General features: G+C 39.8%; 2 protein-coding genes across 2 annotated transcripts; both read left to right on the forward strand.

Annotated features, from left to right (window-relative positions):
* The first annotated feature begins 3322 nt into the window (after positions 1–3322).
* LOC127617685 (GDNF family receptor alpha-1-like) lies at positions 3323–116402 on the forward strand. The gene is made up of 9 exons (XM_052089731.1): positions 3323–3594; positions 4296–4598; positions 5196–5279; positions 87510–87861; positions 89873–89982; positions 90675–90809; positions 106032–106237; positions 113172–113216; positions 114297–116402. Exons 1-9 carry the CDS (start codon positions 3555–3557, stop codon positions 114435–114437), a joined length of 1416 nt encoding a protein of 471 aa, XP_051945691.1. The 5' UTR covers positions 3323–3554; the 3' UTR covers positions 114438–116402.
* Positions 116403–120997: 4595 nt separating this feature from the next.
* Positions 120998–122136, forward strand: LOC127618198 (jeltraxin-like). The gene is given in 3 exon segments (XM_052090508.1): positions 120998–121122; positions 121405–121621; positions 121623–122136. Coding segments are annotated over 3 exon segments (666 nt in total). The 5' UTR covers positions 120998–121115; the 3' UTR covers positions 122065–122136.
* The last annotated feature ends 22043 nt before the right edge of the window (positions 122137–144179 follow it).

Here is a 144179-nt window from a genome sequence, read left to right on the forward strand (position 1 = left end):
TATGCCTCTGAATTAACAGGTGCTCCCCTACAGGTTGAAAACCCCTGACCAAGTGGATTCTGAACACTTGAATAATCATATTAAAACTTAAATATGAGTGATGTTTATCTTCCTCAAAATAAGTAATAGGCCTTTATTGGTACAAGAGCAATGGTTGACCATACATTCATACGAACTCTTCCTGTTCATGATTAGCTTTTTCCAGCTTTTCACCTGAGGACTTTATTTTGTCATGCACTCTCTTGACTGCAGTTTTAACTAAATTACATAAGCACAAAAACTAACTTTTTGACGATTGACATCGACTGTTAACAAAAGAAGCGTTATTACAAGTTACATTTTTACAAGCAATACAAAATATTTCAGAATTTACTGAAAACTAATTTAATTTGCATGGCTTATTGTGCTCTGTAGCATCTAAAGCTAGCGCCTCGGCAAATGTAATATCTCAATGTAACCGTCAATTAATCTGGCTAGCATAGCGTTACCTTCATGAAGCTGCCTGATATTCACTGACACCTTCTGCTCTGTCAGTAAAATAGTCCGGTAAATTTGGATTTTTTATTAGTAAAATATTAAATAACTTCACAGTTACACACATTGTAGTGACACCAAATTCAGTTCACACATCAGTGGTCTCTTGCTGGTTATACTACAACACTTAGTTTGGAAAAAAAAGGCTTTTGCATAATTTTGAGGATTTTTTTATTAGGACAAATATTAAATAAATTCACTGTTACACACTGTAGTTTCACCAAATTCAGACGAGCAAAACAGTGTGATTAAGGTTTTCTATTCGCTCCGCATTATAACTGTTAGCTGGTTTATTAAATACTCTTTATAGCCTTTTGCCTGTTGCTGCATTTTAAAGAGGGACATCATTTGCCTGAATTTGTCTGTGTTCTCCAGACCTGACCTAAACAGGAAGACTAATTGGTAGTTTAAGCAAGCATGATGGTCTGAAGATTGTTTTTTTAATTATTATTCTTATTATTTCTTTCTCATTATGATCTTCCTTACAAAATGGATAACACATCTTAATAAATACCATTTTAGAAATTAGATAAAAAAATATGAGACAGGGCACATAGGGCATCCTTGAACCAAAATTCCACCCTAAAATTATAACACACTGGCATTGCATAAAATATAATAACTGCAATGAGAATATTATATATTGAATATTTTCATCATGCTTCATTGTTTTGCGAACATTTAATGTCATCAGGGATTATGGACTAGGCCAATGAGGCCAGTTCCCCAGTGCCTCTTTATCGCCAGTGGTCTCTTACTGCAAAGCCTGCTATTGTCCAGAAACAAGCTACAGCAGGTTTAAGATTAATATAGATGAACAGTGCTTAAGTGTCTGTCAGCAACTGTTTACACAATGTAAAATAAGCTAAGAAATGAGAAAGGTTATCTGTACTGGCCTGAACAGTGCAGCTTTGATGATACATTCTACATTGTTACATTGGTTGTCTCTTTTACAATGTTTTACACAAATGGTGTGCTCAATTTTATAATTGCAACTGCTCAAAAGGTGTTTTCAAGAATGCATTGCGCCCAATGCACATAGCTACTGTACAGCAGGAATACTTGAGGGAATTTAATACATTTTGTACCTAAAAAAAAAAAGTGTCATTTCCAATATTTTAATTTCAGATTTTGGTAAACCCTTAAAATGTGTGTCAAATTTGTACTTCTTTGAGTCAGGTTACTTTATTCCAATTGCTCCTTCAAATAATGCTATATACTTTAGAGCTGTTGTATTGCCATTACTCCTTGAGAGCCAAACTAGAGTTGATGCAGAAAGTGACACAAGCTTCAAGGCAGTGGCTGCGTGATGAATAGCCTTGCAGAAGCCTACTCACTTATGTTCTGATTATATACAGGCTGAGGTGTACCTAGATGTACATAATGAGAAATGTGTGAGCACATGGAATTGATCACATGCTCTCATTTTGCCTCTAAAAAAACGCATGCTCTCATTCATCCCTGGCTTCCTTCAAATCGCTATTTGAACTGCCAGTATCCCTATTGTTTGACGTTTGTAAGCACAGTCAGCAATCAATTACTTTATTTTGGTAGTATCTGTACAATTTGGTTATTCACTATTGTCACATCATTCTATACCTTCTCCAGTGTTTGAATTTGGAGACCAGCTTCAGAGGACATCAGAGAACATACTTGACTAAACTTGGAGTAACTCAGTTAGATATTGAGGGGCAAGATTATTAAGAGTTTAGGAGAGCATTTGGATCATATAGTGTATACGATAGAGATAGGCAGCCAGTGTGCTGTAGATGCTGCAGTAGGAGGAGTTCAGATTTTTTTTAAGAGTGTACTAAGACGAGCTGCAAATATTTGTAAAAGTGTAAGTGTTTTTTGTAGATAGACCAATCTACAGTGGATTTCAGTTATCCAATCTTGATGTAACAAAGTCATAAATTGCAGTTTCAGCATCCTTGAGGCTTAAAGAGGAGCAGATACGAGAGATGTTACAGAGGTGAATGAAAGCCGATTTAAGTTTAGATTTTGTTTTCAATAAATGTTCACCTCATGACAAAATAAATAAATGTAAGCCAATGTTTACCAAGTTAACTATTATAACGTCATTAAATGGTATGACCGCCGATCAGAATAGTCATTAGGCCTATTAAGCCGCACATATGACTACGCACCAACAGATGGCGACCTACACATGTAAGCAAGCAGCGAAGTACAATGAGATCGCACCAAAACTTTATTTTAAAAGTGTCTTTATTTACTAGTGCAATAATAACACAGTAGCCTGTACTTTCGATAACGTTTTCGTTGGTCACATAGATCATTTATTGTCGTTCTGTTAAGAAGCCTTCAGATTGCTCGACAATCATTTTCCTGGATGTATTGGCTAGAAGTTCCTTTTATTTAAGTAATACCAGGCTAATCTAGCCCATTCAGGAAACTGAAAAATGTTTTTCAACAAATATCTACAGGTCGTGCAAACAAAAGCAACCCAATTTCTCACACAGCGCAACACTCACAAGCTGAAGAGGAAAGAAAGCAGAAAGCGCGCATATGCCTTATACCGTTTTATAATATGCTAACAGAGAACAGTGCACTCTGAATATTGAGAGTACAGAAAACAAGAACTTATCTTTCTGGTTATTAAACTGCATTTATTTGTCATGTTGCCGTGATGTTCCCAGAAACGATGAGAGTACGCTGAGTCGCATGTGGTTTAGCTATGGTTTGCGCAACTGAATGCCACAGTGCTGTCGCGCGCTCAGTCGCACTTTCATCTTGAGAGCTGGAGTTTTATTCTACTGCCTCGCGACTCATCCTCTGCTTGTTTGTTCCATTGTCTACAAGTCTTAACCTACAAACTGTTATATCGGTTAGAGGAAGTTTTGGACCAGGTTACTGGATTGTTCACCACCTTATATCCTCTGGATGTGCGTTCTGACCAACGATGTTTCAATGGACCTGAATGAGGAAGGATTATTTTGGTCCAAACAATAAATTGCTTGTTCGAACAAAAACGCGCGTGTTGCTCACTGGTAATAAACGCAATGATCATCGCCGTGATTTACATCGTTTTACCACTGTTTGGTGAGTTCGAATAAGCTTTTGCTTGTGCAGTGATTGATTTGTAAATGATATAGTAGACTACAGCCATGGACTTGTAGATAGACCGCAGTATTCGTGATTAACACCCAAATGTGACCACATAACACGTTTATTTTTTATTATTTTGTCCAAATGTTTGATATCCACACTTTTTTTTCGTGGATAACTTGGAATGTTTGGCTGCATGTGTCTTTTTTTAATTGATAGCTATGGAGAACCAGCTCTGTTTCAACTTAAAATATCAATGTGTAAATATTTTAGTCTTAAAAGCTGCTTAATGTTTTTAAATCCCTTTATATTTCATGGACAATATTATAAAAAATATAAAAAATCCGTACACTTTAAACTTATGATTTAAAACCTTATAATAGTATATCACCTATTTTATTGTTATTGTTGTTATTATTATTATTATTAGTAGTAGTAGTAGTAGTAGTAGTAGTAGTAGTAGCAGCAGCATCAGCCTAGTAGTAGTAGTAATGGGTATCAGTAGCCTATTATTAGTAGCCTATTAGTATTAGATTAGCCTAACTGTAAGAATTGATATTGCGTTTAATTAAAACATTGATTACATGTAATTAAATGTAGTCTACTGGTTGAGTTTTTGGTGGCGGAAGGCTGATCTCTGTGATCGTTGCGATCCTTTTTTGTAATGCCATTTATCCTATTATCGTCCTATACAGATGTGCTGTTATCTGTCGAAGACTCTTTCTTTACTAGTGCGAACCGCCTGGACTGTGTTAAGGCGAACGAGTTGTGTCTGAAGGAACCGGGATGCAGCACAAAGTACCGAACTATGAGGCAGTGCGTAGCGGGGAGGGAGAGCAACTTCAGTATGATGACTGGGATGGAGGCGAAGGATGAATGTCGGATTGCTTTGGACGCTCTAAAACAGAGCCCCTTGTACAACTGCCGGTGTAAAAGAGGCATGAAGAAAGAGAAGAACTGCCTACGCATCTACTGGGGAATCTATCAGCATTTACAGGGTGCGCTGACCTGGTCTTTACAGTACACAGTATACATCTAATACTGTGACTACATAGCTTTGTTTCAGACAGCATTTTGGCATTGTTTATATTAAAGACTAAGCAGCCTTTGCACTCCCATGCCAATGTAATACTAAGCTCTGTGCAGTCTTTTTCCACCTCACCGTTGGAGCTAAGGAATTGCTTTGCAAAGTTATCAGATAGGGTGACTGAAAAGTTGTCATATTCCTCTCTGAATTGTGTCCGTTAAAGTTTATGGAGTGTGCAGTCATCCAGTCTTCTATCTCTGATGCTTTTTGATGGTGTGTGCACTTGTGTGAAGGGGTAGGAACTCAGCTCAACTTACCAGTATACCTAATAAACCAGATAATGGCTGTGGAAATGAAACCAGCACCATGAGACAATGACCCAAATACATTTTCCTACAAACAAATTGGGAGGATATTACCAGGATTATAGTTTAAAACACATTAAATAACAACATAATAGAGTAATGAATCATTTATATTGCATATATCATATATTTGTATTTATTGATTCTGATGTATTTCTTCCTAAGTGACATTTTTTTTTTCTTTTTCTTTTAATATATTACAGGTAATGATTTACTTGAGGATTCTCCATATGAGCCTGTGAAATCCCAGCTCTCAGATATATTTCGACTGGCCCCCATCTATTCAGGTAGAATGTAACATTTTTAATCAGCTTTAACCACAAATGGAAAATTTCCTGTTGATACGAGCTTGTGAAAATGATAAACGTTGATATGTTATAGTTCAACCAGTAGGGTTTGTCCATAAAGACAGTATTTTATTTCATGTCCTACTTGTTTTCCTTCCTCCTTTTTCCTATTTATGCCCTTGTGAATGCATGCTATCTTCCAGTCTCTGGTCTTCTGGATCTTGCATGGGGAGACATAGTTCTGAATGCACATGCTTAGTGTTCAGTACACTGTAGCCATCTCAGGGGCAATGTTTGTTTTGCTTGGTTTGATGATGTAGCTGATTGAAAGTGCTGCTTATGTGTCAGTAGCGTTTTGAATACATTTATATTGGGTAAGGCTGAAATGAAATAACTTTATAAATGCTCCTTGGGTTATTGAGTCAACATAATCATGAGGGTAGGTGGTTGTGTGAATCTGGCCTGAGATGCATGGATGCTGACTTGGATCCCCCTCTAGGTGGCAATGTTGTTTCCTTCTTCTCCCAAAAAAGAGCAAAGATGCACTGTCAAAGGTTTTTGCAACAGATGGTGACAGCAAAGGTTTAAAGCCCCAGATGAAGTCAGAATGAATGTTTTCTTTTTTGAAGCAATTTATTTCCTCAACATAGACCTGTGAGTGTGTGACAGTGGGAGAACTTAATTAACAAGTTACTTTGCTGTCGTATCTGCAAGTATAAACTTTGTAAGGTTAACTTATTTTTAAATTCTTCAAACTGTAATTCAATATAATACAACATTTGTTACCTAGCTCACATTCACATTACTTGGCACTGTGTAGCTTAAAAACATGCTTTAAGTAATGTTGAAATTGTTTGAAAATAAATGCAATATATAAAATTAATTAAACTAACTAATAAAACTTAAAAATACAAGTTTTTTAATTATTAATAGTTAATTAGGTATATTTATTTTCTAGAGAGTAATCACACATAATTAACTTATTATTAAATAACTAATTTTTTTTTTCAGCATTCAAAATTAGATTACTCTTAAGTCTGTTTAAAACGGTTGAATATACTGAGACTACAATTTGCATGGATTGAATTGTCCATCCATTCAATATTGGTCTAAAGATTTTTATCAGATGCCAGAAAATTGTGAAATGCCTTCCAATCCATAGTGTAGTCTCCAGATGCTGTGTGAATATATGTCAGACTTATAAGATCTGACTCCTGGCTTTTACAGATGTGGAGGAAAAAGCAGTTGCTCGAGTTGCTTAAACTTTCAAAATTCAGTGTCACTGGTAAGCCATGTCAATCAAAATAATGAAAGCAAAGAACCATAAAGTCTGGTTAGAGCTTTCCTTAGGGAATCAGAGTAAGCCACAGTAATTAAAATAGCATGTACCTTGCTGTTTTTCCCTGACTCTCTTTTTGCGGTTGTGAGAACAGAGAGAGTTATGGTAGAGTGCTCTATAAATGAGGGTGCTCCTTATTCCCCTTTGGAAAGCTCTTTACATTGATTGACGGCTTAGATCCATGGCTAAGAAACAGGCCAAGCGGGGAATCAGTTCCCTTCCTACATTAGGATTTATGACACAGACACTGTGTTTGGTCAGAATACACACTGTAAGTGGTAGGTCACAGTTTTATGAGCACATCCTCCTTATGGCCATCAGATAAAGGTTTGCAAATGTTTTGTTTTCTTTTGTTTTCGAACTTAGACGATCATTTTACAAACATGTATTTTAATACATTATATCTTCAGTGGCTAAGAAACAGGCCAAGCGGGGAATCTGTCCCAAACTTAAAAGGAGATTTTTGACACACACTGAGGCATGGCAGACTGCAGTCTGGATGTCTGTCTGTAAGTAGTTGGTCACAGTTCCATCAGCACATCCTTCTCAACCCATCACATGGCCATCAGATAAAATAATGTTTTGTTTTGGAACTTGGAAGGTTATTCCACAAACATATAATATAATGCCTAATACCTTAAATAATAATATATTAAATTCATCTAGTTTAGGAGCAGTTTTTTTTTTCACAACTCACACAATTTGTCAGATATCACAACATTCTGAGTGATGATTTGTGTACATTCATTGTAGTCACCATTACATTTCCTGCCATTAATCGGTTCAGATTTTTTTTTATAAAACCATTGTTATATTAGTACAAAGTGTTTTTTAAATCACACACTATAAAGATTAAAAAAAAAAAAAAAAAAACTTATATGACATCACTAAGAGCTTGTTTAAGAATACAAAATAAAAGGCCAAGGGTCACAAAAAGTTTTTTTTTATTCTCTTTTTATAAAAAAAACAGCTGCACTTCATGGAGCCTCATTGGGGGTTCCCTGTGTGGAACATTCTAAGTCCTCACGAAAACTACCTCTTCCCCTTTCCGCTTTCCTGCTGAGTACCCTGCTGGGTTCTACCTGTATTGATGTCTGCTTTTTACTCGATTAGATGGCTTCTTGAATGCTCCAAGGCTTTCTATCTCTCAGATCTATTGTCCCTTATTTGCCTGATGTGTCCTCATGTGCTTTAGTGCCAATAAAACAAATGCAAAGACAGGGTGATGTCTGGGTCAATGTTTTTGTTCTATGTCACTTACTACAGTTCCCCTTCTGTCACTCACTCGACGTTATGTCAATGTAGTGACACTAGGGTCTCTGTTGAAAGCCTCAGTTACCTCTATCTTTGAGAAAAGGCCAATGAGAATTGTCTAACAGAATTTGCATACTCCTCCCCCGGACATATGGGTATAAAAGGAGGGAAGCGTGCATCTGTTCAGACAGATTTTTTCTTCGGAGCCGAGCGGTTGTGTTTCAGCGAGCTGAATAAATCCACTGCTGTTCCACTCACCTCTACAAGAGTGTAGGATGGTGGAGATATTGCGCAAATCAGCAGCTTTTCTCTTCTCTGCACCCCAGTGCAGACTACACCCCTGGGCGCTTCAACAGCCACCTAAATGAGTATATTCAGTAAATGAGTATATTTCTCTAAAAGAGCAACACTTGGACGTTGAATGTCTTTTTAAAGATGCATCTTTTTCAAGATGCCACCCGTCCTTGTGTTATTCCTGGATGCGGTCATTACCTCTCCGCTTCAGACAGCCACGGGCGCTGCCTCACGTGTCTGGACAGAGAACACACTGAGACAGCGTTTGTGGATGGTTCATGTTCTCACTGTGAGAACATGACCATGGCAACGTTGTGGTCGAAGCTTTCCTTCTTCCGGGGGGAGCCACTCTAGCCGCACCCCACGTCGTGCCTTGAACCCAAGGGTATAGTGGGCACCAAGGCTGGCACTGGAGGCAATTTTGGGAGTTCAACAGGCGTGGTTTCGCTGACCACCCATTATCCAGCATGCTCGTCTGCCTCCGTCCGGGTCTGAGATGAGACCAGCTCGCCTTACGGCCAGTCTGATGTCTCTTTCGGACCCCCCAAGCAGGATGAGGGTTTCGCCGCTGCATCGGAGAATGTCTTGGCGGACTCTGACGCTGAGGACTCAATGGGGCTGTCTGAGCTGAGCTGTTCGCTTTGCTTGCCAGGGCCGCCGCGAGTGTTGGGCTGGACTGGAACCCTCCGTCCTCCCCTCAGCCCTCGCGGCTAGACGATTGGCTCACAGAAGTTTGTTTCTTTCCGGAGGTGCACGATGAGCTGACAAAAACGTGGCTGGCACCTTTTACTGCCCAAAACAGAGTTCCTCGCTCGACCTGCTCTCACGGCGGGGCAGTGCATGGGTACACAAAACTCCTTCAGGTGGATAAGGCAGTTGCAATGTACTTTGCACAGCAGTTCTCGGCGGTGAATAAGCAGATGGATGCCATCCAACATATCTTGCCCCGCTGCAGCTCAAGATCCTGCACCCCATTTCCTCACCGAGGGCGTCTCCTTGCGGCGGTGAAATCTCAGGAAGCTCCGCCCCAGCCCGAGCCCAGCTCTCATCCCCAGCTTAGAGCACCCCGCAAGAGGTGGACCCCCCTCTGTCTCACGGACTTCCTTCTGGACCCGGAAGGCTCCCAAGCGTTCCTGAGATGGGCAACCCAGGGAGAGAGATGTCTGCCACGGACCTGGTGTCCAGACCACTCGATCTCCCGGTGGAGGGCCGGGTGTTAAATAGTTTGTTCCTTTTCTTTGTTTGCTGCACCACCAATGGGCTGCGGTTCCTACATTTTCAAAAAAAAAGAGAAGTTTCCTCACTCCCTGGGTCAATTAGCTGGTGCTGGTTCTCACGGAGATCAGACACAGAGCACTTGCATTCGGGCCCCCATGAACCAGGACCATCCGACTCGGCTAATCGATTGAGTTCGCCAGGCACCTGCCCTGCTTCAGTGGCGTCCTCTTTACCTCGGTGCAGGGCAAATGTGGAGCAAAACGCCATGCATGCGGAGATCGCAACCCTTCTGCGCAAGGACATGATAGAACCTGTCACTCCAGCCAAGATGGAGAAGGGATTATACAGCCCTTACTTCATCGTACCCAAGAACTGGGCCTTACACAGACTCCCATTCAAGATGCTGACACATAAACGTATTCTAACATGCGTCCGGCATCAAGATTGGTTTGAGGCGGTAGACCTGAAGGATGCGTACTTTCATGTCTCAAGATTATCCTGTCACACTACCACACACCTCAGCCGTTTAGGGCTTCGGGTCAACTGGGAAAAGAGCAAGCTCTCCCCGGTTCAGAGCATCTCTTTTCTCGGGATGGAGTTAGACTCAGTCTCAATGACAGTGCACCTCACAAGTGAGCGCGCACAATTGGTGCTGAACTACCTGAGTTCATTCAGACTGGGCACAGCGGTTCCACTGAAACAATTTCAGAGCCTCCTGGTTGCGCTGCTTGGGTTGATGCATATGAGACCACTTCAGCACTGGTTTCAGACTCGAGTCCCGAGATGGGCATGGCACCACGGCACATATTGTGTGACCCTCAACCCTTCCTGCCATCACTTATTCAGCCCTTGGTCAGACCTCTGTTTTCTGTGGGCAGGAGTCCCCCTACAGCAGGTGTTCAGATGCGTCATAGTTACTATGCCTCCCAGTTGGGCTGGGGCACCATGTGCAACGGTCACGCAGCCGCTGGCTCCTTGATGGGGTACCAGCTGGGTTGGCACATCAACTGCCTAGAGTTGCTGACTGTATTTCTTACCCTACACTTTAATCTGCCGTTGATCCGCGGCAAGCACGTGTTGATTTGCTCCGACAACACAGCGACAGTAGCGTATATAAATCACCAGGGCGGTCTTCGCTCTCGTCGCATGACGTAACTCGCCCGCCATCTCCTCCTTTGGAGTTAGCAGTGCCTCAGGTCGATGCACGCCACTCATATCCCAGGCAACCTAAACACCACATGGACGTGCTGTCCAACGGAGAGTGGAGATTCCACCCTCATGTGGTCTAGCTGATTTGGGCTCGGTCTTACAATCTCCAGGTTGAGCCGGTCTTGTTCTGTGTTTTGACAGGTCAGAATACGTAGAATTCAGTAATACGATGGTAGGTCCTGCCCGTTGAGGCAGGACCTACCACCGCGCCACTTCCATGTGTGGCTGGTAAGCCCATTTGACGTATTAACCTCCCCTGCTGGGGAGGATGTGGTCTCTGCAGGGTCTTTCCCCCGAAAGAATAGAATTGGAAAAGAACGGCTTCCCTGATGCATGTTATAGCGTAACTGCTTTCCTCCCTCAGGGATGTGGGGAACTATATGACATCTCTTGGGGTATTGGGGAAGGTTACGCGCAGTCTGATGCACCTGCTATTTTCTCACACATCAGCTTGCTTGCACCTGCATCAGCAGTCCACATAACACGGTTTAGCGTTAAGGCGTTTTTAGATAGGGACCCATAGTGTCACTAAATTGACACAATGTTGAGTGAGTGACAGAAGGGGGAACGTCTCAGTTACTGTCGTAACCTCCATTTCCTGATGGAGGGAATGAGATGTTGTGTGCCTCTTGCCACAACACTGTGCTAAGCCGCTGAAATGGCCGGGACCTTGCTCCTCTGCTCAAAACCTGTCTGAACAGATGCACGCTTCCCTCCTTTTATACCCATATGTCTGGGGGAGGGGCATGCAAATTCTGTTCACCAATTCTCATTGGCCTTTTCTCAAAGATAGAGGTAAACGAGGCTCTCAAGAGAGACCCCTAGTGTTTCTACATCTATACAACTTCTCGTTCCCTACATCAGGTAATGGAGGTTACGACAGTAACTGAGACATTTTTGCAGATGGAATGGATTGACATGTGCTGTCTTCCTCAGCTTATAAATATAGATGTATGTATTGCTTTTAAATGTCCTGAAATGTAAAAAACAAACAAATACACTTGGTGAGGACAGTAAATATAAACTAGGAAATAAAGAGTTGATCCAGTTCATCTGGCCTGAATGATGGGTCAGATGAATATGGTGTATTGATGGAAATGGAAACTCCTCTGCCTTTGTTTTGCATTTACCCATAAGAAAGTGAGTGTTAGAAATATATATGACAGAAGGAGAGAGAAGGAAAGGTGTGGGAGCAAAAGAGAGCCATATTAGAGGTGAGAGGTTATAAGTGTGATGACAAAAGTTAAATAAAATAAATTAAGTGGAATTTTATAACTGTAAAAAGAAACTGCATGAAAGCATAAAAACAGAGGGAATTGGCAAATTAAATGTAAGTAGGTTGCAGTAAGTTTAAAGATTTGAGGAAACTGCCACTTTTCACAGCTAGTTTATTCACACTTATTTGGCATTTTCTTTTTCTCTGATCCGAGTTGACTTTACATTACCTCCACATCATTAGGTGTTATGCAAGAGGAGAACAGAGACAAATCAAGTGACTAAACACCCAGAACACAGTTTACTCCAGCACACTGTCATTCCATGTACTGTTCCAGAACATATGAACTGGAACAACTTTAGAACCACAGAAAATCAATAAAAATGCACCAGTTTGTATAAACATGAGCTGTTATAGTTATGTAGCTGCATGGTGTAAAATTGGGGTGTTTGTTGATGAAGTACTCTGTAATATCAGCCAATTGTCCTTTTAGTTCTCAGTGACTCTGTGAGACAAATGGGGCCTGAGAGAGAATGTGATGCAAATTGTAATAGCCAGTCTGCTATAAAGCCTGAGTTGGCTGGACTGAAATTACCTAAATGATGGTGTAGCCATAAGAAAAGAAAAGGACATCAAACAACCTCGGAAAGCACAGCTTTGAATAAGGATGACATTTTTCATTTCTTGGGTTTTCCAGAGTGCTTTTTTGTCATTACAACCATTTGTCTGTCATTTTGGAGATGTGAAAGTACCCCAACACTCTGCTGTGAACTAATGTTATTTCTCCCTTGAAATATATATTTCTCTACCTTTAGGCAGGTATCCTATCCCACCTCTCCTTTAATTGATAGGAAAAAGCAAAGTCTTGCATTCTTCCTGGTTATGATGTATAAACAACGATAAACTTTATTTTTGTGGTTTAGCAGAAGGTTATAGCATCCTCTTCCCATTTATATCAACCTTGGAAAGTGTGAGTTGTATGTCATTTCAGGCTTGCTCTGAAAACCTTTTCAAAATCACCACTGACATAATGCCGTGAAGCTGTCAACACCTGTAGCTAGCTAGTGCTGCAGCACCGCTTGGTTAATCAACTCTAGACAGAGAAAACATAACTACACTGTGTGCTGGCCACTATAAACTCTCCAACAAAACATGGAGATAGTTCATGTAAGGGGCCGTGCATTCACATGTTTTTGTCTGTGCTGTTTTTCAACCATTTTCCTATGTAACCATGCACTAGATAGGTGTCTTTGACCATTGTTCAGCGTCTCGCAGGAGTGCATGTCAAGTTAAAAAGAACTTCATCTGTTAAAAATACTTTTTATTGTGTCAGAAAAACAAAATGCTTTAGCCCCTTTCTAAAAATATTTTTTTTTAAAAGGTGGTGAGTGAGCCTTTTTCCCCACACTTGGGGTAAAAGGCTCCCTCACTTGAGCTAAAAGGCCCCTAGGGGATTTAAAGTGATATTGAATAGATACTGACAGTTTGTCAACTAATGCAAATCATTTTGAGACAGCAAGTCTAAGTCATCCATGTCCTGTGAATTTCAAAACACATTTTGAATTTTATTACATCTCAAGTATTCTATAAACAAAAAGAATCTCTATTATGATTGGATGAGTCAATGTGAACCAACATTGAAAATTTTTCATAACAAATTTTAAACAATTTGTTTAATATGGGCTTTTTACCCCAAATGCTATCGTTTCACTTATTGGACAGTTATTGTAAATTTTTGATTCAATGACCTTACACCAAACTGAAAATGATAAGTATTTTGTCTCAAAAGAAATGTTAATTTCAGGGATGTTCATTAGCTACATAAATTTGCAACATTTTACAAAATTATAAAAATTACATAAAATTGCCTCAGAATCTAACATTTGACACCACATGCAAATATCCCATGGAACAGGATTATTTGCCAGTGTATTATCACTAACAGGTGTTTAGGAAAGTACTGTGGTAGTTTTGTTGCTATTTAGTGTTTTGGGAGAAAGAAAATCGAAGGAGACTTTTACCCTGCAGAGCCTATAGCCCTGTTGTTTTATTATCTATACATTTCCATATTGATTGTGTGTGATATGCACATTTAGTAAATTGTCCAGTAAAGGTAAGGATTTTTCTGTAATTTAAGTGGCTGCATATGTGAACGAGGCTATTGTCCTTCCTTAATGGAAATGGGCGGCTGAGGATTAGAGGTTACATGAGTCCAAACTGTTTGAAATCCCTAGTTCAGTTTATCGTGCACCCACATATCCCAACAATAACCAGGAAATAATTGTTACATTTATTCTATAATTGAATTTTTTAAATCAAATAATCAATTAGTTAAATTCTGATGCATGACGCACAACTAACTAATAACTAACAAGCCCAAAAAGGGACTTCTTTTTCATAAATGATAAATCGGTCAACATCTAATCATGTAAAGCATGTTTTTCAGGTTTTTAATTAGTGAATGTTTAGTGTCTACATTCACATGCCACAGTTCTGCTGTTTCCACACATTGCCCACCCACCTTTGCTCTGTGCTGTGTATTTATTTGATACCTCTCTTGACACAAAACACCGGAACTCTTTTCATCTCGTCAAGAGTAGGATCACAATGCTTGACAAGCTATCCTCTAACTGCTCACCCTACGAAGTCAACACTCCATCCCCACAATAAATGATTGGTGCACCATTACTGCTGTTCTGGGAAAGTCCATCATGCAATGCAAAAGCCTGTTCTAGAATTATGATTAATTATCTTATTGGAGTAATATTATTCTCATGGCTTATTGACAATAATATTACACATATAGGTATAGCTTTGAAGCAAAATCTTTTAGAAACAGGGATGAGATTATTTATCAAAATATACCACAGTCAAAATATCTTTAAAAGGGAAACATGAATAATTAATAATAACTCGTTATAATTAATATTTATGAACGTTTGGATCAGTTAATCCTCTGGGGTCTGAGGGTGTTTTGTGCCCTGGAGAAGTTTTGACATGCCTTGACATTTGTGCTTTTTTCAGTTGCTTAAAAACATATTAATGGCTAAAGTCTGATAACACTGTATTCTGCACAAACTGGGCTACAATAATATGTGAGAAACATGTGTATACATGTTTGTATTTTTTGAGAAAATAATTTTCTCAAATGTGTATGCATGGTTTTTGAAAAAACTAAAATTTCAAGTAATTAAAATAAGGCCATATAACATTTGTCCACAATACTTTGGAGAACTGGATCTTGTAGCCTAGAGCTTTTGCTACAAAATGATGTGAAAACCATCCTGATTCATACAAAACAATATAGTAATTTAATTTTGTAAGACACCTTTTAGTGTCATATGCGAGGAGGCGTGAACTATCATGAATATTGATTGTAATTCACACCTTAGAAGACAAAGACCCCTCCCCTGGCCCTATCACTGAGGAATGTGACAGAAAGAGAATGAATGTGAGGATTACTTAATGTTAGACCTACACTATCATTAAAAGAATCTCTTCTGCTCTTCAAGACTGCAAAACAGTGATATTTTGAACTCTTTTTACAATTTAAAAGAACAGTTTTCTATTTGAATATATTGTAAAATGCAATTTGTGATCAAAGCTGAATATACTTTTCAGCATCATTGCTGCAGTCTTCAGTGACACATGATCCTTCAGAAATCATTATAATATGATGATTTTCTAATATGGGCATATTTAAAGTGCGTTTTACTAATTTAACCTGAACACATATTTGCAAGCACAAGCTTTGTTGAGGATAATGAGGCAGTATAAACACTAGTTAGAACAAAATCTAAACATTCATATAATTTTTATATCATATTACATATCATATTTATATCATACAGCATACAATTTAAATGCCTACTTTAGCCAAAACAACATTTAAATGTAACTAAAACTTGCTTATTAGGAGTCATATTTTAATACTCTGAATCCTGGCTGGCAAGTCTGGAAACAGTCCCACTAGTAAGATATGTATATGTTTAAATAAATAGCATGTCAACTAATATATAAGTAAAACTAAATGGCTTACTCATCCGAAATTGTATCCTCGGCTGGATCAAGTCTCTCTTCAAAATACAAATGTTCATCGGAATCCTGCTCTTCTTCTGAGGAAAATTGTAACTCTTCGTCACTATCCAGGAGCTTTCTCACCTGTGTATCGTGCGTCTTCCAAATGCGCAGAAAAGTTAATGAACTTGTTGTTTTTAAGGCACATTCGGGGCGTTTACCATTTGCATTGATTGCCTCAGCACATTACCGTATGAATAGCGCCCTCTGCCCGTGGGTGTGATCACATTAGGTATAATTAGCTGAGCCAGGAGAAACTGTACATCGCTTTGTTTCATACAGATTACATTTTATTTAAAAGTAGACCTTTTATGCTTTCTTTAGACATGTTTCACGTTTGTGTGATAAGTTTGTGTCGTGGAGTTTCAGTACATTTTTTTGACTTGTTTCAGATATATGCTCGTGAACACAGAGACTGCTTACAGCTCACCCTTTTTATTTTCTTTATTTTACAAAAGCACAATGTTTTATTGTTATTGTGAGTGCACACAAATAAAAGTAGACCCTTTATAGTTTCTAATGATGTCTTACAATTATCTGTATGCCCCAAAATGAGTACTTTATGTTGTTTCCGCTGTACTGACGAAACCAGAGGGTTAATAGAATTAAATTGATGTAGCTGAATTAATATTACCATCAATTTATCTGTTCCTCTAGCGAACAATTCTCAGAAAGGATATCTTTTGTGACCTCACAAAAATAACTTTTCCTTAGCATGTAGCTGTGATCGAATCGTTACATTGACGTTGATTTACAAGCAGAACAGAATCAACTCGCAGGAATGTACACAAAAGTTTATTTAACTAGAATACGAACACATAACTAATCTAAACAAAAACATACACATCGAAATCACTCATAAATTGATGGTTCCTTGAGTCGATGGTGCTGAAGTTACAACCAATTACTTCTGCTTTGAATGAAGAAATTATGATGATCTGTGGTGTTCATTGACTCCATGGTAGAAGAAATTACACATGGCTCAAGGTGTTGAGACCTGCCGCCCTGCAACAGGGGGAAGAGAGATTCAGGAGAAAAGAGGAAGAGAGAGTCAGGAGAAAAGAGGAAGAGTAAGAGGCAGTATGTGTCTTTTAACTTCTGCTGGAGGTCCCTCCTCTCGAATCTGGCTTGACCAATGAGAAGGGTGCAATTTCCAAGTGGAAAAGGTTCCTTTGTTTGAAAGCTGACTCATTTGCATGATTGGGGGTTAGTTTAAGCCCCTTTATGCTCTGATTAATATAGCAAGCATACAATGCATGCTGTCAGAATTATACATATACCATTGTGCAGGATGTCACACAAGAATTAATTTGGTTGGAAACATGATACTAAATAATTTTACATTAGCTGTTAGTCCTGTCATTAGTCATACATAAAACAGTATACAGTACAAAAACAAGACAGCAATAATCCTATACACAATGTCCTGGGGATATACATGTGAATTTATAGACAGTTTGTCTATAATTTAATGAAGAAAAATCTGTTGTTCTGGGCTTTGAGTAAATTTCTTATGGCGGAAAGATTGTTCTGGCATGCAGCTATCCTCCCCCGCTTGGAATGTCACTGATGTCCACTAGTTGCTGGACCTTGTAAAGACAGTGTAAAGGCTTGATAATGATCAGTGGGGGAACAGATATAACAGAGTCAGCTTGGGCCTACTTGGACCTTTGCTTGTTACAATCTTGAGACATCTGTTGTCTTATTCATTAAATAATGTATAATTGTGTGTCTGATTGGTCCAGATGCTACACTCACATACAATTAAATTCAAGTAGCCTAATAGCACGGAGGAAAAAAAAATCTTTGAGTTTATAAGCTGTAAACAGATCTTTCGTCACGTTTCGCTTGTAACTTTATGAAACATAAACAGAAAAAAGTGGACCAATCACAGCTGGTGTTGTCTGCATCGACGCAATGCACATTAACATTTAACATTTACATTGTAGGCTATGCTTTAACTGCCTTAGCTACTTATAGCCTATGCGGTTCAATGCAGAAGTATAAATCAGACTTTACATTACAGTTCAGAAGATTATAAAGCAAAAATAATAAAAAGAGTAGTTCCATAGTCTGACTTGTGCTTCTGAGTGAATCAGTTATATACTATGTAGTTTCACAATTTTATTTTGCAGGCCATCTTGTCAATGCTCCCATGCAGTTACTGTATTTTCTATCTAGGCAATAGGCATGCAAGTACAGCTCCAATCTACTTTAATATTATTGTTTTCTAATTGAATTTGTAGTAATATATAATACATACATTTTGCTTCACACATTTTTAGGAAGGTCCAGCTTATGCGTATGCATGTTCTTGAGGAAAATAAAAGTGCTTTTTCTACAGGTGGTCCATCATCTCCTCCTATACTGCTTCTAGAATAGTGACTCTGCTCTTTTAGTTTATTTATTTGACATCTGAACAATTTGCACATTAAAAATAAATTTGTAAAAACAGGTTGACAACTGTAGACTGTTGGAAGTTATTTTACTTTGGCCATGTCCACACTAATATGTTTTTGGTTTTCATTTTCACAAAATCATAGTTTCACAAAGTATGCATACTAGAGTGCGTTTTTGAAAGTCTTGTTCCAGTGTGGATGAGAGGCTTGAACGTAGCTAAATCAATGCATTTTCAAAACATATATTAGTGTTTCCGTGGCCTCTGTTTGACATAATTTTTCAGCTTTTTTTCCTTTTTTGTCAAAAGCGACTTATGTGAGGGTTATTTTTTATTTATTCAAATATAATCACATAAAGGGTTCCCCTTTAAAAACTCATCTCACCTCTGTCTTCTGAGCATGTTATTGGCTATATGCCACTGATAATGTGTAGAAAATCTAGAGACATACAGTAAACATTTAGCATTATTTCAAATAATTATTATTTTGGCATTTAATATTAATTATACATACAGTGTGTATATGTATATGTATATAGAGAGAGATATTATATTCATCTTAGGTCTTCTATAGCCCATCACATTCATTCTACCTTATGTCTCTCTGCTTTCTGAAGGTTAAATGTTCTCCTAAATGTGATGGGAGATGTTGAGAGAAAAGCGGAAAGCTAAGAAAAGTGATTGATTGTCATTGACCTAGACTCCTGGCCTGCAGGGGACACACTGATAAAAGATAGACTGAAGAGGTGATAAGAGATTAACTTATCAACTGTTAGCGCAGAATGGTATTGTAACCAGAGGTGTATAGCAATGAAATACAAATACTTAGTTACTGTAAAAAAAAAAAAAATTGTACTTTATTGAGTATACATATTTCTTTGGACTTTTTCTTTCACTTTAGAACATTTTGAAGAGAAAATTGATACTTTTACCCCGATAAATTTCTCCAGACCCTTTTGTTACTTTTGTGACTGAACACCTAAAAAAATTAAATAAATAACAGCAGTATGTGCAAAAATACATGCAGAATGGCGATAGTGGTGTGTGATTTGTTGAAAGAGTCATTTGAGTCGAACCTTTTAAATTTGATTTCTTTGAACTGATCAAAAAGATTCAAAAAGTGGTCTGAATGATTCATTTTGAGAATCACGAATATTAATCAAAATCACAAGTGAAGCACATGTTCTGTCATCTGTCTCCACTGGGGAAGACAAAAAACTGCTCAAGTTAATTTTGTTTTTTCGACTAATTAAATATATAAGTTTAGGCTTAAACATTATGAAAGCTGTGAAATAATGAAGTTATGTGTGATCCCGCCTTTCTAGGAGACCTGTTCATATAAAAGTCAATCACATGTGTTTACATTTTAAATTTAACAAGATATGATGTGTATGAATAATTACCAGCACTCATGAAAATGTCCAAAAATATTTATTTTTATATTTTATGAAGATGTGAATGGTCTTTGCCAAAGAAAAATTTGTTTTCTGGTGGCTGCTAAAGTGTTATATTTGCTTTGTAGCACATTTATGCTTCAGTATGTGGTAACTAAGGTTTTCTGGATGGTTGCTAGGGCATGCTATGCAGTTACCAATGTGATCTCTGCTGTGTGTTTTGGCGCATTGCTACAGTATGTGGTTGCCAGGTTGTTACTATGCTGTTGCTAAGTTGTTTTCTCTGTTTTTTGCACATTGCTTTGCAGTTGACAGGGTGTTCTAGTTGGTTGTCGGGTTGTTGCTATGCTGTTAAGTTGTTTTAACTGTGTTTCAGCAAATTTCTATGCAGTTGCCAGGGTGTTCTGGGTGGTTGCTTATTGGCCCCATAATCCCATAAATATGATCATTCTGATTTGACTTGAATGGACCAAAAACTCATTTATAAATAAAAACGTATTTATTTTTTCAGGTGGCCAGACCTTTAAAGCTAAAAAAAAGCACATAAATGCAGCATGAGAGTAATACATAAGACTCCAGTGGTTTCATCAATTGTCTTCTGAATGGATCAAATAGTTTTTTGGGTGAGAATAGACCAAAATATAACTCTTTTTCGACTATAAATTTTGACATCAGCAATCTTCTTGGCGATCAGGATTTCAAGTTTGATTAGACTTCCTATAGCGCCACCTAGGGCACTGCGTCAAGCATACATCATTACGCATGCGTCAAGCACTAGAAAGTGAAATCAAGCTTGAAATCATGATCGTGCCTAGAGATTGCAATGGCAAGATATACAGTCAAAATTAGTTACAGTTTGGTTTGTTTACACCCAAAACCAACTGAATCGCTTCAGAAGACACACATTTAATCACTGTAGTAGTATGGATAACTTTATATTCCCTTAATGTGCTTTTTGTAGCTTGAAATGTCTGGCCACCATTCACTTGCATTGAATTGATCTAGAGCTGAAATATTCTTCTAAAATCTTTTTTTTTTGCGTTCTGCTGATGAAAGAAAGTCATACATATCTGGGATGGCATGAGAATGATGAGCACCAACAATCAAATAAGTTGCCATGGGTTTAATTAACTGTTACATAATTTATGCAATTTAAATGTACTTTTGATACTTAAATTCATTTAATATCAGTTACTTTAATACTTTTATTAGAGTCATTTTCTCATGAGCTACTTTAGCTTTTACTTGAGTCAGTTTCCATGAAGGTAACTTATGACAAATGGATACTTTATACAACACTAATTGTAAAAAAAAATTCTCACACTGTTTAATTATTATTTTTTTAATTATTATTTTTCATTTGCAATTGATTGCTTTTGGTGGTGGTTTTCTGAGTTGTTCCAAACAAAATTCTGATGCCTTTCTTTTTTCTTTTTTTTATCTTTTTTAGCTCCAACTATTATTGCTGTGGTGGCATATTCAAGTGCAACCAAAGTCTGTGGAAGTTGAAATGTTTTTGCATATTTGCTGTTCATTGAAGTTTTAAGTGTCATTGCTGTCCCTGTTCACTTTCATAATTTATTCATGCTGCTGTTTTGCACTCCTCTGTAGAACAATGCTCACTCAACACTCTCTGATTGCAATGTAAAAACAAATAGCACTTATTTGTAATAATATTTTTTTTTGGTAATGTTACTGTTACTTAATTTTGTTTGAGTGTGTGGGTTTTGTTTGTTATTTGAATAACATTTACTACTGTTACAAGGGCAGACTGAACAACAAAGAACTCAGAAGTTGATTTTCCTGCCTGCAGGCTAATAGCGTAATATAACACAAAGCATCAACAGGGTCTTCTCTTCAAACACTGGCATGCTGCCCCACTCTGACCAGAAATCATTTAGCCAGAGGTGACCAGATCTAAGTCCTGCTGTTGTCTCTATGATTGGATTGAGAAGTAGGGGAATGATTCATCATTGTTAATGGACACTGCTGACAGCTGGAATCAGTAGGGGCGATGACCATGCCAGCTCTATCCTCAGCCAATCACCACAGATGCATGCAAATTTACACAATTACAATGCCAACAAGTGCCAGTCAGGAGGTAGGTAGTTTAGGCTACCAAACAATTGTAAATAATAATTTTTTTAAACAGGTGGGGGTTATAAATGGAATATGTCTTATGTTTACATCTCTAGTGAATCTACCTGGCAATAGCATGTATTGTACTCATGCAGACTTTTTCTTCTTATCCTGTCAAGCACAACAACATTATATACACTCACCTAAAGGATTATTAGGAACACCATACTAATACTGTGTTTGACCCCCTTTCGCCTTCAGAACTGCCTTAATTCTATGTGGCATTGATTCAACAAGGGGCTGAAAGCATTCTTTAGAAATGTTGGCCCATATTGATAGGATAGCATCTTGCAGTTGATGGAGATTTGTGGGATGCACATCCAGGGCACGAAGCTCCCGTTCCACCACATCCCAAAGATGCTCTATTGGGTTGAGATCTGGTGACTGTGGGGGCCATTTTAGTACAGTGAATTCATTGTCATGTTCAAGAAACCAATTTGAAATGATTTGAGCTTTGTGACATAGTGCATTATCCTGCTGGAAGTAGCCATCAGAGGATGGGTACATGGTGGCCATAAAGGGATGGGCATGGTCAGAAACAATGCTCATGTAGGCTGTGGCATTTAAACGATGCCCAATTGGCACTAAGGGGCCTAAAGTGTGCCAAGAAAACATCCCCCACACCATTACACCACCACCACCAGCCTTCACAGTGGTAACAAGGCATGATGGATCCATGTTCTCATTCTGTTTACGCCAAATTCTGACTCTACCATCTGAATGTCTCAACAGAAATCGAGACTCGAGAGTTCAGGAGATTGTCTTGACCAGGACCACACCCCTAAATGCATTGAAGCAACTGCCATGTGATTGGTTGATTAGATCATTGCATTAATGAGAAATTGAACAGGTGTTCCTAATAATCCTTTAGTGACACATGGATACAAATAAACAGATTTGGCTTGGGGCTCCAGACTCCCCACCCCTACTTTTAAATATATTACAGAAGTGTAGGAGTGAGGTATGCAGCTATCATATATGTATATATATACACTCACCTAAAGGATTATTAGGAACACCTGTTCAATTTCTCATTAATGCAATTATCTAATCAACCAATCACATGGCAGTTGCTTCAATGCATTTAGGGCTGTGGTCCTGGTCAAGACAATCTCCTGAATTCCAAACTGAATGTCAGAATGGGAAAGAAAGGTGATTTTAGCCATTTTGAGCGCGGCATGGTTGTTGGTGCCAGACGGGCCGGTCTGAGTATTTCACAATCTGCTCAGTTACTGGGATTTTCACGCACAACCATTTCTAGGGTTTACAAAGAATGGTGTGAAAAGGGAAAAACATCCAGTATGCGGCAGTCCTGTGGGCGAAAATGCCTTGTTGATGCTAGAGGTCAGAGGAGAATGGGCCGACTGATTCAAGCTGATAGAAGAGCAACTTTGCCTGAAATAACCACTCGTTACAACCGAGGTATGCAGCAAAGCATATGTGAAGCCACAACATGCACAACCTTGAGGCGGATGGGCTACAACAGCAGAAGACCCCACCGGGTACCACTCATCTCCACTACAAATAGGAAAAAGAGGCTACAATTTGCAAGAGCTCACCAAAATTGGACAGTTGAAGACTGGAAAAATGTTGCCTGGTCTGATGAGTCTCGATTTCTGTTGAGACATTCAGATGGTAGAGTCAGAATTTGGCGTAAACAGAATGAGAACATGGATCCATCATGCCTTGTTACCACTGTGCAGGCTGGTGGTGGTGGTGTAATGGTGTGGGGGATGTTTTCTTGGCACACTTTAGGCCTCTTAATGCCAAATGGGCATCGTTTAAATGCCACGGCTTACCTGAGCATTGTTTCTGGCCATGTCCATCCCTTTATGGCCACCATGTACCCATCCTCTGATGGCTACTTCCAGCAGGATAATGCACCATTTCACAAATTTCAAATTGGTTTCTTGAACATGACAAGGAGTTCACTGAACTAAAATGGCCCCCACAGTCACCAGATCTCAACCCAATAGAGCATCTTTGGGATGTGGTGGAACGGGAGCTTGGTGCCCTGGATGTGCATCCCTCAAATCTCCATCAACTGCAGGATGCTATCCTATTAATATGGGCCAACATTTCTAAAGAATGCTTTCAGCACCTTGTTGAATCAATACCACGTAGAATTAAGGCAGTTCTGAAGGCGAAAGGGGGTCAAACACAGTATTAGTATGGTGTTCCTAATAATCCTTTAGGTGAGTGTATATATATATATATATATATATATATATATATATATATATATATATATATATATATATATATATATATTATTTTTATTTATTTTTTTGTGACTAAAAACAAAACAAAAAAATTGTCTGTGTTGAGTAAATAAAATGCCAAAATAAAGTTGCCAGTTACTTAAGACATAATACATGAATTAATTGAACATTAAACACAAGCAGGACTTGAAGAATGATACTCTGTCATATTGATTATTTATGTAAAATCAAAGGCATACAAACATCTACTAAAGAAAACATTCGTCGTGACTCACACATCTCAGTAGAACATTTAACATGATTATTTTATCTAGGATGTGTAGATTACTTTTTCCATAAGAAGTCCATGCTTTCCACACATATATGGATAATTAAATCACTAAAACTAAAAATATGAGAAAAAAAGCAAGATGTATCTTTTCACTGACAGACGCAGACAGGCTTATCTTGTATAACACTCTTAAGCCTTGAATAAAAATGTTATCCCGTGAATTTATATTGTGGTACACAAAATGTCCCAGAAACATTTGCGACCTGTTTTCTTTTCAAGAGTTAAAAGCCAGAATTTCACAGCTTTCTGGGCTAAATAATGTTTCTTTACTCTAAGACTGTGGTAATTATGAGACTCCGACAAGTGAAAAATACCGTTTGTGTTGTCCAGACAGTGCAGAAATAATGACCTCATTTAGTTTAAAGCCTCTCAATAAAATGAGGAATTGTCTCACACAATCACACCAAGTCCAAGGCTTCACCAAGTATTTGGCAAGTGCTTGGTAAGAGAGGAAAAGAGGCTGACAGGGCATGACAGAGTGAGTGTTAGAAAGAAGAGAAAAGTTGGAAATGAGGGGTGAAATGCAGGGAAAAGAAAGACATAAATACATAATTTTCATCTCAGCATGCCTCTGACTCTTCTAATCATGCCTCTGTTTCATGACCTACAATTGGACTAAACTGCAGTCACGCATGGAGCTTCCTCGTTACTGCCTGTATTGTACAGTATGGTATATTGGACTTCCTGTGCTTGCCCTTGTTTTGTTTTTAACTATACTCCCAAAAATACTCTTTTGTCTCAACTTTCACTCCCCTTTATACTGATTCCCTCTGTTTTAACCTTTTTGTGCCATCTTCATTTCTTTGCTAGTGAATCCACCTTCCAAGTTTTTATACATAGATTTTGGCCCTGTGGTCCTAAAGTTATGACTGGGTGCCTTTTGTAAGTGTGAGTGTTTTCTTTTTGTGCTCTTCACATTTCCAGCTTGGTATTATATGGTTTCACTGGCAAGGTGAAGGCAAACTAAATTGTATTAGATATAATAATATATAAAAGTATACAGAACTCTAAACCTTTGCGGAAAAATTGTATTCTGTGTTTTCAGTAGTAACACTAGACCTCTATTCTTGGGAAGGAAAAGCTGTTTATCACCCTTTCTGAGTAAACAAAGCAATAAAATATAAAATTGAATATAAAGTACAAATTAAGAGCCTGGATTTTTGGCTCTGCGAGAGTCTAGCATTCGTACAGGATGAATAATTTAAGCATCTGCTATATTGTGTGTGCTGCAGTGAGAGGGGGACAGTTTTTCCTGTTAGACTGCTGAACTGAGGCTCATTCTCTAGGCCTCATATACTGTAGGCTGAGTACCATAGCTGACTAATATGTTTCCCACAGTTGACATTTTAACAAATATGACAAATAAGTGTTACCTACAGAGGTTATGACTGCCTTCCACCTATTGACACTAAGCAAAGGGGAATATTAAAATCAGATTTAAATTATATGATCTTTTTGTAAAAGCAAGTAAGGTGGGTGTGTTATTGGTTGGCTGTTAACACTAAAGATTGTGACAATGAAAATGTAAAAATTCTGCTTTGAAAGGCTTACGTATGATATTAAACCAAACTGAAAAGTGATGAGAGGACTTGAATATGGAAGCGTTGTTCAGATAATGTCTGGAACAACAATTTCAATCAAACATTACAATGATTATGAATAGAAATCTTGAATCTTTATGCTGTATGTCACAGGCAACACTTCAGGGAAACATGGACGTGATGCAGCAACACATACAGACACACACACACACATTGATCACTGTTTTACCTTTAGATTTTTGCTGCATTGTAATCGACAGCGATAACACGCTAAAATAGTTGGGATAATCCATGTTTACAATGTGTTGGCTTCAGTGGTGTCCCAACACAATACCATGATTATTTATTGTTAAAAAATTATTGAAAATGTCCTTAAAATGAAAGATTATGAATATTAATAATATTAATATAATATAATAACTTTACTATAATTATATTTATATAAAAAGTAATACATGCCTTAATGTGAAAAATTATAATGAAATAATTTAAATAACATTAATCTCAGAAGCCAAAAAATCACCACACTAATAACAATAAATACAAGGAAAAATCATGTTTGTTCTTTAGTGAATTTACAGCCTGGTCTCATAGTGAAAACGTGACTATATAAACTTGTCTCCATGTACAATTCCCTGCAGTATCTAGGTGAAATTAACACTAGAGGCACTACAACAACTGTGTGTTTAATTCACTTTCACTCAGATCATGACTTTAATGGCTGATTATGATTTTATAAATACTTATTTTTCTCTCTTTTACTCAGACCCTGCTATTATATGATCTCGACACACTTTAATGCATCTTTTGAAAAATTATACATTTTAATGGTTGTATTACAGACCCACCTCTATACACTTATTCCAGCATGAATAGCTTGTAGGGTAGCTGACCTGATAGAGCATTGGACTTAGAGTCAGAGGACCACGGTTTATGTCCAGCCATGAACCCAGGCTGACACATGATACATCAGAGTCATAGAAGTGGCACTAAATGAGGTGTTTGCTTCAGAAAATGTGATTTTTAATTTCGCTTCTCCATTTAAAAAAACCTAATGGTTAAGTTTAGGCGATGATTTTGGTAAGGATGTCTTTTTTAACATCTCATTTATATTTTAAAGCACTACTGGTTTAGGAAAAGGTTTTAAGTTAGGGAGGTATGTTTTAAAAACATCCGTCTAAAATTCACCTTAAAACCATGTCTGGGTAGGACACGATGTTACTTGCTTTAGGTGCCGCCAGCTAGATATTTCACTGGAAAACTGCAGCAGAATGTGCTATGCAGCACGTATATTTTGAATTGCAAATTGTTGTAAATTTCATGAGATCAGGCAGGTAGATAGGCTATTTAATGTAGTCTGCATGGGTGTTTTTTTTTTTTTTTTGGGTGTAGTTGGCTAGCTTCTACCAAGTGACAAGATTAATTTGCACAAAAGTACTGTAGAGTTTGATTGGTCACATGGCTTTGACAACAAAAATATAGGAAGTGTTTCATCATCCCTTTTAAAAGTTGATAAGCCTTTTTATTTTGGAATCCTACAGTGTGCACAATTATAAGTGGTTAGTTGCATTTTATTATTAGCGTAAAGCATTGTTTTCCCTGCTGTCCACGACCCTATAAAGCTTGAACGTTGAAAGTCACTGCTGCAATACAATACAAACTTTCTCATCCTCTGTTCATCGGTTATACCAGTGCTTCCCTTTTGATATTAGAGTTTACCTACTGAGATAGCTGTATGTATGATATCTGAGGCTGTTTCTTACTGGATCACTGATTTTCACAGAGCTTGGTATATCAATATTTAAATCTTATCCAAATATAGTAACATTTACAGCCTCCAGATAGGGGCCAAGTAAACACACAGACCGGGCTGGGTAATATTAATATTTTTATTGAGAACAGTGGAATAGAAATTAAATCCAGCTCATCTGCATAACATAGAGTGCTGTTCAGGCGGTGAATGTGCTCAGCTTTGCGTGAACATTCTTATCTGTTTACGGCGGGGTGGGGAGGGGGATTGTTTAGCCATGTGGCCCCTCTCCTCCTCGCTTTCCCCCTTTCATGTGCTGTTGATTTAGTTCCTGGCCATTTGCGATCGGTATTAGAGGCAGGATTAAAGCAGGAAGCAGGTCAGCGAGCCCTCTATGAAAGCCTGGAGGATTTGCATGGGCCAGGCCCAGTCATGCATGTATAATCACAGCCACTCGACAGGTGACTCTGGATAAAATAAATAAATATATAAAGGCCAGAAAGAGCAAGCTATTACTGGAGACCTTGAAATTATGTTCCAGTTATAGAGCATTAATGGGATCCAAGCTAGTGTGGCAGATAGCCTACAGGGGAATAAACTGGGAGTAATGAAAATATGGTGTGAGCATTGGCGAGAGTTCTTTCTGCCATCCATGAGGAAGTGTCAGTTTTTCAGCCAAAAAATTACCAGCCTACTATAATAAAGCAATAAGCCACTAGAGGTGGTGTGTTAGAGTGATCTTGCTAAATACCCCCTTACCAATTTTAAAATCACTGTAATGCACAGACAGCGGCAAAAGCAGTATGTTGCAATAAGTCACCAATGTTCAATGAACAGTTAGATTTTGTATGAATGAAAATTGGAATAAACAATTATTCCACCAAATAAATAATACATGAACCTGTAGGCAGTTTACTGCTTATAAGCATCATAACATCTTGGCATATTAATACAGAATGTGTGGTCACAGGTGTGCATTTATTGTCATTTTACAACGGCTTCGAAAGTGACTCTTCCAATCAGCATCTCTCTGGATGCTAGTTTCAGTTGTGACAACAAAGATAAATCGATCTTGAAATTAACCATGTTTGCCCAGCAGGACTGTGAATCTGAATAAAAGCCATTAATCTACAAATTAAGGGATGTTTGCTTAGAATGTGTACGCAGGTAAGTCACAGAGAAAAATTACTTTAAAACTTTCGTCCTGTCTGATGACTTGGTCCAGACAAAGATGAAATGTATTTGAACAAACATTGGTGTGGGACAGCAGATACTTTATAATGCTAACTGTGGCATATGTGTTGCTTTTTAAAGCAAGGTTTCAAAAAGCAAAGGTGGTTTAATGGCAGAAGTTTAACGTGGCTTTTAGCTGTTTGATGCTCTTACCAAACCCTGAATTGTATAAAAATGAAGCAAATCATAATTGTTTTAGTCATTTTCTTTCTCCCGGCATGCTTATTATTCATTTGGCAATTTCCTAGGCTTTCAGCAGAAGGAAATCTCTACCGATTTGTAAAACACTCCTTTCCTTTAAAATAATTCTGTTGCTGGTTAAAGCATCATTATTCAACAGGATTAGAGCAATGTATTTCACTATTTGAAATTTCATTATTGACAGGCCCACTTTAAAAAGAGCAGAGTTGAAGATTTTTCCAGAGATGTAATGAAGATAGTGCTGTCTGTGGGTGGTTACAACACTGGTGAATACAGTCTGTCTGAATGTTCAAAACTTTCATTTAGAATTTGTGCCTACTGCCTACAGTGCTGTCCAGGTTTTCACAGCTTGTACCTTATACATTATTCACCAGGTCTGATTCACCGAAACCTGAGTAGTCAAGCGCATGAGAGAGAGGTAGCGAAAGAACAAGGAAGAGTGAGATATTGTGTATAGAGGACCTGTCTGGAGCACATTTATACACGTGTTTGTGTGTGTTTCTTCACGTAAACATAGTGCAGCATTTAGAAAATCTGTGGTGTGTGAATTTATGTGAGTGAAGTCTTTCTGAGATATGACAGTCAAAAGCTAACCGATGACATCTGTGCAAGTGTATGAATGTGTGTGACTCCTTTCCATTATCACCAGGTCTGGCACTCAATGAATACAAGGCTTAAAGGAGTAGTTCACCCAAAAATGAAAATTCTGTCATTAATGACTCATGTTGTTACAAACCTATGACTTTCTTACTTTCGTGGAACACAAAAGGAGACATTTTTCAAGAATTTATATGGTCACCCTTTCCCATTAAAATGACAAGGAACTGAAGCTTTCAAGCTTCAAAAAAATTTAAAAATACGGCATAAAATTGTATTATAAATTTCCTTTTGTGTGCTGTATTACATGTTTTCTGACGCCAAACAATGTCTGTGCTTACCAAGATTTAAATCACTTCCCCAGTGGCTGAAGAGGAAAGTTTATGTTTTTAATGTATGAGCTCCACTTACCAGGTAAAATGCCCACATGGGAGCGCCAATAGTGAGTTGTAAAGAAAGTTGTTATAAAAATGTAATACAGTGAAGAGGAATTCATTTTTTAATAAATTCTACCTATAGCCCAACCTAAACCTATCCATCAGTGGAGTAAAAATGTTATCTTAGAGGGAAAATGGAACCTCTTCATCATGCTCATCACTGATTTTGCCAATGCAATTACTTCCTGGCTTCAGCTCAGATGAGAAACCGGGTCTCCTACACAGCTAGTTGCATCAGAGGAAAAGGTAATCACACCTGAACTGAAGCAAATATGTCTGATTGGGGATCGTGATTGTTAGTAATTTGGCAAAATGGGGGACGATGTCAGGGTACTGGAAAATTCGGTAGCAACATGCCCGCTTCCCATGTGTATTTGTTGCATTGTTCCTTGAAAATCTTGACATCCAACCTAGCTCTCCTTGTGCAATCAGGAAAAAGTTGCCATGGCCTGTTTTAATCATTGTTTTGAGTCTGACAATTTCAATTGATTAGTTAGTCCATTCCATTTAATTGCTCTTAACACTAGAAGGGACGAGCATGCGGTCATTTGACAGTTGTGCTTTAAGAAAAAATAAATCTTTGCACTCGATCAAATTCCAGGGCCCTACTTTCTTGACTTTTCCTAGATATTTGAGTTTTATCGCCCAGTGTACTTACATTTTCAAAATAACACCAGGAAAAGCTATTTTAAAGGTATTTTGCTTCTAATTCTGTGAATTGACGACCACCTTACACACGTCCATGCCATGTCTATTTGTGCCGTTCAATAATTGCAATAATTTTGTATGTATGTGGGTCAAAGACAAGACGTCACCATTTTGGTGTCCGCATCAAATAAACTGTACAAAAGTGATTTTACATTAAAAAAAAAAACATATTAAATGCAAGTAAAGTGTCTACTCTCATGTTTCAAATAACTTTTGTGGAAATGCAATGACAAAATATGAGTTAAATAATGCTCCAAAGTGTAAAATTGTCATTCAGCGTAATGGTCCGGACTATGATTTTACTAATACATTTTTAAATAAAAGTATAAAATACCATGTAAAAAAAAATATTTGCTTCCTTGGCATGTTCACATAAGTGTTGACTGTATTATAGTAAAAGGACTGTGTGTTATTTTTTTCGTTAAGTATTGAAATAACTAGGGGACTTTTGTCCCGAATATGCAGTTTGTCAGAGGTCATTCAGTGTAACGGGATCAGGAAGCCATTTTGAAATTAAACAAACAACCAATAGTCATCAAGCAGTCTGTGACATCATCAAAGCCCCTCCTGAAGACTGTGTGCTGCTGCAGCAAGGTAAGTTTATTGCTCTTAAATATTTGATAATTTCACCTTTTCATAGTGTGGTAATTTGAGTTACAAAAACGCATGTCATTCAGTGAAATGCCAAAAAACACTTTTATTGTTAGTTTTTTTGAAAAATAAGTAATGTTGTGAATAATTATGATTAACCGTTCTGGTCAAGTTCACTGTTTGATATAACTGGCTAGTTGTTAGCCTGCAATATTGGCTTAAGTAGAAGTTTCGTCATTCAGGGTAATGTTTTGTCATTCGGTGTAATGTTAATTGTCTGTTACACCACAGTGTCATCCATTACACTGAATGACAGTGTCACTGTTTAGATAACATGTTTAGCATTTTATTTATATTTCAGATAAATGAGGGATATTTAGCACTAAAAAAAAATATATTAAACTTTATAAATTTTAATGTTTTAATGCATATTTGTCTTTTTGTTACTGATTTCTTTTAGATGCCCACAAACAAAGAGAGAGTTACTAGGCACCGGCAGAAAGTTAATGCAGACCCAGTAGCTAGGGCAGCGCTTTTAACAAAGAGACATGAAAGGTATTGAGGAGTGCAATGTCAAAATAATAGGGCTGGGTTAAAAAGATAGATTTCTTGATTTTAATTTATTCTCATTTTGAAAAAACAATACTGATTTGTAAATCCCATCAATCGATCTACCAGCCTATGCTGTTTTCAGTTGATGTTAATCAATATCAAATTGATTTGAAATCGAATCAAATCATGAAATTTGTGTCAAAGCCCAGCCCTACAGAATAATAGATTGCTACTGTTTTTAGATAGTCTACCCTACCTATACCACAAGTTCAAGAGAGGCCACTGAGCGGATTCTCCGCCCATAATACCAATTTAATTTACAATTTAATAGTAATTTATGTTTCCAACAGAAAGTATTTTTTAATGAATAACACGGTTTACATCTGTCAGTAATTGTGTCAATAATTGCATGGAATCTGTATTTCAGCTACCAGAGAAGAAAGCAAGCTGCCTTGGCTGCAAATCCTGATCACCCGTCAATCAGGAATTTATCAGATGCTGCAGCTGAGAAGAGGCGAAAGCAATGGCAGAAAAATCAAAGAAAACGCAGGGCAGAAGCAAAACGTATAAGGGCAGTTCTGGATCTTACACCAGATTCCTTTGAAGAGCCTCCTGAGGAAAATATTGAAAGACCCTTTCCTGCAGAACCCACTCAACAGCCTCAGTCTCTGCCAGAACCACCACTGGCGTTTTCCACCCCAAAAGAGAATAAAGAAAAGCTGTCTAACAGGTGCAAAATACTGAAAAAGCAAAATTTGAAATTGAGGAAACAGCTCTTCCAATTGAAGAAACAACTAGCCCAAGCTCAAAAAAATAAAGAAAAGTTAAGGAAGGAGTTACAAAGGTCTAAGACACAAAGCAGGGCGAAAATGGCCAGTAAGAGGAAAGGGTATTTGAAGAAAAAGTCAGCACGACGAGAAAAGGTCCATTCTTTTCTCAGCAGAGATGAGAACAGCCGACAGCTGTCTGGTAAGAAAGATACTGTAACGAAAAACAAAACTAAACTTCAGAGACGCATCCTCACCAAGACACTGAAAGAACTCCATGGAGAGTATAACTCAGAGGTGGCCAGAGAGGACTCCTTATCCTATAGACAGTTCTTACGGTTAAGGCCATTTCATATCACTGAGCCAAAAGCAAATGATCGGAACACATGTGCTTGTATAGATCATGAGAATGTTAAACTTCTCGTTGAAAAACTCAAGCAAAAGGGGTTGCTTAAAACGTCAAGGACTTCTGAACTAATAGCAGCCATCGTCTGTGACCCCCGCCAAAGAAACTGCATGTACCGTGTATGTGCCAAGTGCTGCTATAATGAGATTGAGGCTGATGTGCCTGAAGAACCTGTAAATATTATGTGGCAACAGTGGGAAAGACAGAAGACTGTAGATGTGGATAAGCCATTCACCAACATTGTGAAGAAGACAAACAATGGGACCTGGGATGATCTTCTGAAAGTCTTTAATAGTAAGCTTGACTCTCTAGCAAGACACCAGTATAATTGGCTCCACCAGGCAGAACAGTGTAGAAGTCTAAAAGAGACCCTGTCTGAGGAAGAGGCTGTACTCCACATGGACTTTTCAGAAAACTATGCCTGCAAATTGGCCACTGAAGTGCAGGCATTTCATTTTGGTGGCAACCGAAGACAGGCTACCATTCACACAAGTGTAGCATACACCTCTAAGGGTCACCAGTCCTACGTTACAATTTCAAATTCTTTGCGTCATGATGAGCGTGCTATCTGGGCTCACCTCAAACCAGTACTGGAGAATTTGAGGGAAGAAAATCCTTCAATCACCACACTACACTGCATGAGTGATGGCCCAGTAACCCAGTACAGAAATTGCAAGAATTTTTACCTGATGAGCACAGTTCCTTTTCTCTTTGGTTTCAAAAAAGTGACATGGAACTTCTCAGAGAAAAGTCATGGCAAAGGGGCACCAGATGGAGTGGGTGGTGCTGCCAAGAGATGTGCTGATGACTTTGTACGAAAGGGACGAGACATACAGGACCCAAAAGATCTCTTCAGTGTCCTTCAAGACACAGCATCAAGCATCAAATACTTTTGGATTGATGAGACTGAGGTAAACCGATATGACGAAGCTGTTCCAAATGAGTTGCCACTTGTGAAGGGAACTTTAAAAATCCACCAAATTGTGGCAGACAAGCCTGGGAAGATCCAGCATCGGGAGTTATCCTGTTTCTGCTACAGAATCAATGCTACTTGTGAATGTGGACCATCAGTACAGATCCACTTCCAAACCCTCCAAGAGGTCAGTGGAACAAATACAGAAGCCTCTGTGACATTGGAACCTGATGAAGACTTATCTGGCAAATTTGTGGTGGTCCTCTATGATGGCAAGCCCTTTGTTGGGCAGGTTTTGAGGGCTGAAGGTGATGAATTAGAGGTTAACTGCATGCATCAAAGTGGAGCTGGAAAGAATGCATTTGTGTGGCCTGAGACACCAGACAAACTATTTTACTTCACATCTGATGTGAAGGCAATAGTGTCTGAACCTGAGCCATTAACCCTGAGGAAGTCCAAACTCACTACAGCAGACTGGGTGAAATTTATTGAGTAGACAGGTGTCTCTCTCTCTCTCTCTCTCTCTCATTAATTAAATCATTAAGGGGTGTGTGTGTGTTTGTTTGTTCGTTCTTCAAGTTCCAAGTTCTCAATGAAATGAGGGATATTGATTATATTACCACCAGTTTGTTTCAAAATTGTTAAGGTGTGTGTGTGTGTGTGTGTGTTTGTCCTTCATGTTCCAAGTTCTCAATGAAATAAGAGATATTGATTATACAGTATTACCACCAATATAATTGTTAATTTTTAGAGTTGTAATAACTTGTAATTTCATACAACTTGTAAGTTAATTTTTACGAATATGATATGCATTGTGGAATAAAAAGTTTATTCGTTTCAGCATCTGCTTCTGTGATTTGCTCAGTAATTTAATGATACAGAATAATATTTTAAAACATTGCAATAATAGAAACAATGACATTTTTTCAAAATGTCATTCAGCGTAACAAACCATGGTCATTCGGTGTAACAGATATATTTATGTAAAAATGAAACAATATACATATTCTGAGCTGTAATTATTAAAATATGTAAAATAATATGTACCCCTACTAAATTTTATTAGATTTTAATTGATTTTCACTTCCTTACAAAAACTTATTGCTGACAAATGGGTAAAACGTAATGGTTTAAAGGATATTGGCGAAGTATCAAGGTTTGAAATGACAAATAATTAGTATTTGGGAGCTGCACTGTGATCTTTAAATAGAGTCCTGTAATATGTCATCAAATGATAGTTTTTCTAAAAATGTCTGATAAGATATTTTTGCATAAAAATATTGTTACACTGAATGACATTTTACTGGGTGTCTTCAGTAAAATCACAGTAAAATGTATGGTAGTAATTATTTTTTGCTCAGAAAAATATAAAGTTAAACAAGACATATTCTAATGTATGTGAAAAAGACTAAATTTAAAGCTCTTTTACACTTTTATTTTTTGATGCTTGAAACCCCTTTTCGTCTTTGACCCATGTGTGTAGCATATATATATATATATATATATATATATATATATATATATATATATATATATATATATATATATATATATAGATATATATAGATATATATAATATATACATGTAAAGTGTATTATTTTATAACTAAATGCAATATATATACATTGAAAATATAGACAGTAGGCCTATAGTCTATATATTTAATACATTTTTGTTATCAATAAATTTGATATCAATTGATAATAAAATACCATTCATGTATTTTCAGTCTTTAAAAAACTATTTTCATCGAATAAATGTAATTCTTTACATCCAGATTTATTCTGTTTATATTACCATTTCAGAATATTTAAGAAGTCATTATTATCTTATTATTATAATTATTATTATGATATAAGAACAATGATAGTAATTTTTTTTGTGTGGCAATTAAGTCCAGTTTGTTGATGAACAGATTTCATGTTTATTAAATTATTTCAGTCTCTAAGCATTTATTTATTTATTTAAAAAGCAAATTTTTTTTTTAATAAACACAAAATCTTTTCAAGAATAAACTGGACTTAATTGCGCACACACAAAAAAATTATCATCATTGTTCTTATATCATAATAATAATTATAATAATACGATAATAATAATTACTTCTTAAATATTCTGAAATGGTAATGCAAACAGAATATATCTGGACATAAAGAATTACATTTATTCTATAAAGATAACTTTTTAAAGACTGAAAATACATGAATGGTATTTTATTGTTAATTGATTATTAATCACAGTCAAGGTAATGAAAGATTACATGCACATGTACGTGTAAACACATGCACAGAAAAGAAAGCTTTTATTTCAGCTTATTTCCATGTAAATACATGTTAAGATGTCGAGAATTCAAAGATTTCATTATGAATAACAGCAATAAAATTATTATTATTATTTATACTATATACATGAATTATTATTGATTATATTATAATAATTTGTATTGCAAGACAAAGCACTCCTTTGCTAAAAAACGAATATAGATGATAATTCATTAATAATTCAAACATATAACAGATTAAATTCTATTGTGTAATAAATGAGCAGAAATCGTGAAAGAACTTGCAGTGACATACCAATTTTAAGACCAGTCCATTGGCTATGCACAAGAGACACCATCTAACGATCATTATGTGTCAGTAGCAGTGTCCATGTCTGAAGACTAGGCGGTCTTCTGACCCCTTAAGTCAGGCTAAGTGTAGGTTACAGTGGCTCCGCGCTTCTGGTGTTAAACCAACTGATCTAGTTCTCAGGTTCTTGCAGTGACTCTAGATTAATGACTTAAAATTTGGTCTGTTCCTCATTCAAAGCTATTGTAAGACTTCAGGGTATTTGGAATATAGCACATGAGTCAAACTCTTATGGTGCTTTCTTTTTTTTTAGAGCCTGACAGCCCCAATTCTCATTCACTTTATATGAAAAAGTGTGGCAAAGATATGCAGAAACAGTAATGAATAAAAAAATCACGTTTTGTGTTCAATGGAATAAAGTCATACAGTTTTAAGATGACAAAAGTATCTCCAAGTACTGTATCTTCAAGCAGTGGTGCCTGAAGCTGTACAGCCATACACACTGTGTGTACCACTGACCTGAGAATATTACACCAATCATGCAATGTGTCCCGTATTTCTGTTGGCTGTTAAAAAGACCTAACAATGCCCAATTTGTGAATTAAGAATAATTTTTTGTCGGTCCTTTTAAGTGAATTGGCCAAACAGGCTTTCAAACCGATCTGAATCGATTTGTGATTCAGTAAAATTTGTTCAGAGCGCTCTCTCACTGAATAATTTGGAGCAGTCTCTCACACAGTAAAACAGTATCAGGATATTTACAAATAAAGTGCTGGATACAGTGTAAATTTACCTACAGTCAACTGAAAGAAAAGGCTGTCTTTTTGAGAGGTAACTTTGAGAAACTTCAGCTAGTGCTGTGTCATGTGAACCGGGGCTGTTCAAACTGAACGTGTGTTTGTGTCCACTCGTGCTATTTTTCAATTGTTTTCCATGTAAACATAATGCTTTGGAGTTATTTTTGCAAAAAAAGAAAAAATAAATCTGCATGCCCCGGGGCTGGAGGGAATGAGACATCTGATGGAGGGAACAAGACATTGTATCGATGTAGTGACACTAGGGGTCACTCTTGAGAGCCAGAGACACCTCTGATCTTTGATAAATGGCCAATGGGAATTGGAGAGTGGTATTTGCATGCCCCTCCCCCGGATATACGGGTATAAAAGGAGGGGATGTGCATACTGCTCATTAGGTTTTATGCTGAGGAGCCGAGAATAAGGTCCATTTCAGCGGATAATTCAACATTGTGGCAGGAGGGGCACAACGTCTCATTCCCTCCATCAGGGAACGGAGGTTACGGAAGTAACCAGGACATTCCCTATCTGTCATTTACTCAAAGTTGTGTCGATGTAGTGACACTAGGGGTCCCCTACAAAAACGGCACAACTAGCTGAACTGGGTTATGTGTATCGATAACATGGCTAGCTCACCGGGCCGGTCCGTAACCTCCGCTGATGCTAGGGCGAGTGTCGAACAGCCCTTTTGGGGACGATTTGACTACCCAAAAGGATAGGGTCTCTTTTCCTTTTTTTCTCCCCAGAAAAAGAGAGAAATCACTAACTGACCTGAATTCCAGTGTCCACGTCGGGACGACACCGCGGAAACCACATGTCACATGGTCTTTCCGAGTCTAGTCTGAAGTATGTCATGTGGAGAAGTGCCATGGTAGGTCCTGCCCAATGGGGGAGGAAGCACTACAAGCATGGAGACTGGGGCAGAGAGGTCTCTGCCCAAGGAAGATGCAGTTTGCCAACAGTGAAACATTTTTCAGTGGAATATCTGTCGCAAGGGGTTGCCTATGGGGAACCAGTGCATGCAGAACACCTGTCCCAGTACTGGGCATAGTTAGCACAAGAACTGAGTTGGCAGTGAGTTTCTCCACAAACTCATCTGCAGCAGGGCTAGGAGGAAATCAACCAGGGAACACATCTGTGAGCACTGCTGGGAATCAACAATGCACATCTTCAGCTCAAGGGAGGTGAAAGGTGCTAGGTGCAAGCGGTATACCCGGCCGGTCAACCCGGACTTACCTGTTCATTCCTGCTAAGACATGGGACGAGACCGGCTCAACCCGGAGATTGTAGAATCTCGCAGAGGTGTTGGGTGTAGCCCAGCCCGCTGCTCTGCAAATGTCAGCTAGAGAGGTTCCACTGGTTAGAGCCCAGGAGGCCACCACACTCCTCGTGGAATGGGCTCGTAGCTTTGCAGGGGACAGCTCGTGCTGAGCCTGGTAGGCAACAGCTATGGTGTTTATGATCCAGTGGGCGATCCTCTGTTTGGAGACTGCACTTTTTTCCGCTGTCTACTAAAGCAGACAAAGAGCTGCTCAGAGATCCTAAAGCTCTGCGTGTGATCCAAATTACATTTACATTTACATTTATTCATTTGGCAGACGCTTTTATCCAAAGCGACTTACAAAAGAGGAAGAACATCAGCGAATCATCTTAGGGAGACAGTGGTACAAAAAGTGCCATATTACAAAGTTTCACTATCATCATAATAGTATACAAAACAAATTTAAGTGCAACAAGAAATGTAAATATATATATTTATTTATTTATTTATTTATTTATTTTTTTATTGACCGGTTAAGTGCTTTTGGAAAAGATGTGTTTTTAGCCGTTTTTTGAAGATAGAGAGTGAGTTAGCTTCCCGGATTGAGTTGGGAAGGTCATTCCACCACCGTGGTATGATGAAACTGAAAGTCCGGGAAAGTGTTTTGGTGCCTCTTTGTTTTGGTACGACAAGGCGACGTTCCTTAGCCGACCGCGAGGCTTCTGGTGGGAACGTAGCTCTGCATAAATGTTTTAGGTATGCTGGAGCAGACCCAGTGACTGTTTTATATGCCAGCATCAGGGCCTTGAATTTAAAACGGGCATGAACCGGCAGCCAGTGGAGAGAGACAAAGAGTGGTGTAACATGTGCTCTCTTAGGTTCATTAAAGACCAGACGTGCTGCTGCATTCTGGATCATTTGGAGAGGTCTAATAGCACATGCAGGAAGGCCTGCAATGAGAGTGTTACAGTAGTCCAGTCTAGTTATGACAAGGGACTGAACGAGCAGTTGTGTGGCATGTACAGAGAGGAAGGGTCTTATCTTCCTGATATTGTAGAGTGTAAATCTACAAGATCTTGCAGTTTTTGAAATGTGGTCTGTGAAATTTAGCTTATCATCAATGGTTACCCCTAGATTTCTGACCGTTTTGGAAGGCGAAACTTTAGTTGGACCCAGCTGCATGGTGATGTTGTGTTCAACAGCCGGGTTGGCTGGAAAGACAAGGAGTTCGGTCTTGGCAGGGTTGAGTTGAAGGTGGTGTTCCTTCATCCAGGCCGAGATGTCTGCCAGACAAATTGATGCGTAAATCGCGCACCGGACACAGAAACGCTATGGCCGGGTCTGCCTCCTCCTGAGGCAGCGCTTGCTGGTTCACCACTTGGTCCCTGAAAGGGGTCGTGGGAACCTTGGGCACATAGCCCGGTTGGGGTCTCAGGATCACGTGAGAGAAGCCTGGACCGAACACCAGGCACGTTTCGCTGACAGAGAACTCTTGCAGATCCCCTACCCTCTTGATGGAGGTGAGTGCCGTCAGGAGGGCAGTCTTCAAGGAGAGTGCCCTATGCTCTACTGACTCTAAAGGCTCGAAGGGAGCCCCACGCAGGCCTTGCAGGACTGCAGAGAGGTCCCATAAGGGAACAAGGCATGGTCTGGTGGGATTCAACCTCCTAGCTCCTCTCAGGAACCTGATAATCTGGTTGTGCTTCCCTAAATACTTGCCGTCCACTGTGTCATGGTGTGCCGCTATGGAAGCTACGTACACCTTCAAGGTGGAGGGGGACAGCCGTCCCTCCAACCTCTCCTGAAGAAAGGAAATCACTGAGCCGACTGCACATCTCTGGGGGTCTTCGTGTCGGGAAGAACACCACTTAGTGAACAGACGCCACTTCAAGGCATACAGGTGCCTCGTAGGGGCCAGACATGGAGGTTCCAGAGGTCTGGTCACGGGTGCCAGATGGTGTTCCGTCCCTGAGAAATAAGGTCCTTCTTCAGGGGAATTTACCAGGGAGGGGCTGACGCAAGGAGCTTGAGGTCCGAGATCCTAGTCTGGGTGGGCCAGTAAGGAGCTAGGGTGACCTGCTCCTCATCCTCCCTGACCTTGCACCGGGTATATGCAAGTAGGCTCACTGGGGAAAGCATACTTTCGTAGTCCAGGCAGCCAGCTTTGTGCCAACGCGTCTATGCCGAGGGTGGCCTCGGTCAGGGCATACCAGAGCGGGCAATGGGAGGATTCCGGGGAGGCGAACAGGTCTAACTGTGCCTGCCTGTATCGACTCCAAATTAGCTGAACCACCTGAGGGTGAAGTCTCCACTCTCCTTTTGTGGGTGTCCTGTCGTGACAGCGCGTCCGCCGGGATGTTAGTGGCTTGCAGAGATTTGAGATGCTGCTGACTCCAGAGGAGGAGACGCCGGGCAAGTTGTGACATGCGAATGGAGCATAACCTGCCTTGGTGGTCGATATATGCCACCGCTGCCATGTTGTCTGTTCGAATCAACATATGCTTGCTCTGGATCCATGGCCAGAACCTCCTCAGGGCAAGCAGTATTGCCAACAAATCGAGGCAGTTGATGTGCCAATGTAGCCTCAGTCCCGTCCAGGGGCTGGCAGCCACATGCCCAATGCATGTAGCGCCCCAGCCTGTCTTGGAGGCATTGTTTGTGACCACGACGCGCCTGGAGACATATTCTAGGGAAACCCCTGCCAGTAGAAATGCGAGGTAGTTCCAAGGGCTGAAGATGCGGTGACAGATTGGCGTGATGGCCATGCGATGTGTGCTGTGGTGCCATGCCCATCTTGGGACTCGAGTCCAGAGCCAGTGCTGAAGTGGTCTCATATGCATCAACCCAAGCGGTGTGGCCACTGCCGAAGATGCCATATGCCCCAGGAGTCTCTGAAATAGTTTCAGTGGGACCGCGGCCTTCTGTCTGAACGCCTTCAGACAGGTCAGCACCGACTGGGCGTGCTCGTTTATGAGGCGTGCCATCATCGAGACTGAGTCCAACTCCAGACAGAGAAAAGAGATGCTCTGAACCGGGGGGGAGCTTGCTCTTTTACCAGTTAACCTGAAGCCCTAGCCGGCTGAGGTGTGTGAACACCAGGTCCCTGTGTGAGCTAGGATTTGCCAGTCATTGAGGTAGATTGTGGTAGATCGTAGAGATTGTGGACACCCACATCCCTTAACGGGGCAAGGGCAGCCTCTGCGACCTTCATGAAGACGCGAGGGGACAAGGACAGGCCAAAAGGGAGGACTTTGTACTGGTACGCCTGACTCTCAAATGCAAACTGCAGGAAGGGTCTGTGTCGAGGTAGAATCGAGACATGGAAGTACAGATCCTTCAAGGTCTACTGCCGAAAAGCAATCTTGATTTCGGACGCTCGCTAGAATACGCCTTAACGTCAACATAATGAATGGGATTCTGCGTACGGCCCGGCTCAGAACTTATAAGTCCAAAATTGGCTGCAACCCACCACCTTTTTCCGGTACATTGAAGTAGGGGCTGTAGAACCCACTCTTCATTTCAGCTGGAGGGACAGGCTCTATTGTGTGCTTCCATAGAAGGGTGGCAATTTCTGCGCACAAGGTGGCAAACCTGGGCGGGTGCCTGATGAACTGAATCGCTGTGAGATGGGTGGCGTAACCTTGGTGGACCTGCAGGAGAATCATGGTGGTCAGGGCCGAGGCGGCTTTCAGGCAACGCCGTAGGCTTTAGCCGTTAGGGAAGACATGATCCTACAGGCCTTGGACGGGAGCTTTGGGTGCACAAGTGCATCGCAAGTGCCTTATCCACTGGGGGCATCTCTGAGTATCCCCTGGCCGCTAGGGTAGTGAGGACGGCGGAGCCGATAGATCAGGACCGGGTAGAGAAAGGTGCCTCCCATGAACTCGTCAGATCCTCTTGCACTTCTGGGAAGAAAGTCACTGGGGTGGGGCTTGGCTGTGAGAGTCACTGTAAGCCCAGATACCAATCATCGAGCTGGGGGTTCAGGGGAGAGCGGAGGGTTCAAATCAGCCCTTTACTCGCGGCGGAAAGCATGTCCGTCATTTCAGCATCCACCTGTGACTGGGCAACCACACCCGAGCGGGGAAGACCAGTGGAGGTTTCCGCATCAGACAGGACAAGCCTGTTCTCCGATGCTGCGCTCGAGAGCTCATCACCTTCACAGGCACCGAATAAGAGGCCGAACTCACACTGAGACGAGCTGACATACTCATCCGAATGCCTAATCGGAGCAAACGAGCATGCCGGGGAATGGGAGGTCCGCGGGGATTTAACCGCCGGAGTTGGTCCCATTGTGGTCCCCAAATAACACCCAGTGCTTGCTGTAGTGGCCTCATACCTGTAGGTAGAAGAACCAAGGCAGGGAGCCGCTGGGATTGAGATTGCAATGTTGCCATGGTCATGGCCTCGCAATGAGGACATGACACATCCACGAAAGATGTCTTGCCGTGGGTGATCGTGGCCATCAGAAGGTGAGAGGTATCGACCACAACCAGGAACAACAAACAATCGGAAAGGCATCTTTTAAAAGAAAAAGTCTTTCCTATGTGTGCTGCTCTTTTAGAATATACTCTTTTGTGGGGGGAAATGCTCTTCTTGAATATACACTTAAGATCTGCTGAAGCGCCTAGGGACAATCTCTGCAGTGCACCCATGCAGAGAGGGGAGTAAGCCGCTGTATTGTGCCATAAGGATCCAGCAGAGGTGAGGGATGGAAATTGCTTAACACCGCTTGAACCATCGACCGTTCGGCTCCGAAGAGAAAATCTAATGAGCGGTATGCACGTGCCCTCCTTTTATACCCGTATGTCCGGGGGTGGGGCATGAAAATACCATTCGCCAATTCCCATTGGCCTTTTATAAAAGATTAGAGGTGTCTCAGGCTCTCGAGTGACCCCTAGTGTCACTACATCGACACAACATTGAGTGAGTGACAGATAGACAACAAAAGATGTTAAGCTGAATGTTAGCCTCATTCTCCATTCACTGTATGGAAAGTACATTGAAAAGTGCATTGAAAGTGAATTGTGCCTGGTGTGATTACACAACAGAAAATAATTAAATATTTTCAAAGACATGCTCACACTAAAACTCCTCACATGAGTGTCATGCTGAATTGAATTGATAAAAATGATAATAATACAAATTATAATAATGTTAAACCTGCAAAACCTCCACTATGAGGGTTCATTATTCTTTATAATGTATGTGAACGCATGTGAGTGTGTGTGTGCACTCAAATGGGCAAATTCCGACCTCTTACATCATACAGAGGTATGCATCATTCTTCTTACAAATACATCTACATTTGATATGCATTTCAGAGAAGTGGGTAATAACTGGATTTACTTTCTGAATTGTTCTCTAATTGATTGATGCATTTCAAATAGCTCTGCATGCATAACCTTTCCATAAACACAGGGCTTAAATGATTTTGCCCCAAGTGGGGTTGATAAATGCAGTTTCTCATGTCAGATTGAGTTTTACAATAGCCCATATGTTATCTCATGTGACACCAGTGTGGGTTACATGGATGAGACTTATTGTAAAACTTCGCAAAAAAGCATAGCAGCAGACAGCCCATGTGAATGTGAGAGAGGGAATAAAATATAGGTTTGAGTTTCTGGGGAGACTGCATCAGACTACACTCCTGTTCTCCTCTCTGAACCAGCCTGGTTTAATGAGGAGGGTGGGTCAAATGCCCGTTCACCATCTGCTGTGGGCTTAGCTTGGTGCATAAATACACTGTACAGTCTCAAACGTTGTGCCATGTTGTGCATGCTCAACCTCAGTGAGCACTCACATGAACCACACATTTTTAGTTTTCCTGGTTGGTTGCATCAAATTAAAAACCAATAAAAACCACTTTGACTTTGACTTTGAAATTGCTAAAAGATATTAAGAGTTTTGTATGACCACTTAGTACCTTAGTATTAACTAGATATCCACAATAGATAACTAGAAATCCATATATTTGTTTTTGAAATAATCTGTTTTTAGTACTTTTGGATGGGTAGGAATTCTGATTACAAAACGAAATAAATAACTATAAAAAAAAAGTGTTTTCAAACAACGCTGTGCAAGTTTTTCGACAAAGGTCTATTATTGTGGTATCGAATAAACCTGACCCTAAACAGCACATAAAAACACAATTTTATTTGTTGCTTTTTATATCAGTCAGACAGATCTTTCCTATCTAATTTGGCAGTTCTTGGCCAGAATAAATTCCAAAGTAAACCAGATTATAAGGCAAGGCTCTCTCAGGCCTTGCTACACTAGACAGCTCAAATTAAGCCCAGAACTTTCCATGAACACCTGAAATGATACAACTCTAAAATCCTAACAAATATGAAAGAACTGACAGTCCCTGTGAATTACAATAACTTTTAATAACTGTCTGTTTTGTATGTGACCGAAACGTCATGGTTTCTGTTGTAACCTCCATTCCCCGAGGGAAGGAACGAGACGTTGTGTCAAATGAAGTGATACAAGGGGTCTTCCTGGGACACCAAACATACCTCTGAACCTGAGAAAAGGCCAATGTTAAGTTGGCAGACAGAATTTGCATGCCCCGCCCCGGACACACGGGTATAAAGGGAAGCCAGTCAGGATTTTGCACTGAGGAGCCAAAAATAAGGGAGAATGACGGCTAGCCGCGAGGCCCGAGCTCGGACGGAAGCAAGCAAGAGTGCCGGGAGGCGGGTGGTTTGTAGGGATTTACCCGGCGAAACCGAGCCAGTCGTCAAGAGAAAAGAAAGCCACAACCACAATGGTGCCATGGCTTTGTTCTCGCACTGAGAAAATGAACCATTCATAAAACGCTGCCTGCGTATGATCGCAGCCCAGGCACATGTGGCAGCTTTTATGACCATCAGAAGTGGAGAGAAATCAACCGCATCCAGGAACTACACAGAGGCGAAAAGACATCTTTAAAAAGACGAATCCTGAAAAGGATGTTTAACGCCTGCTGTGTATTGCTCTTTTATGAGTGGGAACTCAAATTCTTTTAGAGGAAATAAACTCTTTTTAGGAGGAGAAACACTCTTTCAGGCAATGAAAGCACTGTCGAAGCGCCCTGGGACGTAGACTGCACAGCGTGCAGAGAGAGAGAGAGAACGCCAGCTGGAAACGCTCCGTAGATTCAACAGCAGTTCTTATCGCCAGTAGAGGTGAGTGAAACAGTGTTGAACTCGGCTTGCTGTTTAATCAGGCCGACATTTAGAAACTTTGCCAAAGAAAAGTTCTGACAGGCACTCGTTGCCCTGCTTCCCTTTATACCTGTATGTCTGGGGCGGGGCATGCAAATTATTTCTGCCAACTTGACATTGGCCTTTTCTCAGGTTCAGAGGTTCATTTGGCGTCCCAGAAAGACCCCTTGTGTCACTTAATTCAACACAACGTCGAGTGAGTGACAGAAGGGGTACAGAACACAACACTTCAATATTCCACTCAACTCGACGAGACAACAACATCATCAGAAACCACCTACTGATTTTGAGGATCAATTCATGGCTATTGCGAGAACACTGTGACTAACTGGCAGATAAATTGTCATCTTTTCCTCTTTCCCTTGCATGTGTTAGGTGGTGAGATTGACATTGAGAGTCCATTAGTGGCTGGGAGCTTGTGAGCAAGAGAGAAATCAGTTTTGAGCTGGAGTTAATGCGGTACTGAGCTACAGGGACTGATAACCGTCAGTCTCCTGAGAGTTTTGTTGTAACATTGAAATTAGAATGAGATGAGCTTTTAAGAGAAAGACTTTAACTGTGGGTGTTTGCCAGGCAAATCAGTCTAAATTACTGATGTGTAATCTGTTCAGGAGAATGTGTCATCCAGTCACACTCATTGAGACATGCATCACACCAAGAAGACAGGTGGCATTCTGCCCTGAAGTGTTTTGTCTTTTAAATCAGTGTTTCTTAACTGGTGGGTGGAAGGTATTTTCAGATATGGCCGTGGACACCAGAGAAAAACAATGCTAATGTGAATAATTTAATGTAACTAACCAGGACTGCGTTTCCCAAAAGCATCGTAAGCCTAAGAAGATCGTTTTTAAGTTCAACTTAAGCTTGCGATGACTTTGGGAAAGGCAGCCCAGATAAATATGTCTATTTATGACAGCAAATGTAGACCTGCTGTCAGCTTTTAAAAAAAAAATATATATAGAGATATTTTTATGTCCAGTCAAATTCTATGGTGTTTTGGTGCAAATTCATCTGTCACTTGGTAGAAGATTTTAAAATTATGCAGATGCCAAAAGGATGAAAACTATTAACAAGGATAGTATAACTCGGACTACATTATGCCACAGTTATTTATATATATATATGAGCTGTCGATTTAACGACATTGCGATTAATTGTGTTAACGTGTTTTTTAACGCGTTATTTTTATAAAATGAATCGCTCTGAAATAACGCGTTAAAAAAAATATAGATATATATATTATATAAGTTATTTAGACATTTAGAAACCTACTTTTGTACTGTAAACAATTTTAGTACTGTGTTGGGTCAACAACTTAAATCTGGGTTCTAAAGCAAAACCGTTTCAGAACCATGTGTATTACGTCTCTGTTTCTGCTCTCTCTTTACTATAAATATGAACTTGCACTTCACACACTCCTATACGATTCGTAAATTACAGAAGTCCCTTGCTGCCTTTTTACTCTCTTGTGTCTAGTTGTCGATCAATAGAGCGATAAAGATTGATCACCCAGCACACATTGCTTTAATGACAGCTTTACACAAACATCAGATGCAGAATAACGGACATCGGATTGGCATAATCTGATCCAAAACCAAGTTAGTTGTCTAGGAAGACAGCAAGGTATCACAGGCATGCTTACAACAAAAATGGTGTTTCAAAATGTTCCAAAGGAATCCAAAAATTGCTTAAATATGCTACCTCCTAAAATATCTTGTTGTGGACAAATTCTAGGACAGAATTGCATCCTTCAAAGAGAAGGGAATCCCACAGTGTGGCTCATGAACAGAATATAGTTCCTCCACAAAAACAATAAAAATAGAGCACTACTATACAGTATGTGAATATTGTGTTACATTTCCAGACAAAAACTGTAGATATTTTAACGCTTATTCTGTTTTTTGTTACAAATCCACATTTACAGTGTTTGTGGCGTTATGCATTTGTATAATTTTTGCATATTATTTGCATTTATTAAGGAATACAATATAAGATTTATCCAGAAGTGATAAAATGCCTTCAGTACAGTGACTGGATCTTTTCAGGTAATATTATATGTAACATGTTCCAAACTAACATATACCTTGTCATAGCTGCTCAACTTCAGTGCATCTGCAACAACTGTTTGGGTGTCACCAATGAAAGTGTACACTGTTTATAACCTTGTCGTATCTGCTAGGCCAGGGGAAATATTGATAGTTGTCTTTAACCAGAAACAGAAATCTTCATAGCCACATCATTCTATGAAAGAGGATTCAGTCATCAATCATTTGAAAATGTTATAGGATAGAATTTGTTAGTCACATTAAACTGTTGTTACTTTCTGCAGATGTTCATATGGTTGTAAGGCATGCTGACACAGCGATAAAGTTTGACCTGATCATTTTTAATTCCAGACACGGTGACAGTGAATTCAAAAAAATGTTTAGTTTACAGACTAAAAATTTGTGTAAGTAGTGTGTTAAGAAAAAAGTCTTAAGTCTTTCAAGTCAACCTGAAGTGCCATTTCCAACGCATTTTACTTTTGTAATCTGATGTATTTCCGAGTGAAACAGGATTTCCCATTGAGAAAATTACTGGATTGTGAAAAGAGGGAGTTCCATACCAGAATGGAGCTAGGTGTTTGGAACGGTTGAAAAGTAAGAGGAATTTGTGATGGTAAATGAAAATGAAAGTAACATGAAATCGCATAACTTGCACAGTTTTCTTTCCAATGTTGATGTAATTCGTACAGAATAAGGACAGCCTATTCATGAACAATTATTTGGACTTGCTAGTCGGTTACATGTGGTTGTAAAATGAGAGAAATTCTCATTCTAAAGAGCATTTGATTAAAAAAAACTCGGTGTAGCGCTGTGAATTATCAATTTATTTGATAAATTTTCTTTGAAAAGAAGGATATTTTAGTTACATTTAGTTAAACTTAAATATATTTTTATTTATTTATTTTTATTAGATATCTATATGTGCTAAAAATTGTCAACTTTGAGTAGTACAATGGCATATAAAGGGGATGGACATGGACTAAAAGCCACAAAACTCAATTTTAGATTTTATGGGTTCTTAAAAACGTTAAAGTTAAAAAAGTTAAAGAAAGTTTGTATGTAGCCTATTGACTGAGTGCTCTTACTGTACTTTGGGTGATTAGTTTTAACACAGGAAAATTATGGTGTGCCTTTAGGTAGATCTTGTTAAGGTGAGATGTTTGTAATTTTTAATTACTTAATCAGAAATGCTGTTTATTTATGTTTTATTATTATTATTTATTATTAAGAGATACTTAGTAAAGATACTTTTAAAGATACTAAAAAATACCCACATGCTTTCCATCTCTCTCATTCTTCACACTTTCACTGCTTTCTTCTTCTTCTTTCACACATGCTTAACAGCCCCTCTATGCTTTATAAACAGACAGCAGAAGGTAGGGACATAATTTTTTTTTTTTACCCTCTGAGTACTCAGGGACATGGGGAAGAAGTTGTACTTGAGAGAAGTTATATATGTTATTAAGGGGATGGCTGTGCCAAACTTCTCCTGAGAGCTAAGGAATAAAGCTCTTCTCAGCAGAAGGACCTGATGGAGTTAATATCACGGCAGCTAGAGATCAGCCCTGCAGGCATTAAGCACGTACATGCATTTCGGTTGGGTAATTATAGTCGGGTGGCAGGGAAGATGGTAGGCTGGGCCTGGTAGTTGTGCCTCTAAGAGATGAGGGACCCTAAGCCTCGAAGGCATCCATCCTCAGGATGCCTAAGCTTTAGCCCCGCTGTTCAGCATTCTGCATCCAACCCCATGTGTTTATATGGAAACAGGTCAGCCGTGTTCTGGGGTGGGGAGGAATGGGTGTGGGGCTTAGTGGAGCTGACAGTCAGAGACAACACAATTACACAAGCTCATACATATAGACTTATTTACAAACACCTGCAGTCCTACAAGCACACAATCACTCAAGTATGCACTCAGAATTGTATAAACAAACACCCTCTACAGACATTTGCAGACATTTCCTTTACAAAATTTGTGATGGTACCGTCGTGCAGTGATGGAGGGATGGTATCAATTGGTAATACCATGGCACTGAATTATTATTCATATGATATACCATGGAATTTACATGGTACACCAAGGTACTTTAAAGAATACTATGGTATTAACATGCTACTTTTTGTTAGTATTTTGTCAATTCTGATGACATGGTAAACACATTTTCTTTCAGCTCCGCTAATCAGAACATAATCTTAAATATCCATGAGATGAGTGCAAGACTCTTCCCCATCTGCCTCGATCATGCAAACATCAATTCTAAAGCTGATCTCTGTCCCAAATGGCATGGGCACCGACCAGCCAACTCACTGCCTGTCGCGCAAATCCTCCGTCGTTAATGTTGGTTTATGGTTTTTACTGCTAATGTGGGGAATTGAAAGATGGGCCCCCGGGGTGCGTGACTGGACCTCTGGTGATAGTAAAAGAGCAAATGTACATTTTAATAGGTTATTAGGCATTGATTTTCTGCGGATTATGAGGCCTCATAACATTAAGCTCTATGAATTAAAAATGTGTGTGGTAATGCTGTTATCAGCTTAACAAAAATACTGAGACACACACATATAGTACTGTACACACTCACACTTGCATTGCATACATTGCCTCTCCAACATAAACAACATACTTACTCATTTACCATTCTCCTCTCAGTTTTGATTTAATCCCAGCAGCATACATCTAGTTCAGTCCCTTTTATTTCTATCCTCACCTCTTTCTCTCTCTTTATGTTCCATGGTTTCTTTTTCCGGTTTCTATTTTTCCTGCCTACCACCCACCCTGTGGCACTACTTTAGGAGTCAGATGAACTTTTCCCCCAATTAGCCTTTCTATTATCCAACGCTATGAGACTAGAGATTAAACACCTTGAGGGCCACTGTCTATAACCAATCCACACACTTATACATTTGTGGAGATTGGTGAATGTGACTAGATTGCTTTATTATTAGGCATCCTGCTATGTGATTGACAGAATGAGCCTAGACTGCTATGCCATGGTCAACTGACAGTTGTTTTCGTTTAATACATGGTCATGGACAGCAGGGAAAAACTATGCTAAATGCAAATAATAAAATATAACTAATTGTATTTTCGAGAGTAGGTAGGATAAAAAAAGTAGGCTCATCAACCTTTAAAAAGAAGGAGAATACACTTCCCATGTCTTTTGTTGTTTGTCACAGCTGTGTCCGGTCAATTCTTTGGTATTTTAGCGTAAATGCATCTGTCAATTTGTGGAAGCTTGCGAAATTAGGCTGATGACAACACTGACAGATTTCTTGACATCCCCTCATCTTAAAAAAAAACAAGAACAAAAAGGAATAAATACATAAATAAATAAATACAAATATGACCCAAATTTTATCAAAGGGGTTTACTTGCAGAGAGTATAAATATGGTTTGTGACGACCACAAATTGTTTTTGTGTGGTGGATTGCAGTGAGCATGAAACAATCAAAATCAAAAATAAATGTATAAACCAAAGTAATCAGTTTCCCTAGTCAGTTATAATAATTGGTGTCATAATAGTGTTGGGCCTGTGCAAGTTCATGGTAATATTAATGCAATTCAGTGTTTGATTTTAAGGACATTTCTTTAAGGACAACTTGTTTTTAACAATTCAATTTCTTTGTTGGGTTGCCACTTGATGTCCGATGTAAAATCTGGTTCTTGAAGCAAAACCAGTTGGAAACCATTGTTTTAAATTACACAGTTCACATTGTTCTACAGTGTATGCAATTCACATTTGCATCATCCAGTTTTAATTTAAAGACCTGTTTTGGTGCAAGGATGTCATTGTTGATCATTTTCAAGGATATGTGTTTCGCAAGGATATTTGGTGAATAGTCCGTAACTATTCTGAATCAACCTTGTTGAATGACATACTGACATACTTTCTCCACAGAGCATAGAACTATGCAACATTTATTATGAGGACAGGAACAAAGAACCCCCTGCTAAGATGTACGAGTGTTAAAACAGAGCTTAAAGAGTGCTTTATGTTGTACCTATTAAAGTAATATTCTGTTGCTGGTGAGCAACTGTTATTTGAAAAGTTGGCTACGGCAAGCATCTAGGCTTTATTTTCAGAATCAAAATAGACATAAATACACTTAATGCTTTTCTTACATGATTTAGAGAATAATGGTGTCTATCTCGGAGCAGAAAGCAGAATGTTATTAGAAAAACTGTGGGGAGTTTGAGGCCGATGATACTACTATGTGGCAGTGGGGGGTACATTAGACATTAATTATTTACTCCCAGGACCCACAGTAAGCCAAAATCTTGTATAACCAGATCAGTCCTCTGCTTTCTCTCTCTCCCTTTCTCTGAAATGATGAGAGTAAAGGGATAGGAATATTTTGTAAGACATGCCATAGAGATTTTAGTCATATATTGTACAGATGTTCACATTGAAATCTTCAATCTATCCAGTCCCTTCTCTGGGTGGGTGTCTCATTTGAATTTTTGTATGTATTTATTAATTTACAATACTTAAAGAATGCCTGTACCCGAGACACTGATCATGTGAAAATTCTTCTGCTAAAGAGGTGAACATTTGGGAAGAGATTGCATGTGTTAATATATGCATCATTCTTGAAATTCACCTAAAGCTAATAATTTAAATATAAATAATTTAAAATAATTTCCCTTTACTATAAGTAATCTATTTGTAGGCCAACATCATTAGCCCAAATAAGAACGGTTTGTTTGACCAATGGGAGATGGTAGGTGTGCAAGAAACCTGTTTGAAAACCATAATTATTTTCATAATCCCATTAGATGAGGCTAATGATTAATTTTTAAATCATTTACATCAAACTGAGACAGCAAAGTGAAAACAGCACTTATGGGTCCTTTACAATCTTTACTGAAAACATTCTGCTTACTTTTTCCTATTTCACTGCTTCTCCTTTCTCTTAAACTCTGTATCATTGTAGTTTCTTTAGTGTGTCTGAACAGTATCTGCGCTGGTTACTAATTAAGTCTGTTCCCCCAGAAAGGTGGCTGGTGGATGAATAAATGAAAGGAATTCTGAAATCAGGTTCAAACATAGCAATGCGCAAACTCTATTTTAGTTTTGTAGGCCAATAAAATAATTCCATTCTCTGTGAGTTTTACGGGCTTAATTAATGTTTGGTTCATTGTTCGCATCAGGAACAGTTAAAAGTGAATACATTTATTGTCTCTCACTGTCTATCACATTAAACAAATAAAAATGACAATTAGAGCTTTGCTTTAAACGGCACCATTGTTAGAGCTTTGGCTGGATGGAGAATGATAATGAAATACAGGTTCTGGGATATGAGTCTTGCTACTGTATTTGCAAAAATGAAACAGAATTTTCGAATAGCCATTTTATTATGATAATTACATGGGCTGACATGCAAAGAAAGATATTTTTAGATTGCATGCATTGATGAAGCTTAGAGAATGCTGGTTTTTAAAATATATAATGAACAATGAGGAAAGATAGTTTAGAGTATGCTTCTGTGCAAGCTTTAAATACACTATTATTTTCTTAGTTTTTCCTCTGTCCAGACAGCAGATTCTGGTGAGGAATGGAGTGGGTGATTACTGGGGTAGGGATTTGACTTGATGTGTTTGTGAGTGTGCGTCTGTGCGTGTATTCATTTATTTACACTAAAAAAATAGGATGGCACAGACAGCTGGAATGGATTTACAGCTAAAAATGGACAAACATTTCAAACGAGCAAGCCGGATGAGATTGTCTTGTTTTTAATATTAATTTACAATAATTAAACAAAAGTGTGTCTTTTACTCTTTTTAGCAGATCTAAAAATGCAGTAACAAAATCCTCATGGTGTCTCACTTGCTCACTTTGCAATAGAAATTCAAGTTGACTTTGACCCTTCTCCAGCAGAGACCATATGCAGGCATTGTAATGTCATTTTTAAAGGTTTTCCTGTGAGATATTTTAATAATGTTCAGGTTGACTCATGTAATATGGTTTTGTGAGGAGAAAAAAAGATTAGATTCATAATGTTTTATAATCACTTGCCCTGGAGATGTTTGGTGAATTTTCAAAATAAATAGGGCATTTCAGAATATCTTTATTGCAAGTTACTATAGCAACAAAATGCTGCACATCCTCATAAATCTTGATACATTATGCAATTCTTCCCTGAAACCTCATCCCTGTATTTATGTGGTGAATCATTGATGTGTGTGTGTGCGTGCTTGTGTGCACGTTTATTTGTGTTTGTGACTTAGAATAGAGAAAATCTCTTTTGCTTTTGCCTTCTACAGATTCTGAAATCTTAAACTTAAATATAACTCTTGAACTTAAAGCTAAATCCGCTATTTCTGCACCACTGGCATCACCAAACAGAATTGCAAAAAGTTTCAAACAGGTTTCCTAAATGGCTTATTCATAGTTGTCTCTACATAAAACGTTGGGTTAAGTGTTATAACGTAGAAAAAAAATAATGATTTTATATATTGCTGATTTAATAATAGAGAAAATTAATAAATAATGTAAATACAAAATTAGTTTTGATATGGTTGGCAGATGCACCATTATATTTAACATTTTCCATAATATTAATCATCATTTGTAATAAGAAGGCAGATGGAATCACATTTCCTTTTTTCAAATGTTTTATACGAATTTGACAGTATTATAGTTTTATTGATAGCTAAAAGCATGGTCAAATTAGCCAAAATATTTAAGAAATTAACATGGTAGGGATAATGTATGTGATCTTTGTGAAAGATGGATGTCTGTATTCTGCAAAAATCTGCACATGCAAATTCCATCTGGACCATGTATGTGCATGTGTTGAAACTGAGCCCTGTTTTTCATCGTGTATAGTGCTGTGCTGTGAAAACAAGATAGTGACACTTTCCTGTTTGTGTCAGATTCTTGAAAACATCTAAATTAGCAGTTTTTGTCAAAGGGAATAATGTGTGATGAATTGTGGAGCACCTTGGAAAATGGATGATAAAGATTTTTGCTTACACAAGAGTAATGTTTTGTTTTGTGTTTGTGAAGTAGAATTTTATGGTATTTGCTGTGGGTAATCACGTCGTTTGCTGAGTTATGAGGTAAACTCCATGATGCTCTGCCAACTACATCTGTTTGCTTTGAGAAATGTCACTGATGTGTCACATTGGTATTCCGCATGAAGATGATTACTTAATTTCATCCCATTTACCCTTCAGCTTAGTATCCACGTGATCCATATAAATACGCACTCTCTTTGGCTTTGTTTTTCCATTATCATCACTTTTTTGGAGCTGATGTTTCTGAGCTCAGGTGGAACGCAAATAGATTAAGAGACCTTTAATTCACTAGAGTACAGTCCATCTCACTCTCTCTTGCACCTCCTCTGTTCTTTTTCCTCCATCTCCCTGGACACACTGAAGAGTAATGGGAACATAGAATCCATTTGTTTCTATTTTTGCCTCATTAAATCTTATAGCTGAAAGCTTATCCTGATTGCTCAGGGTAGATATCCTGCAATGACACATACAGGTCATGTGTGTCCAGTCCCTCGTCAGGGAACTTGCATAACATCAAATATGCTTAATAGTGAGATCAACTGAAAAGAGACAATAATGAATATATTGTTACTGCATTTTAAAATGAGTATTTGCTGAATATAAGCAACTTATGCTTGGTTAAACTTTTGTATATTATTTTATTCAAAATGTATGTTGAAATGACAGGTATCAGATTTGATACAAAAGGCTTTTGATTTATATATCTCAATAACCATTACATTCCATTCATGCCCACTATATAATTATAATAATTAATTAATTAAAAAAATTACAGAGTGTGGCAGGGTGGAGGGCGGGGCAGGGTCGTGATCCTACACACCCGGTCCCGTATTAGGCTAATTAAGCCTCCGAGGGATAAAGGTCGACTGCAGGAGATCACGCGGGAGAGAGAGATCGTTTACGGACATGTCCGTCATGTGTGTGTTTGTGTCTTCTTTTAAGTTTATCATTAAACCATTATTTATATTGTCAAGCCGGTTCTCGCCTCCTCCTTTCCATTGATCCCTTTACACTGGTGCCGAAGCCCGGGAAGGAGGAGGGATACGCCGTAGTAGAGTTCTAGCCACTACCGTCCACCCTAACGGAGCAGCCGCGGCCATCTGCCGGGGGACGAGGAGCCCAGCCGCCTGAAAGAGGACGATGGCCGCTGACCGCGAGGGGAAAAGGGGCTCCTAACCGACCGCCTGGAGCGGTCAGGGCCGCTGCCAGGGGCGGAGGAGTTTCCTACCAGCCACATCTCTCTCTCCTCTCTCACTGTCGCTCTGCGTTGGCCTTTTCCCTCTTTTAAATTTGACAGTTTTTTGGGGGGGGGTACTACACTGTTACAGGAACTACCCCCCATTTTAATTATTACTGTTTCCCTCCCCTTGTCCCCTCCCTCGTCCAGGTAGATGGGGATGACCTGCCGGCAGACTAGACTTAAAGCACGCCCTCCCCCAGGGAAAGGGGAGGGGGGATGTACGTCAGGCCGGGGGCTCCCCAGCCTGAGAGAACGAGGGAGGAATGTGGCAGGGTGGAGGGCGGGGCCGGGTCGTGATCCTACACACCCGGTCCTGTATTAGGCTAATTAAGCATCCGAGGGATAAAGGTCGACTGCAGAGGATCGTGCGGGAGAGAGAGATCGTTTACGGACATGTCCGTCATGTGTGTGTTTGTGTCTTCTTTTAAGTTTATCATTAAACCATTATTTATATCGTCAAGCCGATTCTCGCCTCCTCCATTCCATTGATCCCTTTACACAGAACTTTGAAAATTCTGAAATATACTTATGACATATTTAAAGTGTGAACTAATATTATTGTGTATTTTATCATTTATGTAGCCTGCTCTGTTATTATAAATATTTCATTCTTATACATTACAAACTATTAAGATGTCATCTTACCATAAGCTTTGATTTCATCAGACCCTGATCTTATGGGGTGTTTACAACATAGTCTCTATGAATGAACGTTACTATAACAACATTTTTGCAAACTGACTTTTAAGTGCTGGATTCTACATTTCATTGCAGTTTCCTGGCAAAATTAACACTAGAGGTAAAACAACAGCTGTGCATTTTATTCACTTTCACACAAATCATGTCTACAATGGCTGATTATGACTTATAAACACATTGGTCTATTATTTTGCTCTATTACTCACACACTGCACAATGATATGACATTTTTACTATAAGGCGTAGTTTTTTAAATGATACATTTTAACTCTTGTACAGACTCACCTCCATTTAAACACTTATTCCAATGTGATTAGCTTCACCTGTTGGGCTTTGAGCTCGGAAGACAGCGGTTGAGATCATTCAAGCATGCTTTTTATATTAAGGTAAAAATCAGGAAAAGCAAAAATAAAAAAAAATCAAACAGCTTTCCACAGAGTGTGACTTGCTTATAGTTGTCATATTATGCTGGGATAGAAGAAAATATCTTAACATAAAAGTTTTACACACTTCAGCTTTAAAGAAGGCTGTTCATTTTGCTCTAACTATCGTTTTCTTGAATGACTTACTAGATTAAGATCTATTGAACATGTTGGACAACATGAGTTGTCATCTAATCCATCTAATCCATTCTTTACCTTATCAGCTTAAAAATGTGTAACATTTGAATAACCGTTCACTTCCTTGCATTTTTGCCACCCCTTCATCATCCATAGGTCACTGGTGTCATTTACAGATTCTTTCCTAGCCTGTGAATGCACCATTACCATTATCCACATTTCAAACACTTTACACATCTGCACAGTGTCATCAGCTAACCAAAATGCTTTCAACAAAAGAGCTATCTTACCACTCTAATCTTCACAACCCTGAGACTACTGTCTGCTTAACCAAAACAAAGGAAAAATAACACATTTGGAAAAGAAATACTGCATTAAATTGCCTAAATTTAGCAATCAAAGCAAACATCATATCATTTATGTACTTTATGTGTGCATGTATGTGTGCTTTAATGTATATGATCCATGATAGATATTTATGTATGGGATGACATAGTCAAACATTTTATAAAGAGCACACAAAAATGCTAAAGAGAGATTTGGAGAAGTGTATCAGTTTGATGTTTTCTTAAAGTGACAGAGAGGTACAGATCGGGTTTATGGGATCAGAAAGGAAACAGGTGTTTTTTGTTTTCCAGCAGGATATGTGCATACTGTCTGCACACACCTGCCCATATCAGCATAAGCACTAATCAAAAGATGCTATATCTCCATAGTTATTTATATAATATAAAACTGAAAAACCCATCTTGGTGGACCACTAATCTGAATACGGGGAGGATGCAGAGTGAAATGTAATGTAGAGTGAATTGATTGAGCCTTAAGATAATTTATGGGTTTTAAAATTAATAAAAAATAATTTCACAGAAGCTTTAGCCTGTCAAATGGATTTTGCAAGCACACAGTTAGATTTTCAGCCATTAATTTGACTTATTATCAGCATAACAACAAAAATAATTGTTCTCTGACATGCAGCTCTATCATTACCGAGAGATAGAGAGGTGGGGCACAATGGAAGAGAGTTTATATGAACTCTGACCTTGTAAAATGTCAGACTGCATTACTCAAGAACAAGAGATAAACTCAGAGCATCACACTGATGTTTACAGGATGTTTCCTCATCATTCCACACATGAGTATAGAGCCATTAATTCAAGCTGCAGCAGAAAAAAAAAATAAAGCATGGCACTGCTGAGCACAGACCAGGGAAAGGAGATAAACACTTTCAAACAACCATCTCAGAGCAACACTTTAACACCTGGTGAGAAGGTAGTACCAGTGATCTCCAGTGAAGTCAGTGATCTCCAGTGAAGTCAGTGATCTCCAACCCTGGCACTCACTTTTCTCACAATAACTCAAAGAGCATATGTCAGCTCAGCTGTTTAATTGTGTGTTACAGCTGTGTAATTATAACATATGTCCCTCCCTCTTAAAGGGGTCATCTTTAGGGCTGGGTAGCAATACAGAGTTCCCTTTTTAAATGTATTGTGAATCACAAACTCACAAAATTGATTTTATTCTGATTTCGATACAAATTGATTAAATGTTGATTTTTTTGGTGAGTGTATCAGAATTATGTTCTTATTCATTCACTTTCATTTACAATGCATATTCAGTTTCCATATGAAAGAAATTACCTTCAGCTAATGCTGTGAATTAAATACAGTGAACCTTATAACTTGTTATGTTATGAAAATTTAAAAAATATGGAAGGAAACAAACTGTAAAGGTCGGACCGCTTTCTGGCCCTGAATTTTAGCCACTATGCCACATCGTCACGACCACCACTGGGGAGGAAGTTAACACGTTTACAAATCACTGAACTCCATGTGCGTGCTCAAGCGATGACTTTCACAAGCACTCCCTGCCATTATTAATAAACCATCTTCGGTAGTATTAAAAAACTTGCTAATTAGTCAAATGAGGTGTTGTAGAACACAGCTGGAATAAAAACCCTCAGGACGTATAATCCCTGAGGGAATGAGAAGAGTGCCTATGTTCCAAATTATCGATGGCGCACTGGAATCAATTATACCTTGAAGCTCTGCGAGTGGCTCATATGGCACAGCGTTTGCCTTTTCAGAGTCAGTTGGAGAGGGAGTTGGGTTACATGTTAAGTTGTGCCTTAAATTACTGTGCTCCTTTCAGAGTGCAGTTATTACATAAAGAAGCGGAAATCAACTTGTTCTTTAATGAACAAATCTTTGAGCAAGTCCTGAAGTATGTTCATTTAGCAGAGCGCTACCAGACTATTGATTGCCATATGAGTCAATTCATCACATTCTGGATGAAAGTGATTGCTGAACTAGACATTTCTTCCATCACAGTCCATTTCAATGAGTCAGTGCTCTACACAAATGCAAAATCACCAGCATACATTTAAGCACACACACAAACAAAGTGGTAGCTTAAAATTGTTACCTTAAGGAGCTATTTCTACCTTATCTATCCTTTAAAATTAGTTTTGTTGGTATAACCTAATCTATTCAGATTGGTTTAGACATGTTAAATAGTATTTTTGACTTGAATTAAAACTGTTTATTTAGATGTTACTAGATGCACATTTTTAGGTTACCTACATTTTCAAAACATTTTGTACAGTGTAATTACTGGTATCCACCCTGGTGTGGATACCAGTATGTCAGCATCCCTCTCAACACAGCACAAGACTCAAGTCCCCTGATTCCAGTCTTTAACAACTTTTCCCCATTTTGTATTGCTGAACACTGCACTGGTCTTTAAATTACATCACAGGGCTCAGCCACTTCGCATTTCCCTTGTAATGTTGCATTGACGCCAGACTGTTTCTTTAATCTCCTGTCTCCAGTCTATTTTAGACTAAAACTCTCCCTGTCATGAAAGCAATTATAACAAGTTATACTAAAACTTGTGATCTTCTTCCTTGTCACTGTTAAAGGACGAAGCAACAGTGCTTTGTCCTGAGGGAAATGCTGTTTTTAAGTGATTGTAATGGAGCCACACTCAAGCGTCAAACTTGTTGATATACAGACTGAATAAAATATATGTATAGTATATAAGTGATGCAATAGTCATTTAATTGGCTCGTCAACAGAACATTGCATGACATTGTATATTTAGTTTTCTATCTCCTGGAGGATCCATTTGGTTGGTTCATAAAGTAGCAGGCAACAGACAGCACTGACTCAATCTCAGGCAAGTGCAGTGATCTTTGAGAATAACTGTTGTGCCTCCTTTTATTCATAAGCAGTGCACGGCAGCCAGTCTGTTTGTGCTGGATCGTTTTTAGATTAATTTCTCATTGTCGCTCATTTCTATTTTTACTCTTTTAAATTACAATAGTAAATTATATTTACTATTGTATATTTTCATGGGCACTAATTTGAGACACTGTCATGATTTAAGCTGCCTTCATTACATTTACTTCAGAAAATCATAAATCAAAAGAGTGTGAGGCTGTGTATTGATGGACTAATGTCGGTAATGTTAAACCTAGCCTGTAAATGGGCAAAATTTTAGAGAGTGGACTAGGGACAAATTAATTCACCTAATACAGGTCTGGTGCATGCTAAATACTCTGAAGTTCACAGGTCATATTATCCGTATGTTTTGTCTGCCCCACCCACAATTGTAAAATTGTGATTTCCGGGTCTAGAAAATTCATGGAAATTAATTCCATTAATTTGTGGGAAAGTCATGAAAATGTGTACAGTATAGTGAATACAGTAAATGTTTTCATTTGCTCTGTGTTAAAATACTGTATGTCACTAGCTAGATATTTCTCTTTGTGAGTGCTTTTGTAGTCAAATTTGCTCGTAAATACATCCGTATGATAAAATCAGTCTGTCCATATCACTGACAGTAGCTTCCTCAATGGTGAAGAGGGGATTGGGGTCAGAAAGTCAAATTACCCATCGAGATCAACCAAACTTATTGGAGACTTTTCTATTAGGGCTGTCAATCAATTAAATATTTAAATTGAACTAATTACAAGAAATGCCATTGCATTTATCAGTATTTGCATAATTTTATTTCCACATCACTGTACATAAGCTTCTGGCCTGTGGCACATTTCACGTCAATCCATTTTGCAATCAAGTTTGTCAATCATTCCAAGAGAGACTTAGCAATCAGTCACACAGATCTTGTATTCCGTCAGCAATATTTTATTTTTAATGGTTGGTCTATGTGCGCATGCAGACTTTGGCTTTTCCACTCTAGAAATCTCTGTGAAATTACTTTAAAAATAAATACATACAAAATTCCAGAAAGGATGAGTAATCTTCATCAAAAAATGATTCCTTTTTTATTTTTATTATTATTATTACCTATGTCTTGCTGCTGTTTTTGTATTGTTTCTGTATTGCTGTGCACTGGAAGCTCCTGTCACCAAGACAAATTCCTTGTATGTGTAAGCATACTTGGCAATAAAGCTGATTATGATTCTGAAATGACTTGAACATTCAAGGAAAAATCATAGGAAGTAATTGATCACAAAATGTGGAAACCCTGATTGTAATTCCTTGGCTTGGATTCCCCACTTTGTTTATTATGAATATCTTTGTGTTTCCTTTTTCCTGCCCCCTTCTCTCTGCATCTCTGTCTCTTTATCAGTCATAGCAGTGAGTGATGGATGTAGTCATTCACATTGTGCTGTGGTTTATAGTGCTGAAGATAACCCTTCAGTACTTCCTGACTGACCTCCATCGTAATGGGTATTAATAAGAGGTCATAAACCATATCTCGAATGACCACAGTAAAGTAGTCTGCCAGAGGCCTGATAAACTCTCACAAGTGAAGCGACTGTTTCAGAGTTACATTCTCTCATTTTCCTTCGAGATACATTAAATATGTGCCATGTGTTCCACAGAGATAATGGAATGGATGCTTTGTAAAGGTGTAAAGTGGTTATTTTCATGGAAAGCATAAGTGTAAAGTTGATTATATTGTCTGCTATCCACGACACACACTTAAAAAGGGGGGACTTATGTGTACTTCTTTTACTAAAGTCTAACTTAAACGAACAATCCTACTTTTTGTTAAAAAATACTTTGTTGCTTTTTCTACATTTCCTGGTGATTAAATGCCAGTGTCTGAACATAAAAGGTTAACTTTCATTAGGCAATTAGAATCAAAGCTTATGGAAAACAACTATAAACACTGTGGTGCTTTTGCATGCAGTGGTGCAGGTAATGGTTTTGTGGTTTAAATCTTGACCATCACTAATCCAACTAATCAAAGAGTGTTCTCAACAAACCAGCCTCACTATGCTCTATGAAGCACCCAGACAATGTGATTAAAACATTGGCTTAATGTCGAGGAAGCACACACTGGTGTTTCCAAATAATTACAGGGGAAGTTATCTGGTAGTTATTGGATCTGGAACCCCTGTGAAGTCATTAGGTAATCTCGTTAGGTTATAATGACCTCATTGGCTGTTTTCTTTTCTTTACCTCCCAGCTAGTTGCAGTGTGTATCTGCATTGTTTTTCAGTTCCCTCCCCATTTAGCTTTAACAGTCAAATAAAAAATAATTCCAACAACAGTGTAGTTGAACAAAACATCAGCGGTTTTTAGCATTCAAAGAAACAACAGAACGCAGGAGACCGGAATAGTTCTGTGCTTTTGAAGTGAACAATATCTTTGCAGCATTGCTTGCTGTTTTTTGAGGGCAGAGTGTAAGAATTCTCCTGAGATTGCACATCTCATCCAATTAAATATGAGAGTAGTGAAGCACTATCTCCCATTCTTTCTTTCTCCCTCCTTGATCTGTCTGAATCACAAGCTTTGTTTTCCTTCAACTATTTTTTCCCTTTTGTTTGGTCAATCACAAGAGTTCTGTCTGCATAGTCTATTCCAAGCTTCTTTGCCTTTCTCTGAGTCTCCTCCCTCTCTCCCACATCCCTGCTAAGCCTGACTGTTTTTGCTGCATGGTCCTCAACTTTACCTGCCAAGATTGGGAGAGCAGTAGTCATCCATCTTCAGGGCATACTTTGGCACTGTGGATGTTAAATTAAAAACGTATAGCCAAGGGAACTGGGTCATATGCACTTTAAATGTTGAAGACAGCGCTTAGAAAATGAGCATCATCCATCAAGTCTACAATGCTTTGTGAATTAGGCATCACTACAGCCCAATTATAAAAAAATTATAGAATGTTTGTTTTTCAGAAAATATAAAGTTTTAAAGTGTAGCTATCCCTTGCAATACCTTAATTATTACCAACTAGTCCTCCTAGAAGTGTTACCTCAAAGTATCTAGATGTACATTGTCCTAAAGTATTTGGACACTTAATACATGCTAAAAATATCAGAAGGGTTTTGCTTTGTATAACAAAGTGTCAAATCAAGTTGTGTTTAATTTAAAGAAATATAGCACAAACACACATTTAATAAAAGAAATATATATTTTGGTAGGTTTAAAACAATAGATATACTGTACAAATTGAAGATGAACTATTTGGACACTTTCTGCTTGCCTAACTTTAGTGGAACATGTCCATTGTTAATTTGATAAACTACACCTGTGGTTATCTTGTTATTCTACTGCCTGTGTGAACTTGAGAGGAACTGACTTCAGACATCTATTAAAAATCACATTGGAAATAGTTGGTTAAGCAATGGATACTGCAAAGTCAGCCGGTTGTTATCTCACAATAAACCCAGACAAGGTGATCGGGACCCTGACACAAAGCAGAAAGATTGCGTCTTAGTTCTGTTTTTTTTTTGTGAAAATCTCCATCTTACTCCTCAATATTCAGCATATTACAAGACTCCTTCCCAAATAAACAAATAACTGGACATGAAACATTGATTTGCACTGAAATTGTGTAATTATGTGAGATGAAATAAATCGCTTAACAGCTTAAATTAACCTATAGTTTGTGTCTGAGTTCTGTTGTTGTTTACATTATTAAATTGACCATCTTACTCCTCATCATTCAGCCTATTACAAGACTTCTTGCCAAATAAATAAATAAATGCACACAAAACATTGTTTTGAGTTGAAATTATTTTATTAGCTTACTTGTAGAGATTGCACAGTGTTGAGCGAACCCGAATGAGCAATCTTAAATATGCGGTTGTTACAGAGCAATATCTGACCACTGTATAGCATCATTTACCAATCAGAATTGAGTATTCCAGAGAGCCGTGTAATAATTACAGTTAAGTAATTTTAAGAATGTCAGTTAGTTCTGAGAAATGTCTAGTATCATTAATTTGCAAATGCCATTTGATGTGATATTGTGTATTTAATGCCATTAAATTCATACATGTGGTTTAATTGTTTGAAATTGTCCAAATACTTTTTTGGGCCATCAGGTGATGAATTATTTACCTTAAATTGTGGATTTTTGTCTTTGTTTTTTTGTCTTTCTTAAATTGTGGATTTTCTGTAATTTATTTGTATGTGCAAATTCCAGACTTCACAGGTTAGCTTATCTGTGAGAGTTCTTTAGTTTGAACATCTATAAATTAAAATGGATTCATTAAAATCTATGAATCCATGAATCCATGCATGAACCTGTCAGCATTTAGAACAGACTTTTTTTTTTTCCTCTGCACAATTTGATTGGCAGCTGACATTCTGAGTGATGACGAGGATGGCAGAGAAAAATATAATATCACTGAGATAATAATGGACCACAGATTCTTAAAGATGCTGAGAGAACAAACAAAGCTATGTCTATGACAACTGGTGGTAGACCATTTAGATCATCCGCATCCCATCCAAGGGCCAGACGTAGAGGTTTCAGAGGTCTGGGCGTGGATGCCAGAGGGTGTCCCATACCTGAGAAAGAAGGTCCTTCCTCAGGGCAATTTGCCTGGGAGGTGCTGTTGTGAGGAGCGTGATATCCGAGAACCAAGTCCTCAGCCACTGCTGACTCCAAAGGAGGAGATGGCGGGCGAGTTGCGACATGAGCGAATGGAACCCTATCGATTTATATACGCTACTGTCGCTGTGTTGTCTGAGCAAATCAACACGTGCTTGCCGTGGATCATCGTCAGAAATCTGCACAGGGAACGAAATACAGCCAGCAACTCTAGGCAGTTTATGTGCCAACCCAGTCGGGACCCCATCCAGGAGCCAGCGGATGTGTGCCCATTACACACGGTGCCCCAGCCCAACTGGGAGGCGTCTGTAGTAACTACGACGTGTCTGATCACCTGCTATAGGGGGACTCCTGCCTGTAGAAAACAGAGGTCTGTCCAAGGGCTGAATAAGTGATGGCAGGAAGGGGTGAGGGTCACACGGTATGTGCCGTGGTGCCATGCCCATCTTGGGACTCGAGTTTGAAGGAAGTGCTGAAGCGGTCTCATATGTATGAACCCGAGATGAGCGACCATTGCTGAGGATGCCATATGCCCCTGGAGCCTCTGACATTGTTTCAGTGGAACCGCTGTGCCCAGTCTAAACGTACTCAGTCAGTTCAGCACCGACTGCGCATGCTCTCTTGTGAGGCACGCTGTCATTCAGGCTGAGTCTAACTCCATGCCGAGAGGTGGTTCGTGAGTTGGGGGGCATCTGTCTCCTGCAGGGATCTCTACGCTGGGGCTGAGAGCTGGGCCTGGGCTTGGAGCTACCTGAGGTTTCACCGCCACAGGGGGATGCCCTCTGCGAGCAGACAGGCTGCGGGATCATGAGCCACGGCAGGGCAAGATATGTTGAATGGCCTCCATCTGATTCTTCATCACCGAGAACTGCTGTGTTGCTGAATAGGCCGATTTTGGAGATGGGGGCGTTGAGAAAGCAAGCCTTCTCGAGATCCCGAATCTCGACCAGATTCAGCCACAGGTGGCATTCCTGGACCACGAGGGTGGCCATCGCCTGTCCAAGTGCCCATGCCGTGACCTTGGTGGCCCAGAGGGCGAGGTCAGTCACAGAGCGCAGTTCCTGCAGCACATCGGGATTAGTACTACCCAAGTGCAGATCTCTTAGTGCCTTGGCTTGGTGGACTTGCAGTAGGGCCATGGCGTGCAGGGCAGAGGTGGCCTGTCCAGCGGTGCTGTAGGCCTTGGTCACCACAGACGACGTCAACCTACAGGCCTTGGAGGAGAGTGACGGTCTATCTGGCCAGGTGGCAGCGTTTTGTCGGCATAGGTGCACAGCGCCCTGTGCCCAGGAACCAATAGTCTAGCTGTGACGGCTGAGGGGAGGACGGAGGGTTCCAGTCCAACCTAACACTCGCGGCGGCATGGGTAAGCATAGCGGACAGCTTGACACCGGTCTCACCCGATGGCATCAGCCCAGTCGAGTCCTCGGCATCAGAGTCCACCAAGATGCTCTCCGATGCAGCGCGTAATCTCTCATCCAGCTCGGGGGCTCCGAAAGAGACCTCAGACTGGCTGTAAGGCGAATCGGTCTCATATCTGTCCCGTTGATTTACTCGGTGGAACCGGGCCCGGTGAACTCCAGAAATCAGCTCCAGGGCCAGCCACGCCGGCCCTATACCCATGGGTAGAAGGTGCGACGTGGGGGGTGGATAGAAGGAAAGGAAAGGAAAGCCGCGACCGCAACGTTTCCATGATCATCTTCTCGCAGTTAGAACATGAACCATCCACACACGCCTGTGGCCGTCTGAAGCAGAGAGGTAACGACTGCATCCAGGAATAACACAAGGAGGAAGGGTATCTTGAAAAAGATGCGTCTTTAAAAAGACGTTCAACATCCAAGTGCTGTATTTTTAGAGATATATACTCTTTCAACTTGTATACTCTTTTAGACAGGGTGTCGAAGCGCCCAGGGGTGTAGTCTGCACTGGGGTGCAGAGAAGAGAAAAGCAGCTGATTTGCGCCACATCTCCAACAGCATTTTATGAGCTCTTGGTAAGCTGTACAAACAACTAAGCTCCAGAGCAGATGGCTTCTATCAGTGCTGCCAGTTTTGATGTAGAGTGTATGGTCCAATCAGAGCCAAACGCTGCTGCTTTTGCCTGATTGCACTGTTGAGGTTTAAACTGTGCTTTAAGCCTTTGGCAATAACTGAACTTTTCACCACCCAGCGCAATTCTGTCCATTTTGGCGACTTGATCGATTGTAAATTAAATGGAAAAGTGATCAAAGGAGTAGGGCCAGACATGAAATAATGTTAAATCTCAAGCTGGCCAATCTAACTTCATAATGATGTTTGTTTCATCTGTTTATCATGGCTTGCTGTATCTAACAACTTTGAATAACAATCTTTTGCTTCATTGTAAACAGATGTGGTCCTCACTAACATTGAGGGACCTCTTTATTTCATTCTTTATTTCATTTCATTCAAATGGGACACAAAAAATATTCTCTTGTCCTGACTTGACCAGTGTTGTCCAAAATTTAGCATCTTTGGTCTACCAAAAATTCATAACACCTGCTGATAAAGACCCACATTGCTGGTCACACCAGCTGGTGTGTTTTGGATAGTGGCTCTCAACATGGGATGCTGGTGCCCCCCATCAGGCTTATCACCAGAAAGGATGACTGGTCTCACCTGCTAAGTTGTGAACACCATGGCACTAAACCAAGTCTGGACCATCATAGAAATTCCTAGTAGTCAAAGCTGTCTTTTCAGCATGATTTGTTTGATATTCTTTAATGACATCTTTTTTTATTATTAATATTATTACAACGTTGTGAAAAGGGAACTTGTTTAGACACATAATAAATGCTCATCAATGGTTCAGAAACATTCTCTATTTGTGTGGTCTATTTCATCATATCCAATATGGGAAATTTATCATAGCTATCCTATCTCATGCATTTATGCAAATGCTCCAGCAGGTTTAATGATTCTCACTAGTACTACATGTCTCCTTTGAAACAGATGTATCTCAGTGAGCCAGTACTCTGGGGACAGGACTGTATATCTGTGTTACATGCTGGGAGAGTTCTGCATATTAATGCTTCACAGATCATGTTTGTGTATAGGTTGGGCCATGAAACCTCATGAGTCTAGGCCTAGGGTCCTGCCAGGATAGTGATCCTGAAGCTGGAGGGAGTGTGTGTCTAATTGTGTATGTTTGTGCAGGATGTTAACTTCTCATGTGTTCTTCTGACTAAGACTGAACTATTTAAACTGCTTCTAGTACAGAGATACAGAGTCTCAAACATTAATGAACACTATTAAGCATTAATATGTATGATGTAAAATTTTCTTCACCCACAACCCATGGAACTGACTATATATTGAAAAAAACATATTTTCAAAGAATTTTCAGTAGCTAAAGAATTCACAGTTTATATGTAACTCCAGTCCCCTGCACAGAGGGAACAAGATGCTGCATCATTTGCTGACACTATAGAGCTCCTCTCAGGGGTGGTGATCTCTGAAGCCTTTTACAATCACACGAATCTATTGGCAGATAGCGCTTTACAGTCTGCCTCAGATAGGCGCATCATTGCGGGCATATAGATATCTCAGCTCTGTAGTCAATACAATGCAAGTGGATGGTGATCAGCATTTTAAAGCTCCAAAAAGCACAGACAATTGTTGTAAAAGTAATCCATTCGACAGTAGTTATATTAATGAACGCTACCTCTCCCATGTAAGTATGCTGACATGTTCAAATGAAAGCAAAACCAATGAAGCTTGTGAATGGTGTTCTCTTGTAAACAAATCGAGTTGCACTTATAGCTGTATTGCATCACTTCTCAAGTGAATATTACAACGTGCTTCCCGCGAGAGGCAGGGTGATCTGATTCCCCTCATGAATGCACATTGGAGAGCAAACTAGAAGTAAACAGTTATAGTGAAAAGGACTTAAATATTTATCTGATTCTCACCCAAATTGATTGTATCACTTTTCAAGACATTAACCACTGGAGTCATATGGATTACTTTTACTACGATTGTCTATGCTTTTTGGAGCTTCACTGTGCTGATCACCATCCACTTGCATTATGTGGACCTAGAGAGCTGATATATTCTTCTGAAAATGTTTGTTTGTTTATTGTAGAGCATGCATGTGCATTTACTGGACCAACATAAAAAATAACATTTCTAGCGCTAAAGAAACTGGACCAACCTAAAAAACACAATTTCTAGTGCTAAAGAAACTATATTTTTGACAAACAGTTTTGGAGGTTTTTTTTTTAACACTATAAAATTGCACTGTGCTAACATACCAAGACATTTGTTTAGTATGAGTAATTGAAAGGAAGGAGAACCAAAAAGCAAAAAGAGGTTAACAATGACACTAGCTTTCAGGTAGGGAAATATTGTGTACAAAACACATATAAGTGTAAATATGTATCCACACTGTAGTGGGGAAGCGTCGAATGGTCATCAACTGACAATGTGGAAGTGACCCTATTAAGCCCATGTACCATATAAACCCACTTGCAGTTTAATTTTGAAATAGAAAAATAGAGAAAAGTTGTGTTTAGTTGTGAAAGTTGTGAAAAGAGATTTGTTATTGTAGAGGAAATGAACATATTTGTTGGCTTTATTTAACTTTTTATTTGGAACCAATCAAATGTTTAATTTTGAGTTATTTGGGTTATTTTATTACACTGTTTTTAAAAGCATTTTAAATGCATTTTTTTTTTTTTTTTTTAATTAAGAGACAAGAACTAAAAACAGTTCAAGAAACAAAAAACGAAAATTAACCTTTTTTTTTTTCACAACATAACCAAAAAGGCATTTTCAATTGTTCCAGAGTGAAAACATTATTTTGAAATGCTGGTAACCGGTTAATTTAATTCCAATAATATTTTTTATAAAAACAAAGTTGTTTAAAAAACAGTACATTTTCAGAAACTACACAATTTCCTGTAGCCCAAGAAAATGGAGCTTCACTCTCTTTAGTAGAACACAAGCATGTACTTTGATCCTGAAGGAAACTGCAGTTTTTCACATTGTGGATGTATCCTTCCATGACATCCAGAAGACCTTTTGACAAATATATAAAACTACTAGAATAATTAGTACATAATTAATATAATTTGGCCCACATAATATGAATTTATGTCACAAGCTTTGAAGGAGGACCCAAATGCAGAGGCAAATAAAGATTAAATAAAAGCTTAAACTTAACAAAATACAAACAAAAACTCTCACAAGGGAGAGGAACAACAAAGTAGGGGAAAAAATCGGAAATATAAAGAAAGACTAGACAAACCGAAGTTCAGGAACCAACAAGGAAACAAGACTAGAATCCACAAGACACACTTGCAAGCTACAAAACAATGTGCCACAGGACTGAACACAAGGGGAGCTTAAATAGGGGAGAAAACAAGGAGAGTAACGAGGAGAGAAGGTGCAACTAATTAATTGATAACAAGGCAAACGTGAGGGCGGGGTTATCATTCAAGACAGAAGAACGTGTGGCAATGGGAAACCAAAACAAAGCCACATACACAGGTCTTTGCACTGCGCCAGGCACAGTAATGAAAATAGAGCCCATGAAGTACTAGAAGCCATAATGGGTGGTCTCTGAGGAGGCAATCAGGTCCATCTTGGCTTCCTCGAGTACCTCTCAGATATACCTCCCAATCTGAGGGTGCAGCCTCTTTTCCCCCTGGCTGATGCCTTGACTCAAGAGTAGATCTGGTGACCCGGAATGTGCACAGAATAACTGTCTGGACCATCTTCTGGATCCCAGCAATCTGCAGCAGGTAGAGCAAGGAAAACTCAGTGGGGACCCAGAGATGTGGTCCGGGCCTTCTTCAGAGCCAGCGCAAACAGTTACATGGATTCTGTTCCACATTTTACGGTGACAGTATTGTCAGGAGCATTTGATTTGCTCCAGCAACATATCCTCCTCAAATTATTTGTGCTCTGCAACCTGGCTTTTCAAGCCTCGCTCATGTGGTCCTTCGGGAGCCGACCGGCGTTGTTCTTCAGAAAGAATGCAAGCCAAGAGCTAAGCATTTTGAGTTTAATGCGATTGCAGTCTCACTGAGCGCTGACTCCACTTGAGCATGGCCTAGGGAGAGAGTACAGTGCTCATGCCTTTCGAAAGATGGATATAATGCTCGCAGGGTGGAACACATTTGCGAAACGACATCTTGAAAAAGACGCTGTTAAGAAAACTGCTCAACAAAAACACAAATTAACAGTATATCAAACGTACAATCTTGATAAATAATACTGAAGTTTTTCGGATCACAACAGGGAAGTAGAAATAATACACTCACTGTAAAAGATGTGTAGGATTAACAACGAAATGTAGATTGGCGTGATTGTAGGGCTTAGAGATCATCGCTCCAGTTAGAAGCTCCCCATAGCATCAGCAACTGATGCACCGTCGAAGTGGCCAAATTGAAAAGGAACTTAAAAACAAGATCTATCCCCGATTAATACTTCACATTCTCATTTTCACTTCTGTCAAAAATGAAATATGACATTACTCTGATTAAGGTCTATAATCCACAGAGAATATAGTTGCCCAGGGATGTTACCAAGAGTGAACTGACTTTTCTTAAAGGGACTTTGAACAGACCAACCTTTACTCAACTATCTTAAGATATAACCATCTGAAGGAATTCGATGCATCCTAATGCAATATCCGAGAGGAATGTTTTTCTCCAAGTGCATGCCACCTTGATAGAAATAGAGATCAGGTGATAGAGATAGAGCTTCAGGGATCAATTACAGAGGTCTTGAGTTATAGGATCTGCTATGGATTAATTTGGTGTTATTACACTGGAGTATTGTTTGTAGAAAGAGCGAGTTTATTAAGCATTACAGCAAGCAAAAGACGAGAAAGAGAGGGTCTTTTTTCCATCATTTGGCTTCTATGGTTCATCCACTGTAAACATATTAGATGAGTAAAAGCTCTCTATGGACCAAGTGTACACCTGCACAAATGGGCTTTTATGATTCACCATAGAGGTAAAGCACACTAAGATACATACACTGCGATACAAGGTAATAAGTGCTTTTTGAATTATTGTCGAGTATTGGGAGATTGCATCTGCTTGATAAACTAAACATTTGTGGTCATTTTCATAATATTACAGATATATTTGTCTCATCACATAGTCATCAGGAGCGAGTGTATATAGTATATATTGTATGTGTCTGGTAAAGTCAGATACACAGGCAAATAGTTTGAGTTTTTGTGTTCATAATGACAAAGGTCAAAGGTCTTAGCCCCCTTAGAGCTGACTGATTACCATCATGGTTACTGTCGTGTCAACATGTGGTAATATGACACGTGGGCTCACCAGCCGCACATGGAAGGGGCGCGGTGGTAGGTCCTTTTTCGAAGGGGACGAGCTCTACAAACATGCCGGCCAGGGGCAGAGAGTGCTCTGCCCAAGGGAGACGCGTGTCTACTGACAGGGAGACTGTGTGTGGAAAATACATCTCAGTGGGTTACCTGAGTAATCGGCACCTGTGTAGCACCTATACCAGTACAGGGCATATTTTTACAAGTAGTGGGTCTAGCTGCAAACTCCTCCACTGAATTCGGGGTCCACGACTTCGTGAACTCAACTGGGGGTAAAAGTGCGCACTTTCGCCTCAGGGGAGGAGAAGGGCGCTATTCGCAAACAATACACCTGTCCAGTTGTTCCGTATTACCAAACTCTACATGTTCGGACCTGACAAAACACGAGACGAAATGGGCTCAACCCGGAGATTGTTAAATCTCAGAAAGGTATTGGGTGTAGATCTGCCCGCTGCTCTGCAGATGTATACTAGAGAGGTGCCATGGGCCAGTGCACATGAGGACGCCACACTCCCTGTAGAATATGCTCGTATAGAGTATGCTCATATTCCCAAAGGGGCTGGCATGAACTGGGCCAGGTATGCCAGAGCAATGGCTTCCACGATCCAGTGGGCAAGCCTCTGTTTGGAGACAGAGTTTCCTTACCGCTATCCACCGAAGAAGACAAAGAGCTGCTCAGAGCATCTAAAGCCCTGCGTGCAATCCAATAGGTGTGCAAAGCACGAACCGGACACAGCAATGACAGGGTTAGGTCTGCCTCCTCCCGGGGCAGCGCTTGCAGGCTCACCACCAGATCCATGAAGGGGATCATGGAAACCTTGGGCACAAATCCCAGGCCCCTGGCTGTGAGTGCTCGGTGTCTGGTCGCTGTGACAATGGTGGTCTTGAACACCGATTATGTGACCAAAGGAGTGAGGAAACTGCTCTTTTTTTTACAATTTGGGTTCCGCAGCCCGTTGGGGTGCAGCGAACATAAAAGAGAAGGAAAAAAAAGATTTACCTCCCGGCCCTCCACCAGGGGATGAAGTGTCTGGATACCATCCGTTGCGGACATCTCACTCCCTGGGTCGTCTGTCTCAGAGGTGCTTAGGAGCCTTCAGGGTGGGAGGCATCAGCGATGGCCGTGTTGAGAAGCGTCCTTTGTCGGCATCCCTCATCTCGGCCAGATTCAGCCACAGGTGGCGATCCTGGACGACCTGTGGACATCGCCTGCTCGAGTGCTCGCGCCGTGACCTTTGTCGCCCGGTGGTCGAGGTTCTGAGCGCAGCGGCACTATAGGCTTTGGTCGCCAGAGACGATGTATTCCTACAGGCTCTGGAGGGGAGAAATAATAAAAATATGGTATTTAATATGATATGAAAATAATATGAATGTTTAGATTATATTTTATCTAGTGTTTGTAATGCCTCATTATCATCAACAAAGCTTGTGCTTGCAAATATGTGTTAGGGTTCAATTAGTAAAATGCACTTTAAATATGCCCATATTAGAAAATAAGCATATGATTTCTGGAGGATAATGTGACAATGAAGACTGCAGCAATGATGCTGAAAATTCAGCTTTGATCACAAATTGCATTTTACAATATATTTAAATAGAAAATTGTTCTTTTATATTGTAAAAAGAGTTAAGAATATGAATGTTGTTTCTGTATTTTGGATCAAATAAATCAAGTCTTGGTGAGCAGAAGAGACTTATTTTAACAGTAGTGTAGGTCTAAAATTAAAGTCTTTATGTAAAGAAAATATTTAGTCAGATTACTTTTAACTTAAAACTTGATGTGGATCATTAAGTCTCCTCACATTCATTCTCTATCCCTCATTGATAGGCCCAGGGGAGGGTCTTTGTCTCTCATGTGTGAATTACAATACATATTCATGATCATTCACACCTCCTCACATATTAACTTTCAACACTAAAATTGTCTTACAAAAGTTAAATAAAAATATTGTTTTGTATGAATGAGTGATCAGGATGGTTTTCACATCATTTTGTAGCAAAAACTCTAGGCTACAAGATCCAGTTCTCAAAAGGCTTGTGGACAAATGTTTAGTATGTGTTATATGGCCTTATTTCAGTGACTTAAACTTTTAGTTTTTTCAAAAACCATGCATAAACGTTATTTTCTCAAAAATACAAACTTGTACATACATGTTGCTCACATATTGTTGTAGCCCAGTTTGTGCTGAATACAGTGAAATCAGACTTTAGCCAGACTTTAAGCAACTGAAAAAAGCACAAATGTCAAGGCATGTCAAAACTTCTCCAGGGCCCAAAATACCCTCAGACCCCAGAGGGTTAATTGTTCCTGTCTGTTTAGTCCCGTTATATTGTTTCTGTTTCTAAAGTAGTTTCTTCATTCACTTCTTCCACTGTCCAGTAACTGAAGACAAAGAGAAAGACACACACACATGCACATATGCATGCATTCAAGAGAACATCAGATTCTAATCTCTGTAGTGTTTAAATCAAATCTTCAACCATTCTGCTAATCGCTGGTGACATTACATTTCCAGATGAATTATGAGAAGAGAGCGCTGACCTCACCTCCGCGATTCACTATACATTTCACATTAACCCTCAGGTGAGGCTTTTATTAGGATTTAATCAGGCCTCTGTTGTCTGATCCTGGGAAGAAAACCAGGATAAGAGAGAGAATTAAAAAATACAGTGCCTTGTACAAGTTCTTTCATTTTGTTTAGAACTGCTTTAAGAATTATTTTCATGTGATTTTTAGTTTATTTATTTATGTTTATGGCTCTTTGCCCCTTTATTAGATTAGAAAGAGGAGGGACCAGGGCACATTGCCACCCAGACTCAAAACATTTATATATATAAAATTATTATTTGCTGCAATTTTATTAACTGAATCTAGGAATGTCAATACATTTAATTAAGTATTTGTGGTTCATTTTCTATAACATTTTGTTCTTCAATAAAAACAATAGTTGTTGAAGATTGTTTCTTAATTACAATAATAAAAATTATGTCTGCTTTATAGAGTTTTAAAATAGGTATGACACTTTCAGATATTTTTGAATAAGTAGTAATTAATTATTATTTTTTTTTTTTTTTTTAAGGATTTCCATCAAAACTGAGGGTGAGACATTACTCACTCATCCACAGCTGGATCACAGGTGTATTGGCTAAAAAAGGAACAAATGAAGAACATAGGTCTAAATAAAACACACAAAGCAGATCCGTAAATATACCTCAGGTTTGTCCCGATAGCATGCAAGGGCAGTATTTGGACTGATTCTCCTGCTAATTAAAAATTAGAGCCAATGGGGGAAGGAAATAAGAGACACTAATCAATTTGAAGCTGTATCGGAGACTAGGGACACTGCTCTACAAACCAGACCAGATGGCCTCTGTGAATGTATATTACATAGATGCATAGGGAAGGATGTGTGCGTGCGTAGCATGTATGTGTAAAGTTATTGTTTATGATTGTGTGCATTTAAGCATATTTATTATGATAGGTGCATAATTATTCTTGATCTTGATAATCCTTTATGGATTGATTGTGTTTGTGTGCATTTCAGGGCTGTACAATCAATTGAATTAAAGTCAAAACAACAAAAGGCTGTGATGAAATAATGAAATAATTATTTAAATCAAACAGAACTTTGTTCTGTCCTCTGCAGCACAAATGGACTGGTTAGACAGTGTTTTCAGTGCTTTGCAATGTGAGCTTCATCCCAGAAGGTGCTTTTAGTTTGGTCTAGGGTACAGTCCACATTTAACATGCATTATGAACAGAATGTTCTAGAGTCACTACGTTTTTACATTTGCATAATTCCATACATTTTTGGCTGCTACTAATCTAATTGAATGCAATGACAGTGAGGAAGGAGAGTGTAACAGACTTTATTGAAGAGTTTATAAAAACGATTGCCAACCACAAGGTCTTCCTTCAGTTTTCTGCCAAACAAAGGCTTGAGGGTTTAAACTGAGCACTTTGCAATGTGCAAAAGTGACCAAATTACAGCAGAAATACATGACAATGTTTTGTTTTATTGCAATTATTCAATATTAATTTGACCGGGTGCCAAAAAATAACAGTGCGAGTGAATGCACACAAAAGAGGAATGAGACCCTTTCGCAACTTAAGTGGACCAAAAAGAGATCTGAATCCATTTTCTAGGACATGAACAATGTGAGTGCAAACAGAACCAGGCTTTGTTTCCCTAAATCGAACGATCTTAGCTCTTAAGAGCATTCTCTATGTCAATATTTATGAAGGCATTTCAACGGCATTAATCCGCACGCGTTATTGATGCTCGCACGTACAATAGATTAAAGCAACGCGAGGAAAAAGGAAGAACTTGAGCGCGTTTTAAACACTTGCACGCATTATTGACACATGTGCGCAGTAGTTCATGTCTGCACGAGGAAACGGAAAGATACCGGATGACATATCCTGCGCACGCAATACAAGATCTCGCACGCGAGGACATGCCTGTCAGCACTCGCAAGACAGTTCCCCAAAGTCTCCCGCACTATCTAATCTCATCTGCTGTTTTTGCTCGCTCAAACCCTTTATTTTTGGCAGTCGTGGGGTGGGCTTTTTGATTGTAAACTAAAATGTCATTGGTTACTTACCCTTTTCCGGAAGTCTGTTGTCTTGCACGTCCTGTCAGGCATATCCTTGCGTGTGAGATCTTGTATTTGTGCGCGCGCTGGGCCCTTCCCGTTCCCCATCTGTCGCTCACTCGACGTTGTGTTGAATGAAACAACACTATGGGACTTTCTTGAAGGCCTCGGTTACCTCTGAACTTGAGAAAAGGCCAATGAGAAATTGACAGACAGAATTTGCATGTCCCTCCCCTGGACATTTGGGTATAAAAGGAGGGAATCGTGCATCTTTTCATTCAGATTTCTTCTTCGGAGCCGAGCGGTTGTGCTATCAGCGAGCTGAGATCACTTCTGTTCCACTCACCTCTGCAGAGCGTTGCCACGTATCAACGGCTTTCTCCTTCTCTGCCCGCCAGTGCAGCTTTGCCCCTGGGCGCTTCGTCAGCGTTTCCTTAAAGACATGTAAAAGTGAATACACATTGGCTCATACTCATCTTTCCTCCGACAATCTTGGACCTGTGAGTTCTTAACTGGTCCTTACTCAGACTCCGTTCAAAGGTGCCCACGCTGAAACTTATTCTAATGTGTGCCTAGCATCTAGATTGGTTCGCAACGGCAGACTTGAAGGATACATGCTTTCACGTCTCACTTTTGCCTCGGCACAGACCCTTCCTATGGCTCACGTACGACGGCCCGGCGTACTACTACCCTCGCGTCTTCACAAAGGTTGCAAATCCGTGTACTCAATTTCCTTGATGACTCTCCAGAGTCTCTGTGCTCCCACAGGGACAGGTGCTCAGGAACCTCAGCCGTCTAGGGCTTCAGGTCAACTAGGAAAAGAGCAAGCTCTTTTCTCAGTATGGAGTTAGACTCCATCTCAACGACAGCGCGCCTCACAAACGAGAGCACGCAGCCGGTGCTGAACTGCCTAATTTCGCTCAGAGAAGGCACAGCAGTTCCACTGCCACGGTTCCATATGCTCCTGGGGCATGTGACATCATCAGCGGCGGCCGCGCCCCTCGGGTTGATGCATATGAGACCGCTTCAGCACTGGCTTCAGACTAGAGTCCCGAGATGGGCATGGCACTGATGCACATACCGTGTGTTCATCACCTCTCTCTGCTGCCAGACATCCAACCCTTAGACAGACCTCTGTTTTCTGCAGACAGAAGTCCCTCTACAGCAGGTGTCCCGATGCGTTCTGGTCACCACACATGCCTCCAGGGTTGGGGCGCCATGTGCAACAGGCACGTGGCCCCGGCTGGGTTGGCACATCAACTGCCTAGAGTTGCTGGCTGTAATTCTTGCCCTGCAGAGGTTTCTCCTGCTACTTCGGGGCAAGCTTGTCTTGATTCGTTCAGACAGCACCACCACGATAGCTTACATAAATCACCAAGGTGGTGTGTGCTCTCGTCACATGTCGCAACTTGCCCGCCATCTCCTCCTTTAGAGTCTCAGGTCGTTGCACCCCACTCATATCCCAGGCAACCTCAACACGGTCACGGATGGGCTGTCACGACAGGGCATGCTCAGCGGAGAGTGGTGGCTCCACCCCCAGGCGGTCCAGCTGATTTGGGAGCAGTTCGGCAAAGCATAGGCCTGTTTGCTTCCCAAGAGACCTCCCACTGCCCGCTCTGATACTAACTAGGAAGGACCTTCTTTCTCAGGGACGGGGCACCCTCTGGCAAACGCGCCCAGACCTCTGGAACCTCCATGTCTGGCCCCTGGACAGGATGTGGAAGATCTAAGTGGCCTACCACCTGCTGTCGTAGACACGATCAACCAAGCCAGAGCTCCCTCTACCAGGCAGCTTTATGCCCCGAAGTGGCACTTGTTCACGAACTGGTGTTCTTCCCGATCTGAAGACCCGCAGAGATGCGCAGTCTGGTCTGTGCAGGAGAGGCTAGAGGGGAGGCTGCCCCCCCCCACCTTGAAGGTCTATGTAGCCGCCATGTCGGCTTACCACAATGCAGTGGATGGCAAGTTCTTAGGGAAGTACAACCTGATCATCAGGTTCCTTAGAGGCACCCGGAGGCTGAACCCTACTAGGCCATGCCTGTTCCCCTCATGGAATTTCTCTGTGGTCCTTTCAGGCCTTCAGAGACCCTCCCTTCGAGACGCTAGAGTCAGTTGAGCTTAGAGTCCTCTACTTGAAGAAGGCCCTCTTCAAGAGGGTTGGGGACCTGCGAACGTTCTCTGTCAGCGACACTTACCTGGAGGTTGGTCCGGCAGATGCTCACATCATCCTAAGACATCAACCTGGCTACATGCCCAAGGTTCCTACGACCCCATCAGGGACCAGGTGGTAAACCTGCAAGCTAAGCTGCCCCGGGAGGAGGCAGACCCAGCCTTAACGTTGCTGTGTCCGGTGCATGCTTTGCGTACCTATGTGGACGCAGAGATTTCGATGTTCTGAGCATCTCTTTGTCTGATTTGGTGGACAGTAGAAAGGGAACGCTGTCCCCAAACAGAGGCTAGCCCACTGGATCGCAGACGCCATCGCTTTGGCCTATCACACACAGGACATGCCCGCCCCCTTGCGGGATCGAGTACACTCTACAAGAAGTGTGGCATCCTTGTGGGCAATGGCCAATGGCACCTCCCTAGCAGACATCTGTAGAGCAGTGGGCTGGGCAACACCCAATTCCTTTACAAATCTCAGGGTTGAGTCGGTCTCGTCCTGTGTTCTCTCAGGTCCGAGCACGTAGAACTCAGGAATATGGAATGTTTGACCAGGTGTTCCGCTTACACATAGTGCCTTTTCCTACTGCAAGTGTCAAGTTCTTCCTTTTTCCTTGCGTGGCTTTATTCTATTGCGCGAGCGAGCATCAAAAACGCGCGCAGATTTATGCCGTTGAAATGCCTTCATAGATATTTCACATGCTTTTCCCAAAACTGCACTTTGCAATGACACACTTTAAGTGCTTCTTAAGAGTCATTGTCCCTATGTGAGTGCTGAAATGTAGCCGTTTAGTGTCGCTCATCAATGTAATTTTGTTCTAGCTTGGCGTGTAACTTTATAAATACATCTAATTTACCTTGCCTGGAAAAGTTATTCTCTTAAATAATCAAACTAATTAACTACATCATTAAATATATCATGTTGTAATTATATTGCACAGTAGGCTATGATTTATTCCTTTTACAAAAGTTTAATTGCTATGTTTCATTTACACAAATTCAAGCTGCAAGAGTCAGTGAAGTCAATTAAAAAATAAATATACATATAATGATGTTTACCTTGTTGGAAGTATGCCTTTTGCAAGTACACAATAGGATGATACATGGGGTACATTTACATACATTCACTGATCAAGTCAAGATCTGCCCTCAAAATTATAGTGACATCAATGCAGCACAACAATGCTTCAGTGCGGGTTGCGAGTTGAAGATGAGAATAAAGGTTGGAATACGAGCCAAGATAGACAGGTTACCCTTAAATATAACATCTCCCTACCATCTGAATTTATTTTGTAATACAATCAGGCGGCCACTTAGTACCGAATTCGTGGTCCTGCTCACAAATCCTTGTATTATATTGATTCATGCAGAATTTTTATTTTATTTTTTTTTATTTGTCGGTTTTATGCCTTCATTTTAAATTATAAAATACAATATATTAAAAAATAAATATAGGCCTATGTAGGCTATTTTGATACAAGCAAACCAATAAAATTATATGCTATTTAAAATATATTCTAAATAAAAATAAACAAATTAAAAAATCATCATGGTATGGTTAAAAAGTAAAGAAAAATCATGTTTGAAATTATCAATGTCACATAGTGCACTACTGCATAAAGTTTAAGAATATTTATAATTAATATAATAGATATCTACAGTATCTAATTGTATTAAGTGTGTAATTTCGCAAATGTTTATGTCCATTAATTAATCTATGACCATTTTTAAGTACTACTTAAATTACGATGCATTTAGGAAGCACTGACGCTCCCTATATGCAATTGTTTTTACCAAATTGTGCTGCCCTAGTGTGTGTGCCCTAGTCTGTGTAAGTCTGGTTTGGTATGTCTGCCTTACAACTGGGAATAAGGGTTTATGTGGGGGTGAAGTATTCCAGCTGTACAGGATCACTTCAACCTGCAGACCTTTGGAACAATCCACAGAATAGTTGTTTTATTCTTCTCAGCCACAGGGCATCAGATCAAGAGGGCACATCACACACACTGGCTTAGCATGCACACAGACCAATACATCTTGATGATGTCAGGTGACAGTAGTGGAATCAAAGTAATTTTAGCAAGTCAGTCCACTTGGCGGCCATTTTTTGAACATTCTTGGGCTGGCTGGATGGCTAGTTTTCTATATAAACATGCAGCATACAAGTGCAGCTCCTATCTATGTATCCTATCCTATTTATGGAGTGGTGGTGGTGTAGTGGTCTAAAGCACATAACTGGTAAACTGGTAATCGCTGGTTTGATCCCCACAGCCACCACCATTGTTTCCTTGAGCAAGGCACTTAACTCCAGGATGCTTCGGGGGGATTGTCCCTGTAATAATGGCTCTGTAAGTCGCTTTGGATAAAAGCGTCTTCCAAATGCATAAATGTAAATGTAAATGTAAAATCTATTTGTATGTGGAAAGACAGAAGTCTCCAAAACGGTTGGTCAAGATTAGGATCAAAGAACACATTTAAATCAGCAGTAAAATTTGACTTCACTGGTATCATGAATTGCACTTCTTTACTTCAAAATAAGATTTTTTTCCTGGCTTGTATAGGTAAAGACCATGCGTGTTCTCAAGTTGATTGACAGGCGATATCTGTAGCTAAAAGGCTCTTTTAAGTGTATGGCGGGACTTCATTTTTTACATCCATTGACTGTTGGGCATTCCAATTTCTCCCATTCATTTTAATAGAAGTGGCCCACCTCTGCATAATAGTGTCTGGTGGAACTCGGAGAGGAGAGGTTTTTTGAATTTTGAAAGTGAAGAGCACAAAGAGACAGTGACTATTCTGCGCTGCAGGGCTTGGATGGACAGATGTTGTCTGGGCAGATGGACTTTGGATGTGTGTGTGTGTGTGTGTGTGTGTGTGTGTGTGTGTGTGTGTGTGTGTGTGTGTGTGTGTGTGTGTGTGTGTGTGTGTGTGTGTGTGAGGGTGCATGTGTGTGTTGAGTTACAGTTCAGACAATGAGCAGATGGAGTGTGGTGGTGTTGTTTTACATCATTCTACTGAAGGTCATGGTGTCATAGTGCATCTCACGCAGTCTCTGAATGAGATCTTCTATCGGCAGGCCACTTCTATTGGATCTTCTATTGACAGTTTGAAACTCTGTCACCTGACATTTACATGCTAGATGTTGGTGTCATATCTTAACACTGATCTAGGACATTTTATCATAATAAAAATCATGAAAGATCATACTTACAGAAAAGGATCCCTGCCCAAACTAATAGCCTAGACCAGCTATTGTAAATTAATCCTACTACCAGCTAAAATGGCCATTTAAAATCATATTATTGTTGTTTACAGTATAAGATTTTGGGTACATGCATCATGGATTTATCATGGATACACGGGTCAATTTGGTCATTCTGACCTGCAACAATAACCATATGCAAACAATGCCCAACTTAAACTTGTGAAGACCATCTTTGAATTTTAATTCAACATGAAATGCCAATTTTACTTTAGGAATCTGAAGATTTTCCAAATGTAATAGGATATTCAATAAGATAAAAAATGTAGGGCAGGACTTTTATCCATTGAGAATTGATTGTTTCATTTTAAGTGAGTGTTACCAAAATGTAACAAGGTATTTAGACCCCCAGTGAGCAAGCTGAAGTCGACTGTTGTTTATAACCTTGTGAGAAATCAGGCTCACTGTGGGGACCAGTTCCCCTCTGGTTGCTGAACAGAATGAATATAATGCCATCATTAGTTATTTGTGTGCAGTACAAGTCATGGTGTAAAATTTGTAAACTATGTGTTAAGGTCCAGTGTTTTAACAAGGATGTTTAACAGTGTTTGTATGAACTGTAAGATTAAGAACTAATGACTTTGAAGTTCATCCTGGATTAACTACAGAAGTTCACATAGATGCATTGTCCTTTGTTAGTTGGCTGATGGAGGCTTTTTTTGCCAATTAATTGAGTCTATGTATTACATTTCAAGAGTGTAGTCCATCAATAGACAAAGATGCTGCAGGCTGAGATTGATGAGGTGCATTGCAGTTAAACTGGCAAGTCATTTTGGTGAGATTCGGTAGGGTACATCATTAGTCCAATTTTTTTAATCCATGGCATATGAAGTACACGATGTGTACTAGCCAGACAGAAGTGATGTCTGGCTAGTACCGGCTGTAGTTTGTCGTCATCATTCAGCGACACGTAGCAGTGGAGTGTGACACCAAGCAGGAACGGAGCTGGATCTGGCCGGTTCTGGTAACCTTTGTATATGAATCCCAGGGTTGGGACAGGGAAAAAAATGAATAAAATTATCTTCGATTCTATCAAATTTATTGCAGAGTTATAGATTATGAGAAATGTTTCTGATAAATGTTTCTGGTTCCGGCAAACCTAACTAAAGCAGCCTAATTGTGATTTGATGGATAAATAAGGTGTATGCTTGGCTGAATAGATGAGTCTTTAGACAAGACTTAGTGAGTGTGTCTGCATCCTGAACAGTGTTAGGGAGACTAATTAACATGCACCTGTGAAAAAGTCATTAAGACACTAACAGCTTACAGACGGTAGGCAATTCTTGTCAGAATTATTAAAACAGGACACTAAAGAGACCTTTCTACTGACTCTGAACAACACCAAAAGAAAAATGTCTAGGGTTCCTGCTCATCTGCATGAACGTGCCTTAGGCATGCTGCATGGAGGCATGAGTACTGCAGATATGGCTAGGGCAATAAATTGCAATGTCCATATTGTGAGACACCTAAGACAGTAATACAGGGAGACAGGAAGGACAGCTGATCATCCTCACTTTGGCAGACCACATGTAACTATACCTGCAGAGGTTTGATATATCCGAATATCACACCTGCAGGACAGGTACAGGATGGCAACAACAACTGCTCAAGTTATACCAGGAGTGCACAATCCCTCCATCAGTGCTCAGACTGTCCGCAATAGGCTGAGAGAGCCTGGACTGAGGGCTTGTAGGCCCATTGTAAGGCAGGTCCTGACCAGACATCACCGGCATCAATGGCACCTATGGGTACAAACCCACCTTCGCTGGACCAGACAGGAATGGCAAAAAATTTTCTTTACTGACAAGTCATGGTTTTGTATCACCAGGGGAGGTGGTTGAAATCACGTTTATCGTGAGTGAGCATTACACCGAGGCCTGTACTCTGGAGCGGGATCGATTTGGAGGTGGAGGTTCCGTCATAGTCTGGGGCATTGTGTTACAGCATCATCGGACTGAGCGTGTTGTCATCTCAATGCTGTGTGTTACAGGGAAGACATCCTCCTCCCTCATGTGGTACCCTTACTGCAGGCTCATCCTGACATGACCCTAACGCATGACAATGCCACCAGCCATACTACTCGTTCTGTGCATAATTTCCTGCAAGACAGGAATGTCAGTGTTCTGCATTGGCCAGCGAAGAGCACGGATCTCAATCCCATTGAGCACATCTGGGACCTGTTGGATCAGAGGGTAAGGGATAGGGCCATTCCCCCCAGAATGTCTGGGAACCTGCAAGTGCCTTGATGGAAGAGTAGGGTAACATTGCAAAACAAGAACTGGCAAAGCAGGTGCAGACCATGAGGAGGAGATGAACTGCAGTAGTTAATGCCACTGGTGGCCACACCAGATGCTGACTGTTACAAACACACACACACACACACACACACACATGTTGGTCTACCTATCATTATGAGGACTTTCCATAGACATAATGACTTTTATACTGTATAAACTATAGATTCTATCCTCTAAACCTAACACAACCCCTTAACCTAACCCTCACAGAAAACCTTCTGCATTTTTACATTTTCAATAAAACATTGTTTAGTATGATTTTTAAGCGATTTGAATTATGGGGACACTAGAAATGTCCTCATAAATCACATTTATAGCATAATACCCTTGTAATTACTAATTTGTAACTTACAAAATTGTCCTCGTAAATCACAAAAACACGCACACACACACACACACACACACACACACACACACACACACACTCACACACACACTCACACTCCTTCCTTACACCAGTATAACCCACCTCCAGTTTTTAATTGGCTCTCATTATAACCAAAACTGCTACTGTAGCTCAGGCTCTGAAAAGTCTCCTGAAATGTTAATCAGTTAATTGTGGAATGTGTAAATAAGCCAGCAATTAGCCACAGCAGACAGACAAACGCAGAGCAGTGCTGGCTTCTTTGTTGACCACTGTTCAGCCAACATGAGTGTTTGTTTAGGCTGCAGGGATCCAAAGGGATGAGCACTGTTTCATGTAACAGGCCCAAAAAGAAAAGCCAATAGAAAAACAGAAAACAAAACAGGTTCTTTATAAACAGCGTCTGTGTTTTGGCATGCCTGCAGAAAAAGAGGATGATTAATTAACTTACCTGTCAGTGCCGTGAGGTATTCAAATGAAAGATTTTTTGTGGAGCTCAGGTTTTGGAGCTGTGGATAGCATAATACTCCTTGTCTGTTTGAGCTCTCTCTCTCTCTCTCCAACTCTCTCTCTCTTTTTCTCTTTCTTTCTCTTGTTATTTTGAATTTTTTTAAGGTAATCTTTACTTTTCCCCCCTCATAATTTTTTTTTTTTTAATTTATAGTGTGAAAAATGAATGTTACTTTTGAAAATATGTTTGAAGTAATATGTAGTTATAGCAGATGAAGAGTCTAGTCATATTAGCAGCTCGTGGAATAATTTAAACATGGCTGACTGTGAATAACACATTTCTGAAGTGACATGGTGAATGCATGTCAACATAAACTTGTTTGGTGTCAGTATAAGTCCTAGACAGCTGTCAAATATAACATTGCTACTGTAACACCATGAAAATACATATTACATCAAAGTACCCTAAGCTGTGACAACATACTCCTCTCAAATGACTCACCAACGACAATGTTGACAAGCAATATGTTATTCTGACACCTTCATTTCCACTAACTTTCACATATCTGTGTTTTTAGAACAGTAAAAATCTCTTTTCATGTAATACTAATCTTATATTTCACTTATGAATCCGTTCTTGGTATCAAAATAACAGGCTTTTCTCTGACTTTCTTCTTGTAGACACATGCACTGTATTAAGCATCAGGTAACCTATTCAAATGAGTTGTCTTTCTCGATATTTTAAAATTTGACATCTACTGTGATCACAATACTGTTACATACCACAAGAAGTGTCAGAATTGATGGCTCTTTTTTCAACTCCTCCCCGACTGCATTCGGCAAATTGTGTTGATCGGTAAGGTGAGGCACAGTTGAAGCCACTTCACAGTTGAAGTGGCTAATAAGGGTGAGCTGCCTGTTTCCAGAGCCTATAGGGCTGTCAAAGAGGACACCACAGTGATATTTTACAGACACATTTAATGCATGGTATCCCAAAAGAATGACTTACATTACCTTTAATTATATTTCACAATTAAATACCATATATTCAGTATACAATAAACCATAGACTAAAGACCCGTGTATTTTCTGTGATTCAGCTTTGATATACTCTTTTAGTTCAGTCAATTGCAGCACATGTGATGATGCACACAGACAAGGACAGCGTCTGCGGGTCAATAAAATCTAGGCAACATGTGGTCAAGCCACGTGGACTGTGCTGATGACGATATTTGCATCTCATACTCTATCCGCTGAGCGATCAGCAACGCGGAAAACTGATGTACAGTATACTCCAGCTTTAAGGCTTTGTTCACACTGCAGGAAAAATCTGTTTTTGTTTGACTGACTGTACAAACTGCAGTGGCTTTTGCTAGCACATCTACCTAAGTTGTCACAGTAATGATTCATATGTTCACCATGTGTGAGAGTTTAGCAGTGGATGTTTTTCATGAGGGCAGTATCCAAATAATATCACATTCATCACAGACAGTGGCTTAAAAAAGGGGAGATGTGGCATGTGAAATGTTTATTGCTGCTAGGGTTTACAATGGTATTTTATCCCATACAGGATGCCTATTGTCCTGTATTTTAGCGGGCAGAAAAAAAATAATGTTGACGTGCTAGCATAAGTGACTGCAGGCTGAATAGCAAAAAAATCTGACATGTAATCCACATTTCTCAGATTTGAGAAACAAATCAGATTTTTCCCAGTGTGAACAAAGCCTAAGAATCACACATGGTACCAATTCTATTATATTATGTATTATCTCTGTCTTTGCAGGTGAGCCAGCTCTGGCAAAGGAGAACAACTGCTTGAATGCAGCAAAGGCCTGCAACCTAAATGACACCTGTAAGAAATACCGTTCGGCTTACATAAGCCCCTGCACAAGCCGGGTCTCAATGGCTGAAGTATGCAACAAGCGGAAGTGCCACAAGGCCCTGCGTCAGTTCTTTGACAAGGTGCCTCCCAAGCACAGCTATGGTATGCTCTTCTGCTCCTGTCCTCTAGGAGATCAGTCCGCTTGTTCTGAGCGCAGACGCCAGACCATCGTGCCAGCCTGTTCATATGAGGACAAAGAAAAGCCCAACTGCCTGACATTGCAAGCATCCTGCAAGACCAACTACATCTGCAGGTCTGAAACACAATATGAGCTCATATTGTTTTATTAAAGGCAATGCCATATATTGTGCAGGTATAATAATAATGACAATGCATTAACTCTATTTTGTTATTATTGTTTTTAAATGTAATGAATCAGCAATCAATTATAAATGCATACAGTGGAGTCCAAAATTCTGAGACTGATTCTTGGGTTCAAGATTTAATTTAAACCTTGAAACTTTGTTAAATCACGGAATCCATACCAGCTTAAAAGGGAGCATACCTAAGTCTCAGACATTTTGAAATTCTTTAACATTTGGTTTTAGTCCTTCGGATCTCACTGTATAGAGTAATGATAGAGTATGGTTAAACTATAAATTTAGTAGATAAAAAATTAAGAACAGTTTTCACAATTTCTCACATACTTGCACACAAACACATCCACACTTCATGGCAACACATATCTTGTGTGCATTAACACATGGCAGTGCAAAATTTGCTATTTAGAGGTACTTAGAAATGCCTCACAAAATCTTAGAGGCAAGATTTCAACATTCTGCCTGTAATTAAACATATTCACCACTAGGGACACAATTGTCTGTGAGCAGCTAGAATGTGGCAAATCTGGTTCTTAATGTGTAAAGGAGGAAGTGGAGACCAGGTAAACAATCCACGTAGACATGTGTTGCTCCACTTTTTAGTGTCCCACATAACGCACTGCTTTTCAGCAGCCAGTTCACACTGAAACGCAGACACACAGTTCTGGCATCTGTCTCTCTCTCGAACTGGTACTACTGCTCCACTTTATCTCTCCCAGCTGATTGCTAATTCTCCGCCAGGAGTCCATCCTTACTGCTCGGCCACGTCCGGCTCGCCAGACAGACAGACAGACAGACAGACAGACTCACTCACTCACTCACTCTATCTATCGGCAAATAAAGCATTTATTAATGTAAGGCAGGATAGAGCATTGCGAGGACAATTGAGGTTATTATTGAAGTCTAGCAATAAGAACTGCAGCCCTAAATCCAGGAAGGAGTCACCTCAGGAGTGCTCTAAGTGGCTTGTTAAGGATTTATTAGCACAATATGGATGTAGTTTTGGGCAGTAAACATCTTTAGGCTCAGAAAGAGCGACAGCTAATGACCCTGCTCAATCACAACAGCCACCTTTCAGAATTTTCAGGGCACACTTAGACACTCATACAAATAAATGGAATTTATTTACATGAGTGCTCCAGGTCTTTACATTTCACAGAATTTCCTTCTCGTCCTTTTCTTTCTCAATCTGTCTCTAAGTGTCTGTCTATCTCTTGCACTCTCTCTTGGTATGCATAGGACTCTCCCATTCGCTCGCTTTCTCTCACCTGGTCTTGTACCAATGTTAATTTTTAGATCTAGGTGTATCCCTTAGGTGTGAGATGTACCCAAGGCTTCTGTGTGTTTGTGCAGAAATCCCACAATAGTCCCAGTCCCACGTCATGTGTCTGGAGCACAGCATATTCATTAACACTTTCCCTCACTGTCCCTGCAACTGCAACAGACTTTTGAGGATTCCAGCACTTTTAACAGCCAAGAACTGTGTGTGTGTGTGTGTGTGTGTGTGTGTGTGTGTGTGTGTGTGTGTGTGTGTGTGTGTGTGTGTGTGTGTGTGTGTGTGTGTGCGTGTACAAATTGTTTATCAAACATATATTTCGCAACATATGTTTTCTTTGATTCAATGTAAAACTTTATTACAGAGCTTGAAAGGCAGCACTTTATTGATATTCTTTGAACTAATCGAGCCAGCGACAATGTGATGATTTTATGTGTAGCTGGCTAAAAATAAGATGTATACTGAATGTCAATAAGTCATGACAACATAATAAATTAATTTACAAAGAAATAAAGCCTAAAACCTAAACTTACATAAACTATAACTTTATTATTTTGCTGCCTTGCAAGCTCTATTTAATTTCAGGCAATACAAATCTGTATTATTACAGTGATGTTAGTTCTGTACCAGAGGAGATATATTAATTTAAAGTTTATGTGGTGTTTTAGGTCTCGCTTGGCTGATTTTTTCACTAACTGTCATCCAGAAACTCGCTCTCTCTCTGGCTGTCTAAAGGAGAACTATGCCGACTGCTTACTGTCATACTCTGGCCTCATTGGTGAGTCTGTCATTTACCTTAGAAAAAAAGTACACAGAAAACATCTGTGCATGTAGAAATTTGTTTAAACGTGCCAACCAGAGGAGGACAGCTCTTCTAACCTCGATTCCTGCTAAGGTTTATATATACAGTAAATAAATAAATAAATATCGATGAATTATATTTTGAATACATACTTAAGTATTACAATAGTTGTAAAATTAACTATTGTAAATACACAATACTTTCCTTAAACTTTAGTTAGATATTCTGTATATACTGTCACTTCTCTCGCAGTCTCTTGCTTGCTTTGGATGTCTTCCCACAGTCTTCTGCACACTACACATTAACAGCAGCTGGACACATGGGAATACAGCAGAGCAGCTAATAATCTGTGATTAGCTCCAGTTCATGTTCTTACCAGTGGGAGGTTGTGTTTCTCTGTAGCATAACCCTGTTACAGCCTGGCAATAAAACATTTTATAAAGTAGACTGCGACAAAATAATTATTAAAAACATGCTCAGTGAACATGCTCAGTGAACCCCTGATCGAACTTCACAAGTTCGAGTTTTAAACCTTAGCTTCATTTTCATTTTGGGTGAACCATTCCTTTAAATACAAATTTGATATTCTAATTTTTAAAATACAAAATTCCCAAAGAATGTAGGAACATGTGTTGTTGTTTTATTTATTGATGTATTTATTTTTTCAGGTACGTTGATGACCCCAAATTATCTGCGTTCCCCCAAAATCAGCGTGTCTCCATTCTGCGACTGTAGCAGCAGTGGCAATAGCAAAGAAGAATGTGACAGATTCACTGAGTTATTTACAGACAATGCCTGCCTACGTGAGTTGTCTCTCTGTCCTTGACTTTCCCGTTTATTTCTGCTTCTGTGTGCATTTGCATAAAGTAACAAATGAGTTTTGTTGTATGCATGTATTACTTTGGGATGGACATTTAGGTCAGTTTGTCTACTTTATTACCCAACAGATAAATTAACCAAGTGCTTTATATATTAACAATAAATAAAGTTTAAATATTATTTATAATCCTGTATATAGCACTTTATAATAATATTTTAATAGATGGTCTATGTACATCAGATGAATTTCTGCATAGCTTTGCTGGGTTTTTTTTTGTTGTTTTTTTTATATATATTTTGCGCTATGGGCATCACATTTTTAAGATGCTGTGTAAAGTAAAGAACATTTTAAAAATCAGTCAAAACAGTTTCTTGTGTGAACACTCTTAATTTTCTCCAGGGTGTTGAGCTTTGTTGATGCACCAAACTGAAAGTCACCATGAGCAGTGAACAGTGTTAATGCAAATAGCTGTCCACAAAATTCAAAATAAGGCCCCTGTTTGACAGGTTTGTGTGTAATTTTCACAGAATTTCGTCAAATCAAACGTTTTGATCATGATCAGTTATTTGCTGGCACTTAGGTGCACTCAAGTACTTCCTCTAGGAAATATAAAGATGTGAGCATTTTGTGAATCAAACTCTCTCCATGCCTTCTGTAAACTTTTTTTATTTTTATTTTATGTCTGTTTACCACTATGCTTTCATCCATGCCATCTCACTTCTAACTGTCCATTTGTCTAATTTTTCTTTTAGTTTGCTCTGTCCATCTTTTCAGACTCCAGCAAGTTCTTTTCCAAGGCTTTCAACTGTCTACCTGTCAGCCAGTGTTTACCTCTGCCTCTAAAAAGCCTTTTCCATCTTCCTATTATGTACACTTCTCTACTGTAACCTTTACCTTTGTACGCCTCTTGCTAGCTACACTTTCTTGACTGCACCAAGTGTTCAGCCATCTCGTAGTATGGCATGAAGACAAAGTGGTAATATCAGTTTAACGGGAGTGCTTGTGAGAGTACTAGCAATGCTAAAAAAAATGGATAGAGCTGTTCTTCTATGCAGGTTGTAGGGAAGAGATCCATGCAGGAGTCAGTCTCAAAAAGCAGGACCTGTTGACAAGACCAACTTTGCAGTGATGCTGATACCTGTGTGCTGGTGTCTCCACCAGGCTTTTTAACTAGCTTAACCCTTTCCTGCCGAGCTTAAAATTCAGAAAACGCCATTATGTGCCAGAATATGATATTCATATCAAAATTCATATTATATTCATATAATATCAAACACCTGAACATAATATACCATATTGAAGAGAAGAACTAGGGATTTCAAATGATATAAATATATGTATGATTATTTAAGGCTAATCATCCTTTTTCAATAAGATTTCACACAGCAATTTTTACAAAAATCTTCTCCAGCCACCATACTTCATCAGACAACTGCATTTTCAACATTTTAATTACAAGCTAGAGTAAAACTTATAGTGTATGAAATATACATAATTTTATGGGCAATGTAGAATAGCAGACAGATTAGAAATATAATCTACTGTTTAAAAGTTATGACCTTTCTAGTGATTAGTGGGAAAACTGAATAAAACCAATATTTAGAATGTTAAGATACATTTCACATGACCACTCCTCAAATAATCATTTGAGCACCTGTAATAATAAATTGAGATTGCATCTGAAATTGAAGGACACAAACACTGAAATATAAATTTTATGTGTTCAATAAAACACACACTTTTTTTACACAGCAAAACATAAAAAAATAACTTTAGAGCTAAATACAATTAATACATTTTTAATAAAGAGTGCAGGAACAGAATAGATATAAGTACATGAATTCTCAACAACTGCAATACCTGTAGAGAGAAGAGAGGGAGAATAGAGGTGAGGACGACAACACCAGTAAACATAGCCCAACCTAGGCTTCTTCACAAAACTGGTCACACTCAGCTGCATGCCAAGACTGAAAACGGTTCCTATTGCGAACCAAGCAGTATTTTGCCATTACATTCCCCAGCGTGTAACAAGCTACTTTAGTTTATTTTCAGTCCTACATTTCCAATAGCATAGCCAACATCTCTTAGAGGACTCTTCAAATTTAGAGACATGGGCTGTGTGGAGTGATGACCAAGGTGGGACTACAGGCTTTAGTGTATGCAAAAAGAAACTTGCGTGAATATATACCTCTCAGCTGACGAGTCAGGTTTCTCTGAAATCTATCTGAGTTAAGTTCAACAGTCTATGCTCATCCTCTGGTGCCACATGAATGTGTTGCCATTCGTTAAACAATATGAAACTATTGATGACGGCAATGTCTATGAAGCAGAATAAATAGTCTTCCACCACTTCTGAGTTTTTTGTAGGACGTCGTAAGATTTTATAATTTGGTCTGATCTATCAATATCGGCCATGTTTTTGTTATAATCACTGATGACAGTGGGCTGGAGGGCTACTTCTTTTGTCCTATCACCATAATTGTTTTACAAACCTAGTCATTTCGGTTGAGCCATTCGCATTGTGGAAATTTTAGAGGCTTGTAACTGGACGTGTGTCCGTCCACTGAATTACAAGTATATTCCCCTCAATCCTACACCACCTCATGACCTTCTTTGGTCAGCCAACTTCACCTGAAGTGTCATGCATAAGACTTTTTGCAGGTTGAAAGCATGGTTATGCTGTTCCACCTGCTATACCAGCACCAAACCAGCATAAACAGGCCAACCAGTATAGATATTCCTGCTGGTCTAATGTGAGTTGATTGGGAGGTGAATGTTCTGGAAACATCCTTGAAAACAGTCATTATTTTTGCAATTTGTTGCGCTGGTCCCAGAGAAATAATACTTCAGCTTTAACTCAAATCAGTTTTTTTTTTTTTACTCTCAGACAAGTAGAACTGTAGTGGGGCAGGTTTTATTCTCTGTAGGAAGAGCATCTCTGTGAGTTATCTAAGCTAAATTTGATTTGTTTCATTTTGTGCCAAAGGCTTTGAGAGGATGTTGAAAGAGAATTTTCAGGAGGTTAAACTGCTTCTTTATTGTCCTATCTTTCTCTTATTCCCACACTCCCTCACCCTCTCTCTCTCTATTTCTCATTACCTTATTCTCTCGTGTCTCATTACAGGATTTCAGTGTTAAGGCATCCTGACAGTTCTGGGAGTTTGTTCCCTGTGCCGTCAGTATCTGGGTATTTAAGAGGCTATGACAAAGTGCTTTGGCCCTCACACTTTACACTAGCCCCTGAGCACTATGCATCTTTCTGCCCTTGGAACACGTCGTCCTCAGCACAGACTTGTGAAGAACAAATCAGATTTACAGCAGCATAGCAGTGTAGAAGAGATAACTTCAAGTTTGTTCAAGCATTATTAAAAATATTTTTCAGCATTTACCTTCACCATATCTAGGCTTATTGAGTTTGGTGCCTCTTTAATGTTTTTTTTTGGGGGTGTTTTTCCTGAGATAACAATGCCCAACTGTTGGACAGAATTGGCCCAGTAATAAGAATACTTCCCAAAAACATGGTTCCTTTGTCTAGTAATGGGCTATACTACTTCCTTTTTTATTCGATATTACAATCATTGCAGTCAAGCCACCCTATTCACCCCCGTCAACATTCATGGGAGTACGTGCATGTAAAGTGATGACGGTAATATGAACAAGGAGATGGAGCACAACAGCTAATGCTGTCTGTGTAGAACATGGTTATAGAGTAAAAACTTTATACTCCATAAGGCCGATATTATTGTGTTGTGTTAAGAAGCGCTTCTGGCAACAACATCAATATTGGAAGTCTCAATACTTTAAAATCAATCCACCCATCTACTGAATAGATATGTTGTAAAACTATAGATGTGTGTTGCTGAAAAACAACTCAAATACACTGATTAGCCACAGCATTAAATCCACCTGCCTAATATTGTGTAGGTCCCCTTCATGACGCTAAAACAGCGCTAATCTGCATCTCAGAATAGCATTCTGAGGTGATATTCTTCTCACTACAATTGTACAGTGCGGTTGTCTGAGTTACCGTAGACTTTGTCAGTTTGAACCAGTCTGGCCATTCACTGTTGACCTCTCTCATCAACAAGGCATTTCCATATGCAAAACTGCTGCTCAGCTGGATGTAATTTGTTTTGGCACCATTCGGTGTAAATTCTAGAGACTTTGTCTGTTGTGCGTGAAAATAACAGAAGATCAGCAGTTACAAAAATACTCAAATCAGCCTATCTGGCACCAACAATCATGCCATGGTCCAAATCACTGAGATCACATTTTCCCCATTCTGATAGTTGATGTGAACATTAACTGAAGCTCCTGAGCCGTATCTGCATGATTTTATACACTGCACTGCTGCCAAACGATTGGCTGATTAGACAATCGCATGGATGATTGTTGGTGCCAGATGGGCTGGTTTGAGTATTTGAATTCTGTAACTGCTGATCTCCTGGGATTTTCACACACAACAATCTCTAGAATTTCTTCCGAATATTACCAAAAACAAAAAACATTCAGTGAACAGCAGTTCTGCGGAGGGAAATGCCTTGTTGATGAGAGAGGTCAACAGAGAATGGCCAGACTGGTTTGACAAAGTCTTCGGTAACAGATAACTGCTCTGTATAATTGTGGTGGGAAGAATATAATCTCAGAATGCTATTAGCAGAGGCTCTGAGAACACGATTCACTGCAAGACATGCACATGTGAGGAAACAACACAAGTCCTCTGTTCAAAGAAAATGTGTTAGAACTCAAAACAATGATCAAAGTGCTCAGAGCCTTGTGGGTCGTTTTCAGTATTTCCTAGAGAGATGGAGAGAGAGACAGTCTAAAAATAACAAACAACACATTCAACAAGTGTTAGTTCAACAATTTAATTTAAGTTTGATGAAATTAGAGTGGCAAGCTATAGACTATTTTTTGAGAAAGGCACCAGGGAAAGACAGTGAAACAGGAATATAATAAGAAAGGGAAGGGCCACAAGAGATAGACAGAGCAAAACAATTGTGCTACTTTTTTTTGGTTCTCACTAACCACATGCAATTTATTTTAACCAGGTACTAAATAAATAGTGCTTCACCACTATTTATTTAAATTATGTAATTCAATTTAGTAACCAAACCTGTATATATGGTGACAGAGGTTAAAAGCTGAAACCGGTCTGTACTTACCACAAGCGTTGCCCCCAGTGGCCGAAGCTGAAAGCATTGCTGAGGTGAAATGACCACCAGGTGGCTCCAAAAGAGAGTTGCATTTTTACTTGTAAATGATGTAATACATTAAACTTGAATGCATATTGTATTAACCCCACCCCCTAACCATACATCTAACCATCAGTGCTGTCAATTTTAGAGCAAAAATGCAACCTCAGAATTGCGCTCAACATCATTAATGTGAACGTGATTACTTCCTGGTTTTCATGGGACCAGAATCCCTGTCTTGGACATTGCTTGTGCAATGTGCTGTCAGTAGCTTAAGAGGGAAAGATAAAAACATTTGAATTAATACAAAGGTATCTGATAGGGGAGGGCTCCTGTCAGTAATGTGTCAGAATGGGCTTGGTTTATAGGGTAAATTAACTTCCGGAAGCAAGATTTTGATTTCCCATGTGATCATGTTTAAGAAACACACCTACTTTCTATGTAAATTAGGCTCATTATGGATTGTGCCTTAATTGTGGCGCTGTTTGCCTGCTGCAATTAACATTGAGAAGAGTGTTATAAATGTTTTAACACTAAAGAATATACTTTTTAAAGATTACATTGTTAACCGATTTGCAAGACATGAACATGTTTTGTGTACCAGGTGCTAAAACAACACTGACAGCATGTGCAAATAAACAGCACTATCAGTGGGTGCAATTAATTCCTTGTGAAGTAAAAAAGCTAATACTGCAAACTGCCAAAGGAAGGACCAGGTCAAAGGGAAAGATTCTGATTCTCAGACCCCATTTACAACTGGTATTAAGATGTGTTTCGGGTGATCCAATCATATGTGGTCAGCAATAAATACAGGTGTAAATGGGGTCTAAAGAGTTTTGTGTTCGGATCACAAAAAACACATATGGAGGTATTCAAAAACGCATGTGACCACATCAGATTTGAAGTAGAAATGCTAATCCATCCTGCATGTGTCCCGGACAGCAGTGAACCACTCCCCTCACCTGTCAATCAACTACTGCGGTAAAACAAGAGTTCCCCGTCTGTTGCTCACTTCGACGTTGTGTCGACATGAGTGCCGAATATGCCTCTGATCTATGAAAAAAGGCCAATTGGAATTAGGCAGACAGTATTTGCATACCCCGCCCCGGACATACGGGTATAAAAGCGGGCAAATACGTAGAGTTCATTCAGAAATTTTCTTTGGAGCCGATGGTCGTGTTGCAGTCAGCTGCGAGTCACACACCTGTTCCTGTTTTCCTCCGACAGCGCAAATAATCTTAAAAGAGTTCCATATAAGAATGATTTCTCTAAAAGAGCAATACGCAGCTGGCGTTGAACGTCCTTTTCAGGATGCGTATTTATAAAGATGCCCTTCCGCCCCTAAGTAGTTCCTTGAACTTCAGACGGCCACCAGGCGTTGTCTCGTGTGTCTGGGTTGCGATCACACCGAGGCAGCATTTGTGGATGGTTCATGTACTCACTGCGAGAGCATGACCATGGCAACGTTGCGGTCGCGTCTCACTTTCAACAGAATTCACAGTACTCCAGCTGCCCCCCGCATTGCTCCTTCTTCCCACGGGATTGAGGACGGTGCGGCTGGTGATGGAGGTGATATGGGGACGTCAGCGGGTGCAGCTCTGTCGGGTATGCCCCCCTCGGACCACCCGCCCCCCGGCACGCTCGTTGACTCCCGTCCGTGCTCGAGGCAACAGCAGCTCGCCTCACGGCCAGCCGCCTATCCTCTAGAGCTCGAGGTGGATGAGCTCGCCGCTGCATCGGAGAGCACGCCGTCTGACGCTGAGGCTGAGGCAGATGTCCGATATGCTTGCCCAGGCCGCCGCCAGCGTGGGGCTGGACTGGAACCCTCCGTCCTCCCCACAGCCATCGCGGTTAGATGACTGGTTCCTGGGGGCTCCGCGCCACTCACAGCCGCCCCCCGGCCCACGGGTATACACCGATTCCTCAGGTGGATAGGGCTGTTGCGCTCCACCTATGCCCCGAAAACCCTACCACCTGGCGGGGTCGCCCTGTACTCCCCTCCAAGGCCTGTAGGACAATGTCGTCACTGGCGGCCAAAGCCTACAGCACTGCCGGACATGTCGCTTCTGCCCTGCATGCCATGGCCCTCCTGCAAGTCCACCAGGCCAAGGCACTCAAAGATCTGCACAGGGGTAGCCCTGATCGCGACGTGCTGCAGTAACTGCGCTCAGCGACCGACCTCGCCCTCAGAGCCACGAAGGTCACAGCGCAGTCACTCAGGTAGGCAATGGCCACACTCGTGGTCCAGGAACGTCATCTGTGGCTGAACTTGGTCGAGATGCATGAGGCCGACAAAGTGCACTTCCTCAACTTCCCTGTCTCCCAGTTCGGCCTCTTCGGCGATACCATCTAGGACTTTACCCAGCAGTTCTCCACGGTGAAGAAACAGACGGAGGCCATCTCACATATTCTGCCCCGCCGCAAGCCTGCCGCCATGGGCCATGCCCCGTCTGCTCGCCGAGGGCGTCCTCCTGTGGCGAAGAAACACCCAGCTCCATCTCAACCCGGGCCCAGCTCTCAGCCCACGCGTCGAGCACCCCGCAGAAAGTCGATGCCCCCCGTCTCACGGACCCTTTCGAGGACCCACAAGGCTTCCAGGAGCTCCTGAGACAATCGACCGAGGGACCAAGACATTAGCTCCGGAGCAGGTAAGCAGACTGCTCCGTCCCCTGGTGGAGGGCCGGGAGGAGAATCTTTTGCTGGATTTATTTCATTTGCCGCACACCCTACACGGGGCTGTGGTACCCACATTCTCATTAAAAGATCTATTTCCTTTGTCTCTCTGGGTCACCTGGCCCGCAAATGCCGCCACACCACAACAATCCCGGCATGCTGGACGCGGACCCTCTGCCCTCAGCCCCACGAATGTTCCCCGGCCGGCCGGTTCTGACGAGTCCAGATGACGCCGCTACAGGACCTCCTCCTGTCACGAACCTGCCCCCTGCCGGGAGTGCGGAGCAAGGTAAGTGCTTAGAGTCTTTTCTCATCACTAGAGCCTCGGGACGCATCCGCACCTCCCAAAGCCATACTACCTGCTCCGCCCTGCTGCGAAACCCTGCCGGGTACGTCAAAAATAATCGTCCCTTTGGTGCCCCTAGCACGGAGCTTGGATGTGTGGCTTTCACTTCCTAACCCATCACGCTGGCTGGCCCGGACCATTCGACTCAGTTACGTAATTCAGTTTGCCAGGCCCCCGCCCCCCTTCACACCGTCTGGTTCTCCGCAGTACACGGCAAATATGTCAGATCCCTACGTGCAGAAATCACTACTCTTCTACTCAAAGACGCGATAGAGCCTGTCCCTCCAACCGAGATGAAGAAGGGTTTCTACAGCCCTTACTTAATCGTACCCAAGAAAGGCGGTGTCAGGTAGACCTGAAGGACGTGTATTTTCACGTCTCAATTCTGCCTTGACACCGACGCTTCCTACGGTTCGCGTTCGACAGCCAGGCATATCAGTACAAGGTCCTCCCTTTCGGCATGTCTCTGTCCCCTCACGTCTACACGAAAGTCGCAGAGGTAGCTCTTTCCCCGCTCCGAGAATCCAGCATCCGCATACTAAATTACCTCGACGACTGGCTCTTACTGGGCCACTCCCGAGAGTTACTATAGACTCACAGAGACCAGGTGCTCAGGCACCTCAGCTGCTTGGGGCTTTAGGTCAACCAAGAAAAGAGCAAACTCACCCCGGTTCAGAGTATCTCTTTTCTCGGCATGGAGTTATACTCAGTCTCAATGTTAACACATCTCACCAATGAGCATGCGCAGTCAGTGCTGGACTGCCTCGCCACCTTCATGCCAGGCACAATGGTCCCTTTAAAACTTTTCCAGAGGCTCCTGGGGCATATGGCATCCTCCTCAGTGGTCGCGCCGCTGGGATTGATGCATGTGAGACCGCTTCAGCACTGGCTTCAGACTCGAGTCCCGAGATGAGCATGGCACCACGGCACGCACCGGGTAACACTCACCCCCGCCTGCCGCCAAACGTTCAAACCCTGGACAGACCTTTGCGTGTACCGACACATCCTGGTCACAACCGACGCCTCCAGATCGGGTTCGGCACATCAACTGCCTGTATTCTTTGCCCTGCGGAAGTTTCTCCCATTAGTTCGAGACAAACATGTCCTAGTCAGGTCAGACAGCACCACCGCGGTAGCGTACATAAATTGCCAAGGCGGCGTACGCTCCCGCCACATGTCGCGACTCGCCCATCGTCTCCTCCTTTGGAGCCACTCAAGTCCCTGCATGCCACTCACATCCCCCACGACCTCAATGCGATGGCGGACGCGCTGTGACGACAACGTTGGCCCGGTGGAGAGTGGAGGCTTCACCCCCAGTTGGTTCAGCTGATTTGGGAACGATTCGGCAAGGCCCAGGTAGACCTGTTTGCCTCCCGAGAGACCTCCCACTTCCCGCTCTTTATGCCCGAACAGAGGCTCCCCTCGGGGCAGACGCACTGGCACACAGCTGGCCCTCGGGGCTGCGCAAGTACGCATTTCCCCCAGTGAGTCTTCTTGCACATGTGCTGTTTAAGGTCAGGAAGGACGAGGAACAAGTCACCCTAGTGGCTCCTTACTGGCCCACCCGGGCCTGGTTCTCGGACCTCGTACTCCTCGCAACAGCCCCTCCCTGGCGAATTCCCCTAAGGAAGGACCTTCTTTCTCAGGGATGGGGCACGCTCTGGCATTCCCACCCAGACCTCTGGAACCTCCACGTCTGGCCCCTGGATGGGACGCGGAAGATTTACATTTACATTTATTAATTTGGCAGACGCTTTTATCCAAAGCGACTTACAAAAGATCTAGAAGATCTAGTTGTTCTACCACCTGCCATAGCAGACACGATCAGCCAAGCCAGATCCCCCTCTATCAGGCAACTTTACGCCCTGAAGTGGCACTTGTTTGCGAATTGGTGTTCTTTCCGGGCTGAAGACCCACAGAGGTGCGCAGTTAGGTCAGTGCTCCTATTCCTGCAGGAGATGTTGGAGGGGAGGCTGTCCCCATCCACCTTGAAGGTGTATGTTGCTGCTATTGCGGCCCATCACGACGCAGTAGACAGCAAGTCTTTGGGTAAGCATGACTTAATCATCAGGTTCCTAAGAGGCACCCGTAGGATAATCCTTCCCGGCCAAGCCTGTTCCCCTCCTGGGATCTTTCAGAGGTCCTCACGGGCCTTCAGAGACCCCCCTTCTAGCCACTAGAATCAGTTGGACTCAGGGCCCTCTCTCTAAAGACTGCCCTGCTGATCGCACTCGCCTCCATCAAGAGTGTTCTCTGTTAGCAACACTTGCCTGGATTTCGGTCCGGCAGACATGCATGTGATCCTAAGACCGTGACCGGGCTACGTGCCCAAGGTTCCTACCACGCCCTTCAGAGACCAGGTAGTGAACCTGCAAGCACTGCTTCAGTTTTGCAGTTGTGGGGAAACATAGAGAGAAAAGAGGCCCGGCTAGGCAACCGTCCCAGGTTGGCAAGCGTCGCCTTGTTCCCCTTCTTAGGGTAACCAAAAGGATTCCGACGACATTTTATGGGGCATTGGGGAAGGGTTTGAATTGGACCCCTAGTGTCGCTTCTTCGACACAACGTCAAAGTGAGCGACAGACGGGGAACATCTAGGTTACGGATGTAACCTCCGTTCCCTGGTGGAGGGAACGAGACGTTGTGTCCTCCCTGCCATGTCGCTGAGCCGAGCCACTGTAGTGGCCGGACCATTTCCGGCTCCTCAGAAAATTCCTGACTGAACTAGACATATTTGCCCGCTTTTATACCCATATGTCTGGGAGCTGGGTATGCAAATACTGTCTGCCTAATTACCATTGGCCTTTTTTCATAGATCAGGGGCATATTCGGCGTTCAAGAGAGACCCTTAGTGTCACTTCTTTGACACAACGTCTCGTTCCCTCCATCAGGGAACGGAGGTTACATCCGTAACCTAGACGTTAAACTTTGCTGGTTAAGAGCGGATTTAAAAGGAAATAACAGTCCTATCTGAACATTTAAATAGCGGATACATACAAAAGCACAAGAACTTCATGGATGTTCTTCAGTGTCAGAGTGCCTGTTTTATTTGCGCTTTCTTTGTCTTTTATGACAGTTTTGCAGTTTATTATCATGCAGTAGCACAGTGACGTAGTGATTGATGTATGTCATCATGAAATCAGAGACCCTACCCTCAAAATCTGAACACAATTGGTCACAGAAGGTGAAGGTGCATTTAAGAGTCTCGTCTGACCACATGAGATCGAATCACCTGAGACACATCTTAATACCAGATGTAAACTGAGTCTCAGTTTCAGAGTCTAGTAAAAAAAAAAAGAGGTGGCAAACAAAAGTGACACAGAATGAAATAGCAGCAGAGGGAACGTAAGGGTGATCCATGTGTCTCATTGGGAAAACTGAAATCTCAGTTTAGACATTTGACATTTAAAACAACTTCAGGCCTAGATACGGTTCTGTAATGTAATTTGCTCATACTATACAAAGCACATATTCACACCAAACACATGCTAAACCACATTTACTTACACTTTAGTTAAAAATCAAATCTCCAAAGACATGGTCTAGCATTCTGAACAGTGTATGTACTATTTTGGTGGAGACTGCAGAGAGAGAGAGAGAGAGAGAGAGAGACTGTCAGAGGACAGTCATGAGGAGACAGTTCCTAGTTTTGGGAAAGGTGGGGGGAGTTTGGGCAAATAAATGTGATTTCCTCTTCAAGGGCAAATACACATAATTTCCATTAGATTACACTCAGAGCATTGGGCAACATGAACATTATCTATTAACTTTTCTATTGCTGATGAGGTTCAATAGTTGAATCTCCTTGCAGTCACTCGGTCCTGTAAGCACAACTGGTCTTTCAGCCTTTTTTTTTTAAACATCTTATTGCACACATACAGGGTTAAGTTTTACATATCCTTTGCTTCATTATCTAACAGATATCAGACCAATCTGTATGTGTATCATGGTACACTCACAGTGATTGAAGATATATATATTTAGGGAAATCAAATATAGTTTTAAAAAGAAACCTCTTATTTGATTTTGATTTTGTCTTTTTATTATTATTATTATTATTATTTCATGTATAAATATATTGAATTACTTAAATAGATAGTTCAACCCAAAAAGGAAAATTCCATCATCATTTACTCAACATCATGTTGTTCAAACCCTGCATGACTGACTTTCTTCCATGGAACACAAAAGGAGACATTTTGAAGAATGTTGATGCAGATGTTTCTGTCATCCCTAACATTCTGCCTAACATCCCCTTTTTTGTTCCACAAATGAAAGAAAGTCATGCAGGTTTGGAACTACATAAGAGTGTAAATAATGGCAGAATTTTCCCTTTGAACCATTCCTTCACGTAGTTCACTTAGCTTCTCTAAAACTTTACCTTAACCCAGTCGTCACTCATCAGCTGCTTTAACTTACAGTATATATACACTCTGTAACTTGTAGTATGATGGAGATACACACACATGAAAATAGAAATTTTTTAATTATTTTGCAATATTTTAAATGTTATGTTATGTTTATAACTGGGATTACTAGGTTTCAAATGTTTACAAGCATGAAAAAAAAGCATAATTTAGTTGGAACAGGCAAAATCTGAAAGCATGTAATTAGTTGAGGTTTATAACATGTTCAAATCTGATCATGTCATTCTTGCATAGCTTGCATAGAAATCTTGCTGTTATTATTCAGTCCAGAAGGATGAGGCTGGTTACCCTGTTGAAAAGACCAGCATATGTTTTGTTTTTGGATGCTGGTGTGCTGGAGACTTCTTATCTAGTTTAACAAGCAAGCCTCCTTGATTTCATCAGAAAGGTCATGCTGGTTAAGAATGATTTTTTTGCTGGTAAATGACATTTCTATGCTGGTCAAACAACACGCTTAATGTCCACCAGCTAGACCAGTACTAACTAGCATAAACCACAACATTCCTATACTGGTGCACTAATTAGACCAGCACCAAGCCAGCACAAGACAGCATAAACCAGCTTGGACCAGCATGGAAAATAATTCCCCAATATAAATGTACACAGTATGGATTAAAGAGCCGTAATTCTCCACTTTATATATAGGGACAGTATGTGTGAACTAGGAATTAAATTAAACTATCATTATTCTACATTATTATGTAAGGAAATGTATGATGGAATTAGTTGTGTTTTTCAACCATTATAAATGAGATAAATTACAAATAACTAGATTATTTGTCTGAATAAAATTCTCCACCATTAAAATCATAAAAAAAAAACATCTCGTTGTAGATGCTCACAATTTCTATGGTAAGGAATTAGCTTTAATAAGGGAATTATGATTAATTCACTTATTGAAGTAATATTATTCTCATGGCTTATTGAAAATAATATTACACATATTTAGGTACAGCTTTGAAGCAAAATCCTTTAAAAACAGGGATGAGATTATTTATCAAAATATACCACAGTCAAATTAGCTTTAAATACAGACAAAATGTATTGCTATTCTAAACATAAAACTAATCTAACACATACAACATGAAACAGATCGGTGAGTAAAGTGACAGAATGTGAAGTAAATGATCAACACAGAGAAAACATTATGGAGTCTGTTGACAATGCCTTAAGAACCATTTATCCTTCTTTGAGTCTAAATCGATTTGCAATTGGATTACCCAATGTATTTATCTAATACATCAGCGCTTTGAGCAAAAGCCTGGAGATGTATGTGTGTGTCGTTGCATCTCCTTGTGTTGCATCTTTCTTGAATATTTTGGTTCTTTGGCTCTTTGTTGAAATGTCATTCCGTTGATGTTTTGGACACTATGTTCATGGATAATTATTGTCTGGACTCGCAAATACCGTTAGGTGTGTGAACCATAGAGCAGAGATTGAGACATTTATTCGAGACTTTGTGTCCCGAGTTTTCCTTGTACACTACATGGCGGATCTGGAAGCAGCAAGATAGTCGAAGAGGAGAGACCAAGCGATGGTTCAAAGAGAGCATTGCAAAAGAGAAATTCAGCAGAAGATAGAAGATCAAGGGAGAGTTCTTCCTGTTTTGAGACATTTGAACTGAAATTGAGTCAATCAGAAGTGACTTTTCAGAGTCACATGGTCGACTGCTCTGTCCTTTTTTAGAGTTAATTTATGTTCCTTTGTGTGAAGAATCTTAGGACTTCCCGCTCAAATATAGTACATGTTTAATTATGAACTTTTTTATCTTGAAAACGGTGCAAGAGAAATTCATTGTCATCAACATTTTCTACGTAAACAAGCAAGCATTTTCATACTAAGTATTACATTCTTTCTTGAATATTATATGTGTAAGTAACAAAACATGAAAATCCCTCTCATTTGTCAGTTATAACAGTGATCACTTGTCATAGTCATTTTCATAATGATCTAGCAAGGCAAGGTATTGTGAACAGTTAAATACATTCTGTACATTTTAGAGGGTTGACTTAGCGAAGTACAACATTCATGGATTCCTTTTTAGCTGCTGTTTGTAGGATAATAATTTAATAATTTATGTTTGCATGATCTGATGAGTCCAAGTGTAGCAAATTGGTTTATATGGGAGGACAAAACAGTGTATTCAGAGTCTTTCTTGGGTATTCCAGGGATTGTGTTCTCTGTCTTTTATTGCGTGTGACCTCTTTGCAGAGTTGATCTTAATAGCAGTGTCAGGCCAGAACCATTAAATGTGGGGATATTTCCTCAGAAGCATAAAGTTCTGAAGTTACATGCTATCTGGACAAGTCTCTTTTGTTCATTTTATTGGTCAGCTCTGTCATTACAAACCCTAGTTTGATATTAAGCAGGCATGGGAGAGACGGTCTCCTTCAGCAATTTAGGCGGCATGGATAAGTTTTCATGACTCCCTAATGGCATTGTGGGGGATCTTTCTGATCTGTAAAATGTGTTTTTGTGTTCATTTGATGGCTTTGTTCATGGATAATCTTAAATTTGTATCTTTCATTATGTGTAAGGAAGAATCTGTATCTGCTGTGTACTTGTAGGTAATGCAATCCAAGCATTTGGAAATGGGACAGATGTGAGCGTGTGGCAACCGATGCCCCCAGTGCAAACAACCACCTCTATGACAACACCATCCCAGAGGGCCAGGGTTCGAGACCGATCACCCAATGCAATAGAGCCGGTGGGACACATTAACCACCTAAACCCTGGTGATAGCTCACTCTACCCATTCTGTGGCAGCCTCCAGGTTGGTGTATCTATTGCACAAATATATGTAATATATATATCCTCCTAAGACCCAATACATTTTTGCCCTCTGTGGGGGACATGAGTCTGAGACCTCTAAGTCAAGCACAATTTATGCAGTCTATTGCATAAATCATACTGTACTGTCAAGAGGACATCCTGGGCTTTCTAGTGATGCCACGTTTGTGGGGGTGTGGCAAACACAGCACATAACCTTTCTTTTCAAAATGGCGGCCATTGCAGCTTCCACATTTTATGGCAACAAGGGAGGTGATCAATTGTTTGCAGATATTATGTTTCTCTTGCTAATAATCAAATTGTTTATTCAACATGAGTGTCTTGACTTCAATTTAGTAAGATTTCAAATATGTACAGTAAGTTTATCCCTTTCAAAAAACAACTTTTATTCAATGTCCTTTGTAGTGGACACCAGGACTTACCAACTCCTGTTTTCCATTCTTGAGAAAGCAGAGGGCTGGGTGAGGCAGAAAGGATTTTACTCAAAATTGTGGAAGGGGATTCAGATTTAGAGCTGTCAGGAGATGAGGTAGAGGAGGGCCAGACAATACAGCAGGAAGGTGAAAGCTCAGAGGAGGACATATCAGTTTTGATGAGCCAAAGCAGGGACAAAGTACCGACACCCAAGATCCATTATGTATAAGAAGCAATGTGCAAGCTAGGGCTCTGAAGTTTATTGCTATTATAGTGTCTAGAAAGGGAAATGAGAGCCTTTTTAATTGAATTTATACACACACACACACACACACAAACATATAGTACACAATCAGTCAAAAGCTTGATTTGGAAAACTATTGACACTGTTGATTTATATAATTAATAATACATTTGCTAAAAGTGCATTAAACTATACTTCTCCTTTCTTTATCAATTAATTTTCAACCCTGTTGTGGAGGAGATCAACATGCAAGTCAATGCTGGCTACAACCACCATGACTTGAGGTCCTCTGATTACTTCAAACAGTACATAGACAACTAGGTTTTTGAAAAAATGTCAGAGCACAAAAACCAACTGAAGGGGTCATCTTTGGCGGTAGCCTTAAAACCACTCCAGAGGAGCTGAAAACCTTCTTTGGCGTAATGATGTAAAAGGCATTTTTCGGATACCCTAGGATCCGGATGCAATGGGTGGCGAAGACGAGGGTCCCAGTTATAGCCAATTCAATGAGTCAAGACAGATTATTCAAGATTAGGCAGTCCGTCAAAGTCACAAACAATCTTGATGTCTCTGATGAGGGGGAAAAAAATACCCCCTCTGGAAGGTGAGACCTCTCTTATACAAAGTGCAACAAGGCTGCCTCAATCTGCCGCGACAAAGGAAGGCCTGTGTAGATGAGCAAATTATTCCCTTCACAGGTCGGTGTCCTGTATGGCAGTTTGTGCCAGGGAAACCAAATACCACAGGACTGAAAGCATTTGTGCTTGCCAATCCCAATGGTTTGGTGATGGATTTTGAAGGGCCGGAATATGTTCACTGACCAGCAGCTGGGAATCAGAGGGAATAGAGTCGCTCAGATGGCACAGTCTCTTCCAAGAGGAACACACCTGTGCTTTGACAGGTATTTCACCTCTGTTAAAGTACCGGATATGTTGAAAGCAAATCGTCTACAGGGAACAGGGACCATTTTGAAAAAGATAATCCCTACACTGTGCAAATCAAAGATGTCACCAAACTGCAAAAACAAGGAAGAGTTTCATCCGAAATGGTTGTCAGAAAACCATCAGAGGTTACAGTGACGAAGTGGCAGGACAATAAGGCAGTACTGATGGCCTCCAGTGTCCTTAGGGTAGAGCCCCAGGACAGCTGCCTTAGATGGTCAGCAAAAGAGAAGCACCATGTTACTGTGCCTAGACCTGCTGTTGTGGCTGAGTACAACAAAAACATGGGTGAAGTTGATTTTACCCGATGTCAAACCGCATGAGAAAATGGACCATCCGTACGGTCCTGCTTTTCTTTGACCTGGCTGCCACAAACAGCTGGATCAAGTACAGGTCAGACCACCAGGTCTCTGGGAGACCAGAGAAGGAGAGATTGTAGTTTTTTTACTTCAAGCTGCTGCTGTCTGAAGAATTGATTGCTCAGGCACAGGGTGGTCGAGGTCAACAGGTTGACAAGGTGGCCAGTGATGATGACGAGATGAGCACTGATGTTGAACAGTACATTCAAACAAAGAAGAGGAGTCCTGTTGAGCCACAACCCAATGACAATATCAAAAAATATGTCCCGTTCCATTTGCCAAAGATTGTGGAGGCAGTACATGCATCACAGTGCAGGAGAGAAAGGGAAAACATTTGTCAAGTGTATTAAATGTAATATGTTTTGTGTGTTTCAAAGACCAAAAAACTTCCTGTTGAACCATGTGTGGCGGGTGAGAAGAGGGCAGTAAGGGGGGTTTCCTAAAGAATTATAATAAATTAATAAGATGTACCATTTACACTCCGACTACGCCACCCTATGAATTTCACCAAAAGAATTAACACTAGCCCCTACAGAAGGCATACACAGGTCCGTATCACCGATATGAGTCAGAGACATTGTCATCGTACAACAATATACTTTATTGGCATTTCTTAAAAAGAGAACGATAGTAAAACTGGTTATGGAGCACTTTGTTACAGATCAACCGGCCACTACTGGTTAAGAAACATCAGGGCCAAGGACGAGGCTTACCAAGCGGCAGAAAGTCAGGCCACGCCACCCGCAAATGAAAATCACTGCACTTCACTGTGCACATACACACACACACACACACACACACACACACAGGAGTTAATACCAATCACAGCACATGGTGAGGTGGTCACAACACACGGTGAGGAAGATACCACCACCTAATAAGCCAGTCCTCTGCCCCCAGTGCTCAAGTTCTGCCAACACACAAAAAGATGTACCTCAAAATAAATAATCACTTGTTATGGGTTGCGTATACAACCCTTAATCAAACCCAAATAAAGGAAAATAAATGTTGCCACTAAGTGAGGTAAATAACCAGTTGCTTAGAGCAAAGACAAATGGCAACCAAAAATAAACAATTGTATTTCAAAAGAAATTAAGAAAATGCAACTTATACAAAATAACAGATCAAATATAATGCAATGGGGAAAAAAATAAGTAACACTAAAGAAAACAAAGGAAAATGATTAGAATGAAAAGGAAACAATAGACAATTCAGATCTCCAGGAAAGATCCTAAAAGTCAGAAAGGTCCACTACAAACCAAGAAAACAAAACAATTGAAAAACAAAAACAAACAATAAACTCAAATTTTCTTGGAAACAGAACAGCACTGCAGCCGTGATAAAACGCAAAGCACCCTGACTGGAATGCAGATATGGGTCTTCACAAACCTATAAGCAAAAATTAGAATGTTACTCTGTCAGCTTTGTTCCCTCCTAAACTAATGTGTGTATACTCAATTAATACATACCGATCGTCGAGAAAATTAGTGAATATTGGGTAAATACCAGAGAAAAGGCTAATATATAATAAATTACATTAGTACACACAAACACACACATATACTTGAACAGAGTATCGCGCAACTGAAGAGAACGTGGCTTTGAGAGTTAAGTAAATTAGTTTACATGTTTTTGTATTAGCCTCGCTGCTAAATATAGACCTCTGAGGGGGAGCAGCTGTAATGCCAAAATGAGAAGACAAGTGTTGAGGGTGTGTGCATAAGAGAGAGAGAGTTCAGAGACAGGCAGACTTATGGAATATGTCTGTCAGTCTTTTATCATTGGTTACAAATGATCCCTGCGCACATTCCTAACCTCTAGGCAAACTAGTCTTGATTATCCTAGTATGCAAAAGCCTTATTAATGTGGCCTGCTAATAAGCTTTAAAATTAAATAATAATCACATCAAATCAATTACTGCTGAATTTAGCTACTGTATCTAGTTAGCCTACTCTAATTATATGGTCAGCTTCTGTAAATTATTAACCTCCTGAGACCCCTACGTGACTGCTGTGTTCATTTTCCTTTTGATTTGTAACTATTAGCACTTGCAAAAAAAGAAATATTAAAATAAATTATAATTCTTATTAAAAGTAATGGCCAGCATCATTAAATTACTGCCAACCATTGTCCCATGTCTGCCAAACATGTTGAGTGGTCCAAACATCATCTGCAGCCTGAAACCGAACTTTGGTCATATTTTAGGAGTGAATGCACTTAGCTGCATAGAAAGCTATAAGATGCACTCTTGCTCCCTATTTAGTGAATGACTTAACCTCCAGTGTGCTGTCTGTCAGCACTGGTCTCAGAACAGTTAGAAATGCACCTTATTTTCATCCTAAGGCCATATAAAGCCTCTGAAAGTAACATTTTACTGTTTTTCTCGAATACATTTATTCTCAGTGTGAAAATGCATTGTAAATATATACAGTAGGATGGCAAATTCTAATGTTAATGAATAGAAACGTATTGTACAGTAAAAGAATAACAAAATGTATATTAAAATGAAGCGAATTGACCCTCAGATGTGTTAATGTTGAAGTCCTAATTTCAACATTTGCTGACATCATGTTTATCAGCACGTGTGAAAAATGTACTGATTTTTAAAGCAGAATATCAAACAAAACTAGACACGCTACTCTTTACAACCATACAGGTTTCAATCAAAAAACTTAGAGGTTTCTTACCAGAGCAAGTTTTGTTCAGAACAATAGCAGCGCTTCCTGTAAATCAACGTCACGTTGTTGTGTCACGTAATGCGGTGCTCCAAAATGTTAACCCTTAAATTAAAGTGTAGAGTCTTGGGAACAGTATTCAGTCAGCTTTAATTAATATAAATTATATGTCGCATATAGCGAAGCCAAAATGCAATATCCACACATGTGGACATGGGGTCGTACGAGGTTAACCACACCCCTGCGCACAGCTCTTAACCTATCTAATTTGACAAAAATGCAAGAATAAGGATGACTGATTACAGTAAAATTATTATAACAAAATATTAATGTAGTTCTGGTTGCATCTCCATTTAGTTGGTAGAAAGAGTATTGCCTGTATAGATTTGCATGCTGTTGTGTAGATATAATTACAGAGGCAGATGTTCATTGCCACCCTTAGAACAAACAGACATATGGTAATACCTCCTCTTGCATTAAAGCATGTGTCATAATGCAAGTATTGGTCATATTTGCTAAATTATTGAACACTCTGCCTTATTCTTACTGTAGACATCTCTGTGTTTGTTGTGAACTGGTTTTCTAAATATATAATACAAGTGAGACGCTCTCTGCTTAGTATGCTGTCCAGTGATTAATTGAGAGTAGGGGCCAATTTCATGAGTTTTGTATACTCTTCCCTATTATTTTTCATTTTTTATTAGTAGTGGCATATCTAACACATTCCAATTTTTTTCTTCTTCAGTGTAATTGAAATAGCACATGATATACAGAGAACAATTATCCAACTACTTCTGACTAACTATTTTATTTGTTTTTTGTTTATGTCTTCAATTGCGAAAAAGTTGCTGTAGGGCAGGTGGACCACTCAGGGAGAAATTAATCATTGATACTGAACCTCAGACCTGTTTTCTGCTTTTTGCTGAGCTATAGATGTGGTTGTTTATATTGTTTCATGCTGGCCAAGTTATTTCTTTATCATGCTGGGCTCTGGCCCATATTCAAGTTGCCCAGCTTCAGGAGGGTACCAGACTGCCAAACACACAATTCCATTCATTATACTGTCACCAGCTCTCCTATATCACCACTATTAATACATAATTGTACAACACACACACACACACACACACAAGGAAATATACTAAAATCCATACTAAACTGCATGCTTGTGGAGGGTTATATTTTAAAAGGTAAAATTGGATAATTGTTTACAAGAAACTTAAAGTGCCCTCATAATGATAATCTTGCAGTAGCCTACCCTCTGTGATAAGTATTCATATCAACAAATCAACTTGTATGCACATTTTCTTATCCATAATGTTATATTGGTACTCCATCTGTTGGCTGAATCGATAACACTTCACAATATGTTTTCACAATAAGGTTAATAATAGTAAATGCATTAGGTATCATGAACAAACAATTAATCATATTGGTTGTACAGCATTTATTAATCTTGATTAATGTTAGTTAATACCAATAGAATTGTTTATTGTTAATTAATGTTAGTTCATAGTGCCTGAACTAATTTTAACATATACAATTTTTTATTTTAGAAATGTATATGTTTAAATGAACATTAACCAAGACACTTATACATTCTTTATAAGTATTGTTCATTGTTAGTTCATGTTAACTAATGATTTTAACTAATGTTAACAAATGGAACCTTATTGTAAAGTGTTACCACTGAATCATAAAGGGATAACCAAATATAATTTCCTTAACCTCATGTCTTTCCAAACTTGTATGACTTTCTTTCTTCTGTGGAACACAGAAGGAGATATGTAGCAGAATGGGATGGAGACCAGGAACAGGTGTCACAATTCACTTTCATTGAATGGAAAAGAGTATCACTTTTTTTGTTCAACAGATAAAGAAACTATTCCTTTAATTGTATCAAATGCATTATAACTTACACTGTGATACAATTCAGTGAATGGCTGTAAAACCACTGCTATATTGCAAAAAGCCTTCTGGAATAGATTGTCCAGTGTAGATTTGTTTTATGTTAAATGTTGTTTGCTGAGAGTTTCCGTGATGCTGATTGGCCTATGTTTTAGCACTGGGAATTTGGTGGCTGAATACAAAAACTGAAATATCTGTTAGAGCAACATCTGGACATGCAAAATTAAATAATTTACCGGAAATTGTCTTGTTCTTAAAGTCTCAAGAGTCAGCTCAACCAGAGATGGTGTCTTTATCCAAAATGTAATTTTCCTGTTTTCATTCAATTTTGATCCAACTGATGAATAGATCTTTTTTTATTATTTTGTCTTTCTAGGCTCAAAAGCTGAAGACAAACAATACAATAGATGTGCTATGTGTGGTAAGTAATGCTAACATTATTCTAGGCAAGAATGACATTGAGAACACATGCAGCCACAACTCAAACCAAATACATTCTCACACAGTGGCCATATATATCTGTGCTATTAAAAGAATGAATCATAATGCAAAAAAGAGACAAAGCAGTAAATTATCTCATGCCACTCTTGCCTCTTTGGAAAGTTATGATAGAACTTTGATCCAGCACTAGAGTGCACTTCCTGGCCAGTATGCACATGGTCTTTGCAATGGGCAATGCTGAAATGTGAACATTGCTTATCTTCTGCCTTTTAAAGTTCACTAAATGTCATTGTACATAATATAAGCAGCATTATATGCTAGAATGACATTTAGTGTTGCAGTGGCATCACTGCAGCCTTACAAAGCAAAGAGCTAGCTTCAGCATACCATTTCATTACAGGATGAAAGCTTTTTTAATTTCTTGGGCATCTGCACCCATGTTAGGTGTAAGTCTGAAAGAATGGCATGTTTACTTTTGGTATAAATTTGAAATGTGTTGCAGCTGCACTAATAGACACTTTTATTGAGTTTCAGGACATTAGTAGGTGTAAGTCTAGTTGTCTAAAGACATAATCAAGAAATAAAGGAATGTTCTGGGTTTAAAACAAGTTGAGCTCAATTAATAAATCCCTGATTTTATCACACTAAAATCATCTAAACATGTTTAATTTTTATGCCTGGTGGCTTTCCTTTTGAAAGGGTGTGTATTTTACCGTTTATGGAGTGGCCCAGTGTACTTACACTTTAAGTGCCTTACATTTGCTTAATCTAATGTAATTTAATTACTATTTATTAAAATAACATTTGTGATACTCAAGATTAAGCCACAAATGCTGTCAATTCACTCCTTTAAATGCCTCAGTTTTAGAAGCTCAGGCCATGTGCATCCTATTCATGTTTAAAAGGCAAAGGCAAAATGTAGTAATGGAATAGTCCACAAATATGCAATTTGTTAGAAAAATCATGTAGTTGAACTCTTTAACTCATTTATCTCCTTGGCTGCTGGTAAGAATTAATGCTCATCCACTCTCTTGCCTGTTCTCCGATATGTTTCATCAAGGACCCACAGATCGATGACCCCAGCTCATCAAATGCCATCTCCAGGAACTCCTCCATTCGACAATCATCTATATCAGGCTTTAGCTTTCTGCTGCTCCTGCTGGCTACTACATACTCATGGCTGCATCATCCTCTGCAGTGATGTTGTAGCCACGTGAGAACATAAAACCTGGACAGTCTCAATCTGTGCAAGGTCGATCACTGTTCCTGTCCAATCTGTTGTACTCTCTCACTTTCTCTCCCGCTGTTCTTTCTGGTTCTGTGTTCGAGAGCTTTTTTTGATGCTGTGTTGATGCAAAAAAAGCTAATTGATCTTGGTGTACTCATCTTTCTGTCTCTTCCCACTTGTTTTTGCATCGGAAGATGAAATATGAGAAAGACATGTTTGCAACATTCCCATGTGAAATTGCCTCCAGTATGTTGATGGTCAGAACTCATAAGGGCTGCAGCAAGAGATAAATCTGTGTATGATTGCACCATCCATTGCTTATTGGAAAACAAATTACACAGAATCCAAGACACTATAGAACATTTGTCATGTTTGAGACATGGTCACTTTGTTTTCATAAACTGTTTATTTTGTCTTGGTTTGGTTGAGATTTTGGTGTAAATAAGATCCTCACTAATTGTGTTCCTCTGTAACATGTCTGTAGATTGAACATATAAAGAAATTCACTTTCAGAACATTTAGAAAATCCAAAAACAAGCATTAGAATGTGAGAGGAGGGTTAAGGGAGAAGAGTAATCAAGAGTCTGCAATCAAAGCATTGTTAACTAGATAACAGTATCTTATTTGAAAGTGTACTGTAGAGGCCTGTTTGAGAATTGTGCTCTTATCATAGTGTTTTTGTGCATGACTGTGTGTGTATCATGTTTGTGTATTTGTTTGAATGTGGCCAAGATTAAGGGAAAAGTAAGTGAACCTGTCAATAGAACTGGGGTTCAAAACCCAATACATTATGCCATAGTTGACAATGCAAACATGGACTGAGGCCAGAACAGCATTAGTTCTTATGTAATCATATGATATTTCATTTTGTCCCAGTTCTGCATTACAAGTATAACATTAAATTACACATCATCACTCACTTAGTGTATATTCATATTGCCTTTATGATTTGCTTGGACAGGGATTTTTAAACTTCGGCCTATATTATATGTGCTAAAAAGTCATATATGTATTAAATAGCCAGTCTTTTGTACTGTATGTCTATAAAGATTTCAGAATCGGATACTGAAAGAATCAGTATCGGTGATCCATTAGTTGCATCATAATTACTTATTAAAATCACAGAGCATTTACAAGATCTTTTAAAAAGTACACAGAAGACTTGCACAAGATATCAATACAAGGCATGTGCGGTTAACCACCTCAGCGGTACATATTAAACAAGTCTATATGCTGCTTTGGTTCATGTGGCATTTTAAACACAACAAAACAAAAAAATATCCGTAGTACTCCAGGTAATTTATGGTACATTTCAAGTGCTATAAGAAACACATACATATGTATGTTTTTAGAGCCTGCAATAGATTTAAATTGAGACCTGGTTGTACAAAGTATCATCATATTGGATGATGATGTATTCCTTTTTCAGTAACTACATACAGTATATGTTTTTTGTTTAGATAGGCAAGGTTACAGTACAAGTTTAAGACTTTCATCTGAAATTATTGCTGTCCTGTTGTTTTCCAAAATGAAGGAATTGCACAACAGCCATTTATGTACTATAACTCAATGTTGTTGTTTTATGTAATCCAAAAGAAAAATCTCTTATTTTTGTATTCTTTGCATTATGGGTTTATTTATTGTAATGTTGTCTCTCCTTCTAGAAGAAGAACAGTAAATGTATGAACATTTAAAAACCAAGAATGAGTGATGACAAATGCAATAAAGGCTATTGGACACGTGTATTATTAAGGATTCTACACGGGCATTCTTCAGGGCAACACTTTGGTCAGCTGCATTTGATTTTGGCATTGAGATGCGTGGAGCAACATAAAGTTGCTGTGAATGTGTTTGTTTGGGAATAGGACAGTAAGAATCCCACATGTAAAACCAATATATAATTCTGCCCATTCACATTTCAATTTTACAGAGCATTTATTCTCACTGCAAACACAAGACTAATCCACAGTCTGTCACATTTATTCGTAGCTTGTAAAAATGTCAATAGTATTCTATGAATTCGATTAAAAATGTTAACTCATTCACACTTATTTGGTCGACTCTTCTTGTAGCAAGTCCTGTTACATGCAAGATGTGAAAGAAACACATAGCCTATTCCATAGTAATCACATTTTATTTGATCAGATAGTGTAACCGTACATTTCAAAAAACTTTTCAGTAGGATTACAGGTGAAACTCGAAAAATTAGAATATCGTGCAAAAGTTCATTAATTTCAGTAATTCAACTTAAAAGGTGAAACTAATATATTATATAGACTCATTACAAGCAAAGTAAGATATTTCAAGCCTTTATTTGATATAATTTTGATGATTATGGCTTACAGCTTATGAAAACCCCAAATTCAGAATCTCAGAAAATTAGAATATTACATGAAATCAATAAAAAAAAAGGATTTTAAATACAGAAATGTCGGCCCTCTGAAAAGTATAATCATGCATATGTACTCAGTACTTGGTTTGGGCCCCTTTTGCATTAATTACTGCCTCAATGCGGCGTGGCATGGATGCTATCAGCCTGTGGCACTGCTGAGGTGTTATGGAAGTCCAAGATGCTTCAATAGCGGCCTTCAGCTCTTCTGCATTGTTTGGTCTCATGTCTCTCATCTTTCTCTTGGCAATGACCCATAGATTCTCAATGGGGTTCAGGTCAGGCGAGTTTGCTGGCCAATCAAGCACAGTAATACCATGGTCATTGAACCAGGTTTTGGTACTTTTGGCAGTGTGGGCAGGTGCCAAGTCCTGCTGGAAAATGAAGTCAGCATCTCCATAAAGCTTGTCTGCTGAAGGAAGCATGAAGTGCTCTAAAATGTCCCGGTAGACGGCTGCGTTGACTCTGGACGGCTGCGTTGACTCTATTAAAGCACAGTGGACCAACACCAGCTGATGACATGGCTCCCCAAACCAACACAGACTGTGGAAACTTCACACTGGACTTCAAGCATCTTGGATTGTGTGCCTCTCCATTCTTCCTCCAGACTCTGGGACCTTGGTTTCCAAATGAGATGCAAAATTTGCTCTCATCAGAAAAGAGGACTTTGGACCACTGAGCAACAGACCAGTTCTTTTTTCTTTAGCCCAGGTAAGACGTTTGACATTTGAAGTCCATGTCCAGGACCCGTCTGTTTGTGGTGGCTCTTGATGCAGTAACTCCAGCCTCAGTCCACTCCTTGTGAAGCTCCCCCACACATTTGAATGGCCTTTTCCTGACAATCCTCTCCAGGCTACGGTCATCCCTGCTGCTTGTGCACCTTTTTCTTCCACACTTTTCCCTTCCACTTAACTTTCTATTAATGTGCTTTGATACAGCACTTTGAGAACATCCAACTTCTTTTGCAATTACCTTTTGAGGCTTTCCCTCCTTGTGGAGGGTGTCAATGATGGTTTTCTGCACTGTCAACTGTCAGGTCAGCAGTCTTCCCCATGATTGTGAATTCAACTGAACCAGACTGAGAGACCATTTAAAGGCTCAGGAACCCTTTGCAGGTGTTTAGCTGATTAGAGTGTGACACTTTGAGCCTACAATACTGAACCTTTTCACAATATTCTAATTTTCTGAGATTCTGAATTTGGGGTTTTCATAAGCTGTAAGCCATAATCATCAAAATTATATCAAATAAAGGCTTGAAATATCTTACTTTGCTTGAGTCTATATAATATATTAGTTTCACCTTTTAAGTTGAATTACTGAAATTAATGAACTTTTGCACGATATTCTAATTTTTCGAGTTTCACCTGTATATGGATGTCTTTTTGGAACTTGAAAGTTTTGGCCACACTGATTAACATTGTATAAACTAAAAACAACTCACAGCAAATTGATCTGTGTACTCCTCTTTCTGTCTCTTCCCACTTGATTTTGCATCGGAAGATGAAATATGAGAAAGAAATGTGAGAGAACTTTGGTATCATTGCAACATTCCCATGTGCCATTGCTTATTGGAAAACAAATTACACAGAAACCATCGGATAACTAGATAACAGTATCTTATTTGAAAGTGTACGGTAGAGGCCTGTTTGAGAATTGCGCTCTTATCATAGTGTTTTTGTGCATGACTGCATATCACGTTTGTGTATGTGTTTGAATGTGGCCAAGATTAAGTGTACTTGTCAATAGAACTGGGGTTCAAAACCCAATACATTATGCCATAGTTGACAGTGCAAACATGGACTGAGGCCAGAACAGCATTAGTTATGATATTAACTATATTAATTTTATTTATTTATATATTAATAATAATGTTAATTTTGAAGCCTTCAAAATATCTTTGTGTTCTGCAGAAGAAAGAAATTCAAACAAGATTGAGACAGCATGAGAGTGAGTAAATGATGAAATAATTTTAATTTTGACATAAACTATTCCTTCAAGCCTCCTTACCAAACAATTGTGAGAGCAGTCTTTACTCTCAAGTAGAGATCATCCTGCAATGCAACGTATTTAGGGCTAACATGACATGAAAGTTAATATGATTGAATTTTATCTCTACAGTAACAGGCCTTAAAGTTCTGCAAACAATAGTAAAGATTGCATAACTACATCCAACTTAAGTTCAGCTTACTAAAGTGATTCAAGAGTTTAGTTAACCCAAAAATGTTAATGATCTCATCATTTGCTCACCCTATTGCCATCCCGGATGACCATGGCTTTTTTTCTCCAGCAGAACACAAATGATGATTTTTAGAAGAATTTCTCAGCTCTGTAGGTCCATGCACTTCAAGCGATCAGCAATTCAATGCTCCAAAAAGCACAGACAGTCATAATAAAAGTAATCGATATGACTCCAGTGGATAAATGAATTTCTTCTAAAGTAGTGGATCTCAGAACAGTCCTGGAGTTCCCACAACACTACATATTTTGGATGTCTTCTTAATCAAACACTCATAATTCAACACATCAGCTCATTAGTGGAGACTCCAAGACTTAAATTGGGAGGCATGCCAAATGTGCAGTGTTGGCTGGCCTATAGCAACAGATTGCGAACCATGGTTCTAAAGCGATACAATAATTTTGGGTGAGAAAGTCCTTTTCACTATAATTGTTTACTTCCATTCACTCTCCAATGTGCGTTCATGGGGGGAATCTGTTCATGCTGCCTCTCGCATGACATAATGTGAACGTGAGAACTGACAAGATAAACCGGACGTGCAACTTGATTTGTTTACAAGAGAATGCTGTTCACAAGCTTCATTAGTTTTGCTTTCATTTGAACATGCCAGCATGCTTACATCACGTGAGAGGCTGCAAGATCAGGGTCCCCTTGTGGAAGCGCATTGGAGAACGTCTGTAAGTAAACAATTATAGTGAAATTATTGATCTTGACATAGCGCGTATGGAGGCTTCACGCTGTTCTCCACAGCATCCATGCACAACTCCCCATGTGCCCCACAGAGTGTGAGAAACACACTTTGTAGTGACCACGAGGAGGGTACCCCATGTGAATCTACCCTCCCTAGCAACCAGGCCAATTTGGCTGCTTAGGAGATCTGGCTGGAGTCACTCACGACTCCAGGCGTGGTAGTCAGCGTCAAAACTCGCTGAGCTACCCAGGCCACCCTGGCTTTAGAAGACATTAATTTAACCACTGAAGTCAAATGGATTACTTTTACTATGATTGTCTGTGCTTTCTGGAGCTTAAAGTGCTGATCACCATCCACTTGCTTTGTGTGGAGCTACAGAGCTGTGCTATTCTTCTAAAAATCTTTGTTTGTGTTCTGCTGAAGAAAGAAAGTCATAGACATCTGGGATGGCACGAAGGTGAGTAAATCATGAGAGAATTTTATAATAATAATATTTTATTTCTGTCCTTATTAACAAATTTCCAGAATTAATGCACAAATAAATAAATAAATGAATAACAATAAAGCATTACATTTAAAAGTAAAACAAAGAATATTGACCCAAATGTTGTAGGATGAAGCTTTATATTAATATACGTATATATTTTACATAACATATTCTCATAGGCATCCCTATTACCACTATATTTAGACTATACAAAGACAAACAAACAAACAATAAAAAAACAGTTGCAAAAACAAAAATGCCAAATATTTCAAACACAATAATTATCATACCTCAGTTATATATTTGTTTACCACCTTAATTTTGTTTTATTTGCAAAGTGAACTACACATTGTTGAATCAACAATTTTTAGTGTATACTTTCTGAGTACCTTTTACACACCTACCATTCCAGTTTTAAAGAGTTTGCAAATAACAATGCACATAACAATGTTCATGAGCAATAAATGCAAGTATTTTTAAGGGTGTTTTTTTTTGTTTGTTTGCTTGTTTTTTTTTATTGTTTTTTTTTTTAAGTATAATTAAACCTAATCACGGCGTTATAGTACTACTGCATATTGTGTGATTGTGAAACATTTAGCTCATTTTCCAGATGCTCTGTTTGCAAAAGGAGAAAGCAAATGGTTGGTGGTACTACTGTACTTTGTCTGTGTACACAAATAAATTGCAAAATCAGTACAAACACACTGTCCACACTATGATAGAGCGCTATAAAAAGAGTAGAGTGAAGAGCTCAGGTACCTTTGTCTTGTGCTTGACACTCAACTGAAGAGGACAATGAAACACTAACATCATACATCTTTGTTCTCTGTGGCCTCACTGGCCTGGTGATGTCTGGTAAGTACAAACAATCTAATACTAACACAAACAAAGTAGCTTAAAAGTAGAGGTCATCTCATTAATAACAATAGGAAAAGACAGTCCTTAGCTTTCAAAAAAGAAGAAAAAAAGAAACATGGCTTATATTATGCATTAAATTATACTATTCTACCTTTGCATATTTGTTCTTTCATGAATATGATTCTATTTGTGGGTCAATCAGTTTCAGTTTAGAGCTATCATTTTAAAATCAAGGCAGATTTTCCCTTATGTATTCAAAGAGTCTTCTTGAATCCACAGCAGAGCCACAACGACAATGTTTGAGGGAGAAGGTCATCACTTTCCCTGAGCTGACCACAAAGAACTATGCACAGCTTTATCCAAACGAAAGCATGGATCTCTCTGCAGCCTCAGTGTGTTTGAGATTCTACACCGACCAAGAGAATTCCAGTCCATGCCTATTTTTTCTGGCTGAACAAGGCCACCCTAAAGACTTTTCTATGTTATTGTCAAATAAAAAAAAAATTCCAGTTGTACATTCATAATGCTCTTGTTGAATTTAATGGGCTGCCATATCATCTGAATCAGTGGAACTCAGTGTGTGCAACCTGGGATTCCAAAACTGGTCTCGCTCAGATGTTTGTCAATGATGTAAGCAGCATTAGGAAGGCAGTGGGCACTAAAAATCCTTTGAAAGGAGAGCCTAATATAATACTTGGGCAGTGTCACACCAAATATGATGGGGGGTTCATCAGAGACAATATATTCACCGGTTTCATATCAGATGTACACATGCATGCTGTGGTCCTAACGCCCCGTCAGATTAATTACTACATGAAGGGAAAAAGGGAAACATACAAACTTGACGATTACATTAACTGGCATGCTCTTAAGCACACCATTGTTGGGTCTTCTCAAGCGGAACAAAAGCAACAAGTAACCTTTAATTTCAAAGAATAAGAAAATAAGAATGATTGTGCTGCATTATAACTGACATTGTAATGTCATTTGATGCTAATAAACATCTTGCAAACTGAACTCTGTGTGCTGTTTTTAATATTGTCAAAATAACTGACAGACTTGGGGTATGCTTTACATTTTGACAGTTCAATGACAAGCCTGAGTAAAGTTTGTTCATGTGTATATCTGATTGTGTTTCTGTGACCGGGCGTGCAAGTCATTGTAAGGGAGAAATGTGTGGTGCTGAGTGCATGACTTGTGTGTAACGTAGAACAAGAAGGAAATATAGACATTATTTTGAATTCATTGAGCAGAAAGATGTTTCATGAAGTAACTGAAAAGTAAAGTAATTAGTAATGTGAGTACTTTCAATCAAATAATTGGGAAAGATAACTGATTTCAATTTCAGTGAAGTAATTAGTCATTTGTGGTGGATTACTTTTTGAATAATTTATCCATCACTGTCTCAGTATTCTGATTTCATTGCTGTATGAACAGGGTTAAAATATATCAGGTGGATAACTATGGCATAAGCAGATGTCAAATTTTGACTGATGTTTTGTTTGAAAAGCCTTGTATTGTAAAGTTGTGTTGGCTTAAATTTCAGCTTAATATGGAGAGTAGGCTATATGTAATCATATGTAAGTTGATGTCCCCTGACAAATAGTTTGTTTAAACATCCTGACACAGTAACATTGGTTAAACCAATGGTTTGCTGCAGGACTATGTTTGTCTGACTTATGGCAGATATGGGAGTGTTCGGGAAACCTGCTGGGAAATCTTTAAATTAAAGAGATACTGTAGTTCATCCAAAAATTTTAATTGTGTCATCTTTTACTTACTCTCATGTTGTTCCAAACTATTATGAATAACAAAGTATGACTATCTTTCATTCATGGAATGCGTTAAAGAAAGTATGAATTTCTCCCAATATTTCCCATCTTGGATTTTTTTTAATCTTTCAAAAATGCCAGCAGATGCTTCAACTGATATTAAGACGGTTTGCTGTATTTGAAAAAAAATTAAACTCTTCGAATATTAATTGACATATAAATGAATGCGCCCTCCCGGACATGCATGTAGCGATAATATTTACAAAGGCTTTCTGTGTGCATAGCTTTAGGGACTGTAACAATTATGAAATAATAATTACATTAGCATTGAGAGATATACCAGCATGGTTTGTTCAAATTGGTGTGTGGAGTCAGGGGCCTGGCTCAGGTGCCTCAGGCATGTGGGGTCCTCACACACATCGGCAGGGCAAAAAACGTCTAGGTTACGTATGTAACCTCCGTTCCCCGATGGAGGGAACGAGACGTTGTGTCAGAGAAGCGACACTAGGGGTCTCTCTTGAGCGCCGATATTCACCTCTGAACTATGAAAAAAGGCCAATGAGAGTTGGCAACCAGTATTTGCATGTCCCGCCCCCGGACATACGTGTATTTAAGCGGCGCAAATACGGGAGTTCATTCAGGATTTTTCTGAGGAGCCGGAAATGGTCCGGCCACAACAGTGGCTCGGATCAGTTCTCCCTCCATCAGGGAACGGAGGTTACATACGTAACATAGACGTTCCCCTTCTGTCGCTCTCTCCACGTTGTGTCAGAGAAGCGACACTAGGGGTCCACTTAAAAAGTGCCATGCGCTGAGCCGTGTACGTGAACTGCTGATACAGGAGAGAGCAGGTATTCTTACGTGCAGAACGACCAACTGTATCAGGCTGCACGTACCCTTCCCCAATGCCCCATTTAAGCCATCAGACTCCTTATCGTTACCCTGGAGGGGGGAACAAGGTGATGGCCGCCAACATGGGAACGGGCCAGCCTGGCTGGGCCTCTTTTCTCTCTATGTTCCTCGCATAGAGCAACTGCGGCCGGGGCCCTTACACGCATTGAGGGAAGGGGGTCTTAGCCCTCATTAGCCAAATACATCAGATGGCCTATACTTAGGACCTATGTGGAAAAGTTGGTGCGGTGGTAGATCCAGCCTCGTTGAGGGGGGAAGCATACAGCACGGTGACCGAGGCAGCTGTAACTGCCTAAGGGATACACGGGAGTCAGCTCGTGAGGGAACAGTACCGTGGCATTACACACAGGGGGAATCCGAACAGGAGGCCTTACCTTACCAGGGTTTGAAGGCTTGGCGGCAGGTAGTGGTAACTTTCACCTTGTGCGTGCCGCGGCGCCATGCTCATCTCGGAACTCGAGTCTGGAGCCAGTGCTGAAGTGGTCTCATATGCATCAACCCCAGCGGCGCGGCCGCCGCGGATGATGCCATATGCCCCAAGAGCTGTTGGAAACGTTTTAAAGGGACCACGGCGCCTGGCTTGAAGGAAGCGAGGCATTTCAGCACTGAAAAAGCGGAACGAGATGCTGTGCTCGTCCACTGCGCCTGAGACAGAATATCCCTCCTGTCCGGAATCGCCCAAGGTGAGCCGTTGAGGAGAGACATTTTCTCCGAGAACCATACACTGTTCGGCCAAAGCAGCACCATCAGTAAGAGGCAGGGCCCTTGCTGGCGAAATCTGTCCAGGACTCCCGGGAGCAGAGAAAACCAGAGGAAATGCATACAGGCGCATTCTGGGCCATGTATGTGCCATCAAGCTTGACAGTTAGGATCTTGAACTTGAATGCCTTAACTAAGCGATTCACAACGCTCTGTTTTTGAGCCTCCCTTCTAGATGGACTGGGTGGGGTGGCCGGCGGCCCCTTCCCCTTAGTGCGGCGAGGAAGAAATTGCCCGAAGGCTTCCTCATGACTCTTTGCCTCCTGGAACCTGTTGATGACTGTGTTCATAGAGTCACCGAACAAGCCAGAAGGTGAAATCGGGGCATCAAGAAGGAACACTTTGTCCTTGTCTCTGAAGCCCGAAAGGATCTGCCATAAGTGCTGACCAAAGCAGTCAAATTCATTGATGTGTTGCACACATATTCACAACTGGTCACTCCTAAAAGACGTTTCCAAAGCGCTAAATCAGCGCAGCATCAAAGTGTATCTTTGGATAGGGAACTAATATAATGACTTTTATTTTGAAATTACTTACAAGAAAATTTCTCAATGCTCATATATAGCATCTAACTATATATATAGTGTGAGTTATATTTATATTTGTACATATTCTGGCCAACTTTAGGGTTTCCTTGATTCTATTTCTTTTACAAATAAACATTTATACATAGTTATTTGGGTAATTAATATGAAATTGTAAGCACAGTCATCAGTGTCCTGCGGTGTGACACTTTCTTCATCTACATTTTTACACAACATTTTATGATCTTTTAAAGCTATATATAATTAGTATATAATATATTAGTATTATATTTGTTGTTCCACAACCTCATATTAAGGCAATAGTTTATTTGCACTTCTTGAAAAAAGTTGAAAGGTGATTAATATATTTTAAACTTGAAGAAATGCTGATGTCACAGCACCTAAAATACACACTTTCTCTTGTTCATTTACTGTAAGGGAGTTAAGGGAAAGGAGGAGGCATGTATAGGGAAAATGCATAAGAATATTGATGATTCATTTTTCACTACACATATTTGCTCTCTAGAATGACAATGTCCATCCGCCTAACATAACTGATATATTGACTACTTTACAACAAGCTTCTTGTTTCAATAGAAGATACAACAACAAATTAATTCACTGTCTTTGTTACTCGAAGTGTGCTTAATGCTAAACTATTTCTGTTTGTGTTTATCTTTTCAGTCATTTTGTCCATAGCAGGAGTAATAAACTGAGAACTGCAAAACTACAGAACTAACATTTGTATGACCAAACGCTTGCATCTAACCCAAATAGCACAAGCCAATGTGAGAGCCAATAAGGTCACACTGAAAGGTTTTCTTTGATGTGCAACTTGCTGCAGTTTGATCCAAAGTGAGGAATGATGCAATAACAGCAAGTCTTCAGCAAGTATGACGTTTAAAAAGCTTTCTATAAAAACTAAATCTTAAATCTGTAATGTATGAATCTAAATATTCTGTTGCATTTGACACCTGTGACAAAAGCGCTTCATTACAAACATGTGATTTACTTTTTAAAGTAGGAAATCAAAATAATGTAGCTTACTAAACCATAGTGTTTGTGCATTTAATAATTAGACAGCTTCTCAATCCCGAGTGGATTTTGGTGGCATGTTTGAATTGACTTGTAAGGCAAATAAATAGATAGATTTAATTGATGATTTCTCAGTAGTCTAAAAACTGTCATAGATTCACCAGGCTCTCCAGCCTTCTCTATCTACCAAATACTAATCACCTGCACCAGTCTTTCATCAAGCTAATCAGCTCCCTACATAAGCCACACTCACTCCTCAATCGATGTCTGGTCTTCCATGGAATACATACTCACTTTACTGCTACGCACCTGTTCTCCTGCGAAGTCATCAAATTTCCTATCCAGCAATTTCTCCAAGGTTCCTCTCCAACATTTCCAACAATCTGTTGGAATTTCATGTCCCTGTCTGATGTTTGAGAGTGTGACTCATCAAGGACTCTCACTTCCTATATGAATACAGACTGTTATTAGTGTACTGGTCATCATTTACTGTTTGACATCTGATTGATTCTCACCTGTTCACTTAAACTGTGTTTAATAAATACCTGCCTTTGGGTTCAAACATCATCTTCGAGTCTGGGTTTCCATTTCAAAAACCAACAATTTACAAACTATTAGGCACACATGGTTCGTCCTGTAAAATGTATGCTTACAGATTCCCAACAAAACTTTATTTAATCTTTGAGAGATTAATTTCAAAAAGAAAATTAAAGGATTCAGATTAATCAAAATGTTTACTTCTGCATAAACATTATCACAAATGTTATTTGGCTGCTCTTCATTAGTCAAACTCTTCAATTTTGTGTTAGGTACTGTACATTATTTCATAATACTGTCAGATCAAAAAGCTCCTTAACATTTTTACAATTCATAGACCGTTTTGGTGTGACCTCATAGGTTATGACTCAGATATGCTAAAGAATAATAATAAATAAAAACAAATGCCTTTGAGATATTTAGACACCACAATTATTATTAATACATACAATATTATTTCTGCAATGCAGAAACTAACACTGCACTTATCCTGTATGGCCTGTGTAACATTGGAATGTTGGCTCATTTGCAAAGAGCAGTAAACTTGTTAGATTTGTTGAATCTGATTAATTTATTCATACATGGACAAAAATTTGCAGAGTTGGCAAATTGTCTCATTTTAAAGACATGCCAGGTGTAACGAGGCAGACGAGGAGTGAGGATCTAGACGCAGTTTTAATGGGAAAACAAAAGATGAACAGGGTAACTCGGTGAAACAAAACAACACAGGGAACAAATAAAACATCCACGATGGGAAAACCAAAATATAAACAAGAGAAACATCCACGAAGGGCACAGGTAGGAATACATTCAAGAACATACATTACATTTAACAACTGACAATGAATGAACAAACAACAGGGCTTAAATACACAAAGCATAATGATAAAATGACACACAGGTGATAACAATGAAGTGCTGTTGGCAGTGATGAGGGCAGGGAATTATGGGAAGTGTAGTCCGGGACAGATGACAAGGGAGAAACACAGGGCAGAAAACAGGGAATTGTGACACCAGGTACAGTTTGAGTTATCTGTGATAATTTGTTATGCACAACACATTGATTTAAGCCAAATTTGAAACATTGCAATCAGCTCATTTTTGATCTTGGGCCTTTTTGTGCAGGAGGATGTTTGGTTTCCATTTTAATCTAAGGCTTGTTTAGAAAAAGGAAATACTAAAATCAGCCTGATCCTGTGAAAATTACGTGACTTTGTCAACATTTTTGGACAACTACATTATGTGGTTCCTTCCACGAATTGGGGCACTTATGAGGTAAAATGTGGTGCTAAAAGTGAGTAATAAATTTCCCAAAGAGATCGTTTTTTTTTCATGGTTAATGCCCTATCGAGTTCAGTAAAATCAACAAAACTTTCCCCCAAAAATAAACCCAACCGATAGTGTCATATAAAGCAAATGTGGCATGACAAACACAATTGCTGAAGCAAACACAATTGTATGGGGCTTCTGTAATAATTGCAATTTATGTGTCAACTCACATGCTCTCCAGAACTATTATCCCGGTCCTATTCATCACGTGCAATGCTCTATCAGTTGAGCTAATGCACAATTTGATAGCACACAAACAAGCTTCTAAATGTTTATGTATTGCAAAAATTAAAATGTGTCGCAGTAGATATTCACTCTTGTAAAAGCTATAGTAAAAGTGAGAAACAGGGCAAAAAGTAAGTTTTTATGAACTGATAATCTGCCTTTTTACTCATGATTTGTGCAAAATGGAATAAAAGTAATCATTGTTGTAGCACCTCAAGTGTTCATTACACCAGGAAAGTGGCGTGATAAATACAACGAGCCAGGTAAAAACAATTTCCCCAAAAATGTATGTACTAAAGCATAATTCTATGAGACCAGATTGCATAAAACTATATGCTTCAATTTTCCGATAATATATGGAGGACTCAAGGATTCAGGGGTCACTTCTTTGGTTGCAGAAACAGATGGAAAAATACAACAAAACTTCAAATTAAACTAACAATCTATTTGCATAATGAGAAAATTATAACATTATTAGATATGTGTCCGAACTATGTAGACGAACAATGAAAAAAATAAATTGAAACATTATGACAATACATTAAAAGACAAACACAGAAAAAAAATTCCTTGGCTTCATTAACATGTTCATCAACACTGAGTTTAGACATGCCAGATACTGAACAACATGGCAATTTTATCAACATCAAACATTCAAAATTGAAATTATTTTGCTAACGGAATCTCAATGATATTTCTCCTTCTTGCATACATACAGCTTGCGCACATCTCTTGAGCATAAGATGTTGCAAAACAACCACTCTGTCTTACAAGTCAAGCAACAGTCCTTCCATAAGAACAAGTACTGTAGATCTACATAAGTGATGTTACATCAGATAATTGCAGCAACTAATTCTGACAGGCCTGAATCCCTTTTCTATTTTGGGTTTGAGCGAGATTTATCTAAATACTCCATCCCCAATTTGTCGTAAATGGAAACCCAGTAGGTGGAATCAAAATGTAGATGCCCCCCACAGAGGTTTGAGCGATACTGAGGGAATACGTGCTCCACTATGAAGCATGAAATTCAGGAAGAGCCACACAAAGACTTCTAATGTCTCAAACCCTCAGCTGTCATTTACATTTTAAGAGCTCCTCTCTCATCACCACCATCTCTTTCTAGGGGAAACGTCAGAGAAAGTGAGAAGGAAGGTAAAGAATATCAGAATCAGAGAGAGTCTTGGCCGTTCAGTTGGGGTCAGCCGGCATGTTCAAACGTAGGTTCCCTATTGCATAGCGCGCTGCTGTTTGCGACTCTTTAGACACAAGCCCTTTTCTTTGAAGTCACCGGGCCTCTGCTGAGAAGTATCAATAAGAGCACTGGCTATGGTGATACCTGTGGGGAGCAGGAGGAGAAGAGAGAAGAGGAAGGAATTGAGCTTCAAATAAGAGGACGCAGCAGTGCAGCAGGTGAGGCACTGCAACTCCCTGAAAAAGCATACTGACATCTGACAACAAAACATATCCACAATCAAACACCAATGTTAGGTCAGGAACACACCTTTTGAAAGTCATGGTAAGATCCACAAAGTATAGCAACCATATATCATTAGTTCATTTGTAAAGTACATGAAATACATGACAATATATTATATATTCAAAACTAACAGACTTGAACTTTTCTTTTTGTTATACTGTATGAAAGTCACATTAAAACTGACTTACCAAGCATTCATCATATATTTTCTTTACTTTTCAAATGCCTTTTATGTATACATTTTATTGTTTTAGTTTAGTCTTAGATCCAGACTTTCAATATTAAAATATAAAAAATCATAATAAATATACAATTGATTTATTTTTAAAACAAAAATAATCTAAACAATGCTTCAAATAAACAAACAATTTCAACATTTATACATTAATTTCCATCACACCAAAAATTTTGCCCTTAACAATGTTTTTTCAAAAGTTAGTATACTTGTAAACCAAGTCGATAAAAGTGTGAAAACCATGCTTGAGATGTAATATGAGAAGTAATTTATGAAGAAAACAAAGAAAAAATCAATGTAAAAAACACTTTTGAGCAGAATAATTGTCATTTCAAACAAGCTGTAATTTTGTATGCAAAAATTTAAGTGTAAAATAATTTGTGTGTATTTAGGATCCTTAAAACATTAAAAATGTCATTTTTATCACCGTTGTTTTAACCATGGAATTCTGTTTAACACAATAATGAATTTGTGATGTGATGGAAATGCCACTATGTTGGGAATTTCTAAGACGTTCAGAGAAAAATAACTCCTGTCCCTCCATTTCCATACACTGTTGGACCATGTTTTATGAAGCCTTTTTAAGAAATCCTGTGCTAAAAGTGCCCAAAGTTGAAGAAATGCATATAATTTAAATACAATATAAAACAAGCAAATAACCAATACAAATAAATAAATAACTAAATATTCGTTAACCTGAAAGCCAATGGTCATTATGAATTTTTGCTGCATGAAAAAGTTCATCTTTGTCCTTTTATCATTCATTTTTGGTTCCACATGAACATTTTTATATCAGAGATCTGAGGTAATGTATAAAGCTTGCCATCGATTTTACCACAATAATGAAAATCCTGAAAGTATAATTGCATGTGTATTTTCTTAGAAACAATTCCAAAAAAAGTTGAAAATAAATTGATCTGACAGAAAATTATATGAATATTCCAGTTTCAGTACAAGTTAAATCAATCAATCTAATTTGCGGCATAATGTTGATAACAAATAAAATGCATTTAGACTCATCCCTCCATTTCTTTAAATTAAAGCATAAATCTGAGCTTAAAAAAAATTAAGTGAATTGGAGGGCTTAAAGGCAGAAATGTGAAGCCTTTAATTTTATAAAAGCACTTACATTGATTCTTCTGTTAAAAACTGTGTATTATTTGAGCTTTAGAGTTTTCTAAATCATAGTTTTTCAGGTTGTTTAATGGTTGTAGGGTTTATGGTGTTATATTTTCATGGCAACACAGTTGTAAAATTGTATATACATTTTTACAGAGAATGTTTGAGTGATTTTATCACACTAAAATCAGGTTAATCACGTTTACATCTTGTAGTTATAATTTGTAAACTTCCACTGTAAGTGCCTCACTGTTACCCAGACTTTTTGCTTTTTTAAAGAAAAAGTCAACATTGTGCCACAAATGCTGTAAAATAAGTATAACTTGAATTGAACCCTGATGAATTATATTTATTTACAGCACAAACTGCACATGGCAAAGGACAACGTCTTTTGAAGAAAAAGTGTTTTCTGCTGAGCAGAGATGTCCATCTCAAGATAATTAATTTTACGGCTGAATCAAATCAGGTACAGATGAGGAGAAGGCTAAAGTGTTCTCGGCTAATGGAAAATCAAACTCATTAATGTGATGCTTTGGTAGGTGAGCTGCTTGCATGACTAACCCTCATGAATTCTGCTCTTTGAGACAGGATGTGTGAATCTGAGAACTCCATTAAAGATAATCAGAAAAAAAGAAATGCTGACCTAAATGCATGCATCACTGTAAATGAACACTTAACAGCTTCTCCATTATTGGAAAGCACTGTGGTCTTGTCCACGTGAAACTTAAATGCCTTCCCATTATCTTCTGCATTTGCCATGAGTGATGCAAAACAAAAATGCGTTCCAGAGATAATCAGAATACCTCAGCAGGAGCGAGAGGGCAGCTGTGTATAGCGAGTCCTCTTTGCACCACCTGCCGCTTCGCAAAGTGTCATTATGCCCCACCAAGGTCACTCCTCCAACTGATGAGTGTGTTCCGCAAGCAATCAGCCACACTCAAGCCTCAGAGTGATGCCAAGGTTACTCGAAGAGGGAAAACACTCAACCTGACTATCTATGTAATACCTGCTTTCCTTGAGTCATAATGACTTTAACCATCATTGATAAGCCACAACAGTATATCAGATTTGGTGTGGTGGGGGGGGTCAACAACATAATTTACCTCAAAGTTACTTATGTGATTAAGGTTAGGGACTTGGAACACACATCAAAATGGACAATGAACACAACTGGTGCTCTTGTAAAACATAGGGCAGCACAGGTAACTGTGGCATACTGTGAAATCACTTTGATCTGGACAGACTACAAAATTCTGCAGATTTAACAAGCTATATTTATGGCAAGGATGAAACCAATTGTTCAAGAATAGGGGGACCAAATGTAATAAATTTAAGTAAACCCAAAATCAAAAAGTCTTTTATAATTTACTCTCACCCATGGCGCTCAAAACCTGTATGCCTTTCTTTCTCCGTTGGAACATAAAAGGAAAAATATTAATGAATATCTACCCATCTTTTTAATTCCATGTTCACGAGAGCTTGCACTGTTCAGCGCTAAAAAACAATGTACGGACATGCCGGACACTGTGTACAAGTTTCTCCCATGCACTCATAAATGTGCAACAGATGTCAAAGATTTTAATAAAAAAAATGACATAAATTTGGTGTAGATTCTCACCTATTGTATGCCTTCATGGCCACCTGGACTACTTTTAATATACTTCCTTTTTGAAGCTTAAAAGCGGATAAATGTCCACTGGTACTGTACTGAAAAATAACCTATTTTGGCATAAGATGTGTGGCCTGTACCTTTCACTGATCATGCAACTGAAATAGTATTTTTAGCCTGTGCTACAGCTTTGATGTTCTTGAAGTCACCGGGCCTCTGCTGAGAAGTATCAATAAGGTTCAAAAGGAACCTTGAGTATGCAACTCCAATTGCTGATCTTGTTCAAGAAAGTTTGTGACGAACTGGAAGTTGTCACCAAAAATGGTGCTGATGTCCACAGGAGGGCGATGTTGTCATAGAGAGTTGCGAGTATAAAAGTAAAGAAACAAAATGGAAAGGGAGTAGCTAGAGAGAGAATGTACTCCACTCACTAACCTGAACGCTATTTTTGTCTGAACTTGGAGGTTAGAGGTGAAAATTAGATTAATACTGGACGTCTAAACACAGTGATTGAGCCGGATTCAGGTAGCTACGGTTGGCAGTTCGCTACGGAACAATACTGGCCACGAGACGAGAGATGACAACTAAATGGCTGATGTGAAGAGAAATTCCGGTTTTCCATTACCGCTGAACTCTGGTGCAGACCGAACTTCCAACAAGTATTTCACTGTTTATTTTTCTTTTTTGAGGACCTTTGCTTGTTCCGTTGCTGAGTGTTTGAACTGAGACTTTTGAATTGTTGAACAGTGAGATATCCTGAGTGTTTGAATTGAGTCACTAAATCGCCGAACAGTGAGATGTCCTGAGCGTTGAATCGAGTCATTGAATAGAGTCATTGAATCGTTGAACAGTGAGATGTCCTGAGCGTTTGAATTGAGTCACTGAATCGTTGAACTAAGACATTGAATCTTTGAACTGAGACTTTTGAATTGTTGGACAGTGAGAGATTCTGAGAATTTGAACTGTTGAATGAATCATGAAGAGTTTGAAGTGAATCATTGAATCATGAATGTTCGAAGTGTGTAGACTGCATCAATGCGTGTTGAACTTCTGTTATAAATCTCTGATGGCTTAATATTGTATTGTGAGTAACAATTGTATTATTCCAGTTATATTGTTAATGGTTACAGCTCAACGGTCAATTGTATGAATTAATCAGGTGTAGGAGAGGTACCTCTAGAAAACTGTATTAGAGAAATTGAACTGAATTCACGAGGATTTATATATATATATATATATATATATATATATATATATATATATGTATATATATATATATATATGTTTATGAATTATTATTTTTTATAGTAGGAGAATGAAATGACTATAAAAATATTCATGCAATGCAAATTAGGTTATTGTTATCTGTAATATTATTGTCTTATGTTCAATATGGTTCATCTGTTAAAAAACCAAGTTGGAACCTTTGTATGATTGACTTTAAGATTAAAAAATGTACTTATAATTTACTTATAAGTTGGCACCCAGAAGAAAAACCCAGTCAATCCGCTACAAGTTGACTGATAATGTGGGAAGGGGATAAAACATGATAGTAGAAAAGTGAGTTTTGAACATGAAAGGGATTTATTTCTATTAGTCCTTCTTCATATTAAGGTGAGGGCTAACTAAAAAAAGTCAACATTCTACAATCTTATTTTTTTCTTGAGCTGAAATAATTGCACTGTATTTGGCTCTATATAATCATTGACAAATGACAAATCTAGTTTCAAACACTTTCCAACAATGTTTACAACTTCAACAGACCTTTAGATCAGATCTTTAAGTTCCCCTTCTGTCACTCACTCGATGTAGTGTTGATGTAGTGACACTAGGGGTCGATCTTTGAGAAAAGGCCAATGAGAATTGACGAGTACAAATTGCATGCCACTCTCCCCGACATACGGGTATAAAAGAGAGCTGGAATGCAGATTCATTCAGATTTCTTCTTCAGAGACAAGCAGTTGTATATCAGCAAGCTGAGTACTACTACTATTCCATTCACCTCTTCAGAAGCGTGCTGTTGGATATACACCGCATTCCAGCGGCTTTCTCTCCACTCTGCACTCCACTGCAGACTACCACAGTCAGTGAAGGACGAGAGTGCCACCGTCCTCACTCTTGCCACAGGCTGTACTACACCTCTGTAATGGCCAGGACCTTGTCTCGGCTCCTCAGTGAAAAACCTGAATGAATCCGCATTCCAGCTCACTTTTATACCCGTATGTCAGGGGGAGTGTCATGCAAATTCTACTCGCCAATTCTCATTGGACTTTTCTCAAAGATCTGAAGGTGTCTCAGGCCCTCAAGATCGACCCCTAGTGTCACTACATCGACACAACGTCTCGTTCCCTCCATCAGGGACGTTTTCTGCTGACCAAAAAGGGTTTGAATCATCCACTATGACGTCCTCATGATTAAGAAAGGATAAAATACAAATCCAATGACCAATGCTACCGAGACAGCACTGTAATTTCAATGTACTATTTCAATATTGCCAAAACTTAAGTGAAATTAAATACAAAATTAAATGAATAACAGGCCTGGATGGGATCTATTGCTCACAACATGTGAAGCTTTGGAGCTCTTGTGGGGGCGTTTGAATCTGGTCAGTAATTTCCTGATTCTATTTACCCCACTCTCTATGCTTTCTTGTTACTCTGCACTGCACTATTTTATAAAAGGCGCAATGCCCATAAATAACATGAAAAAGTGTGTCAAAGCCTTGTCTGTGTTGGTAGTTTTGCTAATCTCATTCAGTGTTGTTTAATTGAGTGTAGTGAGACGAACCTGCTGTGATCTGATGTCCATGAATGCAAACGCTTGTGTGTGAATGCCCTCCTGAGGGTCAATGCCTCAATAAAATCTTCTTTGTTCTGCTATCACTGTCAGTCGCTGACTGGCCACATTGACCACAGCTGAGCTACCTGACAATTTAAGGTAAAATTTCTCCTCGCACAAAAGCACATATGTGAGAGAGAAAAGAGAACAAAAAGATTAGACAGGTCTCCAACTACATGCCTTTGTTAACAAGCTGCACAATTAGCTATTTTACATCTCATAATCAACATGCTGTAAAAAAAATTATAATTAAAAAGCCAGAGAGAGAAAATGGGAGTGTGTGCATGTGTGTAATGTAAGCAGTTTTTGAGCACTCAAATGTGCACAGGCAAACAGCTGTCGTGCAACAAATTACTCTACGTAAATTGCTAATAACATGTTTACAACAGGAAAATTACATACGGTAAGGTACTTGTGCTCATGGTTACACCCAGAATAAGTCTGCATCAATCTCAATTTGGCAATAGTAATAGAGGAGTCAAGACAGCCTCTCTCTCTCTCTCCCTCTTTTTCTATCTTCAAAGTAGTCCCCTTTGCCTAGAATTTGCAGACATGTACTCTTGACATTTTTTCAACTAACTTCTTGAGGCATCACCCCAGGATGCTTTTAAACAGTATTGAAGTAGTACCCATCAATGTTGGGCACTTCATAGCTGCTTTTCTTTATTATTTGGTCCAAGTCATCAATTTCAATGTATTTTTTCATTACATTTTAGTTTTATAATGAAATAAATTAATATGGTGGCACAATTACATTTTTGTCTACAAAACTAATTTCAAACATTTAAGCATACACCTTCAGATCAAAATATTTTTAAGATCATGAGAAACATTTCAGTTAAGTGTTTCAAAAGTTTTGACCAGTAATTTTTATATATATATATATATATATATATATATATATATATATATATATGTATGTGTGTGTGTGTGTGTGTGTGTGTGTTTGAATGTAAAATGTGATAAGGATTATGTTTGCACAGAGAACAATATTTTTAAAGTCCCCTGAAATGCATTTGCTGGAAAGGGTTATAAATAAGTCAGTCTGCCTTGACAGATTGTAGCTGCAGATACAGCAGGTCCGAATAAAATCAATTTAGCTTTGTTGCTCACTTATAAAACTATCAAAAGACTGCACTCTCATTCACTCTCTATGTGGGTTCCCTGTGGTGCTGACTATGCTTTAAAGGCAATAAATGGACATTTTAAAAGAGTAAACAGACAATATAGACATTGCAGGCTTTCTTGTAAACAGAAAGAGTTTCATGAGCCGAAACCTCCCTTACATAATAGGCCATCAGTTAGACTAATCAACACGGCTCCGTTCATTTAAGTTGCTTTCATCATTGCTCATTTATCCATGTTTTTAAGGGGCATTGATGTTAGCGGCTGAGGTTGCTGCAGGCCACTCATATCCCGGGCAGCCTCAAAGATACAGAGGATGCGCTGTTGTGGCAGGCAACGCTCAGCAAAGAGTGGAGATTTCACCCCCAGGTGGTCCAGTTGATTTGGAGTCGATTCGGCAAAGCACATGTAGATCTGTTCACTTCCAGGGAATCCTCCCACTGCCGGCTCTGGTATTCCCTGATGGGAGCCCCCCTCGGTTCAAACGTGCTGGCACACAGCTGGCCCAGAGGGTTGTGCAAATATACGTTCCCCCCGTGGTCCTCCTGGGCCTTCAGAGAGCCCCGTTTGAGGCGCTAGACTCAATAGAGCTGAAAACTTTCTCCTTAAAGATGGCCCTCGTGATTCTGCTCACCTCCATCAAGAGGGTTGGGGACCTGCAAGCGTTTTCTCTCAGTGACACTTGCCTGGAGTTCGGTCCGGTAGATTCTCACGTGCCCAAGTTTCCCATGAGCCCTTTAGGGTCATGAACCCATGAACATTGAATGCCTTCCTCCCTAGACCTGTGGCTTGCGAATTCAGTGGAGACGTTCGCAGCCAGACCCACTATGGTACTAATATGCCCTGTACCGGGATAGGTGCTCCACAGGTGCCAACTACTCCAGTAACCCCCTGTGATGTATTTTCCATGGTACAGTCTCCCTGACGGCAGACCCGCGTCTCCCTTGGGGGGCCGAGACCTGGGCAACGGCGGCGGCCGACCGACAAAAGCTGTCCGTGACTGAACGCTCAATCAAGCGCCGCATGGTCGGGGTTAAAAGGATCGACCACGTCCGCAACGAGCAGCTGCGGGCCATGACCAGGGTGGCCAACGCGGTGGACCTGGCCAACAAGGCCAAGAAGCACTGAGCTGGGCACCTGATGCGGCGGACGGACGAAAGATGGACACGCAGTCACCGTCTGGTTGCCGATCGACATCAAGCGGCCACGCGGGCGCCCTGCAACACGATGGCGCGACTCGCTACGACAAGATCTGGGACACAATTGGATGGGACTTGCCCAGGACCGACAGACCTGGGCAGATCGTTGTGGTCTGCGCTGACCACCTTTGGCCGGCGAAGACAGACCGATTCTGGATTCTGGATGACTTTGTAAAAAAAAAAATTCAAAATTATGAAAAACAAATAAATTATAATTAGTGTAATTTTCGTAATGTACCTAATTTGAAGGTTCCCTCTATAATTAACAGCATTAGCTGGAAGATCATTTATTTCATATGTGAGTGTAAGGGGGTTAGATGGGCAAGGAGGAGGTGAGAACTGGCTTAACAATATAAATAATATGTAATTAAACAAAAAGACACACAAACACATACAGGCCAACTGCCTGTAACTCTCTATCTCTCTCGAACTGTCGTCACCGGCAGCCTTTATCCCTCGTGCGCCCCATCAGGCTGATTGGGGACCGGCCAATCTGGGAAAGGAGACAGGAGCGGGAAAACAACAACAAAAAAACTAAATAGGTGAGGAAAAAGGCCAACACGGAGCAACAGAGAGAGAGAGAGAGAGAGAGAGAGAGAGAGAGAGGGGGAGAGAGAAGCAGCTCACTCACCAGTTCTATGATGCGCAGTCACGTGGTCCCCACTCCACACTCTCAGGCGGACGACAGCCGCACCTCCTTGGGTGGACTCGAGTCAAACCTTCAACTCTCAGCAGACAGAATGTCCCTGCACATTCCCAGCGACCCGTGGGGACACTCCTCCGCCCCTGGCAGCGGCCCTACCACTCCAGGCAGTCAGGGAGTTGCTTCCCTCCTCCCCTCGAATACAGCAGCCTTCTCTCAACCTCTCAGTGTTTCTAGGGGACGGCAGGTCACTCCTCTGCCCCTGGAAGCAGCTCCATCGCTCCACGGCGGCCGTTCCCCGTGTCCGGGCGGTTGGGCTACTTCATTACCTGGTGGATGGCAGCGGCGCTCCCCTGGGTGGACAGCAGTGTCGAGGACCCCACGGCGGGCATCCCTCCTCCTTCCCGGGTTTCGGCGTTAGATTTGCAAGGAGGTTTAATCTGTTGATACGCAATTCCCCCGCAAACGGTGGTGACGTCACTCTGCTTACAGTTAATATATATTTTACCATCTATAAATGCAATTAATTTTAGAAAATGATACATCTTTACAAAGTCTAAGGATTCAACATTGATATCCGATCTCTGTTTCACGATAGCAATGCTCCAGAAACAGCAATTTAGTTATTTGTGCCAGGAGTACAAATGAAAACATACAATATCAAAACGGGACTTCATACCTTTGTTATTTAAAAAAAAAAAAAATGTTTATGCATTTGACAGACGCTTCTATACAAAGCAACTTACAGTGAGTGCACTTATTACAGGGACAACCCCCCTGGAGAAACCTGGAGTTAAGTGCCTTGCTCAAGGACACAATGGTGGTGGCTGTTGTAGCGGAGCACTGGACGCACCACAGGATCAGCCCCAAATAAAGAGAAACACCAGCAATGCCTTTTTACTTTTGCGTGTTTACTGCAAGCATAAAATGGGACAGTGTTACAAACATCTGTTCTGGATTGACAATCTCTCTTCAGATTGCTTCGCGCAAACTCCATATTACAAGATGTATTTTCTTTACAGTATCTTAAATTGTTCCATTTAATAAAATGCACCAAAGGCATATTTTTTATGTAGAACTAATAAGATTTATGAATTCTGAAAGTTAATAAAACAATAATGACAAAATGAATGCAACAACTCATACCTGCAAGCATAAAATGGGACAGTGTTACAAACATCTGTTCTGGATTGACAATCTGCAAATACATCAGTGGCGGCTGCTGGTCTTTCAAAGAGGGGAAGCTCATTTTCGGCCTACATTATAAACTTATTTAAAAGTAAATTCTGCCCTACGTTCCTTTTCGAGAAAATGCACTGTGACTCTGTCGTACCAACTAGGCGAATATAAAGAAATAGGTTCCAGCAGTTTGTCTTTCGACTACACTTGAGAAATCCGCGATGGGACTGAACGCGAAATAGCTTCAGTGACTTCTTATAGTACAGATTCGCTGTCAATCAAAAGGAGATGCAGTCTTTCGACAGATCCTCCAATCATCAGGCGGAAGCCCGGAGTCCGGGCCAGCCCACTCCTCATTCACCCCCAGAGACGCTGAGCTTCCGTGGACGGGACATAATCGCAGCATTTATCCAATGACCGTCTATTTTCGGAGCACTGAAAAAAACTGTTCAGAGCAGCCCCATTGAAGTCAATGGACGCTCGGCTTCAACAGGGAAATGCACTGACGCTACGGGAATGTATGAGAAGTAAATCGAGTCAGCCGACCTGCTATATGTAATGTAGCTGATTCTGAACGAACTCGTCTTCGAGATGAACGTGTTCTAACGCATTTTTAGTCAATAAATTGTTTACACAATAGTACATATTTGACCATTATTTTTTTGACATTATAGGGGAAGCTGAGCTTCCCTTGCAGTCTTAAAGAAATCCCCACTGAAATACATCATTCAGTTAGTACATTGTCCCATATTTCTAATACGCAGGCAACTTACAATATCAAAGAAACAATTCACAGTTTCAGCTTCTTCTTAACACACATAACATGCTTTAAGTCATGAACTACATTACCCAAAATGCACCGCTGATTACTGGCGCGCATTTCACTCGGTGCAGACAGATTAACCACTCTTCTCATCAAAATTAAATTAAGTGAAACCCAAATCAACATTAACAAGCATCCTCATACCCATGAAAACCAACACAGGGAATTAACTGATACTTAAAATGTAAACAGTTCATAGATATATGACACAATTGCACGTTTAAAGCAATACAGTTTATGTACTATATTAAACATGAAGAACCATCTATTTAACACACAACAGGGTCACCAACAGTATTACCACCATATTTTGTTCTGATTTCATAATAACTTCTATTTAATATGCTCTAAAACCTTGTTTGAATCGTCCATTAATGGAGAAACATACCTCTCTTCAGAGTGCTTCGCGCAAACTGAAGATTGCAACACATGAGGAATATACCATTGATTGAAGAAAGAGGGTTCATACCAAATCAGTAACACAAAAGAACACAACACATCTTTCTAATCAAACTCATGCAGTACAGGGCAGTACTGCTATTAAAATGTTCGATAAGAACAAAGACTAATTGCTGGGTGCTGTTTGTTACATTAAATGCTTAATGAAATTTGGATCATCCCTTGCTCAATCTCTCTCTGCATCTGATTGAGAAGCAACCCATCTATTTAACAAAGTTTGATGAATTATACATTTTTCACACCATTACATTCACCCTTCCCAATTTCATCAAACTTTATGGGACAAGGAAAAAATTATGAAAGGGGACACATTTTTCCTTACATGACCTTAAAACCGTGACGTGAAGTCATCTGTGAAGACTGCAGATTAGTCTGCCAGGAAGATAAATGCCCATATACATATATCCACAGATCAGTTAAATGTTTTTCTCCCTTATCCTACAAACTGTATTTACCTTCTTTTATCTACATTCTCATGTCCCTTTTTGTAAGATCATATCACATTTTAGCTTTCAACAAAGGTAGAGAGCATCTGCATCAAAGCAGTAAGAGTCTCTTTTTTTCCAGGTTCAGCCATCAACATACTCATGGTCTCAATCAATCTCCTTACTGGCTTTACCATTCTACCAGACCGTGTGTGCAAGGTACCACCCTTCAATCTTACACTGTTATCTTCCTCCCTAGTGTCAATCTCTTCAACACTTTCAGGACTATCCACACTAGAGCAATGCTTCGAACAGTCATGCAGGCCACTAATACTGCTTAGAATGTAGTCTGATGCGGTTGTGTCACTCAAAGTATCTTCTGACTGATTGTGTTCCATCCACTGTACACCTGGGTCTCCAGTGTCAGTTTTATTCTCAGAATCTTCATCAAAAAAACAGTAAGCGGATCTTGACTACGCACAGGATCCTGTGTGAGTCCGCTTTGTGCATCCACTTCCGAGACCTCATAGGATTGGATCTCTGGGCCCTCGGTCTGAAGCACCCAAGCAGCTGTCCTCTGGTCATCATAGTCTTCATCAGCATACACAGGTGCCCCTTTTTTCTCTGTCCATTCTATATCTAATCCATCATTTGACAAGGTTGAAAGCACAGTCGATTCTGCATCATTCTGGCTGATCGGAAGGAAATTTACAGGCAGTATGAAGTTCCTATGAACTACTTTCTTTTTTGTGACAGGATCCTCAACTCTGTAAACATGCACATTAGGATCTTTCCATGTGATTACATAGACAGTTGAATCCCACAGGTCTGCCAATTTCCCTCTTGCCCGTTCCCTACGATTGGCCAACAGAACCTTGTCTCCAATTTCCAAAGCAACACCCTTGACTCGTTTGTTGTACTGTTCAGCTTGCTGCTTCTGCGCCTGTGTTGTGCTACTTTGAGCAATCCTGATGGCTTCCTTTAGGTCTTTCTTGAATGAATTGACGTACTCATTATAATCCACCACTTCATTATCTCTTAGCACACTCCCAAACATGATATCCACTGGCAGTCTTGGGACTCTGCCGAACATGAGGTAGAAGGGGGCGAAGCCAGTAGTCTCATGTATTGTGCAGTTGTGCGCAAAAGTTAATGTTTGAATCATCTGTGGCCAGTGTACTTTTGCTCTAGCAGGGAGAGCACGAATCATGTTGCCAAGTGTTCTGTTGAACCTTTCTGTTTGGCCATTCCCCATAGGGTGGTAAGGGGTGGTGTGAGATTTCCTTACTCCTGATACTTCCAGCAGCTCGGCTACAAGTCTGCTCTCAAAATTCGCTCCTTGGTCGGAGTGGATTCTATGAGGAAAACCATACACACAGAAGAATTGGTTCCAGAGTCTTTGGGCCACCACTTTTGCCATCTGATTAGGACAAGGGAACGCATGTGCCAATTTGGTAAAATGGTCTGTGAGAACAAGTACATCCACATTGTCGTCATTTCTCCCCTCAGCAGACCAAAAATCAATGCACACCAGTTCCAGTGGTTCACAAGTTTTGACTGATTCCAAAGGTGCTCTGGCATCTGGCTCGGGTGTCTTGCTGAGAACACATCGCTTGCAGTGTGTCACATACTTTCTCACCTCATCGTCCATGCCACTCCAGAAAAACCATTGACGAACTAGATGGAGGGTTCTAATCTGGCCCTGATGGCCTACATCATCATGAGTTCCCCTTAAGACTGTTGACTTCAGAGAGCTAGGCACCACAAGCTGATACCTTCTCTTTCCAACTTTATCTTTAGATCTCCTATAAAGGACTCCATCTCTCATCTCCAACTTTTCAAATTTGCTTCAACATACGGAGCACCTGAGCTGTCTCGAGAACCTTCTCTCTCCGTGATGGCCGTCTTTTTCTCTCGAGGAAGTAGATCACCCATAACACCACATCATCATCTCTTTGCTTCTTTCTTATTTCTGCAACAGTAAACGCTGGGAGAGTGGACAGACCGCATGACATATGGCTTGAGAATTGAGACCATTGGGCTATGCGCACTGGTAAGGTGGAATCCCAGTCTAGGCTGGACTCTATAATAGCTTTCACCTCCTCCCTTCCCACTTCTTGTTTGTCTCTACATTCATTCTCGCCATTATGTTGCTCGAGAATTGACAGATAGCTTGAACGCATTCTGAACAGATTCAAGACTCATGTGATTTGCCTTGTTGCCTGGTTCGGTCATTCTAACCCCTTTTGCAAACGGCTCACGACTAAGGAGATCTGCTGGGATGTTCTGTGATCCTGGAATGTACTTAAGATCAAAGTCGAAAGGTGCTAACTTTGAGACCCACCGTTGCTCGCAAGCGTCTAGCTTGGGCTTGGTCATTATGTATGTTAATGTATTATTATCGGTTAGTACTGTGAAGTGAGCACCCTTTAACCAATGAGTAAACTTATCACACACTGCCCATTTAAGTGCAAAGAATTCTAACCGATGTGCTGGGTACCTGGCTTGAGAACGGGACAAAGATTTGCTTGCGAATGCAACTGGTCTTGGTTTGATCTCACCATCAACTATTTGACTCAGAACCGCTCCCAAGCCGTCCATGGATGCATCAGTAAATAAGAGAAATGGTTTGTCAAAGTCAGGATGAGCCAAAACTATGGTGGTGCTAATAGCCTTCTTAAGCTTTTCCAATGACATTTCACAATCTGATGTCCAATCTTCTGGCTTGAGGCATCTGAATGGCTTGGCACTGACTGATTCTCAATAAAGTGTGAATAATAATTGGCCATGCCTAAAAAAGATTTGACTTTGGTGTAGGAAGGCGTTTTCC

This window comes from Xyrauchen texanus, chromosome 24 (assembly GCF_025860055.1).
Source record: "Xyrauchen texanus isolate HMW12.3.18 chromosome 24, RBS_HiC_50CHRs, whole genome shotgun sequence".
In the NCBI taxonomy this organism is placed as follows: Eukaryota; Metazoa; Chordata; class Actinopteri; order Cypriniformes; family Catostomidae; genus Xyrauchen; species Xyrauchen texanus.

Bases quoted from the DNA above. Each gene is read 5' to 3' on its own strand.
- LOC127617685 (XM_052089731.1), top strand. From the start codon at position 3,555: ATGATCATCGCCGTGATTTACATCGTTTTACCACTGTTTG. The intron at 87,862-89,872 runs GTCTGAAACACA...GTGGTGTTTTAG, and splicing joins AAGACCAACTACATCTGCAG to GTCTCGCTTGGCTGATTTTT. The intron at 90,810-106,031 runs GTGAGTTGTCTC...GTGTACTTGTAG, and splicing joins TACAGACAATGCCTGCCTAC to GTAATGCAATCCAAGCATTT.